Source organism: Sphaerodactylus townsendi, linkage group LG03 (assembly GCF_021028975.2).
Source record: "Sphaerodactylus townsendi isolate TG3544 linkage group LG03, MPM_Stown_v2.3, whole genome shotgun sequence".
Taxonomy (NCBI): Eukaryota; Metazoa; Chordata; class Lepidosauria; order Squamata; family Sphaerodactylidae; genus Sphaerodactylus; species Sphaerodactylus townsendi.
The window spans coordinates 139,369,489-139,491,927 of record NC_059427.1 but is presented as its reverse complement, the minus strand read 5'-3'; the positions used below and the strand labels follow the sequence as shown (position 1 = coordinate 139,491,927).

The 122,439-nt window shown below is 45.8% G+C and overlaps 3 protein-coding genes across 3 annotated transcripts; 2 read left to right on the top strand and 1 right to left on the bottom strand.

The window, feature by feature from the left end:
- The first annotated feature begins 2,513 nt into the window (after window positions 1–2,513).
- TMDD1 (transmembrane and death domain 1) lies at window positions 2,514–3,997 on the top strand. The gene has a single exon (XM_048487435.1). The coding sequence runs from the start codon at window positions 3,119–3,121 to the stop codon at window positions 3,995–3,997; it is 879 nt and encodes a 292-aa protein (XP_048343392.1). The 5' UTR covers window positions 2,514–3,118.
- A 22,364-nt stretch (window positions 3,998–26,361) lies between these two features.
- Window positions 26,362–37,010, top strand: AQP6 (aquaporin 6). Its single transcript, XM_048490332.1, has 4 exons — window positions 26,362–26,760; window positions 29,916–30,074; window positions 30,799–30,879; window positions 35,093–37,010. Exons 1-4 carry the CDS (start codon window positions 26,398–26,400, stop codon window positions 35,300–35,302), a joined length of 813 nt encoding a protein of 270 aa, XP_048346289.1. The 5' UTR covers window positions 26,362–26,397; the 3' UTR covers window positions 35,303–37,010.
- An 8,333-nt stretch (window positions 37,011–45,343) lies between these two features.
- LOC125427872 (aquaporin-2-like) lies at window positions 45,344–88,491 on the bottom strand. The gene is made up of 5 exons (XM_048487434.1): window positions 88,426–88,491; window positions 52,411–52,566; window positions 49,821–49,829; window positions 46,995–47,075; window positions 45,344–45,529 (listed from the first exon to the last, which is right to left on the bottom strand). Exons 1-5 carry the CDS (start codon window positions 88,474–88,476, stop codon window positions 45,344–45,346), a joined length of 483 nt encoding a protein of 160 aa, XP_048343391.1. The 5' UTR covers window positions 88,477–88,491.
- Between the last annotated feature and the right edge of the window lie 33,948 nt (window positions 88,492–122,439).

Here is a 122,439-nt window from a genome sequence, read left to right as displayed (position 1 = left end):
AAACAACCAACTGTTCTCAAAATGCAGTGTTTTCTGCAATTACTCTTGAATATACTTAAAGGAGGTATTTAAAACTTACTGATAATCTTGTCCCTGTGCTGAAATCAGAAGTGGCAGATAGATGAACTCACCCAACCAGATTGGTTGGAATGTAATGCTTACTTGGGGAGTCAATGCACGTGAAATACAGGCTCACATTCCTGCTCAGCCATGTTTTTACTGTAGGGATATGGGCAGGGTTGCCAACTCTGGCCTAGGGAATTCTGAAGATTTGGGAACAGTACTGGTGGGTGGGGAGAATTGGGAAAGGATTTCACTGAGAACGTGTGGTAAACTACAAAGTATGCACTCTGAAGCTGCCATTTTCTTCAGTGGAATCGATATCTGTAGTCTGAAAGCCACTTGTAAGTCCAGGAAAACTCCAGGACCCAGCTGAAGGATTGGCAACATGCACCCTACCTCATAGAATGGGTAAACCATGTAGGGCCACCCTGAGCATTTTGAAAGAATTTTCACAAAATTTACTTGGAAGTGTACTGCCACCTACAGACAAAGAGACTCAAAACACAATTCCATAGCCACCAGACGGATGAGCAATCCATGAGTAGATCTTTTGGGGGGCGGGGTGGGGGTGGGGTGGAATCTTGTGTTAAACCAGCCTCTCTTCGCATCATCTTGCTCCCTGCTTTTTCCAGCCTGTCTGTTATCAATATAGATGCACACTGCCTGCATCCAATGAAATTAGCCATATGCCATTAAAGGTTATCTGTAGCTGTATTTATCAATGAAGTGAGGTCCGTTAAGTTTCTAGGTACCACTAAACTCCTGTTTTGTTAATACAGTGCTTAAAAGGAGCAGCAGTGGAGTGGTGGTTAAGAGCAGGTGCATTCTAATCTGGAGGAACCTGGTTTGATTCCCCGCTCTGCCGCTTGAGCTGTGGAGGCGTATCTGGGGAATTCAGATTAGCCTGTGCACTCCAACATATGCCAGCTGGGTGACCCTGGGCTACTCACAGTTCTTCTGAGCTCTCTCAGCCCCACTTACCTCACAGGGTGTTTGTTGTGAGGGGGGAAGGGCAAGGAGACTGTAAGCCCCTTTGAGCCTCCTACAGGAGAGAAGGCGGGGGGGGGGGGGATATAAATCCAAACTCTTCTTCTTCTTCTATTTTAAATGGCATCTAAACATTAAATACAGGTTCTGATTTCTGTCTGAGTGCTGGGACCAGTAATTAGGGAAGCTGCTTTTTCTGCCAAAAATGATAAGAATAATTTTCTTGTTCCATTTGTGCACAGCTGGAGATAAATAAATACTTAGGAGTCTATGCATGCTTCTTTATATGTCCTGTTTCTGTAAGTAGGGAGAAAGAAAGCAGAACCCCAGACATTGCCTATGACATCAGACATTCAGGGGGTTTTCAGTTCTACAGGAAATGTTCTAGAGCTTTCTGAGGCAGACATACTTTGCTCCAGGAGTTGGTCAGTACTCATCACTCATTTCAGATTCCTTAAATGTGTAGCCTCCACTCTGTAATGAATCTTGTATAAGCACTGATGGAAGAGGTGAAAGATCTAGCTTGTTTCCATTTCATTACTTGTGTTAATGAACAGGATAATAGCAGTACACACAGGATGTCAAATTAATCACCTTCAGATGACCAAAAAAATTACCGGCCCATATGCAGTTCATCCTATAAAGCAGGGGTGCAGAGGCGTAGCTCCAAGAGGACGGGGAGGGGGGGCGCGACACACTGGGTGCGTGCCCCTGTGGGGGTGTGGTGAGGGTGTTCCGGCTGCGGGTTGGGGCATTCCTGGGCAGGGCAGAGTATGCACCAGTGTACCGGGCGTTTCCCCCACTTGCTACGCCTGTGCAGGGGTGTTCAGCTTTGGCTCTCCAGATGTTCATGGACTACAATTCCCATCAGCCCCTGCCAGCATTATGCACACAGATTATCTGTTTATTGCATAAAGTAAAGTTGACCTGACCAGGTGTAGAATCAGGCAGCATACATAATGAATTTCCATTCTTCAGTACACTTGTGTTGTAGAAATAAGAGAGGCTACTATTTCTAATATCCCCTGTACCTTTCTAGGCCTAAGGGAAAACCATGCCCACTGTATATAGATTGATGGTCTGGATCAGAGGTGGGATCCAGCAGGTTCTCACCAGTTCCCGAGAGTGGGTTACTAATTATTTGTGTGTGCCGAGAGGGGGTTACTAATTGGGTCCGCTTTTCCATCTCCACGCCCTCGCCTCCCCGAGAGGCATTACTGCCTTTGAACGTGAAGGTTCCATATAGCAATTGCGACTAATAATGTAACTCCCTGAACTGGGTTAATCCCTTCCAGGTACTGCAATTCATTGATTCTCAGCCTTTCGTACCTTTTATCTCACCAGTCTCTATCAAAGAACCTGTGTGTTTCACCATTGCTGTGTTCAGATTTGTGAGTTGGGGCATTTTCTATAATGTGATGATGATTTAGAAATGACCTGGTGCAAAAAAAATTTTGGGGGTCGTGGTGGGGTAGCTGCCCATGTGGGGGGGGGGGCATCCAACTCAGGTTTTGCCCAGGGCTGAGCCTAGGTATGCCTTTGCCCCCTTTGTTGAGGGGTGCTCGCGAGGGAACCTGTTACTAAAATTTTTGGATCCCACCACTGGTCTGGATTAATATTTCCCCCCTTCATTTGTCTTGTTAGTCTTAAATAAATTTTCTCAACAAATTAGGATCTGACAAGCATAGTAGAAAAAAGTGTGAGGAAATTATGATTACCTTTCTGGAGCATAACTCACAAAACCAGAGCAAATTCTAAATCTGTCTTCCTATACTGAATCTTGAATAACATAGATTTGATTTTATAGATAAGAATAAGAAATAAGGTATGTGAAGTTTGTGTGTGTGTGTGTGTGTGTGTTACAATTTACATTGTTACACAAGAGGTTAAATAAAATTAATATTCAGGGCTGAATTCTGGCTCAAATGAAGCCCTGATGAAGGGGCCAGAATCCTGTGCCACACAGAGAAGAGTTACAGAAAATATATTGATATAAAGATTACACACGTACACCTTCAGTTTCCCTTCCTGTTTTAGTGCTCTTTTTCTGTCCTCATAGGCCTGCACAATGGTGACTCCAGCAGGCGTTCTTCTCTTTGTGCTGACAGTGCCTGCCTCTTGTGATGATACAGTAGCTGACGACATTGGGCTACACATGATGGGGCGTATATCAGAACTTCTGTCTCCAGAAGAATGCCAGGCCTTCTATGTTCAGATCACTGGCCCTGATCAGGATGTGGAAGAAGAGCTGAACAGGCTCTTGGAGAGTAAGAACCCCATCCGTACCCGACGGCGGCGAGACATCACCAGCGTCAAGGAGTGCAAAGAGACCCTGAGCCAGTGGCTACAAACAGAAGGAGACACCATGTACTGGGACCGTTTGTCTCGAGCTATCCAGCAAATTGGGCGCTCTGATGTTTCAAAGGAGCTGGGCAAGAACCTCAATCAGGACAAGAACCTGGAGATCAAGAAGAACGTGGAGGACTATCACAAGACAGTCAAACATCTCACCTCCTCTTTGCTCTTGGAAGAGACAGAAGAGAAAGGTGAACAGGGCCGGCTGCGGAGAGACAGAGGCTGGTCCCAGAATCAAGTCAAGGCAACGGCATGGGAAGATTTGGAACTTATCATTGAGAAAAAGCCGCTGAAGCCATACAACCGGAGTCTCTTTGGATGGATCATCCCACTGACTACTGGCGTTGCTGCAGGATTTCTAACCTCCTTCATTGTAGTGGTTCTATTTTTCTATACTTTTTTCTGGATCTTGAACCAAGGAAACCTGGACCACACTCAGCCCAGCTATGACTCCCTGCGTAAGCTGAATTTACCTTCATCCAGATGCGGTGGTATCTATTATACATACCAGTGGCTTGATAAAAAGGGGGAAGCGGATAGTGAGACAGAGGAAGAGGAGGATAGTTTGGTAAAAGAGATAAAGCAGCTGTAATCCTTACCATAGCCTGTCTCTGCTGGTCAAAGGTGCTAATAAAACCCACCCACTGATGAAACCAATCAGAAGCTTGACTTTGTTTTGTGATATATTTGTTGAAGCTTTGGTTTGCCTTGGTGGGATACAAATAATTTAACAACTGGTTGTTTTCAAGCACCATTTTAACAACCGGTTCTGCCAAAATGGTGCGAACCTGCTGAATCCCACCAATTTCCATATTGGGTTAGGTCCCAAGAAAAAAGTGAGCACAGAATTGCAGTCTACTTAACTTGCATCTGCTGAAGACTGTCTCCAGTCTTGTCACAGTGTTTTCTCACAGGTCAGTCTTTAAAGTAGCTTAGTGAAAGAACTGTTTTCACCTACTAGGGCTGTTGAAGAGTTTGGATTTAGAAGAGTTTGGATTTATATCCCCACTTTCTCTCCTGCAGGAGACTCAAAGGAGTTTACAATCTCCTTGCCCTTCCCCCCTCACAACAAACACCCTGTGAGGTAGGTGGGGCTGAGAGAGCTCCGAAAAGCTGTGACTAGCCCAAGGTCACCCAGCTGGTGTGTGTGGGAGTGCACAGGCTAATCTGAATTCCCCAGATAAGCCTCCACAGCTCAGGCGGCAGAGCAGGAAATCAAACCTGGTTCCTCCAGATTAGAGTACACCTGCTCTTAACCACTATGCCACTGCTGCTGCTGAGAACTGTCCCTGTGCTTAACTTGTGTAGTGATTTATGTCCTGCTTTTCCTCCTCACTGGAGACCTAAAGCAGCTCACTTCCTCAATTGCCACTCCTTCATTGAATCCTCATAAACAACCACCATGTGAGCTTTGTTGGGCTCAGAGACTGCCAAGTTCATCCTGGAAGAGATTTAGGGAACTGCGTATGTTCAGTTTGGTGAAGAAAAGGTTAAGAGGTGATATGATAGCCATGTTTAGATATCTGAAAGGATGTCATGTTGGTGAGGGAGCAAGCTTGTTTTCTGCTGCTTGAGAGACTAAGACCAGGAGCAATGGGTTCAAGGTGAAGGAAACAAATTCCACTTAAGCATCAGGAAAAACTTCCTGACAGTAAGGGCTGTTTGACAGTGGAATGCACTACCTCAGAGAGGGGGTGGAGTCTCCTTCTTTGGAGGTTTTCAAAAAGAGGTTGGATAGCCATCTGTCAGGAGTGCTTTGACTGTGTGTTCCTGCACTGCAGGCAGTTTGACTTGATGGCCCTTGAGGCAGTGACGAAGGGAGGGGTCTGAACTGCCCATGCATGCCCCGCGCCCTCTCCCACTCTGTGCTTGAAGCGCCCCCGAAGCGCCTCCAACACACTCCCGGCCCCGCCACCCCATGTGACTGCAATGGTGTCGCCTGGGACGAGCCGCCCCGGATGTCCCCATTGCAGTTACGCACCCGCCTTGAGGTTTCTTCCAACTTTATAATTCTATGACAGAATGGCAAGAGGATTTGAACTCAGGTCTCTCACATCCTAGTCTAAAACTTTACCATTACATCACACTGGGTCTTACATAAGGTGCGCTTCACCTACAAATGCCACAGAGTGCACTTTTTGCTTTTAGTTGGCTTTTGACCCCCAGTTGGGCTCTAGTCCAAAATACCTTGTACTACAACCAATCTTTTAGTTTTCGACGCGCCACAATACTTTTTGTTTGTTTAAGCAGTCAGGGGCTCACTCTCCCCTACATCTTGGATTTCGAAGGGACAGGGGTAATGAAAACAGCCTGCTGCTGTGATCTGGGAAAGAAACAGTCATGTTTGGAAGTGGCCTTAGCAGGGAGAAATGTTTGCTGTGCATCACTGCTGAAATGATAAGGGGGGGGGGGGAAGTGGGGCCTTCATGAGTGTTGGCTTCATAAGTGTAGGAGCAGCAGTGGCGTAGGAGGTTAAGAGCTCGTGTATCTAATCTGGAGGAACCGGGTTTGATTCCCAGCTCTGCCACCTGAGCTGTGGAGGCTTATCTGGGGAATTCAGATTAGCCTGTGCACTCCCACACACGCCAGCTGGGTGACCTTGGGCTAGTCACAGCTTCTCGGAGCTCTCTCAGCCCCACCCACTTGGCCATGCTGGCAGGGGCTGATGGGATTTGTAGTCCATGAACATCTGGAGAGCCACAGGTTGCAGATCCCTGCACTAAATGGATGGTTCCGAAGGCACTGGAGAACAACAGCGCCAGAACAGCCAAACTCTGGAACCAGAGGTTGGCCTTAAAATCCAGGTTCCAAAACAGCAGCTGGGTGGATTTTTGACACCAGCAGTTTTCTCACAGAGCTACTGACCCCAGCCGGTAGCTGTGTGGTTTCTTCACACTCCCAGTTATAGGAGTGCTTTTTTGAGCCAGCTTTCATCATCAACTCTTTGCATGGCATTTTGCCACAGAAACGTGGGGGGAAATGGCATCCAGGGAAAAATGGTGCCTGGCTCAGCCCCCTCCCCAATGCCCCCCCCCCACTTACCTTAGTTCCTCTCTCCTGCATCCTGGTGGGAACTACACTTCCCAGGAGACCTTGCGAGCCCCAACTCCTGCAGATGCCTCCTGAGGGGGGGGGTCTCGCAATGTCCCCTGGGAAGTGTAGTTCCCACCAGGGTGCAGGAGAGAGGAACTAAAGGGGCAGGAGAGAGGCACTAAGATAAGTGAGGGGCTTGGAGCGGGGGGGAGGGGGAGGGGTGTGGGGGTGATTTTCCATCCTGTGACCCCAATGGCGCACCCACGGCAGGGCACCCCCTACCCCACTGGCGCTACACGACTGCTTTGCCACCAGAGGATTTAGGACCTGCTTACTTTGTACAGGCCATTTTTTTTGCTGTCAGCGAAGGATCTTGATGCTGCAGCCATGAAAGAAAGTCATGCTGAACTAAAGACTGCTTTTTGCAGGAGCAGAGAATTTATAGCCAACTGTGCGTTTGATGATTGGATGAAAATTGCATTTGAGGAATACAAGATTTGAATTACGCACGCTTGTTCGTGATTGGAAGGCGATTTCGTGATCTATGTTGTCCCTGCTTAAAATCTGTGGCGAAACCCGTTCCACATTCATTTAGCTGTTATAACAATGAGCAAGACTTGCAAAAATATCGAAATTATGTTCATGCTTTGCTAGACTGTCATAGCAGCACAGTGGGTTGCAGTTCTTTGAATGCTTTGAGATCAAAAGTTAAGGGAATAAAATTGGTCTTACCCTCAATTAGACCTGGCTAGGATTGCTCCCTTACTGTAAATAGTATAAAATCAAATGTTTCTTCACCATGAAATTAATTCTGCAGATGTAACCATGCTAGTTTGATGAAGCAACACAAAACGGAATGGTGAGACATTTAAAAAACTAACCATGTCTTTATGCCAGCACAAACTTTTGTAAAGTAGAGACCCAAGCAGATTGTAAAAAGGACTCCCCAAAAGTAAAATCCATGTTTATAGAATTGCAAATCCATGAGCATGGTGTAGTGGTTAAGAGAGGTGGACTCTTATCTGGAGAACCCCCTTTGATTCCCCACTCCTCCAGGAGTTGTGGACTCTTATCTGGTGAGCTGGATTTGTTTCCTGTTCTTCCACATAGCCTGCTGGGTGATCTCAGATCAGTTATAGTTCTTCAGAACTCTCTCAGTCCCACATACAAGAGGAGAGGGAGAGGAAGAGAAAGGAGTGTATAGGTCTCTCTATGGGTGCTAGGGTTGCCAACTCTGGGTGGGGAAGTACCTGGGGATTTGGGGGCGGAGGCATTTGGGAAGGGGCATGACCTCAGTGGGGTATAATACCATACAGTCCACCAACCAAAGGAGCCATTTTCTCCAGGATAACTGATCTCTGTCACCTGGGGATTAGTTCTAATTCCAGGAGATCTCAAGGCCTCACCTGGAGGCTGGCAACCCTAAGGGGCAGGCATTGGAAAACGCCAACACTGAACGTCTCTTGCCTTGAAACACTTCTTTATTTTTTGCAGTTGTGAATAAATAGAACAGAAAAGTGAAAACAGAATTAAAACAGTTCTAAAGACGAAAAGAAAAAGATAAAATTATACACATAAGATTATTTTAAAATCATTAAACGATTACTAATTATGCTTACCATTAACAATAAACGTTATATCAAAATAACCATGAAATGATACCTATTGCAGTTATCTAATAAAAATCATAACATCCTTATGCAATATCTGATTAACCTAATGATGGTGAGTAATGCTATAATCTAAATTCAGAATGGGTAAAACAAACCACTAATAGACAGCTAATGTTATAAATGTCTTGAAATTTTCTCACATAATAAACATTACATTGAGACACATCTTCCTTCATAAAGTGATTAATTGTTTACCGTCTTCCCTTTAAACCACTTTTCAATTTAATATATCATGAAGGCTAATGATAATTTATGCACATCCTTTCAGCAATATACTTCACAATTCAACCTTTGTTCCTCACTTTTGAAACAGAGAAGGTGCCAAACTTGAGAATATTCAGTGAGTATTGCACCAATAATTGGCTAATGTTAAGAGGCAGTGGGAGGATACAACAGAGAATGCACATGTATGGGCAGTTGTGGATTTTGCTCATAGAAGCGCACAGGGTGGGGGTAGGGAAATGCAGTCTGGCGGATAGGAAGGTTTAAGACAATGAAGGGCTTTGTAAGTGATACTTAAAATTAAATTTATTGCCGCTGTATTAACTTGCTTCTTTAGCAGTTAAAGTTAGATCCAATATAACCACAAGCTCTTAACTGAATTAGCAAGAGTGGAGGCCGAAGCACAGTGTCCTTCTCAAGATCTCCAACTCCCAACCAGCATGACCTCAGTCTTTTCAGGGTTCAGTTGCAATTTGTTCACTGTTAGCAAATTAACCATAGAAGTCAAGGAGCGAATCAGGACCTCTATCATATCACCAGGAGATTTGCATAAAGATATGCATAGCTAGATATGAGTAGCATACTGATGACAACCAGTTCCCAAACTATATATGATTTTACATAGAACACGAAAAGCATGTTGGCAATCTCCAGGTGGGGGCTGAAATCTCCCAGAATTACAGTTGCTCTCCAGGTGACAATGATCAATCCACCTAGACAAAATGGCTGGTTGGAGTGAGACCCTATGGCATGATATCCTGTACACAAACCTCCCGACCCCAAACCCCACCCTCCACAGACTGCACTCTTAAATCTCCAGAAATTTTGCAACACTGGCTTGGCAACCCTGCACTGGAACCCCACAGGATAGGTCCCGCACTGATAACTGGCCTCCAATGGCAACCCATTCCATGAGGAATGATTCAAACTAAATCAACATACATCCTTGGATACCTACTTCTGCCTGCGAACTCCTCAACAGGATGCCATGATCCACTGTTTCAAAGGGTGCAAATAAATTCAATAGGTGATAAAGTACTGGCAACATGAGCAGAACAATCCAAATACAAATATAGTCATGATAACCTTGGTCAAAATTAAAGTGTAGTCAGAGAGACCAAAGTAATGAATTTCATGTCATGTATCAAATGCCTCACTGGGCTTCGACTATTAAATATGAGCTGGCATGCAGAAAAACAACCTACATGTAGTATATTGTACTGATAATAGATTACAATTTATGAGAACTCCGCCCAGAGTAGGAGGACAGCAAAATCTTGTTTGTAGATCTGTATGTTACTTAATTGGGGAACAAGTTCCCTGCAATGCACTTGTGCAATTAGAAATGAAACCTCGTATAATTTTAAAGTAAAACTCACAGTGCCCTTACAACTGGGACAATGCCCCCTTACAATATGAAAGCACAAACTCCAGTGCAGCCCATTACAGACTTAAATCCTTTCAAGTGACATATTAGTATAAACAATCACTCCAACTGTGCACATAATTTCGCAGAAATAGCTTCATCACGAAGGATAAACACATACAGGCTTATTTCCCTTGAAAAAAGTCCTCCTGCTAGCCCAGTCTGTTTTGCTGAAATTGATGATGATGATGATGATGATGATGATGATGATGATGATGATGATGATGATGATGATGATGATGATGATGATGATCAAGTGCTACCAAAAAGAAGCCTATAAATACCTGGGCATTTTGCACTGGATAACAGCAAGAATGGGCAAATGAAGACTGTGGTCAGCAGAGAATACACCCAGAGCATCAGGACAATTTTGAAATCCAAATTAAATGGTGGGAATACCATCAAGGCCATCAGCACATGGGCCATACCCGTTATCCTGTACACTGCGGGAATCATCAACTGGACCCAGACTGAGTTGGATGCGTTGGATAGAAAAACTCAGAAGCTTATGACAATGCACCATACTTTATACCCATGCAGTGATCGGAATAGATCAGTGGTGGCGAACCTATGGCACGGGTGCCAGAGGTGGCACTCAGAGTGGGCACACGTGCACAGAGTTCGTCATGTGATAATAGTGAAATTATTTCAGGGAGATTATTAGCATTAAACCTAAGACCTAGTTTTGGGAAAGCAGTGTAGGTAACCCTGTTAAGCGCTGTTAAACCCTACTGATTTTCATGGGAAGAACTAAAGCGTGATCCTTTACTTGGGAGTAAGATTGGTTGCTGGCAATGGGATTTGCTTCTGAGTAAACCCTCCTAGGGTCGAGATTCACCTGTTCAAAGCGTTGCACAGTTGCTTCAAAGCAAAGCCACTGACTACCACCAAGCTTACTCCTGAGTAATGCACGCCTCTGAGCCAACCATTTTTTCTATACTAAAATTCAGGTTAAATTGCCATGTTGGCACCTTGCGATAAATAAGTGGGTTTTGGGTTGCAGTTTGGGCACTTGGTCTCGAAAAGGTTCGCCATCACTGGAATAGACTATACCTTCCCCAGAGATCTGGTGGCATACTGCAAGTAAAGCAAACAGTGGAAGAGGAAAAACATGCACTGGCCAATTATGTGAATGAAAATCAAAAACAGGCATTGATTAAAGTGAAGAGCCGACATTTGCTGAAGACCCAGAAAACCAAACAAGAATACAGAAAAAGTGTGACTAAAATGAGGACTCAAAACTGGCACAACAAAGTACTGCACAGCCAATTTCTGAAGATCGACAAGGTGGACCAGAAAAAGACCTGGCTGTTGTTAACAACTGCAACTCTGAAAAAGGAAACTGAATTCCTGATTTTAGCCACTCAAGAGCAAGCCATTAGAGCAAATTCGATCAAGGCCAGAATCGAAAAATCCTCTGATGATGCAAAGTGCAAATTGTGCAAAGAAGCTGACGAAACTGTAGATTGTGTCCTCAGCTCCTGCAAAAAGATTGCTCAGACTAAGCACAAACAGGCACAGCTTAGTGGCCAAGATGATCCACTGGAATTTATGCAAGTATTTACAACATAAGAACAGCTAAAAACTGGTGGGAACATTGTCCAGAGAAAGTCACAGAAAATGAGGTCAAAATCCTGTGGGACTTTCGAATCCAAATGGATAAAGTGTTGGCAAATAATACACCGGACATCACTGCGATTGTGGACAAGAAAGTGACCATCATCGACATAGCAGTACCCGGTGACAGCAGGGTCATTGAAAAAGAACATGAGAAGATCACAAAATACCACAATTTGAAAATTGAGTTTCAATTGTGGCACAAACCAGCTGAGGTCATCCCAGTGGTAATTGGCACCTTGGGTGCCATTCCGGAAATGCTAGGGCAGCACTTGAAACATCTTCAAATCGACAAAATTAACAACTGTCATATTGAAAGCAGCCCTGTTGGATCCGCACAAATACTATGCCGATACATTACAACTTCCTAGGCCTCTGGGTGAGGCTCGAATTGTAATGAAAGGCCAACAACCAGCTAAAGAACTGGATTCTGTGATATCAAACATAATAAACTGTTAAGTTACAGCCATTCAAAACCTCTACTGTAAATATTTCTATGCCAGCTTACTTACCCACAATGCTTTTCATGTAATGTGTTACAATCTCTGTCTTGCTAAAATACACTGTTCACAGAGTGCTACAATGGCGTCCAGGAAGAGCCTTGCAAATGCCTGATTATTTAAAGGTGCAGGCTCCAATTGGTATGCCAGCAGCTGCAGATGTGTTAGTAAGCAGTAATACATAGAAATATTTACCCAGACTACAAAAAACAACCCCTTAGCTTTATCAAACACATAAACACAGGGATGTTTTCACAATTACAAAAAGGAGTCCATCCAGTTCCAACAAGTTAAACCAATGTACAAATTTCACTTCCTGCTGTAGAAGGATTGCTAAAGTGTTGCAGGTAAACAAATGGCTGTCAGTATTAGGTATAAAGTAGGATTTGGGCCAAAGTCGTGATCTTTCTGTAATGGACTCTACTGGAGTTTGTACTGTCATATTGTAACAGGGCATTGTCGCAATTGTAACCGCACTGTGAGTTATACATTAAAATTATAAGAGATTTCATTGGAGGGAACTTGTTCCCAATTAAGTAACGTGCACATCTGCAAATAAAGATTTTGCTTTCCTCCTACTCTGGGTGGAGTTCTCATTTGTTGTAATCTATTATCAGTACAATATACTACATGTAGGTTGTTTTTCTGCAACCAAGATACATGACATCTGTCCTCATATGACATCTGTCCTCAGACATCTGTCCTCATATGGTGGTCTATGTAAGCACTAGCACAACTTCTTGGTGGCATCTCAGCTTTGTAAAGGTTTCTCTCTGGAGGTATGCAAATAGCACTTAATTCCAGATATCCCTTTCTCTTCATCTCTCCCCTCCCCTTATAGTTACATTCTAAGTGTATTGAAGACAGTTAGCCTACCCCTTGAGGGTGCTAAATCTATGTAAGAAATACTCTTTTAGTGTATTTGCCCATCTTTGCAATGTACTTGACATAAGAAGCTCTAAACTTGTAGAATTTTTATTATCTGCTGGATAGAAAATACAGCCAGTTTTGTAAAAATGTGAGTCAATGTAATTTTAGTATGCAGATAGCACTTTTCCAGCCCAAGAGGAATGTCTCTCTTTGTGATAAGTGTTCAAGAGAAACATTACACAAATCTTCAGTTCAGGTTTATTAATTTAAAAATTCATGTAGCCTCCACGCAAAGTATCGACTACTTACATTTCCACTAGGACAGTGGTGGCGAACCTATGGCACGCGTGCCAGAAGTGGCACTCAGAGCGCTCTCTGTGGGCACACACGCATGAGTTCATCATGTGCGGTGGCGGAAAATCACTCCCCCCCACACACACATATAGGCTGGCCTGGGCCACTGGGCACGACCTGTTCAAAGTGTTGCATGGTTGCTTCGCCAAGCTTACTCCTGAGTAACGCACGCCTCGGAGCCAACTCTTTTTTCTAAACTAAAAACTTCAGTATTCAGGTTAAATTGCTGTGTTGGCACTTTGCGATAAATAAGTGGGTTTTGGGTTGCAATTTGGGCACTCGGTCTCAAAAAGGATCGCCATCACTGCACTAGGATGTAGCAACAGTTAACACTCTAAGCTGAGAAATGTATAAAATGCTGTGAAAAATTGAATGAATCAGCATGCCCCTCCATTCCAAAAATGACAAAAAGGGAAACAAACTTTCACTAGGTTTTGTACAACCAACCAAGAAAGGCAATTATGTGCCAATCAAAGAACTAATTCAAAGACCTATGGTCCAACAATCTACAGACTACAACTCCTATCATTCTCTATCTTAATAAGAGAATACTACTTTTCCTTGTTTTAACTCTGTATCAGTTTCATTACTTCTAGAAATAACTGCAACCTCTGTGGAGGCAGCACACTGTCCGTGGCTGTCGCAGTCTCTCTCTTGGTCTGTTCCGTTTAAGTTAACAGCATCTTGGATCACGTCCTCCAAGAAAACCGTCAGTGCCCCATGGGTTTCTTCATAGATGAGCCCTGAAATATACTTTACTTGACCACAGTGAGCTAAATGATGAATAGCGAATGTGGTAATGCCCTCAATGTCATTTTGAAGAATCTTCTGATGGTGCTTTTCCCAAACCATTCCCCTTTTTGCCATGTCCAAACATTCTCCAAATGTATCCTGAAAAACTGAATGCTGAGCTTAAGGATTGTATCCTCTGATGCTGTGCTTAAAGTGTAAGTATTTTTATATGGGACCAAAGGGTAAACTAAGATGGGGGCTGGGTCTCCCTTTTCTCTCCCCAAACCTTATTTTTTCATAAATGAAGGACTCTCAAACAGACCAGTCAAATTTAACTTACTGGTTTGGCATCTTCTCCCCTCCCCAAGAATGTACAGGAAGGAGATTCACCATCAGTGTGAAGTTTTATCATTATCTGGCAGCCATACATATATTCACTTTTGGAATGGTAATTTACTTCCAAGCACAAGAGCGTAGAATCAGACTGAAGCAGCAAGAGTTTCTTCATAGAACACCCTAGGTCTTTCTTGATCAGAAAATGTTTGTGTTCTTGCAGGCCTCCCACATCCTCACTCAAAGCTGTTGATGCTCTGCTCCCCAAGGGAATGAGAAAAAGAATATACTAAAACAAATCACAAGAATGTCTGCTGGAAACAATAGGAGCTCTCCTCTCTGATCGTAACAGTGAAGTTGGCAGTATCTGAGGATACTTAAATCCAGTGATTAGAGCTGTAAATGGTTTCTGCAAACCGGAAAATGCCCCAGATTTGTAGAAAAATCTGTAATTTGAAAAGAAGAATGACATTGAGAGAGGTTTGTAGGTTTGTAAAAACTCACAAAATAAAAAAGTAATTACTGTAGCTTTAAGCAACAGATTTCCTCAATGACTGTTGTTACACAACCACAGATTGCAGACTTGGATCAGTCAGTAAAAAGGGAGGGGGAGGGTGCATGACTCTTTCCAAGTCTATTTTAACCTTTGAGGGAGCATTCATTGGGGCCAGGCCTGGCTACAGTTGCTAGCTGCAGGTTGGGAACTTCCTGGAAATTTTATGATGGAGTGTGAGGAGGGGAGGGCTTGGGGAGGGGAGAGGCCTCAGCCAGATATAACAGTGTAGAATCCACCTTCCAAAGCAGCCACTGTATCTAGTGGGACAGATTTCTGTTGTCTGGAATTCAGTTGTAATGCTGTGAGTTCTACAGGACCCACATAGAGGTTGGTAAACCTGGGCCTAACAGCAGCCTTTGGATAACTTGAAACCATCCAGTTTTCTTAACTAGGCCTGGCTGCTTGCTACTGTTCAATAGCAGATATCCTATGAAAGCCAGTGTGGAGTAGCTGTTGGAGCTTCAGAACAGGGTCTGGGAGATAAACGTTTCAATCCCGCATCCTCCTGTGGAAGTTCACTAGATGGTTTTAGGTTAATCACATACTTTCAGCCTAACCTACATGTTTGTTGTCAGGATTAAGAATGAGGAGGAGAGACTAATAAGCTGCTTTGGCTCCCACTGTGGAGCAAGGTGGGGTATAAATTATGTAAGTAAATATAGCTGAAGATAGGAGGCATATAAAAGGTAGATTGGTGAATGGCTGAGAAGAGAATGAGGCCGGTGTGAGGATGGAGAATAGGCCTAAAACTATATTTGATATTAAAGAATAAAGGATTTATATAACCAGAGATTCAGGAGGGTTTTCTATATAGGACAACTGGTCATCCAGGCAAGAAAATATTGTATCACTAAGAAAGATCTTGTCACTAAGGAATTTATAACACCACGGAACAGGTTTAGAGACGTGAAAGAGAGCATATCTAATAGATTGTTTAAGCCTACCCAAATAGATAAGATGGCCTACATGAAATAAACACAGGAATGAAAAGATCAAAGGTTAAGAAGAGAGAGGACCCTGATCAGATAATTGAAAATGTGTTCTTCTATATTTTAATGAACACTGAAATGATAATTATATATATATATATAAATTATATAAAATAATATTATATAAAATAATATTATATAAAATAATTATATATATATAATATAATATATAATATAATATATATATAAATCACATGTATTCTACTAGAATCACATATTAATAATTGTCAAAATCATTTTTAACCTTTCAAAGTGAATAAGTTGTATGTGAAATCCTTATACCTTAAAGATGTATTTCTCTATGGGAAAACCCACCATTAGGAATGTTGGGAACTGGCTATTTTGATTGAAAAACAGAATTCAGTCTATTGCTGCCCCTTGCATATGGGCAGAGAGAGAAGGGGACGTGCAGCTTGTGTAACAAGAAATCGTCAGACAAGCCAATTTGATTTTAATGCTAAGAAAGAAAGCATACATGGGAGAAATATGATTATACGGGGTTGTGTATGCAGGTAGGATTATGAATTATGACATATGTATTCTTTGTATCTATAAAAGATGAAGGTCTTTGTCTGGTGGGTGTGACTCTTATAAAGAGCACCCAGTCAGAGACCTAATTCTGCACAGTAAAAACAAATATTTTTGTTTAAAGCCTGATTATTTGGTATTTTTCCTTACCAGTCTTTCTAAACATAACTGCGCAGGGTCAGATACGGGCTCTGGCCTGACACAGGGAATGGGGAGAGAATATGAGGGTCCCAGGAGGAGGGAAAGAAGATGTAGTATAGGGAGGGATATACAGGGAAAGTGAGGTGCCCCCTCATAAGTTCTTGAGGGTTTCCTACCATGTAAGTGGGCCTGACCCAGTGGCCACCACCACACGGCTGGTTCTTCTACGCAGAGGCTGCTGGGGAGCAGGAAGCTGAAGACAGAGGGACTGATAAATGTAGGTTGGCTGTTGGATGGAAAGGACAGAAGGAAGCAGGAAAAGGGGGGTTTCAGGATATGGAAAAGGAAACAGTGGGGGAGGGAAAATAAGATGCATTGGCAAATCCTTGTGGGTTCCCACTTGTATAATGGGATCCACAGAATCTTTGCAACAGAGCTTACTACTAATTTTCCTGTTGCATGAAACTTTGTTCTGTCCCTTTCAGTGATGTGCTAACTTAGTGCTATTAGAGCTGATAGGAATACAAACAAACAAAAACACACTTCTGTTGTTTTGAATATTTTAATGAGCTTTCAAGTGAAATCCTTGCAGAATCAAGAACATTGACTAAGCTAAAGCAAAAAAGAAGGTTCATGCCAATATCTTTAACACATACCAAACAGTCATTCACTGTGACTAGCCTTGCTGCTGTTGGGAGAAATTTTTGAGGAGACTGATTTTGTCAGCTCTCAGAAACTAGGCATGGTTGGCCCTAGTTAGTATTTGGATGGTAGATGACCAGGAAGGCCGAGGCAGACATTGGCAAACAACCTTGTTTGTCTTGATTTCTCTGAAGATGGGTAACTGCTAGTTTTGCATATTCTATAAGTAAACCCATTGGAAGCAAGAGTGTGCCTCCAGTTTTGAGTGTGGGAAGAGAGTACTTCTTATTAGAAAATCTGATTTTTAAAAACACTGCATAAAAATAATTTTTTAAACTGAAATCGTACTAGCTGGCTGGTTAATAAACCTGAAGCCTATGCATAGGATTAAATCCCACTGAAATATGTGATATTTGCTTCCGAATAAACATGTACATGATTGGGCTGTGGGGCTGCAATTTCTAGACGTGCGGCGTTTTTGTTTGCTTATTTATTTCCTGTTTTCCTCCAAAAAGACCTCAGAGGAGCTTACAAGAAAAGAAATATAAAAACCAGCATGTATTAAAAAGCAAACAAATCCAAGAACACCTCAGAGTGGTACTGGGTTCATTGGCAAGTTAGCTTGCAGTGAGCCAAAGCCCTTTGGATCAAGGCCAAGGGCTCATGCCTCTTGACTACACCCAAGCGTTACAAAAGGCGCCTGAGACAGGAATGGGAAAACAATCCTGAGCATGTTTTATGTCTTCAGCAAGGGGATATACTAACATGAATAACAAGTGGAAGATTTAATATGGTAAAGCAGGGATCCCCAATGTGACAACTATGTGTATTAAAACATCTGCCAACACTTTTCCTGGGGTCTGCCAAGCTTTTTTAGAAAGAAGATGAAACCAGATGACACTTTCCCAACAGGCTACGCAGATTAAAAAAAATAGTTTCAGCAGGTGCCCCAACGACACAAGGGTTTTCACAGTGGGACTGATGGTAAGCTGTGTGTATCCAAGACAGTATTTTAAACCAATATTTCATTTTAAAAGGCATCTTGTTAATCAGAGTGTTGGCCTGAAATATGGAAGAGTGACTAGTGGAATTATGTACAGTCTCTCTCCCTGATATGTTGTAGTTGGCTCCACCTACTAGGACGACCATTTTGTGGCTGGATCTGCCTCCTGTGGCAGATTGTGGCAGCTGATTGTACCTACCACCCTGTGACAGAATTCCAGAGGTATCTGCAGGTGAAAACAGGTTGAGGATCCCTGAGACAGATCATCTGTGTTGTACATAGACGGTTCCAGGTTCAATGCCTGCTATCCCTGGTTTAAAGAATCAGGAAGAAGGTGATGTGAAAAACCTTTACATGAAACTCTGGAGAGCCTCTGCCAGTCAGAGCAGACAACGCTGACCTTGCTAGGCAAATGATACTGCTCAGCAGAACACAGGTTCATGTATGATGTTCCATAGGCCAGCAATATTGATTTAGTCATATATTTATTTATTTGCTTGCTTAATTAATTTATTGCTCACCTTTCAATATTAGAGCTGGAAATGGATTCCACTTCCTTCCCCAGTCTACTAAGTACTGAAGGGTACTGCTTAGATCTCAGGTGGCTAGGATTTTCTGCTAGTGCTTAGAAAAAAAAGAGCAAACTTTTGTTATACTGTAAATGATACTTGCCGTATCAACAATAATCTTGAAATGACTAAGTAGTAAGCTCTGTTTGATTCAGTGGGACTTACCTCCATGGAGGCTGCTTGTCTCTGCTTAGGATTGGATTGCAGAAAGGCTAATTATTCATCATTTGCACCCAATCCTATACATGCTTACTTGGAACCAGAAATATTAACTTCATATTACTGCATCCCTAGTGTTGCCAATTCTGGGTTGGAAAAGGCCTCCAAATTTTGGGTGGGGCCTGGGGAAGGTGGGGTTTTGGAAGGGGAGGAACTTCAGAGGGGTATAACTGATCTCTGCAGTATAGACATTAGTTGTAATTCCAGGATATCTCTAGGGCCCCTTCCGCACACGCAAAATAATGCATTTTCAAACCACTTTCACAACTGTTTGCAAGTGGATTTTGCTATTCCGCACAGCTTCAAAGAGCACTGAAAGCAGTTTGAAAGTGCATTATTCTGCATGTGCGGAATGAGCCTTAGTGCTGCATAGAGAATGACCACCTTACTTGTGTTTAACATTCCTCTGTATCTTCCCTCTTGCCTTTCTTTATATTACCTTTTATCCCCGCCCTCACACACACACTTAAACAAATTCTGACTTTTTCTCTTCCCTGTTCAAAGGTAGAAGAGGAAACACACAGATTTCATTAAGCAATGGCCCCCCTCTCCCCAACACCACCAATAAATTGGGACAGTTGCTGTGGGATTTATTTCTGAGGCATGATTGACACTGTATGTCTGGGTAAAGTATTGATAAAATTGATGTATGTAGCAGGAAGATCCAGAGTTTATGCAACCTGCATGACAACACAGAAATTGAAACAGTAAGTTGTTTTATTCTCTTTTATCTCAGTTATGAGGAAGTAAGTAAATATATTTAAACACCTTCCTCCAGATGAGGGCTGTCATCTATTTCATGACCTACTTCCTTAATTTTTAACAGCAGCCTGACAAAAAATTTTCATAGGTGAAGTATTTATTACCACAATTGCCATATCTGAGATTTCTTTGTCAAAGGTCCTTAAGAGAACCAGGAACAAAGGCCTTCAAAAGCTAGTGAGGAAATTACAAAACAATAAACAGATTAAAACTTGTCCAACTATAGTGTAGGTGTGTTGAGTAAACTAAGCTTTAAGGAGAAACCTTTCCCCTGAAAATGCCTGCTTTACAGCGTCCGGTAGGTTTGATTTGATTTTTATTTGCAATCCAAAGACTCAATTTACGAAAAGCCCATAAACATTATAAAAAAAAGAGCAAAATTAACAGTAAAAAAGTACACCCATCATTTACAAAACATATTAAAACAATCCGGCGATATATAAAAAGCACATGTCAACACTGGACTTGCTCAGTCTAATCCTGACTGACTCAGAGAGGAATTTTGGAGCTGCAAGGGTAATTTTTGGATACTTGTCCACAAGCAGCAATTTGATAGTGCAAATGGTAGATTTTTCCTATGTGATATTAGAGAAGAGTTGGATTTATATCCCCCCTTTCTCTCCTATAGGAGACTCAAAGGGGCTTACGAACGCCTTTCCCTTCCCCCCTCACAACAAACACCCTGTGAGGTAGGTGGGGCTGAGAGAGCTCAGAAGAACTGTGACTAGCCCAAGGTCACTCAGCTGGCGTGTGTTGCTGAATTCCCCAGATAAGCCTCCACAGCTCAGGTGGCAGAGCGGGGAATCAAACCCAGTTCCTCCAGATTAGAGTACATCTGCTCTTAACCACTACGGTGCTGCTGCTCCCCTGTCCTCCTGTGGCAGATTATGATACCAGTTGCAGAACAAAAGGATGTGTTCCATAGATTCTATGTCTATGCCACTGCAAGGACAAACTCTGGCTGGATAAGGAGTTCTCATAAAGAAGCCCTGAAGGACCTCAGATGGAAACACATTCAGCTTAGCCATACCAAAGAGCTTCTGATATCTTACCACTGTTAGATTTTTTAGGTAATTAGCTATACCAAATGGATTTAAATAATTTAGACCAAATTCAGTGGAGGAGCATCTGGAGGTAGACGCAAGCTGCAATTCTGCTAGGCTTATGTCCAGTGGTGGGATTCAGCAGGTATGCACCACTTCGGCAGAACCGGTTGTTAGATTGTTTGAATCCCATCACCGGAACCGACTGTTAAATTATTTGAATCCCACCACTGCTTACGTCCTTAAATCTTTGTCTCACAGCTTCAAGAGCCATGTCCAGGCCAAGCAAAACAAGAAAGGCTGGTGCAAGGCCATAAGAGGTTACCTTGCGTTCAACAAACTTACAGCAATGGCTAACATACTCCTCAGTTGCTAGATAGGATAATAAACCAGATCCCTTTGTAAAGAGGAAAACCTTCATCCATAGTTTAATGGCGGCAATCCACACCTTGAGGGATATTGGATGTTCTCCAGTTTCAAGGAGCAAGACCGCATTTGGAATGTAGTGTCCTGTATATTTTGATTCCATTCCTGTTTGATATTTCAATGGAATTCACTCCTAATGAAATGAGCGGATGTTGTAGCTGTAACTGTTAGACTTGGAACAGAATCATTATACATATTTGTTACATATATATTTGGGTTTTTAAAAGAACAATAATGGATAAGGAAGAAATGTTTGACTGAACAGGAAATATCTCTCTTTTAAGTTTTAGAAGGGAAAAAATGTTAGGTTGCATGTATATTGGGGTACGAAAATACACTGATAATATTTCTATCATGATCAAGCTAACAATACAATATTATCAAAAATATATTTAGTGTACGTATTTTCTGTGTATATAATTGAGCGACATGATCCTGACAACAAACCAAATAAAGTAAATGTAGTCCAGAGGGTACCTTTTTCCAAGCAAAGAGGGGCTGACTGGGCTACAACTCCCACAATCCTTTGCTTTACCAACACCTCCCAGAAGGCCACGAGCAAAGGTCTGAAGAGCAACCAGCCAAAGAGGGGCGCAAGGGGAAAGAGAGAGCTAGGGTAGGGTGCAGAAAGATAGTTAAGAGAGAGCTGGGGTAAGGAAAGAGAAAGAAAGCTGGAGTAAGTGGGCAGAAAGAGAGTTGGTATAACAGGGCAGAAAGTTAAAAAGGGAGCTGGAGTAGGAGTAGGGGGGCAGACAAAGACAGCTGGGGCAGGGGTGTAGAAATAGAGTTGGGGTAGCAGGGCAGAAAGAGAAGAGGAGGATTTGGAAGATGGAGAATGAGAGGCAGAGAAAAAGGGGGAGAACAGAAGCAAAAGGGTGGGATGCCTGTGGAGAACACCCCCCCATCTTCACAAGCACTCTGCTGCCTCCCATCCCCCTTTGCAAAGCCTGTTTCTAGCTTTGCAAATGGGGGTACCTATGGAGATGTAGAGAACTCTTCCCATCTTCACAGACACCTTACTCCCTCCCCCCTCCCTCACACCAAGCTGGGATCCAGCATCAGTTTTCTAGAACCTGTTTTATTTTCTGACACAACGGGATTTATTGCTACTATGGAATATAAATGGCTAGTTAAAAACATAGGTTCTGGAAACCAGACCACAACGTATATTTCTGGAACCTATGTTTTAACTAGCTCTTTTTATTCTATATAATGTGTACACTAATTAAATATATATATTTAATAATATTGCATTGTTGTTCGCTTGAACCTGATAGAGATAGTGATATAGTTGGGGTCAAGTTGTTTCTCCCTTTTTCGTTGCGTACAAAAATGACACCCTGCTAGAGCCTTACCAGCAGAAATAAGGATGGAATGGGCTCCACACACACCCATTCTTGCTCCACGCACACCCATTCTCACCTGCAGTCAGGGCCAACCTTGCTGTCCCCCTTTCCTTCATCACGTGTGTGTGAAAGGATAATGGGATGGAGATTGTATTGGGTGTTCTACATTCTTAAACTCTGCCTTCTCACATTCCTTGCCTCAGGCTAGCTACACCCTCAGTGCACAGTGTGGCAGGGCTGGGAAAAGAAAAGTGCCCATTTAAGGGCAGCGGTGTGTGTGTGGGGGGCGGGAGGGATGACACACAACCCCTAACCACTTTTTCTGCAGGTGAAAGAAGAGGGGGAGAGGGAAATTGGAAGCTCCTTCTCCCTCTTCACAGTGTTCCATTACAGCATCAAGCACTTACCGTAACTGTGAGCCTGGCCACTCACCTGTTAACCTGTGTCGAGCACGTAGTCACAAAGTAGGGCAGCATACTGGCTCATCAGCATGGCTCCATTTAATGGCTAGGACAGTTATGCACTGAGTCCTGATGCACAGTCAGTGGGTTCTGCCTGGCTTGGCTGTTTGCTACTCACAGATTTCAGTACGGAGTCAGAACCTCCTGTCTAGGGTTGACAACCTCCAGGTGGGGCCTGGAGCTTTCCCAGCATTTTGACCGTTTTGGCTAAAGAAAATAGCTGCTCTGGAAGATAGATTGAATACCCTGCAGAAGTCCCACCCCACCCCACCCCACCCCTCCCGACTCTCCTCGCCCAAAATCTCGAGGAATTCCCCAAACCTACCTGAAACCCAGAACCCTCACCTGTTCAAATCTGAGGAAAATATAAGTTGAAGACCAGGATTCTGCCACTGTATTCCATCTCTTCCATGGAATTGTTTCCTCCTGAATTCTGTTGCAGCCTCTCCGCTGAAATTAAGTCATTTTGTTTCACTTCCTGGTTCATGTTCTGCAAATCTCACCAGGGCTCATGTGTTTGAGTTTCCCACACTGTAAGCTTATGTGTTTTTCCCCTTTGGCACACATAAGAACAGGTGGAAAGTTCCACTCCCAACTCCCATTCTCTAATGAGTTTATTAGTTCCCTGAGGCAATGAGTCAGCGTGAAATGTTTGAGCTCTCTCAAATATTACACATCAAAACAAAGCACAACAAACTCCAGAAGCCAATTCCCATAAAATGTGTAAGACTGATCTTCTTTGTTGTATATGTTGTAGCAGGACTCTAGCCAGTGTGGGTTAGTGGTTAAGAGCAGGTGGATTCTATCCTGGAGAACCAGGTTTGAGTCTCCACTCCTCCACCTGAATGGTAGAGGCTTATCTGGTGAACCAGATGTGTTTCCGCACTCCTACATTCCTGCTGGGTGACCTTGGGCTAGTCACAGTTCTTTGGAACTCTCTCAGCCCCACCTCCCTCACAAGGTGTCTATTGTGGGGAGAGGAAGGGAAAGGAGCTTGTAAGCCACCTTGAGTCTCCTTATAGGAGAGAAAAGTGGGGTATAAATCCAAACCCTCCCTCCCTCCCTCCCTTCCAGAATGGCTACCATTAGAGGTGGGGCAATCACCAAATGGAGATCTTCTAAAGCACCTTCAGTGGGGTGAATAAAAGCCAGGATTTGCCCTTTTCTTTAGCAAACAGATGCTTGGGGGAAGAAGCATCAGGCCCTGTGGTACTCACAGACACTATGTTGAGGCAAATTGCTACATACTGAACATACACAAAATATTTTCCCTCCACCTGGCACTGCTTTATATGGCCAAACAAAACTGTGTGTGTGCATGTGAGGGGTGGGTGGCAATCAAAGATGTAGCCATGTAGTTTCACACTAAGATTTGGGCCCCAAATTGGCAGGTGTCTGGCATTATTGGCATATTAGTGTGGAAATATGTATGACTGCTTTCTTCCCTATTAAAAGAACCCTGACCCAAGGGAGGAAGCAAGAAAGCAGAACACTAAAGCATTGCACACTTTAAAACAGCAAAATTTAACTAAACCTTTCTGAAGAGCTCAGTTGTACAGCCACATTGAAAAAAATAGGAAAGGGGACCTTCCTTGCATGTTTGCGAAGGCCACAAAGGGATGCATAATGGGACACACGAAAACACATGTACACACAGGCCCTCATTGGCTGACAACAACAGCTAGTCATAAGATGCTGGACACATTCATAAGGGGGAAGCAGTTCTCTAGGCATGCGTGTTTCAGGCTGTGCAAAGATTCATCCAGCACCTTGGATGAATCTAAAAACAAATGGGTAGCTGGTGTATTGATTTTAATATCAGTATTGTGTCATCACAGTGCTTAATGCCGAATGAGAATAAAGTAACCTTTCCGAAGAAAGTACATGATGGCGTACAAAGGAAAAGACAAGTTGCCGCTGTGAAATCTGGTGCTACATCTTATATCCTGAATCGGAAATTATCTTTTGTGTAGACTGAGGATATTTGGTGTATAATACTGGTGCGGGGAGGGTGTCCTCAGACACAATTTAAATTGCCCAAGAAATCAAGATCTCCTGCAGGAAACCCTTTTCAAGTGTGTCGTGGTCCCTTAGGTTTGCCCTGCAGCACCTTGGCAGGAACATTGAGGCTTACCTGGCTGATGGGTACACGTTTTTAAATTGTTTCCGATGTGCATCGGGTTTTGATAGTTGACGTGAGCCCTTCTGTTCCGCTGCTTAGTTCGCTCATCTGCAAGAGGAAGAAAATCAAGGCATTAAAGTTCTCTTTATGTTTTGCATTTCCTTGAGAAACTATTCTGACTTCATGAGTGGCACACAACCCAGACTGTTTTCCAATCTAAATAGTGCAAATCCCAGAGAAGGGAGAGCTTCGGAGCATTTTGTACGACAAATGCTCTGAGATATGTGAGGCACCTAGCTTGTGGATAATAAAACCGCTAGCGCTGTAGATGGAAAATCCTCTTGCTTATGTAATGCAAACAAGCTGAGCTGCTGAAATCAGGGACACAGAATGAAATGGCATATCTGTGCCAGACATAATAGACAGTCCCTCTCTACGGGGAACCCGAGGAAAATGATGTTTTGCATGAAAAGGAAGGTTAGGGAGCTGTAAGAATTCTCAGCACTCTTGATCAAAATATTATTCCCAGAATTAGTTAGAAGATTCCATAACAGTTAAAATGCACAAAATCAAGAGATCTACATGTGTTCGGAGATACATGAAGTCTCTGATATAGAGAGCCAGCGTGGTGTCGTGGTTAAGAGCAGGTGCACTCTAATCTGGAGAATGGAGTTTGATTCCCTCTCAGCTACTTGAGTTGTGGAGGCTTATCTGGTGAACTAGATTAGCTTGTGCACTCCAAAACATGCCACCTCACAGTTCTTTAGAGTTCTCTCACCCCACCTACCTCACAGGGTGTTTATTGTGAGGGGGGAAGGGAAAGGAGTTTGTAAGCCCCCTTGACTCTCCTCACAGGGGGGATATAAATCTTCTTCTCAATCTCCTCCTTGCGTTGAGACTCCTTGCAGTTGAGAAAAGCAGGATATAAATCCAAACTCCTCCTCCTCCTCTTCTATCACTATAATAGCTGAAAAAGCTTTGGCGGCCTGGGGAGAGGTGGGGGATTTGGCTGTTGCTGGAGGGGAGGCCAGCCACATGGAGCCCTCATTACCCTTCTCCTGTATCAGCAGCCACAGCAGCAGTGGGGAAACTTCACAAACCTGTCCCCAGTGGAAAGACCCTGTATCTCTTTCAGAGAAAGTTGTCCCCATCCCCTGTCATCAAGGCCCACAGCTGCTGCTGCCATGTCTGGACACTCAGGAAGTGACATTTTGTTGGCCCTGAGTTCCCATCCTTTTAGGAGTGTGGGCAGTGCCATGTAAGGAGGTGGGTAGGAAACACTGCAGTGAGGTCACCACATTTCCTGGTGCAGCTTGATGGTGTAATCCGAGTCATTTAAATAGTGCTTCTTTGGGCCTCACCCAGCAAGGAAAGGGCAAGAAGCAGGGATTGGAGATGTTCTCACACTCCTGAGCTCTTGGCAAGATGTGGAAGGAACTGTGCACGGTGTCCTTTTATCGGGCTGTCTTCACTGAGTTCCTGGTCACGGCTATCTACGTTTTCTTTGGCGTGGGCTCCACACTCCCCTGGCCGGTGAACACCCCCTCCATCCTTCAGATCGCCATCACTTTCAACTTGGCTGCAGCCACCGCTGTCCAGATTGCGTGGCACTCAAGCGGGGCTCACGTCAACCCAGCGGTGACCGTGGCCTTCCTGTTGAGCTCTCGCGTTTCGTTGGCCAAGGCTGCCTGCTACGTGGCTGCCCAGCTGGTGGGAGGCATTGCCGGTGCTGCCACACTTTACGGTGTGACTCCTGGGAATATTCGAGGAAATTTAGGCATTAATACGGTACGTCCTCATCCACTAGCTTTGGAATGTGCGTTATTGTTGGAAAGGATTCTAGTGGGACTGTCGGGGCAGGACTCTGGGGCAGAAATCTGCAGCGTTGATGATGGGCTCAGCCATGGCTCCCCAAAAATCCAGCTGTGGGTTATAGGCCTATGGAGCACAGGGTTGCTTACTTCTGAATAAATGTGCATGAAATCAGGTTATGCCATGCAGTTTCTATGTGGTGGGATGGAATGTGACAAATTGACTGAAATGTTCATTCTCTACTTCCCATTTAAAGTACGCATTGCCGCTGAAAGAACCGAGGGTCTAACATTATCTAACTGGAAGTACGTATAAGATTGCAGAGCAGGGAGGAAAGCTACTCTTTTTCAGGAGTTCAGTAGCATCTTAGAGGCTAAATTTATTCTGGTATAACCTTTTGTGAGTCAGAGCTCACTTCAGTAGAAGCTCTGGAAAGAAATCCATCAGACTGATTTAGATGCATAACAGAAACATGTGGGGGTTGTTGTGTATATACACCAGCCTGATGGATTGGTACTCGTGTGCATCAGATGAAGTGAGCTCTGACTCACGAAAGCTATTCAGGCGGGAAGTTCAGAACTTCTGCCCTCAAATCCAAATACTTTTGCCTAGTTGGCTTCTTTGCCCCATGACCCTCCAGAATGGGGAATGGAAATGATGAACAAAGTCCTGAAAATTCCATGCTGGAATTGAGCAGGTGAGAAGAGAACAATGTTGTAGCCTAAAATAAAACAAGGCTCTATATTAAGGTTGTTTTGTCACAATGTAGCCAGGCTGGCACAGAGATCTGAGCGGAACAATCTGCTGAGCCTCACTGCCATCCTGGGCGATCCACTTTATACTTACTTATTTAGATCATTTATGACCCTGCTTTTCTCCATGGTAAGGAGCCAAAGTGGTTTACAAGAGTCTCTAATTTAAAGAGACAAGCAAAACATCATCAATAAACCAAGCAGGAAAAACGTGAAACCATGTCTTGGGCAGTTCTGAATTCAGCAGCCATGGGCCCACTCACTGGCCACAGGCTAAGGTCCAAGAGCCCTTTGACGCTTGCCTTTTGACTTACACTAAAAGGCTTGTGTCTCTGGCCACGATCAGTCTTTATATCTGCAAGCAAGCAGGAAACGGAAACCCAGCTGAGATGCTGTGCGGCTGTTCCTCAGTGATTCCTAGAGATGCCAGCTTTGGGGGGGGGGGAGATACCTGGAGATGGGGGGGGGGGCTGAGGAGGGTGAGGTTTGGGAAGGGGAAGGATTGCAATGAGGTATAATCCTGTAGAACAGGGGTGTCCAACTCTGGCGCTTCAGATGTTCATGGACTACAATTGGCCATGCCAGCAGGGGCTGATGGGAATTGTACTCCATGAACATCTGAAGCGCCAGAGTTGGACATCTCTGCGTAGAATCTACCTTCCAAAATGGTCATGTTCTCTAGGGGAAATGATCTCTGTCACCTGGAGATCAGTTGTAATCCCATGAGATCTCCAGCCACCACCTGAAAGTTATCACAATCGCTGTGGGGAGGTGCAGATAAACAGTAATCAAGCTAATACTGCACCTGTTGGCCTTCCCACTCAATCGACTGTATGCATGAAACAAATAAAAATGTATTCAGCCCACACTAAACTAGTGTGAGGTATATTATAAGCAAAACTCAGAATGAATGGAGTACTGGGCAAACAATGTTTTCTCATCTATGGCACTAAACTTACAACCTACGTGGGAAAAATGCAAACTTCTCACGCTGTCAGTAAAGAAAACAGTTGCATCTAAAAATCACTTAGAAGTGTAATAAACCACCTTCATGGAATAACAATGCAGGGGGGGAAAGTGCTTCAAAGCACCCTTCAAGCTGGCAAGTTACCAGTATAAACTTTGCTGTTGTATTCTTTAAGGCTTTAAGTACACTGAGTGCTAGAACAAATTATACAAAATATGAGTGCTAGACAAATTATACAAAATATGATAAGCAAATAAATCTGCAGGTTGGCACCTTAGTCATTCCCCTTCCAATGTGGTGTAGTGCTTAAAAGCAGGTGGATTCTAATCTGGAGAACCAGGTTTGATTCCCCACTCCTCCACCTGAGAGGCGGAGGCTTATCTGGTGAACCAGATGTGTTTTTGCATTCCTACATTCCTGCTGGGTGACCTTGGGCTAGTCACAGTTCCTTGGAACTCTCTCAGCCCCACCCACCTCACAAGGTGTCTGTTGTGGGGAGAGGAAGGGAAAGGAGCTTGTAAGCCACCTTGAGTCTCCTTACAGGAGAGAAAGATGGGATATAAATCCAAACTCCTCCTCCTCTTTTTCTTCTTCTTTGTTCTATATCTCAACTGACATCCATTTCTTTGGAGAAAATCTATTGGGTAAGCCCAGTGTTGAAGCATACTTCCCTTTCTAGGTCCCACTTCTCGCAAACATAGTCCGAACCACACAGAAGAGGGTTATTGATGCGGCAACCCTGTCTCCCTAATGAAAGGAATACTATCATGCGCAACACCTTATAGGAACAGAGCAGGGGGTGGGGCTTATACAAACCTATGGAGGGGCTACAATTGAGGGAAGTCAGGAAGGGGAATTTGCAGAGGTTTCTCAGCTCCTCCCTCCCCCCCCCCCCCACTTTTGATCCATCATTTGAGCACTGGACCCTTTCTCGACAATACATGACAACCTTGCTGTTTCTTACCAGGAAGATTGAGCCTAGACAGCTTTTGATTGTGTGCGTATTAGGGTGTTTTTAGTTCTAGTAGTGAAACCAAAATTCTCAGAAATATTCCTATTATAGTTCAGTTTAACCATGTTACCCTAGGGCAGGGGTCTGCAACCTGTGGCTCTCCAGATGTTCATGGACTACAATTCCCATCAGCTCCTGTTGGCAGGGGCTGATGGGAACTGTAGTCCATGAACCTCTGGAGAGCCACAGGTTGCAGACCCCTGCCCTTGGGATAAGGACTTTCTAATGAGCCAACCGTGCCTGCACTTAAAAGCTTTGAAGGCAGAAGGAAGTACTTCTGAGAAAGCAGGCACACAATTGAGCAGCAAGGCTCACTGTTTCTTTGAACTACTGCTTTAACCACAATTCTGTGGTAATTAAAAACTCCGACCTTTCCTTCCACTTTCTCCTCTTCCTCCAGCTGCAAAACAACGTCACCTCTGGACAAGCAGTGGGAGTGGAGATCATTTTGACCCTCCAGATGGTCCTCTGCTATTTTGCCTCCACTGACAGCCTCCGAAGTACTGGCTCTCCAGCTATCATGATTGGCATCTCGGTTTCATTAGGACACGTAGTTGGGGTGAGTAGAGGACACAGGGTCAGGTGAAATGGTACAGAGAGGAGAGGCAGTAACCCTGCCCAGTATCCTAGCCACACATGGCAAGGTTGATTATGTCCTGAAATTTCCAGGAAAATGGGAGGCCTGTCCAAATTCTTGCAAGCCTCAGGATTCTTGGTCTTGGGAATGGGGTGACAGCCGAAACCAACTAAGAGTCTTGGGAGCAGCAGTGGCATCGTGGTTAAGAGCAGGTGCCCTCTGATCTGAAGAACTGGGTTTGATTCTCTACTCTGCCACTTGAGCTGTGGAGACTTATCTGGGGAACTAGATTAGCCGGGGCACTCCAATACTCGCCAGTTGGTTGACCTTGGGCTAGTCACGGCTCTTTGGAGCTCTCTCAGACCCACCCACATCACAGGGTGTTGGTTGTTGGGGGGGGGGAGGAAAGGAGATTGTAAACCCCTTTGAGTCTCCTTACAGGAAAGAAAGGGGGGTATAAATCCAACTCTTCTTCTTCTTGTCTTCAGAAGTGGATCAACAGTGGCAAAGAGAAGAAAGAAGAGCTGGGTGAGCAACAAAACCCTCTCCCCTCCAATTCTGAGGGCTTTTGTGGGGAACCTCTAAAATAGTTTGCTGTTGTTCCAGATTGTGTCTAGACTGCTCCATGAGCCTGTTGAAAGGTTGCCCACTCCTAAGCTACATGAACCTCAAATGTTGACTCCATTTTCCAATTTCTTCTTTCTAGAGATACTTCACCAGCTGTTCCATGAATCCAGCTAGATCTTTTGGTCCTGCAGTCATAGTCCAGCGCTTTCCTGACCATTGGGTAAAATCTTCCTTCTTTTCCACTATCTTCTCATAACCTGAACTAGGAAGGGAAAATTAGGGGGTGTAGATCTAGCCAGCCCTGACCTGGCTAGCTAGGGTAGCCTGATCTCATCAGATCTCAGCAGCTAAGCATGATTAGAAAGAAAGGGGTTGCCCTTCAATACCTATGAGAGATGAGTAGCATTGGAGTGTTGTGGGGTTTCCGGGCTGTCTGGCTGTGTTCCAATAGCCCTTTCTCCTGACATTTCGCCTGCATCTGTGGCTGGCATCTTCAGAGGATCCTGCCAGCCATAGATGCAAGCAAAACACCAGGAGAAAATGCTATTGGAACATGGCCATATAGCTTGGAAATCGCACAACACTCCAGTGATTCTGGCCGTGAAAGCCTTCAACAATACATTGAATGTCTCTATGGGGAGAAATTGTTCCAAAACACAAAAGGAGCAGCACTGTCCAGCATAAGTTACATCTTGTTAATGTTGTGTTGAACCAGTTTGAGCTGACACCTGTCTGTGACCACCAGTGGTGTTTGTTGTGGTTTTGTTTGGGCCTGCCTTTGTTGATCTGTTTCCTTATTAGGTCAGGTGGGTATTGTAATTCCAACCATGTCATTGTAGATCCTGCAGGTGAGACTCTCTGTCTGAGGGCGCGAAACAGATGCAGCTGTAGTGTAGAGCTCGGCTCCAGACAACGGATCATTTGGTGCATTTAGGATGGTGACTGGAGGCATGTAAATGTGTTTGGCAATCAGCAGGTATAAGGTGGTTTTATGCTTCCATTATATATTTGTACAATGGTGTCTAGAAAATATATTTCTTGCTTGGGTTTGTTCACGGTTAGGTTGATGATGGTGTGAAAATTGCTGAAGGCTTGGTAAAATTTCTCCAGTGCTTCTTTCCCTTGTGTCTAAATGATGAAAATGTTATCAATAAACCTTGGATACAGGAGGGGTGTTAACAGATAGGAACTGAAGAAGTGTGTGTGTGTGTGTGGGGGGGGGGGTCCATGCAGAATCTTTTGTCCCTATAGCCTTGGGTGCATAGTGACTGGTGGTCAATGTGTTGTCTGATGGTGAGTGGAAGATATGGCAATTGTTCGGCTATAGACTGTAAATTGCAGTGTTGAGAAGAGGTTGCCTGTCCATCTATAATTTGTTCCAAGGTTTGATTAAAGTAATCCTTCAGATGCAGGCAGCAAAAAAAAAAATGCACAGAGGCAGGCAATCACAAATCTCTTCTGCATTTGTCTTGTCTTGAAAACCCTGTGGGGGTCACCATAAGTCTGTTGTGACGTTATGACAAAAAAAAAATCTATTCTAGCCATGTGGCCAGGATGGCCCAATAATACCTTGAGCAGTTGGATATGTGCTTCTGATTTCTTTGACTCGTTGATGGTAGACTGATGTGAATCTCAGTTGTGATTATTATATCACACTTCTTATATATGCAGAGTTTGCATGATAAAGAGACAGAGGCAGTTGCTTACTGAAAATAAAGTTTACTAACTATAAAAGTACGGAAGGGTAAACTTGGATACAAAACAAGAAAGTATCTTTCTAACTGGTTAGGTCCATTAGCTAGCTTCTGCTTGGCTATCATATGGCTAATAAACTACAAGAGAGAGAGAGACAGAGACAGAGAGAGAGAGAGAGAGAGAGAGAGAGCATGTGCAGAGAGTGACAAAGGATATATACAGAGGTGGGATCCAACCAGTTCTCACCACTTCTCTAGAAGTGGTTACTAATTTTTTCTGAGTGCCGAGAAGGGGTTACTAAAGCAACTTCCCTGCCCAATAGCGACTGGAGGTGCTTGTGTGCGGCGGCGCCACGGTTTGAATCCCACCACCATCGGAACCTGTTATTAAAAATTTTGGATCCCATCACTGGATATATACCAATTGTCTACGTGCAGAACTGCATGTATCTCACGTCGGGTCTGCTTGACCAATAGGGGTCAATTACCTGGTCACTGACTTCTGACCTCAGGGGTCAATTACCTGGTCACTGACTTCTGACCTCACTAATTAGCATGCACAACATTAACTCCTTCATTACTGGATTGTGTGACTGGCACTTGCCAAATGCCAACATAGACCCAGTTATATTTTTTAGACCTGTGTGAATGAACAGTAATAAAGTCCAGAGGAAAGGGTGTGTGGGTCAGTTGCGCTAAAGATCTGGGTGGAGAGTAAGATCTCTCCTCTTTTCCTTAATTACAATCTATTTTGAGGCTTGGGACCGATGACTTCAAAGCTTACCCCACTTGTGACTGGCTCCAGAATGAGACAGAAGGTGTATGACTACTGGGATGCAGCCATTGCAATAAAGTGTTAGCGTTCCCAGCAAAAACAATTATAGGCAAAGAAGCAGATTTTAATACATTCCTGCAGAGATGCCAATTGATTGGCTGAGTAGGCCACACATTTGCAAGACCAGATCTAGGGGGGTGAGGGGGCAGGTGCCCTATGCAATGGGCAGAGAGTGGACGGGAGCAGGAGGCCAGGGAGGCTCAAATGCCTGGAAGAGGTGGCTCTGTCTGCAGTGCATAACCCTGTTCCCATGATTAGGCTGCTGCTGGGAGATGGGGGGGGGGGGTTCCTTTACAAGGAAGAGATGGTTTGTTCTGCAGTGTGCATAACCCCTTCCCCTGATTAGGCTGCAGCTGCTGCTAGGAGGTGGGGGAGTTCCTGCCTGGAACAGATGGTTTGTTTTGCAGCACACATGCCCCATTCACCCAATCAGGCCGCTGTTGGGAGGTGGGGGAGGCTCAGTTGCCCAGCAGAAAAGGCTCATTATGCAGTGCACACAAACCGTTCCCCCAATTAGGCTGCTGCCAGGAGGTAACGGGGAAGGTAGAGGTGGGGCTGGTGACTATTATTGGTTTAGAATGCCTGATGTATTCCTCTTTTCCACCCTTGTGCTCTGTTGAGACACTCCAAGCCCTAGAGCAGCCCATCTCCCCTTCCCCTGCCCCTTTAGACATGCCCCCTCATCTGATAGGCTTGGCCTTTTCCAAAGGAGAAGGGGGTGTGTGTCAAAAACAGAGGGTTTGTTCATGTACGTTAAGTGCTATCAAGTTACTTCTGCCTTATAAATCAATGACCTCTAAAAACGTCTCCTTGTTAATAGCCTTGGCCTCCTTTATTGAGTCAATCCATGTCATAATGAGGTTTCCTCTTTTCCTACTCAACATTTCCAAGTATTATAGTCTTTTCCAGTGAGTCTTTTCAAAGAACAGTAGTTTCAGTTTAGTCATTTTACCTTCTAGCAGCATAATTAACAGACAAAGCTTTCCTTGGCCTGTAGATGGACTCTGTCTTGTCTGACCAGAAGGGGAAAACTTGAACAGACCCTTTTCCCACTTGAGGACCAGAAACCTGGGTCAGAGTGGGGTGGATGAGGCAGAGGAGGGTGGGCGGAGCAGAAGTTAAACGCGGTGAGACATTCAGAGGATTGGCTGGGAGGGATGGAGAGGGCACGGGTTCGAATCTCGGCCCCAGAAGAAAAGCCCGCCCACGCTTTCAGCAGCCAACCTCACGGGGCTGTCGTGGGGGGAGGGCGATGAAGCCCTGCCCACCTCAAGGAAATTACATCACCTGGGAGAAAATGAGTCCAGAGCGGGGGCCCGAGCAGGAAGGGGAGGGGCGTGTCTGCCAGACTCACTTGGCCTGTACTACCAGGCTGTGAAGAAGCATGAAGAATGTTTGATGTTTCCCATGTCAAAATTATGTGTGCTATATTTTTTTAAATGTCCAGGAAGTGGCTAAGCTAAAAACCTTTCTCCTCGGGTTGGGCTTTTATGCATGCAGAGGGGAATAGAAGAATATTCAAACATTATAGGTGGATAAAGTCAAGTAATTATTCGTTAATAGTTAATCAAGGTAATAAAAGAGTTTTTGATTAGAATTATATATATAAAGAAAAAATACGTATATAATATATGGGAGGTGTCATTTTGTAGATCTGGCTCTGCAAATTTGATTGTATTCATGGAAAACTATGGACTTTGAAGCTAATTTTTGGCAGGGATGGACCCTAATGAAGCGAGGACACTCCTAAGCAAGGAAGCAAACTAGATTCCAGAGCATCTGGATCAGGGCCCCGGGCTTGTTTTATTCTCCTTTACTGGAACCAATCCATGTTTGTCAGGAATATGTGCTAATATTGACACTGATCTTTTCTCACCATGATCTTGTTCTCTCTCTCTTTCCAGGTATTTTGGGTGGGGCCCTTAGCAGGTGCGATCGTGGCATCTCTGCTTTATAACTTCGTTATTTACCATGACCCAAAGAGCTTTACACAGAGACTAGCTATTCTCAAGGGCAGCTATGATATAGAACGCTTGGAGAAAGATGGGAACAAGAAGATTGAATCAATATCAATATCACTGCCCAACAATATCACTACAGTAGAAAGACTGTAGGCGCCTAGAACCCTGTGTAAAAGGGCACTGATGGCCCCTTCTGTTGTCACCAAAGGCTCAAACGAGAGACTAAAACTTATAGGCGGATTATTCCATCCATGGCCACTAGAGGGCTCCAAGTGCCTTTCTCTGGACTCTCACAATAGCGGATGCATCTTCTGATATATCTGCATTGACATGTTCCAGATCTTCAAAGAGACTTTGAGCAAGAGAGACAGAGGCTAGCAGGAGCAGCTGATACTTGGTGCCATATTGCTGAAGGAGGTCTGACACCTCTTATGGAGTTGAAAGGGCAGAGGGCAGCAGTTTGGAGGGCCACGACTTCTTTCCCAAGGAGAATGTGAACTGCTGCTAAGAGTGACAATGATCATGTACAGCAGCTGTGTCAAGGCTCAATCCTGCATTCATAAATGCAGAACATCCAGAGTGTAAATAGTAAATACTAATAGGAAAGGATCGGCTGCTGATGGTTCTTTCACAGGCAAATGGGTCATTTCACCAGTGCAATGTCACAATTCTGTATAAATCCCTGCTAACCCATACAGTACAAAGTCATAAGCAAGGCTCTCGGATGGTCTGATGTGACAGCTTCATTGGCACTGTCATCTGCCCCCCCTCGCCCCCCATGTTCCTGATTAAAAACCCAATGTACTTCCAGAAGGAGCTTTTCTCAGTGGAATAGCATGACTCATCCCAGCAGCGGAGCGTGGGGTGGGGTGGGGTGGGGTGTCATTCCCGAGTTTAAACCTTTGCTGCGTGCAACACAGAAGAACTGAAGAAGGAGCCTCTGCTGGATCTCCTCTTCAACTCAGTAAAAGACACCCCCCCCCCCTTGCATGCAGAGTCTTGATCTCGGCATCATCTAAATTTATGACTTGAGCAACCAAAGGATTTTGTGACTGTCCTTCCCTCCAAGTTCCCACTTAATGACAACCTGAGCACAGAAAAGAACATGCATTTGATGACATAATGGTGTGAAGAGAGTGACAACTACCCAGGCGTAGAAGGGTAATAGGAAAATCTTCATGGAGGGTCAGACCTATCATCAGTCAAGATGCCAAATTCAAGGATACCGTCATGCTCTTGGGTTGTACTAAGAAATGGTTCCTGGATCAGAGTGGACTGCTGAGTGATCTCTATTGAGTGGAAATGGGCTGCAATTTGGAACTAGGCTGAAGGGGGCAGTCAAAGCCAGGCCATTCTCCCCTCCCCAACTGGAGTACCATCACTCCAATGATGTCCATGATTTGTGTTTCTTTCCTTGTTTTGCTCCTATAAATGAATGGCTGCCATTCACTCCTATGGAAGGGGGAATGAAATTGAAATACTGCCATTCAGGACAATGCTGCCTCCTAATCAGGGGTTGCGGTCAGAAAGACAATAATCACTGGAACGCTTAGACCAATGGATGATTTGCATGAGAATAACGAGTGTCTTACGAAATCCATACAAAAGTTTCACCATCATATGTTCATAGATTGTGTATAGATTCCAAGAAGTTCAGAGCCACACTGTTAAAGCACAGATGGGGATTAAATCTGAAATAAATGTGTTTCCCTTTGGACAAAATCAGTCCTAATACACACTGGATGAGATTCTAAGATGCCCAGTGCTTGAAAGTTACCATCTGACAACCAGTATTTGGGATTTGATAATTTTGCATTGATATTTGACTGCCACGCATACAGTACAATCCCAAAGAGTGTTTTGAAATAAAGTCCTTTGAAGTCAAATTACTTAGAAAGGAGAAACTTTGCTTAGTATTGCAGTGCCAATATACCAAATATTTTCGTTTTTACAGTATCCTTCACACACTTGTGAGCTTACACAAACCAGGAGCAGAGGCGTAGCAAGGGGGGGAAGTGCCCGGTGCACTGGTGCGTCCCCTGCCCCTGCCACACCCCCACAGGAGTGCGCACCTGGTGCATCACGCACCCCCCTGTTCCCCTTGGAGCTACGCCTCTGACCAGGAGTACATCAGTGCTGCCAAACCAATTTTTTTGGGGGGGAAGGGGATTAATTGGGGGCATCCAAAGGGTGAGTTTTCATAATTATCCAATTTTCATTGTTGCTGGAATAGACTTGCAGCTTTCTAGCTTCTTTCAGGTATTTTTACTTCTTGGAAAGAATAGGAATAGCGCTAATTCTGTTGCTGATACTGGTGAAGAAGTATTTTCTTTGGTCTGGACTGAATCTACTTTCTATTACTTCGTTGAGTGCCTACATGCTGGGACAAAAAAATCTCTTTATCCAGCATGGTGTCATGGTTAAGAGCAGGAGGACTCTAATCAGGAGAACTGGGTTTGATTCCCCAATGCTCCACATGAGCAGCAGACGCTAATCTGTTTCCCCACTCCTACACCTGGATATTGCTGCGTGACCTTGGGCTAATCACAGTTGTCTCAGAACTCTCTCAGCCCCACCTACCTCCCAAGGTGTTTGCTATTGGGAGAGAACTGGAAGGAGTTTATAAGATGCTTTGAGACTCCTTGTGGTTGAGAACAGTGGGGTATAAATCCAAACTCTTCTTCTTCTTCTTCTTCCATGAGTTGGTTGACGAGTAATTTTCCAGTGTGCTAGTCCCTTTTGAGATTACCCACACAATGCTCATTTCCACACTGAAATACTGACACACTTGCTGATCTTTCATTTCCTGCCAACGTCAGTGTTCTCAGAAATCTGCTCTTCTGTAGCCCCTAGTGATTGCCAACAAAGGCTGCATCCAAACTAGGTGGATCTCGGGCCACCACCTGCCGAATCTTTCGCTTCTGGGGAAGGTAATTGAGAGTGGTGCTGGAGCAGCTTCAGGGTTTTCTGAGGACGATCGGCCTTGATCCTCTCCAGTCCGCTCGTGTTGGCATGGGACGGAGACTGCTCGCCGCTGTCACAGATATCAGCCTCAGATGCAGCTTGACCGGCGGATCGGCGCTGCTGGTGTTAGATCTCACCGCAGCCGCTTGATGGTCGACTACTTATCTTGACCCAATCAGCTGGCTGCTTCCAAAAGCGGGTACTGTCCCAATGGATTGCCTTCGTCATTCGGACCGAGTCAGCAGTGGTGGGACCGAAGCCTGGGAGGTGCTGCCCGCCATTAAGGTAGCCTCAGGGAGCTGTTGTCCCCGCTGTTATTTAACATCTATGCTGCACTTCGTCAGCTAGTAATGGAGCTTTGGCTGAGTGCTACTGTATGCTGATGATACCCAGCTCATTCTGTCGATGGAGGGGAGCAGACGCCTCTGCAGCTCTACAGCATTGTTTGGAGTATGCTGCTGGCTGGTTGATGCAGAGCAGGTTAAAACTGAATCCAGCTAAGACGGAAGTCCTTTGGCTAGGTCGAAGCGGAGTTTCCAGCCGCCGTGGAGGAGGGGGTCTCATTGGCACTGCCCCCCTCAGTTCAGAAGCCTGGGGGTCCACCTGGATTCGCTCTTCTATGGAGACCCAGGTGGGCCCATGTAACCCGGGTTATGCTTTTCTCCATCTTCAACATCGGGCGGCTGGTCTGCTGGCTGGCCCTTCCCTCTCCCAGGTGGCGGATCTGGCTACAGTGATTCATGAACGTCACCTCCAGGTTAGACTATTGCAACTCTCGCCTATCGGCTCACTTTGAGACTGATCCGAAATTGAAACTGGTCCAGCATGCGGCTGCTCGCTCTGCTCACCGGTGGTGCCTCTAGAGATCACATCACTGCTGCACTGGCTCGCACTGGCTCCCTGAATTCAATCGCCTTTCAAGGTATTGGTGTTAACCTTTAAGGCCTTACGTCTGGGACTCCTCGTACCTTAGGGACCGCCTGGCCCCATATGTCCCACGGCCGGTCTCTGCTCGCAGCTACCCACTGGAGATCCCCGCCTCTATGATGGTTGGTTTTCCACCAGGGCCAGGGCTTTACTGCCCTGGCCCCTGCCTGGTGGGAATACTCTTCTCCGTTGTCCCACCTGGCAAGGGACCTACAAGAGTTCCGCAGGGCCTGTAAGACTGAGTTATTCCGCCGGGCTTTTGGGGAGGCCGGCTGCTGATAGGTGCCCATTAACATTAACAACTAAGATCCGCTGTCCCCCCCCTAGGGGAGTTGGGGAGCTAATAGCTGAACGCCATCTGTTTTAATTGTTTCTGAATTAGGAGCGCTGTTTTTAACTGATGAATTTTTAGTATTTTATTTGTTACCCACTTGTTGTATTATGATGTGAACCGCCCTGAGCCCTCTGGGGGAGGGCGGTATAAAAGTGGAATAAATAATAATAATAATAATAAATAACTTGCTGGCTACTGAACTATCACTGCACCATAACAATAATTGGCCACTGGATTTCCCTGTGTGGACAAAACATTCCAGCTCTGAATGACTGCTGAAGCAGAACAGTAGCACAAAATCCCATAATATGTGTGGATGCAGCCAAGTTTGATTGCTTAAATGGGCCAGTGCAGGTAAAACATTCACATGAATGCATAGGATATTTATAAGAATTATTCCTTTACTTTCTTATTATGGTTTAGCTTTGCTCTGAAACAAATACAGCCCTTCCTAAAATCCATGCCATCAGTGTCAAATGGGAGAGGTGCTCTTGCTTTTGACAGCGGCCCAGTACTGGAAGTTGTTTCACGACCTGTGCCCCACAGTCTCTCATCCTTCACTTTGCGGATTTTCCCCTTAATTATGATGCCATCTTCCTAGGGACAGGTTTTGCTCTAAAGTAAAATTTCAGTCAGCCAATTTGACAACAAAAATGGCTCAGGGACAGAGGAACATTCTGATTGCAGACATTTATCTCTGGACACAAATACACCAGCTGTCGAGTTCATTTGGATCATGTAACACCAGTGACAGGCCATTCCCTAGGAATTATTCGGGAAAAGGCCTTTAGTGTGTTTGGCTTTTCCTTAAACCTTCCTTCTACATCTAGAGAATGTCATGGTGGGCTTACCCTGTGTTTGAGTCATTCCCATAAAAATGTTCCCATAAAAGAGCAACAGTGGCGTAGTGGTTAAGAGTAGATGTACTCTAATCTGGAGGAACCGGGTTTGATTCCCCGCTCTGCCAATTGAGCTGTGAAGGTTTATCTGGGGCAGGGGTCTGCAACCTGTGGCTCTCCAGATGTTCATGGACTACAAATCCCAACAGCCCCTGCCAGCATGGTCAATTGTCTGATGGGAATTGTAGTCCATGAACATTTGGAGAGCTGCAGGTTGCAGACCCCTGGGGAATTCAGATTAGCCTGTGCACTCCAACACACACCAGCTGGGAGACCTTGGGCTAGTCCAGGGGTAGGGAACCTTTAACACTCAAAGAGCCATTTGGACCCATTTTCCATGGGAAAAGAAAACACTTGGAGCCGCAAATAATTTTTGACATTTAAAATAAAGATAACACTGTATATATTGGGTTTTTTTACCTTTTACTCCACTCATTCTGAGAAGCGCATGGATGCGCCCGCCCTGCTGCCTGCAGGGCAGGCAAGGATGGGAGCCAGTGGCTCTGACCTTGCCGGCCGCCGGGAAAAGCACCGCACCCCGCTTTCGAACGGGAGTGGAAGCGAGAGGGGAAGCCTGTGGCACTGCCCAGCCCGGCCACGGGCAATTGATGTGCCTGCCCCTGCTGCCTCGCAGAGGCGGGCAAGGATGAAGCCGGCGGCTTTCGGCCTTGCCGGCCACCGGGAAAGTGCCGCCCACCGGGCTCCAACGGGGCGGGCGAGAGTGGGGGAAGCCCATGGCACAGCCCAGCCATCCGCCCGGGCAGTTGGTGTGGTACTTACGCCCTGCCACTTGCAGGGGGCAGGCAAGGATGAAGCTGGCGGCTTGGCTGCCGTGGAGCCGCCAGTGCAAGGGCAGAAGAGCTGCTTTATCGCGGCTCTCGAAATGCCAGGTTTCCCTACCCCTGGGCTAGATCAGCCAGCTCCTACGGGAGCTCTCTCAGCTCCCACCCACCCTCACAGGGGTGTTTGTTTGTGAGGGGGGAAGGGAGAGGAAGGAACAGGGGCGTAACAGAGGCAGCTCTTCTTGGAGCAGAAGAGCTGTAGCCCTGGAGCAAAACCTGGGATTGGATGCCCCCCCCCCATGTAGAGCGGCCACCCTCCACCACAACCTATATCAGCACCAATATTTCTCAGCATATCATCAAGGAGACTGTCTCCTTATGCTACTCCCCAAGTTTGGTGAGGAGTTTGGTTCAAAGGAGTCCAAAGTTATGGACTCCCAAAGGGGGTGCCCATCCCCATTGGCTGTTTCCAATGGGAGCTAATAGGAGATGGGGGCTACGGTTTTGAGGGTCCTTAATCTTTTGCCCTCCTGGTAGAACCAAACTGCACCAAACTTGGGGGGGTGCCATCATTTCTGGCAGTAGATGATACCTCTGAAAATTTTGGTGCGATACATCCAAAAAATGCACTCCCTGCAGGAACATCCCACAGAAATTTGCCCAAGAATCTTTTGTTCTGGATTGAGTTTTTTTCTGCATTGCTGTCAATGGGGGTTGTACAGGCTGTGGGGGCAAATTTCCTTGAAGGCACAGTCTCCAAAACTTTCCAGGGTCTCATCAGGAGACTGCCCTAATGATACCCCCCTAAGTTTGGTGCAGTTTGGTTCAGGGGGGCCAAAGTTATGGACCCTAAAAACTGTAGCCCCCATCTCCTATTAGCTCCCATTGGAAACAATGGGGGATAGGGGCACCCCTTTTGGGAGTCCATAACTTTGGACTCCCTGAGCCAAACCTCACCAAACCTGGGGGGTAGCATAGGGACAGTCTTCTGATGATACGCTGAAATTTTGGTGCCGCTAGCCTAAAAACTACGCCCCCTGCAGGCCAAAAATGGAAAACCACTAAAATACCCAAAAACGAACCCAGCATTTTGATGCCCCCCACAAGGTGATGCCCTGGGCAGCTGCCCATCTTGCCCAAAGGGCATTACACCAGTGGAAAGGAATTTATAAGCCCATTTGAGTCTCCTACAGGAGAGAAAGGCAGGATATAAATCCAATTTTTCTTCTTCAGTATCCCTGAAATTTATTTTTTCATATGTTCATTTTTTAACACTGTATATTATCTAAGGTATGAACCAGCTAATGCCAGGTTCTTCCTTGCATCCATGGCAGATTGCTATTATCCCTATTTGGGGACGTTCATTATCAGTCATTCCATCTCTAGTACTATTCAGGAGCACCAACAGGATTTTCTAGACTCGGTACTGGAAGGTGTTGCCTGCATGTCACCCCAGGAGACTGTCCCATTGAAATGTCTTTCCCCCAAGTCCCAATACATAGTAATTTGACCCCCGAAGTGGTTGCAAAAACAGGCTGAAGTGAGTGAGAATTCCCACCTGCCTCTATACAAGAGACCAGTCAGAGTTCAGAACAATTCCCTCCATATCCCAGGAAGCTCCTACAGAAGAAGCTGCCGATGCCAGAGCTGCTAGTCAGTCACTGCAGGCACTGCCCAACTGGGAAATGCAAGGGGGCGATACCTCCTCTCACCCTGCGTGCACAGCCCCTTCTCGAGGTGACCGGTCATTGGAACTGTGCTGCGGAGGGGAAGTCTAGGCCTGACGGAACAGGTCTGACTGTATTTCTCCACTAGCAGGTGTGAGGTGTCTGCCTTTTTAGAATTGGTGTGTATTATTTATATTTATTTATTTAATATTATTTCGCTCTAGCGCTGTGCTATGAATGGCACAGAAGAAGTTCTTGCCCAAAAGAGATTATGGTATCTATTAAATAAACAACAGAACTGTGAAGGCAAGATGTTTAACTGTCCAACGAGCAGAGGGAAGGGAGTGAATCAGCTGACACTGGAAGAGAAACTGGTGAGAACTGAGTAAGCGAATGCACTGTTAAATAAGTGGATTTTAAGGAAGTGAAAGAATTTTCACACAAAGAGCATGGTGGGCTTCTTCAGCCACAGAGAAGCTGTGAGGACATACAGGAGGAAGTGGAAGACCACCAAGTAAGGACCAAAGCAGAAATGGCTCCTCCTTGCAGAATCTCTAAATGCCTTTCTAAGTATCACCAGTTCATGTGCTCTGAATACCAGCCCATCTAGCAGGCTAGAGATTCCATCGATAAAGAGATGTGAGCAGAGGTGGGATCCAGCAGGTTCTCAAGAGTAGGTTACTAATTATTTGTATGTGCCGAGAGGGGGTTACTAATTGGTGATTTTGCCACGTAATTTTTGCCTTAGTTACGCCCCTCCTCTCAGCAGTAGCGCGCAGAACTTGAAGCAGTCTAGCAGGAGGTGCACCAGCGCAAGGCTTGTGCAGCAGCACCTGAGCTCATGCGATGCATTTGTTTCCGGCCCAAGAGTTTCAAGGACTGGTCATGAGCAGCTTCGCGTCCTTGCCACAGCCCCAGCCCAGGAATGCCCCGCCCCCGGAATGCCCAGCCACGTCCCCTTCGGTGCCTCCACCCAGCCCCATTGGCTACGCTTCACAGTTTGTTTGTTTATTTTTTCTATTAATTTTTTTTTTATTGTATAGAGTATTTATACATTTGTTACATTTAATATTTTTCTTTCATCTATACATTTTTTTCCATTTTCACCCCCCTCCCCCCTTCTCTTTATTGATTTTTTTTCATGCAAGCAGCAGGGAGGTTCATTCTTCTTTATTCTCTTTATTCCATGGCTCTTCTGTTAAATCAGGCTTCTTCAATCCATTCTTTATACACTGTCCATATCTTCTTCATAATATCTTCTATTTTTCTTTCCATAAAATATTTTTTTTGCCAGTCTCTTTCAAAATATCTCTAGCTGTATTTGTTCCCATATATATTCCAACCATCTTGAAACTGTCCATTTTTTATTATCTTTTCCAGCTCCAGCGCCAACACCAAGTGCGTGTGCTGCCTCTAATCATTATTTTATACATTGGTTCCAAACTTCCTATTCACTCTGAGTGTCGTTCTATTATCCCCACACAATTAATAATTCTTTATTTACATCAATTTTTTTACTTTTACCTGCCAGTCGATTTCTACATATTTTAAAAAATATTCTCCCAAAACTTTTTCACTACTTTGCATTCTATCCACATATGTATATAATATGCTCCTTTTTCTCCACAATGCCAACACTTTGGACTTAATCCTTTAATCATATAGGGTAGCTGTATTGGGGTTCTGTACCATTTAAGTATAACCTTTCTTTCTAATTCCACATATTTTTCAATCTTTATCTTCTTCATACTATCCATTATTCTTTCTATTTTTTCTTCATCTAAGAAATCATCTTTTCCCCATTTTTGTTTCAACGTTCTTATCATAAATTCTTTATCCTCTACTATATATTTGTAAACTACTCCTATAATCTTCCCTTTCATTGTTTAATGGAGTCTTAGCAATTGATTCATTATACATTCACCTTTTATTCTATTTTTCCTTAATTTTTCCCATAATCCTCTTATTGCCAGCCAATTCTCTCTCCCACCCAATTCTATTAAGTTTTGTAATGGTATAATTTCTCCTTCATGAACTAAAACAGATACTTTATGTATCCCTTCTTCTTTCAATTTTCTTATAAGTTTTTCACCTTCTATTCTAGTCACGCTCCCCACTGGGGCCCTATCCAGAATGCCAGGCATCCATTTACTTCTCCATTTTTCCCAAATATCCATATTCACTTTTCTTGGACCTATTACTTTATATGTAACATTTTTATGCTACGCCGCAGTTTGAATCCCACCACCATGGGAACCTGATACTAAAATGTTTGGATCCCACCACTGGATGTGAGCAAGGGTTGTGTTTGAACTACCCATCAGCAGCTTTGGGCAACTAATATATCCATCTGGATGACTTAGCAACAACCCATACCCTTTAGCCTATCTGCAGTGGACATTTGTTGTTCTTTTTCTTTCTTTAAGGTATCTGATATCAAGCCAGCAATTCTTGACTTCATACTAATGTACAATCTTACAGGTATATTGGAAATTATGGGGAATAGAATGACAGCTGAAAGAGACAAACATGCCCTTAAGGGCAGAGAGTAGAACATTTTTGAGTGGAATTTTCATTTCGCCTTTGATGAATCTGGAGGGTGCCCCAAGCCTTGAGGTATGTTAGAACTTCTCCACCAGTTCCACTGAGTACCTCCGATCATTCTTCTCAAGCCAATTGTCTTCGGGTCCATAGGTCCCTTTTAGGACTTCGATCCGCTCAGAAAGGCCTCTTGCATCTGGAGCAAGGATGAAATTATAGATCAGGGATGCTGTGATGCCACCAGCCAGAGGTCCTACCCAGAAGACCTAAAGAAGAGGGTTTAAAAATGGTTTACTTGCTCCCAAAGATTGTAGTATATGTAAAAACACCTCTTCCTTTCCTTGACCTGTAAATAATAGTATTTTGTGGGAATAGGGGCAATTTAACCAAGAACGTTCTGCTGGAGGAGTTGAACAGAGCATGACCAAATGGCCCCACAATTATCTTGAAATGTTCAGGGGAAGTTTAGTCATGCCTAGGTTTTCCTCTAGCATCATGCAGTGTGTTATGAACACAGACCTTTCCCAATATTTCTTGGTCATGCTACCTCTGGCCAAAGCTAGCTCCTTACACTACACACAAACACAGTTTGAGCATCCTACTTCAACCAATGCTGCAGTCAAAACCTCCATTTATCTTGGACACTGGGGAATATGCCTTTAAATGCTTTCAAAGTGCAGTTCTCAAAATTGGAGCCAGATAACATGTTGTTATTTGTTACTTGTGTGAGCAGAAAACAGCAACAATCTCATTGCTAAAGGGATGTTGAATGGGTCAAAGAGAAGCACTTCCTGGGGAGACAAGAAGAAAAGCCTGGAGTGTACAGTTAGTTAAGCCTGTCTGTTTAATAAAGTTGCGTTCTACTTTCTGCTACAGGCAAACATTGGAATCTCTCATTCCAGAGTGTCTGAGTGCCCAGATAACAATGCCGCTCTCACAGTAAGAACTATATACCATATTGTTATTTATATGTGCAGAAAACAGAATTTTTTATTCTGAATGTGACAACTTCCATTATATTTTATAATATGGTAATATAATAAATAAACCCTACCTAGCCTTTTTTCATCATCAAAAATGTATGTTAGCTATTGTAATATATGATATTGCTCAGGGAAAAAAGGATGTTTTGTGATACTTCAGTGATTCCACTCTCTCTGCCTTAGTGACTCGTGACATTTGCAGGTCAATCGTTTTTTCTCTGGAGCTGTGAATTCTGCCTACCAAGAATTCTGCTATCCCAGAATGATGGAGGGGTGAGCCAAGAGCCTCTGATCTTGCCAGCTTTGGTTGACTTTTCTCTCACTGGCTTCTAATTCATCATTTGAACATGCAGACAAATTAGACACTGAAAGTGAGTTCAAGAAGGATTTCCCAGAATAAGTGATGGAATAAACAGGCCCCTAAGATAAGTCCATGGCTCATACATCACTATCAACACTCGTTGTATTCATAAGCAACTGATTTTAATTAAGACACAGCCCAACTAGGAATTAATCCTGTCTGTATACAGCTCATTAATGCATTGGCCATTTATCCCCCTGCCAGGTCCTGAGGGGATAGTAATTCTCTCCTTTACTTTTACTTATTGGCCAAATCCTTGGGAATCTTGGCTCAAGGTCTAGATTGAATGTTCCTGCTATTTCTTTCCTCCAAGTGAACCTCTGTGAACATCATTTTGAAGGTTCAGCTCTAGCTTGTGTCAGATAGAAGACATAAGGATTCACTTACCCAGTGATCCTGGTAATTTCCCATGATGACTGCAGGACCGAGGGACCGTGCAGGGTTCATGGAGCAGCCAGTGAAATAGATCTGGGAGCCAATAAAGATAGATGCCTGTCATTATGGAAACTGCCTAGAGTTGTTGAAGCTACTCTACTGGCAAAAAGCTGGATAACTGGTAAAACTGATTACTAGCAGTGACTAGTCCAGTGTATATTTCGTCACTGTCCACCAAAAAATAAAATAAAAAATCTCTATTCTAGTCAAAAGCTGTTTCCGGAAACCAGTATATTGTAGAGTGCATAGATCAAATCCTGTTGATAGACACCAAAGTGTGAATTAGCTCTTGTGTCCTCCTGTTTGTTCCAATTCCTGGACCCAGTTGTTCTGTTGTCGAGAAAAGGAGGAAGTACAGAACCGGAGAGCTCCCAGAACAGCAAAAACTCCTTTTCCCCTTTTCTCAAGACAGCAGTGCTAATGTTGTCAGGAAAAGCACATGTTGTTTTCTGTCTCGGCTGCCTGCAGTGCCTGTTCCTAGGAAGTGGCCAACTATGGTTGCCAACTCCAATTTAGGAAATCCCTGGGGATTTGAGGGAGGTGCCTGGTGAGGGCAAAGTTTGGGGAGGGAGCTCAGCAGAAATGTAGTGACACTCTCAGGCCTTTATGCATGCAGTACTTACCCGGAGGCTGAAGAGGGGCAGGAGCAGAGCGAGGAGGAACGTGCGCCCCACGCCCCTGCCACACCCGCCCCGGAACGCCCCCGGAATGGCATTCTACGCCCCTGCCATGCCCCAGCCATGCCACTGCACAGGTGTGCACCCAGGGCGTCCCACCCCCCTGTCCCATTGGCGTGACGCCACTGCAGAGGGGTGTCCATGCATTTCTTAGATAACACACGAGGAACTGCCCTGCTGATTCCTCTGAGCCTAGCTGCCCTTTTGCCTGCCCTCAATTTCCTGGTTGTCTCCACAACCTCAATTTTGGGAAGTTGCATGCTGTATGAGGGTGGGGGGGGGGGGGGCGGGTCATTGTTCCTGTGATATATCCAAGGTGTGTTTTTTTTAAAAAAAGAAGCCCTAGTAATACCAGCCAAGGAGTGTGCGGAACTGCTCCTGCATGGGCGGAGGAGGGTGGAGAAGAGCAGAAAACCCAAAGCAAATAAAGCAGACCAGTGGTCTACTTCACTTTCCATGTGCATGCAGGAAAAAGGTTGTTTACTTTTGGAAACCATGGGATTATCTGATGTTTGGCGTAGTGAGTTTGGGAGGGGGGTGGAATGTGTGCGCAACTGAGAATCTGACCCGAGGGACAGACCACAAGCACATAAATGGCCTCAAACTTCCATTTCTCCTATACACCATAGAGCCGTGGTGGCAAACCTATGGCACTCCAGATGTTCATTGACTACAATTCCCATCAGCCTCTACCAGTATGGCCAATTGGCCCCCTGCCCCCAACCTTGACCTGCCATTTCCTCTGGAGATCAGTTATAATTCCTGAAGAACTTGAGTCCCCACCTTATTTATTTGTTTGTTTGTTTGTTTAATTCCACTTCTAGACCGCCCTACCCCCGGAGGGCTCAGGGTGGTGTACATTCACATAAAACAATAAATACAATAAAACCACTTAATATAATTTAATTCAGATCAATGTTTTCTATGTTACTATATATTAACATTCCTACCCTATACCCACCCACAGGAGACCAGGATGGTATGAGGATCTGGTGGTCACCCCGGCTGGCCAAAAGCCTGGTGGAACAGATCCATTTTACAGGCCCTGCGGAATCTTCAGATCCCACAGGGCCCTGATCTCCTTAGGGAGCTTGTTCCACCTTGTTGTGGCCAGCCGGATCTGTTTTGGGTCTTGGCACTCATGAGCTTATATGCCATACAGGCCAGAACATTTGCTACTTCTGAGGGGGTTGTTTAATTTATTATTATTTACACTTTTATTATTCCTAATGTTTAGGAAATGTCACCAGCATTGTGAAAAACATATACAAATACATCACAATGCAACAGTAAAAGCATAGCATTTGCACACCAACACCCAAGAAAAAGTTTAAGCAGCACCAACCCCCTACCCCTCACCCTGCACACCCCTAATAGAACTAATAAAGATGTGATGTCTAAATCTACAATCCCAAGAGTACTTGCTGAGGAGTAAGTTCTGTAAAAATCAGTGGTACTTATTGATTGAACATGTAGAGGACCAGGCTGTATGGCTTAAAAATTCTGTTAGTGAGCTTCTTCAGGAAAGAGCAAGACGTTCTCTATTTGTGGCATCACTACTGAGAAGACCCTGCTCTGAAAATTAATCAGCTGAACCTCTGTAACAGAAGATAAATGAAGTTCTTCTTTGGAGCTCCTTTGTTGTGACTCTGCAGCATTTTTAAGTACGTTCTCCATTTTTTTTCCACCAAGGAGTAGAAAACTGTGTTCAGTGAAGTTGCATGCTTGCTGTCCCAGAGCTTTCTGCAGAAGTGATAAGTCACTGTGGTGTAGGGCTTAGAGCAGTGATTCTCAGCCAGGGTTCCGTGGTACCCTGGGGTACCATGAGCACGTCCCAGGGGTACCCTGACAATGCTACCACCTGCCCCCTTCCCACCGGAATCAAATGGATTTTGAAGGGGTGGGGGGAGGGGGGGTTGGAAACCTCATGGGCTTCCTTTAAACAACATTTTAAACAGCATTGTTTGTGGATTGGGGGGATAGATTTAAAGGGAGCTTTCCCTTTAAATCCCCCCAAATCCATGCAGAATGTAGGCAAACAAACAACGCGGCTGTCAATGCTGCTTTCCCACCCCTCCCCTCCCCTCCCCCTGCTTGCCACTCCCCCCACCTACAGGCCAAAAAAGGAAAAAACCCTTTAAAATGCAAAAAAAAATTCAAATGAACCTCAAGGGTACCTTGAGATATGAAGAGCGAGGTCAAGGGTACCGCGACGTTAAAAAGGTTGGGAAACACTGGCTTAGAGCATTGACCTAGGACAGTGGTTCTCAACCTGGGGGTCGGGACCCCTTTGGGGGTCGAATGACCCTTTCACAGGGGTCGCCTAAGACTCTCTGCATCAGTGTTCTCCATCTGTAAAATGGATAAATGTTAGGGTTGGGGGTCACCACAACATGAGGAACTGTATTTAAGGGTCGCGGCATTTGGAAGGTTGAGAACCACTGACCTAGGACATGGCAGATTTAAGTTCAAGTCCCTACTCAGCTAAGGCCGTTTCCGCACGGCCGTCGATGCTTGCTCAAAATTTCCATGCCCGGCAAAAAAAAATTCTGCTCGGCGTGGAGGCGAGGTCGGTCAGCCGCGACGCGTGGCAAGGAAGCCCGGCCTCTGAAGAGGACGGCCGGGCGGGCAGGTGGCTCCGCGATGGAGCCGCCTTCGTGCCCCTTCCACTGTCCGACTCATCGTGTCCCCGTTAGTCAGCCTGCTGGCCGTGAAGCCCATCACACTGCCCCTCCGGTACCTCCAGGGGTGAGGGACTAGCGTCAGGGTGGGGCTCGACGGCAACCAGGTCAACGACGGCTCGAGGCTGTGGTCGAACAGGAAGCTGAAACAGCGATGTTCCCTGGCAGTTGCTGTTAAGCACCCGCTCCGGCGAAGGAACAAGCTGACTATTGCGGGAAAAGCAACCCTTTAAAGGGTTGTTTTTCAGAAGCGACCTGGCGCCGCCCTGGGGAGGGCGGCAGCGACGCTTAGGTCGGGCGCTGCTGCTTAGCAGCAGCAGCCGCCTGTCGCGAATGGCTCCCTGGAGAGGCAGGCGTTTTACCGTTCCCAGGGTGCCATAAAAAAGGCCCGTCTTGAAGGAAACAGCCCTAAGAATATTCATTGCATAGTTTTATGTCCAGTTTACACTTCTTTTTGGACTATCCCTACCTCACCGCAAAGGGAGGCAGACTGGGACTCTTAAAAGGACCCCCTAGAGCGGCCGAGGCTGGAGTGACCTCTGTGAGCATTACGCTAAAGGCAGCCTCTCTGCTGTGCTGGCAGAAGACTGCAGCTTGGCTTCGCTTGCTCCTGGTTGCCAGCAGCCCTCCAAGGCAGTAATCTGCTGGGAACCTGCCCTGGAAGTTAAATGGCCTCTGCACAAATTCACAGGGTTGTTGTGAGGACAAAACAGAGGAGCGGAGAAGCATGCAGACTAGAGTTGCCAGCTTTGGGCTGGGAAATATCTGAGGGGTTTTTTGGGAGGGGGAGGGGGACACTGAGGAGGGGGAGATTTGGGGTGGGACTGCAATGGGGTATCGTGCCATAGAGTTCCACTTCCCAACATGGTCATTTTCTCCGAGTGAATTGATCTCTGTTGCCTAGAGATCAGTTGTAACAGCGAGAGTTCTCCAGTCATCACCTAGAGGTTGGCAACCCCCAAAGCAGACTGTCCTATGTTCCTCAGAGGAGGTAAGGACCAAAAACACGAGGCAGAAAAATGTAACTCGTAGCAGGGCAATTTCTAACACACATGAAGCTGCTTTATACCAATTCAGAACACGAATCTATCAAGGTCGGTATAATCTAGTCTGCCTGGCAACAGCTCTCTGGAGTATCAGGCCTTTCATACTGCGACCACCAAGTCCATTTTAACTATAGATGCTAGGAATTGAACCAAGGACCTTCTGGATGCAAAGCAGGTGTTCAAAGCAGGAGCAGCAGTGGTGTAGGAGGTTAAGAGCTCGTGTATCTAATCTGGAGGAACCGGGTTTGATTCCCAGCTCTACCGCCCACCTTCGAGCTGTGGGAGGCTTATCTGGAGAATTCAGATTAGCCATGTACACCTCCCACACACCGCGCCAAGCTGGGTGACCCTTGGGCTAGTCACAGCCGCTCGGAGCTTCCTCTCAGCCCTGCACCTACCTCACAGGGTGTTCAAGGATTTGCTTGATGGGGAAGGGGGGGGCAAGGGGAGGTTGTAAACCTTTGAGTCTCTCTTGCAGGGAGGGGATATAAATCCAAAACTCCTCCCTGTAGCTTCTTCTACCTGCAGGGTTGTCTACCACAGGGTTAACCCTAACCCTGCCCCTTCACAGGTGTTCACAGGAGCAAACAGATCTGGGTTCTTTTTAAGGAGGAAATTATACTGTTGATTCTTTATCACTGCTGATTCCTATTGGACTGTAGTGATTGATGATTGTTGGCAACCTGTGCCTTTCCACTAACATGCCAGAAGAAACTGAGTCACTGGCCTTAACCATGTGGTTTCTCCACACAAGTCTTACTTGGAAAGGGACTCTTGTACCACTGTGACTCCCATGCCACTAAAGACAAGAGTGGGTTGGTCCTCAGAGAAAATAAAACGTGTCAAGACTCCAGTAACGATTCACGTGATTATCGCTTCAAGTTACTTCAGCACCTTCTGCTAAAAGGAGGCAGGAAAGAACTACAATCAGTCAACCCAGATTCAAACCATGCCAGATTCAAACCATGCCAGTTGTGACTGACAGTCCGATAGGTAATACTGGGGAGCCCATATTATCGGTTCTGCAGCTGTCAGTTGAGGCAAAGACACAGAGAACCAGTATGAAGGTTAGAATGAGCTCCACAGCCACTGCCTGCCCAACTGTTGTGTTGTTTTGTCGCTGAAAGATAAAGAAACCCGTGATGCTCAGATTAGGAGAGGCAGGCTTGGAGACTTGGCATTCACAGAGAAAACATAAAATTACTTTCCACCCACAGAAGCATTTAGTGTACAGAAGGAAAGTAGCCCCGTAGGCTAGATTTCTAGGAATAGGTTACAATTCAACCGTTTGTCAAGTTCACCATAAAACACCCACATAGTCTGATTACTGGCTTGCTGAAGGACTGAGGTAATAATTATGTGTTCGTCTGCTTGGTCATTTCTCAAGCCCTCCCAGGACCAAATGTCTGTGTATCTCAGCAACAAGAGCTGGGTCAGTACCAACAGAGAAATCGAGAGTCTAGGTAATTAACTTGAGCCAGTAGCAGCCAGAGGAGCTCGGCTATTGGTTAATTTCTAAAAAAGAGATATGTTAAACCACTGGCTTGAACCGGAAGCCCCACTGAAGCTAACCTACGGGCCCCATTCCCTTCACCTCAGATGTGAGGCATTGCACCAAGAGATGGCTTGTGCAGAAGAGGAAATTGAATTAATTAATTATTATTATTATATTGTCGAAGGCTTTCACAGCCAGAATCGCACAAGGTGCTGTGGTTTTCGGGTTGTATAGTAGTGTTCTAACACCAATCTCTATTATTATTATATTTATATACCGTCCTCCCCTGAGGGTCTCGGGAGACGTTAACAACAAATTTAAAACATACATTAAAACATAATTATTTTTTATTTACAAGACGCCCTTCCCCATGCGAGCTCAGGGAATCGTACAGCATCAATATTACACTAAAATACAGTAAAATTCCTACTCAACAATACAACAGGGCCAGTAACTCCTAAGGGGATGGTAATCAAAATATAGACTATATTCCCATTAATTTTTTTCATACTAATCCAAGATGAAAAGAAAAGGGGGGAAAGGAAAAGGGGAGGGGAGGGGAGGGGAGAGGAAAGGGAGGCCAAACAGACAGAATACAGGCCCTGTTCTCAACCATAAGTTTGGCAGAACAGCTCTGTCCTGCAGGCCCTGCAGAACTGTGCCAGATCCCACAGGGCCCTGGTCTCATTTGACAGAGCGTTCCCCCGGGTGCATCTCCCCCAGCCCCTGCCACACACTCCTGAGAAAGAAGAACTACCAACCATCCCTCTTCCCTCAGTGGAAGCCATCAAAGGATTCCTAAAAGCAACTAGAAAACACAAGCGGTTTCAGACAGAAAGGCAGGAGGGAAATGAAGAAAGCCGATTTCGTGCGATAATGTCCAACTTAGCAAAGACACCATTGCCTGGCAACTTAAAGTGTGATGAGAGGATCCCAAAATAGCAGCACAGAGAGCCCTTGGGGGTCAGGTTACATGAGCAAATCTCAGCCATATGAGGATCTTCACTATTCAGGGCTTTAAAAACTAATAGGCCTGCCTTAAACTCTATCCTTGGCTGCGCAGGTAGCTAAGGACATAGGATGGGTAATATACAGCAAAGCAATTATGTTGACACATTCTAGACCAGGGGTAGGGAACCTTTAACACCCAAAGAGCCATTTGGACCGGTTTTCCATGGGAAAAGAAAACACTTGGAGCCGCAAATAATTTTTGACATTTAAAATAAAGATAACACGATATATATAGGGTTTTACCTTTTACTCTGCTCATTCTGAGAAGCGCATGGATGCGCTCAGCCCTGCCACCTGCAGGGTAGGCAAGGAGAAACCTCTTGGCTCAAGGGTTCATTCGCCCGGCCACCAGGGAGCCACCGCCCCTGCTCCAGCAGGGGGCGGGCAAGAGGGGAAGCACATGACACGGCCCAGCTGACCCGTGGGCAGTTGAGATCGCGCCACCCTGCTGCCACAGGGTGGGTGAAGGATGAGGTCAAGGCTGGGCTCTCGTGGGAGCCACAGTGCAAGGGCAGAAGAGCCGCATGCGGCTCTCGAGCCGCAGGTTCCCTACCCCTGTTCTAGACAAGCTGCATTGATGCATGGCTAGAAACCCATTGAAGGCTGGAAATGGAAAATAATTTCTAAAAAAAATAGAAAGTAGTTTGAGGGAGGCAGCACTTTCCACAATGTAAACATATAGCTTTTGTCCTACGGTTGTCTCTAGTCAACCAGGTTACGCAGGCTTTTGGAACAATACAAAAACCTGGAGATCTTTTCAACTGTACACTGTGGTGGGACAGATATGCAAGCCATTGACAGCAACTTCTTTTTAAAACTGAATTTACCTGTCTTAAAGAATTACCATCAGGGGCGAATCTAGGCAAACTGGAGCCCAGGGACAAAATCTGAGTTTGGTGCCCCCCAACCCCCACCCCAGGTATGGACGACCACCCTCCCCCACAACAACCAAACAATGCTTTTTTGCACCAGCTCACAGAAACACCCTCCCACCACCATCAAAACATACATGGCTTTCTCCCACCAACTCTACTTTCCTAATTGTGTCCCTCACACACCAACCCCATGGAGGTGGTAGGTTGTTGGCCTCTAAGAGAGCTCCAAATGCCAGTGCAAGTGGGAATTAACTTTTTAAGCATGTAAAATCTCTCACAAGTTTCACTCCCATCATGGAAGGACTACCAAGCAAACATCAGCATCATCTCTCCTATCACCTCCTACCCCCAGCTAGAAACATACATGGCTCCCTCCCCACCACTTTCCTAATTGTGTTCCTCACACACCAACCCCTGTGAGGGTGGGCTGCCGTCTGAGAAACAGCTCCAAGCCAGGGCAAGTGGGAATTAGCACTTTAAGCATGTAAATCTCTGAAGTCATCCCCATCTGAAGGTTTACTCAAACAAGCGTCAACATCAGCTTCAGTTCTGCTGCTGCTTCTGGGCTCCCCTGCTCAGCTTGCCTTTTTCCACTGTGCCTGCAAGGCCTCGGTCTGTGCGGAGAGAAGCGCTTCTGGAGTAATACCACACACTCTAATTTAAAGGCTGAATAAGGCATGCTGGGTTAGGGGAGGGCTTAGGCTCCCAGTCCCTACTCCTGGGGGCTTAGTGGGACTTCCCCACCCCTGGACACTCCAGTGTCGATAAGCCAGGGGACAAGGGTACCCATGTCCCTAGAGCAGGAAACATCCAGTGATTACCATCCAACCTAAGAAAATTGAAGAAAGGTTTGTGGATTCCTGTGACAGACTGGCTGAGCAAAATAAGAATACTTACATAAATTGCAGACAGCTAAAAAAAGCAACTGCTGACCAAAAGATTATTTTATGCAACTAGCTTGATTAAGATTGATATTCTTCTCAGCACCCTCCCACAATAACCTGAACAACCGTGAACCAGATGGCTATAGGCTGGGACCTTGAGTGATGTTGCATTTTGCCTACCTTGGCAATGATGACTAGTCATCCATCAACAGGGACAATCTTTGATCTTGCAGGTATGACTCAAATTGAAGACAGGCAATTCCAGCTACCCCACCCTCTGTAACAGCAGCCCATAATCCATTGTAGCATATGCTGCTACAATGTTCCAACATAACCAGGACGACCACTTCTCTGTCCCAGGGCTGAAATCATCACCAAACCATTTATGACCTACCACCTTTACCTCCATAAAGAAGGCCAACCCAGAGCACAGTTTCCCCAATATTTACAACCGGGTCTGTAAGGCTTTACCACCACAGTCTTATCAATGAGCTTTTCCACAAACGGAAATGGGATTAAGGAATGATTGGCAATAACTGCCCTATCAAGGCCAATGAAGATGGACATAAGAACATAAGAAAGAGCCTGCTGGATCAGACCAGTGTCCATCTAGTCCAGCTCTCTGCTACTCGCAGTGGCCCACCAGATGCCTTTGGGAGCTCACGTGCAGGATGTGAAAGCAATGGCCTTCTGCTGCTGCTGCTCCCGAGCACCCGGTCTGCTAAGGCATTTGCAATCTCAGATCAAGGAGGATCAAGATTGGTAGCCATAGATAGACTTCTCCTCCATAAATCTGTCCAAGCCCCTTTTAAAGCTATCCAGGTTAGTGGCCATCACCACCTCCTGTGGCAGCATATTCCAAACACCAATCACGCGTTGTGTGAAGAAATCTGGACATAACCAGATTCCACATTAGCCAGCATGCCCTTTAAGAAGACATTGCTAGCTCTTTCTAGCAAAGCCCCACCATCCTGATGGCTACCTTCTGTGACCAAGATGGACACAGATCAAAACTAAACATGGTTCAGTGAACTGAATTGCACGGATTTTCTCTTTGGCATTTGTTGCCCTTTCAGATAAAGATTTTCTCCAGTGCTTGGATAGCTTATGGGCATGTCGGTATGTGTTTGCAAGCCGGACGTGAACTGTGCCAGTCCCAAGGCTAATTCTTGCTAGTACTAACAACAGCAGCTTGGGAAATAATAGAATTGCCATTCAAAACCAGTGATGACAGCTGCAAGTCCCATAAGAACAAGTTTCAGTTCTGGAGATGACACACGGCATCTGGGAGTTCTATATTCACCTTCACAAACCGTTCCTACTCTAGTTCTATGGTCCACTTCCCTTCCCTTCCAGATGCTATAAGGAGCAAGATTCTATGCATGCTGCACAGCAAATTAGCAAGGTAGTAGAGTAGTTGGGGAGGAACAGATGGAGAAAAGCTGACACTGTCTCGTCTCCAGCTCCACTGGAAAAGTTGGCCAGACTGCAACCCCATAACCCAGTTAGTTGCTATGACTTTCTATTTTGTTTCTAGGTTCAGAGCTATCATTGCTGGGTACCCTGATGTTTGGGCACACCCTGGGACAGAGGTGGATATTTGGGCACACCCTGTGTCAATCAAAATAATATACCCCTTTGAAGACCCTTTGTTCTTTGTATTTAAAAAAACCCCACCGATGCCAGTATGGCAACCTTTTCACAGCATTCAGCTGAAAAGACTATACATAGCTCAATGAGACTCACCAGGCAGCACATAACCCAAGCAGAGGTGTAGCTCCAAGGGGGTGTGTGTGTGATGCACCAGGCCAGAGGCGTAGCTAGGGAAAATTGAGCCTGGTGCAAAATCTGAGTTTTGCGGGGGGGGGGGATGTTTGTGTTTTTTCAGGTTTTTCAGCTTTTGTTCCTACAGGGGGTGCAGTCTTTAGACAAGCAGCACCAAAATTTTAGGGTGTCTTTAGGAGACTTTCCTAATGATAGCACCCAAATTTGGAGAAGTTTGGTTCAGGGGGTCCAAAGTTATGGACAATCAAAGCTGTAGCTTTGTTATGGACAAAGTTATGGACAATCAAAGCTGTTGCATCTCCTATTAGCTCTCTTTGGAACAATTGGGGATGGGGCACCCCCGCACAGGTGGCGGACCCTCTGAATTAAACCTCACTGCTTGGGTGATATCATCAGGAGAATCTCCGAAAATCTCTGAGAGTATGTTGGTGCGCTGCTTCAACCACAAGCCGCCACCACGGAATCAAAAAACTGAAAAAAGCACTAAAAATACAAAAAAACACAAACCTGAACACTGCCCCAGGCACACCTAGGTGCAGTAGTCACTCTTCCCCTTGTATCTACTCTTGCTTGGTGCCTGTGAGATGTGCTTAGGACATTCCAGGGCGTGGCAGCAGAAGTGGCCCGAGGGGCAGAGAGCGGCTTTCCTGCTGCTACGTCTCTGAACCCAAGACGGTTGCACTCTATTCCTTTGAACATCACCTTGGCTGCATATAAGAACAGTCCTAGACTTTGCTCACAGCCCTTCTGGACACCCACAAAATTCTCCAGAGTACTTGAAAATCCAGCCTTTTAGCACATTGTTGCTGGGGATAAGTCACCACTTGCACTCTAGGGACAATGAGTATTATTAAGTGTGGGGAAAGTTATGTGGATGCTGTAGTGATGACAACTAAATCCAATACACTAATAGAACAAGTTGAAAAATAGGTTCTTTCAAGCTACTAGGATCAATAGGAAGAAGACAAAAGCAAATGTTGATGTTTCTGTGGACAGAAAAGAGGAGGGATGACTAACTGGTTGTGATGTGGCATCAAATTGGAGTAAAATATTTGGAAATAAACCTAAAAGGCCAAAATGGCCACATTACTTAATGACAATTACACAAGTAACATGGATGAAAATTCAAGAGATATACATACCGTGTTTCCCGAAATAAGACAGTGTCTTATATTAATTTTTGCTCCCAAGATCGCTATGTCTTATTTTCAGGGGATGTCTTATTTTCAGCTCCACAGCTGCATGCTCTGGTGTTCTGTTAGACGCTGAAACAAAACTTTGCTACATCTTACTTTTCGAGGAGGATGTTTATATTTAACACTTCAAACAAAACCTCTACATGTCTTATTTTCAGAGGATGTCTTATTTCAGGGAAACAGGGTAGATGGATAGAATTCAAACTTTCATGGCTAGAAAAGAATATCCACTTTCAGAGGGATATTCTACCAAAAGCTGAACTTTTATTTCTGATGTTTACTTATTTATATACAAAGGGAAAAAAAATGAAAAAATGGCAAAAAGAGATAAATAATCCTGGAAAAAACACCCAAGAATTAGATTTAAAAGTTGTACAAGATGAGAGAAGGTTTGTAGTAGTCAATATTAGAATTATATTAAGCAGCTGGTTTAGCTTGGATTTACCAGACTGGATCATAATAAAATTAGAAACCGTAGGTCTTGGAGACAGCGAGCCTACATAATAATTAGTTTAGAAAAAAACAGCTAAGAGAAGAAATAAGGAATTAAAAGGACAATCACATAATAAGAGATGGACTTTTTTTTAAGAGTGGGACCACAAAAAGAGAGAATTATTCACAGTGAATGCTCCATTAATGTCACCAGGGCAGACGAGAGCTACACCCAGGAAATCGTGCACCCTGCGCCTGTGCCACACCCCTGTCCAGCTTCAGAATGCCCCCCCTCACAGCCCCCACATTTACTTACTTGCCTTTCAGTGCGTCAGCCTTATTTTCACCACTGAATGTCACTCATTAAAGCATATTGCCAGGCAGATGTGATGAAAGACAAGACTTCATAACATATCAGGCGATCAAGGAAAATCAAATTTTCATTCATTCATTTCATTTATTGAACTTGTACCCGCTCTCCCCCTTGGGCTCATTTTGGCAAGTGTCTGATGAAGGTAAAAAAAATCCAATGGCTATTTTATTTTCAGTTAGTTTCAAGATTAAGAAGGAAATCCATTTAAAGAGTGAAGAAAGCTAAGAGGACTGAAAAGAATTTGAAAAGAAATTTCTCAGCATAATCAACATTACTACAATCCTACTGAAACAATATATAGAGACAGAACAAAACTAAAAACATGTATGATTGATTGGATGCCAAACATTTGAGGAAGAGATGCCCTTCAACAATGGAAATCTTTCTGGACAAAAGAACAAAATTAACAGCTTGTCAAATATTGAGAGAAAACTGGTACAAGATGTTCTGCCTTTAGTATATCACTTCAAAGATACCAAGAGATGAATAAAGGGAACTATATTGGGAGCTGGAATTGAAAGGTGATGGGATCCTTCTATCATGTGTGATGGATGTGTAGGAAAGTGAAAAAATATTGAAATAAGATACATACAAGTTACAAAAAAAACCCAAATTTGCTGCTCAGGACTAAGGGCACTTTAAGCGCATGCAGAATAATGCACTTTCAATCCACTCACAATTGTTTGGAGTGGATTTTTGCTCTTTAACACAGTAAAATCCAGCTGCAAGGGAGTACATTGAAAATGGATTGAAGGTGCAGTATTCTACATATAGCTCTTCCTACACTAATAACACAGGCATATTACGAGGAAAATATTTCAAGAAGCTCTGAAGAACTGTTTTGATATTTGACAACTGCAGCAAGCTGGCTCTGTAACAAAATGGAAGATGGAACAGCTTAGACAATGGGGAAAACAAATCAAAGGGAATAAGCAACAATGGCAAAACTAAGGCTTGGTCAACAAAAAACCTATTCAAATTTCAAGAGACAATGGACAGTGGACTTCAATATTTATTATGGCGAGAGGTTTTCATGGCGGAATCACTGGGGTGTTGTGGTTTCGGGCTGTATGGCGTGTTCTTAGCTTATTCTCTCCTGATGTTTTGTCTGCATCTGTGGCTAGCATCTTTGGAGGATCTCTGAAGATGCTAGCCACAGATGCAGGCGAAAGGAGAGAATGCTGCTAGAACATGGCCATACAGCCCAAAACCACACACTTTAACTTCTAATATTATTTTAGATGTAAAGAAGCAATGAGATACAGTTGTAAAAGAAACAGCTAGGTATACTGTGGAAATGTTGCCCGATACAGAAGAACTGTTAATATATATGCATGTGGTACTTGTTTGATGAATGCAGCTGGGGATTGAAGAAATTTATATTTTGAAGGGTTTCATAAACTATATAAAAAAAATTAGAAATAACAATGAGGGATGACTGTACACCAGATAGTATCTTTGGCTGATCAACTTTACCCCCATAGAATACCACTGGGTATTTTAACTTTGTTGGTTCTCTCTTTACATTTAGAATTGTACTCAGCAAAGTTTCATTTCTTTGTATCAGTTTGTTTCTTTCTGGTTGTTTTAACAGCTTTACTATATTATTATAGAAAAAAATATTTATGAATTGGAGGAAAGTTGGACACAAGATTTTTAAATAATCCATAATGCTCTTCTAGCCAGTTGAGAACCTTAACATATTCTACAGATAGATTTATGCGGCTGCAGTCCTATGCACATACTTACCTGGGACTAAAACATCTTGAATCTGAAGCCACACCTTCTGAGTAACAGAAGTCCCTTTCTCGATATCACAGTCAAGACAACAGGAATCCTCTCGTCCATGGCACTTACCCCATTGACTGCCAGGCCTCCCTCGGATCTCTGATGGAGTGAGCTGGTGTATCATTCCTGCTCCTGCTAGCAGCTCCCACCATCTGAGCTATAATATAAGCTGCAGCTTGCTGCACTAAATCTTTGTGCTACCAGGAGACCCACAGTTACTGCTGGGTTGATGTGTGCCCCACTGACATAGCCTACAGACTGGATTAGATGGCTATAGTCAAACCAAATGCCAGTGAAATCTGAAGGACTCCAGGGACTGCTGAGGCCAATTTAAAAGCAGACCCTATGCCTATCAGGACCAAATATCATGGTAGCCGAAACTCTGCAGCAATACCTCTGAAAAGGCCAGAATGAGCTTAGTTTGCCATGGTGCAAGAGAGAGGCAGTGTAGACAATGTACCACACCCTAAAGGGCTCTTCACTGTTGCTTGTTTCTTGGCTTCGCTCTCTCCCCACTCACTGGGAGGATGGATACATATATTTATAGGACGCGATAGGCATGGTGTACCCATTGGGCAAAGGTGGGCAACTGCCAGGGCATCTGCCAATGGGGGGGTAGTGCAGAGTTAGTTTTGGGTATTTTTGGTGGTTTCCATTTTGGCATTCCAGGGGGCGCAGTTTTGGGCTAGCAGCACCAAATTGTCAGCAGTATTATAATCAAGGAGACTGTCCTTATGATACCCCCCAAGTTTGCAGTTGGTTTAGGGGTCCAAAATTATTGAACCCTCAAAGGTAGCCCCATCTCCTTAGCAAGAATGGGGGGATGGGGCACCCCTTTGAGGTCAGCTTTGGACCCTCTAAACTGGTGAGTGAGTGAACCTTTGGCACTCCAGATGTTATGGACTACAATTCCCATCAGCCCTTTCCATGGGAGCTAATAGGAGAGGGGTCTACAGTTTTGGGGTCCATAACTTTGACTAGACCAACTACTACACCAAACTTGGGGGGGGGGGTCCCATGGACAGTTACCAGATGATTACCCTGAAAGTTTGGTGCCAATACATCCAAGATGCACCTTCAGGAACATCCTAGAAATTTGCTTAAGAATCTTTTGTTTCTGCATTGGAGTTTTTTCTGCATTGCTGTCAATGGGGTTTGCAAGCTAGGGAAGCACATTTCTGAGAAGGCACAGTCTCAAAACTTTCAGGGTCTCATCGGGAGACTGCCCTGATGATACACCCAGGTTTGGTGCAGTTTGGTTCAGGGGGGGCAAAGTTATGGACCCTCAAAGAGCTATAGCCCCCATCTCCTATTAGCTCCCCATTTGGAAACAATGGGATGGGGAGCATCCAGGAGTCATAACTTTGGACTCCCTTGAACTAGAACTCTCCACAACACCTGGGGAGTAGCATGAGACAGTCTCCTGATGACTCCTACCAGAGTAATGGTGCCTGATATGTCTAAAATGCACCCCTACAGGCACCTGTGTCCTGGCAAAAAAAAATTGGTTGTGGTGGGTGGCTGCCCAGGGGTGGGGGGAATGAGCATCCAACTCAGGTTTGCCCAGAGCTACAGTTTGCCTCGTTATACCCCTGCGTTTGGGAAAGAATGTGAAATGGGCTGGGACTGGGAGTTGAGGCTCCTTGGAAAGCATCTATTGCCTACCTCTAGAGAAATCCTTATTAGTAATACTCAGCTCTACAATTTCCTCCATTCATGATTCTGACCCTAACTTGGCTTTTGGTTGAATCCCTGAATGTTCCAAAACACCAACTAGGCATGTGCATTCCTGCTCAACATCAGGATGAGGATCATCTCCGCTGGAGTCCTGCAGAAATTTCAAGTTCATGACCCATCAAGCCCAGTAAAGAGTGATGTGCAAAAGCTTGCTTGGGATTCAATCAACTTCTGCTAGGACTCCACTGATAACAGGTTATCCAAGCAGCTAGTAGGATACAGTTTACTTAGCTGATGTGGCTACATTTATTTTGGTGGGTGTGGAGAAGTGGCTCCCTTCCCCAATCCCTTTTCTTTCTTTCCTCCACCTCCTCCCCTCAGGCATCATAGATTTGGAGGGACTTTAGAGATTCAGATGAACCATCATGGAAATGTTACTGTTACCAACAGGAAGGAAATAGGAAAAATATTTTTCCTGAGCCTGCCACTAAAGATTACACTGGCTAAGGATCAGAGCAAAGAGACCAGTGTTGTCCAAAGCCCCACAAGTCCTGGAAAGAACATGTATGTCTAAAATGTACTGATATTTCCACATGGTTTCCTTCTTGCCTTTTCCCTTTTAAGGTTTAATGTAAGCCCCTCAGTGTTGGGTTATTATTTTTTTGCCAAATGTTTGGGATTATACTTTAGCTAGGTTCTCCAGTTGCTTTAAGGTTTTGTTGCACAATTTAGGATTCTCTTGCTTATATGTTTTATATGGGCTTGTACTGTATTGGAGGTTCTTTGTTATGGGTTAAGGGGATTCTATAGAGAGTTACTTTAAGTGATAGACAAGAAGAAATGGATTAGAAATATTCTTCTTACTTTATTGTATTAATGAGAAGAAGCCTCTTAGGATTTTATTAGTTTTATTTTTTAGCTAAGGTAACAAAGTGGGTCAGAAAATGCAAAGTGGGACAACTCCTTCTTACAATCCTGATAAGTTTGTCAACCTCAACAAAGACCTTTTGGACTTACAAGGAGTGCCTTGGCTGTTTCAAGGACATCACCCTACTTCCATTGGACTATTTGAATTTTCACTTCTAGGATCTCCAAGGCCCATTGGACTATTGAAGTATCCCACTTCTAAGATCTCAAGACCCATTGGACTATTGAAGTTTCCACTTCTAGGATCTCTCAAGATTCATTGGCAGCCTTTCTTCTGGGACTTATCCCATCAGCAAAAACAAAGACTGTCTTCCTCCTCTTTGTTTTAAATTGTCACTGCATTATGTGGCAGGGGGACTGCCCCCCTTCCTCCTCTGATTGGGTGAAAACTGTATAAAAGGGCTGTGTTTCACGTTCTGTACTGCTGGGCAGTCTGGCCTGGAAGAGCTTGAAATCACAATAAAGAACCTCTGCTCTGAAGGCAGCCTGCCTCTGCATCCACTCACTGCTGCCAAAGCTGAGATCACTCTAAGAAATCACTATAAGCTCAGTGCTGATAAAGCTGAAATCACTCTGAAATCACTTTCTAGTTACCCTGGCTGTGGGTAGCATTACCTCACCCTAGGGAAATGATATCTTGACCCAGCCTGACCAGGTCAAGGGAGGTGGTCTGGGATCTGATAAATTGCTGAGAGTGGAGGTGCAAGCTCTCTTCTCTCACTCCTTCTGCTGAGGGGAACAGACCTCTTGCCTGGGCTGTAGAAGGGCAGCCATTTTTTGGACCATGTGCTCAGTCAATTAATTTGAACTCTTTGAGAATTGCTACCTTCTAAGTTTTACATGCCTCCCCTACACTGGCGGACTTGCCTAGGACAAGGGGTACCCTTGTCCCAGTATCAATGTAATCACGTGGGGAGGCGCCAAAACATCCCCTCACATGAACTGATTTGGAAGCCCAAGCAAGCCGGCATTCAGAGGCGGCTGCTGGAAAAAAAATTAAGGAAATGACATAGCCCGCCCACTCACTCTGGTGTAGCCCTGAGTGTCAGAGGCGAGGAGAAATACCATTATTGCCTCAGGAGGGAGGGACTGGAGAGCTCAACCTCCCCCCTCCCTCTCGCCCAGAGTGCAGTGCCTTATTCTCCAGTAAGTCCTTGATGGCATCTCAAGCCTTCTCTGACAGGTGAGCCAGCCAACACAGGAAGAGATCCATAGGCTGGCTAGGAGTGTCTGCCCACAAGGTGTTTGTTGTGGGGAGAGGAAGGAGGAAGCGTTTGTGAGAACTGTTTGGAGCTCCCTTAAAAGGTAATGTACAAATCAAACTGCACTTCCTATCCATAAAATCTTGTTTACCCAATTGTGTGAATGGCCTTGATTGGGTGTGTGTGGAAGTGACCTGGCCTGCTTTTTTGCTGTGGGGCTGGATGTAATCTGCAGAGCTGAGTTTGATTCCCACTTTCTCTGCCCCACAAGGTGTTTTACTTGTGGGAGGAAAGGAGGGAAGTGTTTGTTAGCTGTTTGGAGCTCCTTATAGGCAATGTATGAATCCAAACTGTTCTTCTATTCCTAAAATTTTGTTTGCAATTGTGAATAGCCTTAATATTATTAGGATGGGCCTGGCTTCTTAACTTTGCTGTGGGGCTGGGCTGTAATCTGCAGAGCTGAGTTTGATACCCCACTTTCTCTGCCCACAAGGTGCTTGCTGTGAGGAGAGGGAAAGGGGAGGGGTGTTTGTTAGCTGTTTGGAGACTCCTTATAGGCAATGTATGAATTGGAAACTGTTCTTCTATTCTTAAAATTTTGTTTGCAATTGTGAATAGCCTTAATATTAGGGGATGGGTAGCTTCTTAACTTTTGCACTGTGGGGCTGGGCTGTAATCTGCAGAGTGAGTTTGATGCCACTTTCTCTGCCCACAAGGTGTTTGCTGTGGGGAAGGGGAGTGTTTGTTAGCTGTTTGGAGACTCCCTTGTAGGCAATGTATGAATCAAATTGTTCTTCTATTCCTAAAATCTTGTTTGCAATTGTGAATAGCCTTATGTAGGGGTGTGTGTGGGCCTGGCTTCTTAACTTTTGCTGTGGGGCAGGCTTGTAATCTGCAGAGTGAGTTTGATGCCCCACTCTGTCACCACCCACCACCTGCTACCACAAGGGCAGGAAAGGAGAGGAAGAAGTGGGGAGAGGGAAAGGAAGGCATTTGTTAGCTTGCAAACTCCTTTCCTTCCTTTCTCCTAACAGACACCTTAAAGAGTAGGTGTGTGAGAGAGTTCAAAGAGAATAGTTCAAGGGTCACCAATCAGGCTTCATGTGTAGGAGGAAAACAAATCCAGTTCATCAGATAAGGTCCACCACTCATGTGGAGGTAAAGTCAAGCCCAGTTTTCCATATTAGATGTCACCAGGCTGAAAAGACACATTCATTCATCTTTGCAGTACACTTAGCACTAAATTACCTATAACATCAATTATGAGGGTCTCTTATGATTCTTTTGGATGTTGTTTTAGACAGATTGTTGCCACACGGGTGATTTAGGAGCAGGTCCTCTCCAGAGCAGTGGCTGGTTGCTTGCTTAATTTGGAGGGACAGGTTGGTCAATAAAAACAAAATAAAACTTTGATAGAAAGTCAATTTGTAGTGCAAAAAAAAATATTTGTAGGGGAATTGGTCAAATATCCATTTGTTTTCCCCCCCCTTCCTCAGCTACTTTGGCTTTTGACAAAAGCATGGGAGTTCGATCTTCTACATCATGGTGGTGGAGCCACTCTTTCCTGGCATTTGGGGACTGTCTGTGAATTGCAGTGGACATTTGTTAGTGAGACCATAGGTGTGCAGCAGGTCCTGTTTGTGCCTTAGAGTGAAAACTCAGAACACACTGGCAGAAAATGATACCCAGGAGCAAGACAGAGTTTTCCACCCCCTACCCCACCTGCCCCATGCCCAGCCAGCACTGAGGGGCAGAACCCATAGTTTTCCACCCCCATCAAATTACTTATGGTTTCCCTGCATCCCGGCTGGGGGGGGGGAGCCATCCATGTGCCTCAGAAGCCATGGCTCCCCACTCCAGACTCTGGGGGCTTTGGGAGGCTGCTTCTGAGATCAATGCTTAACTCAGAGGCCCTGCATCTTTGCTGAGCCGTCTCTACCTGGGCATGTCATTGGGAGTTTGCAGGGAATGATAAACACTGTTTCTAAAAATACCCACCCACCCCTTCTACTACAGGTTTGTCTGGTAACAAGAACCTGGAACCTTGACACTTGTTTCCAAAATGGTAGAGTATAGGTAGAGGCACTACTGCAAGGTGGCAGGTTACCCCATCAGATCCACAAGAGATAAATGGGGGAGAGCCTGCTATCCAAGGTACTTCCAGCCAACTCACAGTTGTCTCTCTGATTTTCTTTCTTTGTTCAAACTGCCTTTGGAAGGTTCCAACTTCTGATAGAGTGATTTGTGAGATTTACATGCTTAAAGTTAATTCCACTTGCACTGTGGAGCTGTTTCTGGGAGCTAACAACCTACCTCATAGAGGGTTGGTGTAGGGACAAAAGAATTAGGAAAGGAGTTGGTGGGAGAGCCATGTATGTTTGCTGGTGGTGGGAGGTGTTTTGTGAGCCTGGTACAAAAATCATTGTTTAGTGGGTTGTGGGGAGGGAGGTGAGTGCGTTATTACCCGGGGGGGCACAAACTCAGATGTTGTCCCAGACTCCAGTTTGCCCTGGAGTTAAGCCTCTGCTCCCCTATGTTCAACAACTCTAGCTAGGGTATGTTAAAGAGGCAGGGGCAGGGGAGTTAGCGTTTACTACCTCCTTTGCTTTGGAAACCCTTGCTCAATCTGGTGCTCTGCTAAAGATAATTGTGACTTTTATTTTTTGTAAATACTTTTAAAACCTTAGATGTGGAGAACAGTTCTCTGAACCACGAGATGCCCACTGTACTTGACTGCGCTGTATAAACAGGAGAGGAAGGCTGAGCAGCTTTCTTCAAGGACACCAATCTACCTATGGTGAGCCCAGGAGAGGAACCAAGAAACTGAGGCAGAGCCTCACAGTTGGAAAAAGAAGCTGGGAATCCTGATCTTCCCCAGCAGGCAATCCTCAAATGATCAGGTGGTGGCAGTGGTTTTGCAGAGTTAGTCTTCCCAGGAAAGTTGGCAGCTGGGAGGTGCAGAGAGGCCGAATAGGGCCTGCCAGGCAAAACAAGCCTGTTTCAACACAGGCTGGAGTTCAAGTTGGGCAGGCTTGATGTAACAAAGGCAAGAACACACAAACCAGTTGGAGTGGCTTGTTGACGGGACATGACCATGAAACAGGCATTTGAATATGTATGATGCTACTTTATCCTGGAGTCAGGCGTTTGGTAGTACAGTGATGTCTCCTCTGGCAGTGGTGACTCTGGTATTCAGAGAGGAGGCTTCCCTCAATGTCTGTAATGCCAAAGTGAACCTGTGATCTTCTGAATGTGGAGTAAATGTTCTAGCACTGATGGCCCTACTCTCGTCACCATAAGCAGGCGTTTAGGGTTCACCTAAGAGGTGTAAATCCAACCATGCATGCCTGAAAAGCACACAGAGCTTCCCCATGTTCATCTCCATTCCTGGAGTCCTGTATGGGACAAGAAGATAGAAGTTAGAGGTACAAGGGGATGAAATCAAGTCCCTTTCCTCAACCAGAACTGAGCCTGCAGAGTGCAAGGAAGAATGATTTCACACACTTTCATTTCTTCAGTCACCCAAGGCTATTCTGTGTAGGCACCAAGACCCTAGGAAGATCATTTGGAAGTGAAGTGTCCTCAGCAGTTCCATGTTCAGTATACAGAATGGCTCGTCAATGACAGGACCTCCTAACAACCTCATTGAAATTATAGGAGGCTACAAAGCTACACAGCACTGTACAAAGCTACAAAACAGTGGTAACTAGGCAAACTGGAGACCCTAGGCAAGAGCCTGGAACGTGCCCTGACCCATGCCTGGTGCAATGCTCACCCTCTTACCCCTTGTAGCTATGCCCAGTGGTATCTAAACAAACTGGGTTTGGCCCCCATGGGCATGCCATTTCCCCCACCGTGACCAAGCAATGAGTTTTTTTACACCAGGTTGTTTCAAAGTCACCATCATTATAGAGACATGCTAACTCTGGAAATCTGAACACAGCAACAGGTCATGCCGCTTTAGAAGAAACAATTTTTTGAAAACATTTTCCAAAATGCTTTCCAAAATGTTTATTCTACTATGAAAACATTTATGGTGTTGTATCCAGTCCCCAATTGGAAGTGGCATCACTTTCAATGTTATTTAAACTAGGAACCAGATTCTCCCTTTAAGGTGGATTTAAAGGAGAATCTGGGCTCCCCTAGATAGTGATGCTGAATCCACCCATAAAACAGCATAATTTTTCAATGATCATTTAAACTAGGGAGCTGAGTTCTCCTTTTAAATCCACCGCAAAGGGGAGAATCTGAGGTCCACAGTTTAAGCACAACACATTGAAAAGTGATGTTGTTTTGGGGTAGATTCTCCACCCTGAAACAGTATCACTTTCAATGTTTAAACTGGGGACATCAGATTCTCCCTTTAAATCCATGCGGGGAATTTAAAAGGAAAATCTGGGGGAAATTTGGGGGTGCACTGCTGTCAGAGGTGCAATTGTTAAGCTACTTACGGCACCAAACTTTCAGGTATCTTTTAGGAGACTCTTTAGCCAATGATACCACCCAGCTTGGTGAAGTTTGGTTCAGAGGGTCCAAAGTTATCAACCTTCAGGTGTAGCCCCATCTCCTATTAGCTCCCGGCCCCAGAGCAATGGGGGGATGGGACACCCAACTTGGGAGTCCATCACTTTAGGACTCCCTAATGACCTCACCAAACCTGGGTGATAGCATCAGGAGAAGTCTCATGGAAACATCCCTGAAATTTGGTGCCTGGTATAAAAGCCTAAGCCCTACAAGAATTAAAAATGGAAAACCAGCTAAAATCACCAAAACACACAAAGCAGACCCTGCATTTTGGCCACAACAGGGGGGAGGGCACCCTAGACCAACTACCCACTTTGCCCAATAGGCATTAAGCCCTGCCTACAAGAAAGCTTGTGAAGATAATGCTCTGCAACCAGAGCAGTTGACTTAGATCTACCATCTTTATTGTGAGTTCCATTACAGGCCGTATGCAGTGCAATCTTATGTATACTTACTAGGAAGTAGCTCTTTTGGAGTTTCATCAGACTCAGTCAGGAATGCATGTGACATTTACATTTACATTTTGTTGTATTAGGTCAGGTACATTTTTTAAAGGATCCTAAGCTTATTCATGTAATTGGGAAGGGGCCAGTTTCCCACAGATTTAGAAATGGAGATGGAATGAAGCATCTAACACGTCGAGGTCACATTCTGGCCAACAGCACTGTTGGCTGTCAGGGAACAATTTTTGAATTTTAAAATTAAAGTAGTTAAGCCTTGAAGTGCACTTGATCTATGCGGGTTTACATATGTTTTAGTGGGCTTAAGTTGGATTACACCCAGAAGCACTTTTTTAAGTGGCATGATTGATGATGGATTTAAGCACATGCTTCTAGGCACATTCTCCCAAGTGAAATAAAATGGGCATTAGAAGTTTTAACCGTGGATTAGATTGCTGCTGTGAATGAGATCAGTGGCGAAAAGTCAACATGGGGGGAGTCCCTGAATTTAGTGATTTTTTTTAATAATGATTTTTTTAAAGGGTCCTATTAAGTAGCACTGTGTGCTTTTGATTTATGAAAAGCGAGTTAGAGTCAAAAAAGTGAAGAGGAAGTTCCCTCTTGCCAGAAATATCTCAATACCTGCCTCTTTGGTGTATAATCCTGTATGGTCCCGGCTCAGGGACTCTCTGAGCATGTAGTCAGTGTTGTTCCTGGTGTCAGAAACAAAATTTATTGAGGGAGAGACACAAAACTAAGGTGATCTTGACCTCCTTGAAGTTGAACCGGCAGGCAGAAATTGGAGATGCTGGAGGTGGCAAGAATCAGTCATTGGAGTAATAGCCATGGTTGTTAGCCTGCCAAAACCTACAGTGCCCCACTTCTCTGAAAAGGTGGTGCGAGATGTTCCAAAGGGCTAGATGAGGACTAAATGGGAACACTGGAAGCTTATGGTGGTCTTCACTTGGTGTTTTGCTTCATTTATAAACAAACTTTTAACAACGAGTGAATATGCAGAAGCACTTATACAGTGATAAGGCAAAGAAGACATTTAAATATGTTTTATTGCACTCTGAACCATAACTCTGTCCTGGCTGTGGGTAGGAGTCATTTGTGTTCATATTTAAACTTAGATTTTGATTCCTGAATGAGTATTGATATTTGCAGGAAAACATTAGATGAACCCTGCAAGCAGAAGCTCTGTTTGGGGAATCAGTTGTTTACTTAAACATTTATATGCACTTTTCACCCAACGAGGCATCCAAAGCAGCTTACAACATCATTTCTCTCTCCTCTATTTGATCACAACCCAGCCAAGTAGGTCAGTCTGAGAGTGTGGCTGGCCCAAAGAAGTCATTCTCTACAAGCTTCTGTGGCAACCCGGGTTTGAATCCCATTCAAATCCTAGCCACGAACTCTACTCCACTATGCCAGGCTGACTGGGATTGTATACACTGATGAATGTAAATAAAAATACATGTGTGCCCTAACCATGCCTCTGGCTTGATGAGGGAATTTGGAAGGAAGGCATTCCCTTGACAGAACCTCAGCATTGTGTTGTCACACACCAAATTTGATGGACCATGTAATTATTCTCTTTGGTAATTCTCTTAGAGTTTCAACCTGCTCTTCCTTGCTTTTATTGGAGCTGCCAGCCTTTCTCTGTTTCACCCGTTTGTTTTAGTGCCAATTACATGGGACTTTTAGCACATTTAGTGTGCAATTGTCAGTCACACGGCAGCAATTAGAAGGCAGCCATTGGATTAAGAAATAATTATAGTGATTAATTGTTCATTTAGAAACCCTTAGGACTTTTTATTCCTCAGTTGCCTAAACAGCAACCAGGCAGCTTAAGACTTATTACTTGAGGAAGGCAAAGCTCTCATTAGAGGAGCTGAGGTTAAGGAACAATTACAAAGGACCACGAGCAAGGTTTAGAAAAGCTTCCCATGGTCTGCCTTTTGGCTTGGACTTGATGAGCCTTTACATCAGAGACAAGTGAAGAACAACCAGACCCCTCTTTCTCCCTTCATCTCCGGGCAGATGTGAAAGAGATGCTTGTCCAACAACTGGTCTGAGTGACATTCAGTAAGCCAAAAGAATGAATTAGGACAAGATTTTCCATCAATAAATGCTGACTTCTGCAATTGCCAGAATTGGCCATCCCTGAGAAACTAGGATGACTTCCCAATACGGCTTAATGCTTATCATGAATAGCATTGTATGCGGTTGAGTAGCATTATGTTTTATTAAATGTATAAAAACTGTGATCGCCTTATAACATCTCCCTTTACAAGATTGGTCATTCCAAATGACCAGTTATTCTTCATGTTCCTTTCCTGGTTGGGCTTTATTCTTCATAAGATGTAGTAGCTAGAATATCACTCTCTTTTCTATTTCAGAGCATTTTAAAATTAGTTGGCTGCAAAGCATGAGGTTCAGATTTGTATTCAGTCCAATTATTCCAGTTGGATGGACATTTGGTTCTTCCGAAACCACAAATGTTTTTTTGAGGCTGGACTATATAAAGTTCAAACGCTTAAATTCCTGCCTAGCTATCGTTTGGAAAACATTTTATTTTTCCCCCCTCAAAAGCCTTATATTTTGAAAAGAAACCACGAAATAGTGTCACTTTCAAAGCGTTTTCCTCCCACTTTTAATTAATCAACCTTTGAGACCAAGCTTCCGGGTTTGTAAACAGATTTATTAAAGGAGGTGAGTGTTGGAAGAAGGTGGGACAAAAAAGTATATGCCAAGTGGAGAGGAAGGAGGAATTCCTTCTACTCAGGAAGCAAGTGTGGTGTTATCCGACTTCCTTCTCATTTCTAAGGTTTTTTTAATCTCCAGGTGAGCTTTGGAGTTCTCTAGGACCCTTTTCCCCACTTACCTGAAGCCAGCTACTCTCCGCAAGTAGCGGGGTCCCTGCACTCCCATGTCGGGGCGGCAGCAAGCGCAGCAGCCCGGCGCTGCCCGCTCTCAGCCCCCCCTCAGGCGCGGCGATTCCCTGGTGCTGGTGAAAGCGGCCTTTGATGACCCAGCTCTGCGTGAGGAGTGGGATGAGATGCACCGGATGTCGCGCCAGAGATGCAGCGATGTTGAGAGCAGCGGCTATAGCGGTGGCGGCAGCAGGAAAAAGTGGGGAAAGGCCACAAATAGGAATGAGGTGATCTCAATCCAGACTATAGAGGTGGTTCACCCTTGGAGAGAAATGACATCTTCAGATGGGGAGTTTCACAGTCCTGCTAAGCTCTCTCTCTTCCCCAAAGTCTGTCCTCCCCAGGAGACTCCACCCCCGTCTTCAAGAATTTTCCAACCAGAGAGAGGCAACCCTGTTTGCATTCCCCATGTGTAAAAAAAATCCACTAGCAATGTGTTTTCATTTATTATGAGATTTATACTGCGCCTTACTTCTCTTATTTCCAGGCTCGGGGTGGTTCTATATAGCGGGGTCCCCAAACTGCGGCCCGGGGGTTAAAATGGCTAGCCCCTGAAGGCATTTGTCCGACCCGCCAGGCATTGGCGGCTGATGGCTCCCATTCATGTGCAGTGGGGGCTCGAGGGAGGAGGAACCGGCCCCAACGGCTGTTGATTTCATTTGTATTATGGCACTAAAAGTCTCCATGAATTTTCTGACCCAGAGTTGGAAACCTTACAGTGGCAACTCTCTGCTCCGCCCTTCCTCTCAGCTACCCATGTGTTGCTCTCAGGCTTTCTGTTCCGCCCTCACTCCCATTGGCATCAGCCAGGCTGGGCCGAATAAGCTTCGCTGGCTGCTAGGGAGAAGAACCCAGGAAGATACCTGATCCCTGGGTTAGATGGAATGCTTCATTGGGGAGAAAGTTCTGCTTTGGGGAAGGTATTCACAGCCTCCCCATAATAATATTTGGAGCCCACCCTGTGCCGGTATACTTTGGTCACTGTTCTAAAGAAACTAGACCATGACAAGAAGGCTGAAAGGGTGAAATCAAACATTTTACAATCCCTCATTTGTGCATGAGGAATTTGTTCATAGTTTTTTTTTTTTAGTCGAGCCCTCCAACAGTCTGAAGGGACAGTGAACTGGCCCCTAATTTAAAAGTTTGGGGACCCCTGCTGTATAGGCTCCATCCTTTTGATGGAAAGAACACAGGGTATTTTTTGTCCTCCAATCCCTTGAAAGCCAGTGCAGAATAATGGTATTGGATTTAAACTTGGATTCAAATCTTTGTTCAGTGGGTGACTTGGGCGCAGCCACCACTTTCATCCCTCGAGCCCCAAAGCATGAAAGGGGAAGAGGAAATGGACATTTTATTAGGGGTCCCTCACTGGAGAATAAGACTATGCCACAATATGATTGGTTTGTACAGTTCAGAAGTTATTTTATTTCCTTCATGACACATACTACCAATCCTGTGCCCAGGATGAGACTGTGTATGAAGTAAGTTGGTACATCCAGCCCAGAAAAGCGTGAGGCCTGAAACAAGCATAATAACAACTCAACAGTTTTTTTAAGGATCAAATGTCTTATGAGAGAAAACAATTCACTCTATCTTGGCAGGCTCCTGGGGTGAAGTGGGAAGCGGGGGATAAAAAATGAAACAATAATAATTATTCCCATACAAATGTAGCCATGATGATGAGAGGCTGCCCAAGCTAACATATTCATTCCCAAACATTGTCTGTCTAAACCCCTAAATCCACTAAGCTCCTAAGCACACAAAGCTTCTCTTATTTCTCGAAGCTTCAATTCAAGTAGGTCTCTGGAGACGCAGATATAAATGCTCTCAATAAATTCTAATTTCTAACATAGCTAGGCTTGCCACGTTTTATCTTGCACTGGCCTGCCCTTGGAGGTGGGACTTTGGCAGCACAACCTTTATCTTCCCCCTTACACCAGCTGCACAGGATGAGGGATGTACCTGACAGAGCCATCCTGAACCTGCTCCCTCGCTCACTCTGTTTAAAGATGGCACATGGTGAAATGGCTTTTACAGCAGTGGTGTGGACATCTTACCCTAGATCGGTGAAAATTTGGCGAACCTATGGCATGGAGTGCCAGAGGTGGCACTCAGGAAGCCAACCCTCTCTGTGGAGCGACGTGCAAAGGATTAGATCATGGGGGGGGGGGGTAATCAGCCCCCCCCAATCTAGGCACAAGCCTGGACCAGCTGGGCTCGAATTATTATCAGTAAACCTAAGATCTAGTTTTGGGAAACAATGTCAGGTAACCCTGTTAAGTGCTGTTAAACCCGCAGGATTTTCAAGCGAAGAACCTTCAAAGCCTTTACCTGGGAATTAAGCTGGAGTTTGCTAGCAATGGGGGCTTGCTTCTGGGTAAACCCTCTAGGGTCATGATTCATCTGTCCGAAGAGTTGCATGGATTGCTTCAAAAGCAAAGACCACCGATTACCACCCAAGCTTACTCCAGAGTAGCATGCATCTCAGAGCCAACCATTTTTTTTCCTAAGCGAAAACCTCAGTATTCAAGTTAAATTGCCATGTTGGCACTTTGGGATGAATAAGTGGGTTTGGTTTTGCAATTTGGGCACTTCGGTCTTGAAAAGGTTTGCCATCACTGGCCTACAGATTATAGGCCTGCCTGGGTTTAATAGCATGATCCCAGGTCTTTAGTCACATTGGCTTAATTATTTCTATTATTATTTCCAGAGGGAAACTTCCCTGTGTCAGTAAGCAGCTGCATGAAGTGACCGAAGCTGATGGAAATAATATATTATTTGAGGTTGTTTTATCCAAAGCGTTAAATAATACACTGGCTGTTATTGGAGTTTTTTTTTTTCAGGCTGGGTGGCCACGGTCTGTTAGTTTTAGCAGAAACACATCTTACTGTGACATGCCTCTGAAGATGTCAGCCATAGATGTGGAGTAAAAACGTGGAGCTAAAACTACCAGACCGTGGCCACATGCCCAAAAAACTATAACAATCAGTTATTCGCTATGAAAAGCTTTAAACAATACACATTGATAACTAATTCTGGAGTTTGGTGCAAAATTTAACCATTCTCAACTAAGATTTTTTGTTTTTATGAGAAACAGTACCAATAAAATATATGGGCAAATACCCATCCATAATAAGCTTTTTTTACTAGTTACTAATTGGTACCTAGCCCGCGTGTTGCTGTGGGTTATTTATTGGTGAAATGGGAAAGGAACAGTAGCAGCAAATCAATTTGCAAAGGCCAACGATGCGATGCTCATTGGAAACAACGCAGCCTGATACTGTGCAATGTCATTGATGATATTGTGACCGCATTCCTTGAGGGGGGGGGGAATGGAAGCGCCCCTCCCACACATCTAGGCTGGTCACACTCCCGCTTTACCTGGGAGTAGAAGTTTGGTTGGTGGCCAGTAAGATTGTCACTTCTGAGTAAACCCTCTGAGGGGAGTCGTGACTCAATAGCCATTCAAAGTATATCCGCGGTTTGCTTTACCCGAGGCTTACTCTGAAGTAACTTCACGTCCCTCGGAGGCAACCTGGTTTTTTCCTGAATTGTAACCTCCCAGTATTCAGGGGAATCCTGGGCTGGCTGGAGCCCTCCCTCCCCTCCCTTGCATGCACCTCACTCTCTCCCCTCCCTCACTTCTCTCTTCCCTTGCATGCCACCTCCTCCTCTCCCTCCCTTCCCTCTCCCTCCGTTAGGGTTGGGTGGAGTCCTTATATCCAGATGCTGGGCCCCCCTACCTCCCCTTCTGTTACCTGTGTGTGAGGGAGGGAACTTGTGACATCTCACATGGCAACATGTGTATACGTTTCCACTTCCCACTCAAGTTATTGTCCAAGGGAATTCCAAGAGCAAGAAATAAAAAGGCTTTTGATTGCCAGTCCGTTTATTACAGAGGCATCACCAGGAAAGCACACACACACCGCGACCTTAGCAGGAATGAAGCATCCCAGCTCAAACCAACAGGTTATAATGTAACGACTAACCCATCCCCCTGCCCGTTCTCATGAGAGCCAATTCTATGCAACAGCCAGGGTAAAGCATTCTCACAAGGTTGGTGCAGGTCCTGGCGGACGCCTTGACCAAAAGAATCTAAACCTTCAAAAGGTCAGGTTAGGCGTGTAAGGGAAACAAGAGCGGCCCAGAGATCATTACACTCTGCCTCCCAAAAGAAATCTCCCTTTTCCCCCTCCCCGGTTTTGTCGGAGAAAAGAAGCGATGAAATGCAGCAATTAAAAAGAGGGGCATCGATGTTTCCCTTATACACTTATTGATTGGCCATGAAGAATAGCCAACCCATGACACAGATATTGTAGGCGTTTGCGAAGAAGAGAGTCCAAGGATAAGCGTCTATTTCATAATGCTTATGTCCATCAATTATAACTGGCCGGGGTGTCTCGAGTGCGTGCCAGGCATCCTGAGCGGGAACCTCCTTGAGCAAAACTGGAATGGAAGAGCAGGGGATGAATGTTACCCAGTTGAATTAGGCAGATCTAAGGTGCAGTAACATCATTGATCACTTTAACCAATCTGGAAGGGACCCACAAATTTCTTGCCAAGTTTTGAGTATTTATGCCGTCTGGAAGGTTTTAGTGGACAAATGAAACCCAAAGCCAACACGTAAGGGGAATTCCTGAAGCGGTGTTTATCTGCCTGACAGAACTTTGGAGCTTCTTGAGCCTGTTTTAAGGTAGACTGAACTGACTTACCAGCCTTCAGCTAGTGACAAAATCCATTGACTGAATTCTGGTGGCTGCAATACCTCCATGTGACAGCTGGAGACCTTGTGGGAAGGATGACCAGAGACTACTTTGAATGGGGTTTTTCCTACTTTACTGCTATGAATTGCATTATTGTAAGCATGTACTCTGCGAGGGGAAGCAATTCACACCAGTTGTCCTGATGGTAGTTTGTATATAGCGTAAATATTGCTCCTAGTGTTCATGTTAAGTCCGTTCACTTTACCCGTCCACTTTGAAGCGTGGTGGGAAGCGGCTGACTGCTGGTGTGGTTCCCAACAACTCCAGGAAAGCCTTCAAAATCGAGAAATGAATTAGGAGACCCGCGATCCGATACCACCTTCTCAGAATGAGGAATACGAAGCGGTAGATGTGTTGAATGAACAACCGGGCTAGATTTGGGAGCTGAAGGTATGGTGGTGCAAAAGAGGAGAATGAAATAAGCCTGTTTGGAGAAGAGGGGAATCCACTACCACCCACAACCCACGAGTGTTCCCGTGACTGTTACGGCAAGTCAGTGATAAAATCCATTGGAAAATAACCTGCCAGGGCGGGAGGAGAGCGGGATAGGTTTCAGTAATCCCATGAGGCTTTCCGGTATTGGCTGTACTCCCGCTTTATATAGAACACCCTTTAATGTAAGATTCAAGCGTCCTTAGCGCGCCGTACGCCACCCAAAACTGGCCGGGCTAGATGAAGGGTTTTCACAAGCCGAAGTGCCCAGCCTGGCGAACATCATGGCATGCTTGAAGGCCATGCTACGTGGGGGAGGAGGAGGCGTTACCAACACCCCCTTTTCCAGACACCAATCCTCCAGCGTGGCACAGTGCATCGCCCTTTCCTCTGTTGGCAGCTCGCGTAATCCACGCCTCGCCAGAGTTCTTGGAAGGAAGAGAGCGATGGCCTGGGGCCCGAGTGGGGAGTTGGCGTAGAAATTGTGGCCCGGGTGACAGCCAAAATCCCTGTAGCTGGGAGGGAGAGAGCGGTGCGTGGAATATCCCACGTGGGGATCGTCTCCCCACTCCCGAGGAGGCCCGAGGGACAATGCATCAGCCAACTTATTGCTTTACGGGAAAAAAAATGGGCCGTGGGAAAAGCGAGAGAAAAAATCAATGGCAAGCGTGATTGTTTAGCCGGACATTTTGAGGGGTGTGGAAAGCGCCAATAAATTTTTATGATCCGACCAGACTTGAAAGGGGTGCTTGGCTCCTTTCAACCAATGGCGCCAAGTGCTCAAGCATGAAGTTTGATGGCAATGGTTTCGCGCCCTATCTCCGACGAGGGTCCAGTTTGGTTGAACCAGAAAATTTTTTTGGATAAATAAGCGCACGCGGTACCAATTTATTGTCTTTATTTTTTCTGCACAGAGGGCATGGCCTTGCGCCTGTCGAAACATCCGCGTGAGCGATGAAAGGAGCTCAGGGTGTAGGGATGTGTCAGGGTGGCTCAGTTGTAGAAAGCTGTTTTCCAGCTGCTGCTGGGCAGCTAATTAGCATTCCTCTGCGGTGACCAGGGGAGGGCCCGGGCTTGGCAGCTTAAAGTCCCACTTTCACTTTGGTCGCGTAAAGATCAGTGAAGCGGTAAAAGGCAAGTTTGGCAAAATGGGGAATGAAGTCACCGCGATAGGGGTAGCGAAGCCTACAGAAAGATTGCAATTCCCTTCTATTAGGCGCGGGGCAGACCGAAGTCCAGCTACTCACGACCCACTTTAGCGGGTCCATTTCTAGACCCGTCCAGAGGGATATTACGATGCTTAGCCCGTAGTCTATGGAGGTTTGGGTGAGAAACAGCATTTTTGACAACTTGGCAAGGGAGTTATCAAATAGCGTTGCCGAAAACTTCCCGGACTAAAATATCATACTCTTCCAGTGCTCTGTAGGTAAATCAAAACATCACATCCAAATATCGACTACTCCCTTGTACAATAGAAATCATGTAATACTTAGTTTATGCAAGGTAGCATGAAAGCCCTGGGGCCCAGCAGCCAATCGAAGGGCATTATTAAATATTCATATTGCCAATTTTTGTATTAAATGCTGTTAAATGTTGCGTACCCCTCAGCGATCACGAGTACACGATAATAAGCTTCCATAAAATCAATTTGGTAAAATCAGCGGCCTTTGCCTAGGGCATTAGAGGTCCTTTATTAAGGGCAAAGGATATTTGTTGGAGATGGAAACAGCATTTTGGTCCGCGATAATCAGTACACAGTCTTAACGAACCGTCCCTTTTTTCTTAACAAATAAAAAAACAGAGGCGGCATGGGTGTCGTTTGTGGCTTTCGCCATTATGAAACCCTTGGAGACCGGTAAATTTTTTTTATCTAAGAAAGCGCGGAGCTCCTAGCACCACCGGTGGGACTCATACGATAGATCCTACCGCTTAGGTAGGCTCCGGGTTGCTTAGGATCTCTTGCAATCCCGGTATCTCTATGGGGGAAACTGATCGCACTCCTGTTCCTGGAAAACTCTAGATAGGTCTTGTCATGTAGGGATTTCTACACAGCAAAGGGGAGCACGACAGTACATTGAAAGCTGTGGCGATGGTTGCTTCCCCTCCCCTACCGATGGATCTTCCCCCCATCCATGCTTGATCTCCGCGGGGGGATCTGAGAAATTGAAGGATTGCGCTCCTTCCAAGCGAAGGGTTGGTTAGTGTAAAAGTAGCCATGGCATACCTAAAACAATGGAGTGCTTTGCAACTGGAGCAAGAATGAAACTAATCTTTTCCCAATGATGGTTACCCAGCGGAGAAGTACGGTTGGGTTTTGAACGGGTTGGACCACCTCCACCACCAGTGGGCTACAGCCCATTTGGGTTGAAAGATGGAGCTTCACCAAGAGGGAACTTCGGTCTAAACCCGAGTTCTTTTCGATACCGGCCTGCGGTTTCATAGGACAATTAGGAGCAACGGAGTCCACAAGTGCAGAGGCAAAATGCGATGTATGTTTACTACAGGGTTGGCTAAGGAAGTCAAAATGATGATAATGAAGCTGCCTTCACTCACGGCGGATCAGGAAAGGATTAAGATCCTGCGGGTGCAGCTGAAAGACTAAAGCGCCAGTTTCTTCCTCGCCGACATCCTCATCAAAAGTAGCTTTGGGCGATCCTTGAGTTGTGAGGCTGGATTTGGTTGGAGACTTGGCGGCAGGTGGTCGCGGTGCCCCGGAGAGGCTTCTGCTAACCGGGCAGTTGGCCGGGTAGCCAATTGTGGGACCTCCGTAATGGGGCTGACAATCCCAAGCGGCCGGCCGGCGTTCCGGCGTGGTCTCGGCCTTCACGGCGAGGCGAGATAGTTTCTAAAGCGGCGGCGCCCGGCATGTTAGCTGGTTTGATGGGCGGCCCCAAAGCGGCGGAGCATAAAACTAAGAGCGGGAGGCAGCAACCCTGCGAGCCAAGCTTCGATCCAATCCATAGCGTTCGCGGGATCGAATAAGGATCGCACTGTTTCCGCAGTTTAATATCCCATTGCTTGAAAAATACTCGCATTTTACCTAATATGCGCTTTCGGGCCAGTCCGGTGGAAGTTTACTGGCGGCTGCGCTGATTCACGAACCCAAAATCAGCAAAGGGCCCGGTTGCCCTGTTGGATGGTTTTACTGTGCGGATGGCATCGTTTTCAGCATTGGGATCTTGGGTCCCGAGATCGCGCATGGCAGCGGAAGCCAGCTACGTGCGCGGTGTCGTCCCCTACAATTCATAAAGAGAAACAAACCACTCCAGCTGGCTACCCATCCAACACCCATTGCCAATGTCACCATGTATTTTTTGGCGTTCAGAGAGCGATATAGATCATGAAATTCCTGCATATGAGCAGCCGAGTTTGCAGAATAAAGTAAGGAAGTTTGGGCCTTGGTACCATCCAAAGCGAGCTGGGATGGGGGGGTCAGGAGCCACTCTTTCAATGCGGCTCTGGAGTGCGTGTTGGGGTTGCTGCCGCATAGTAACCTGGTTGTTGTACTGGATGGGGTTGCAGAGCTGGAGGAGCAGGGGAGGTTGAGGGGTTTGGGTTGAAAAGCTGGAACCCGCAGACTGTGAGCATGCAGCCTCCCGGCAGGAGGGAGAGGAGCCTTGGTCTTGGGGGGTGAAGGTGTAGGCACCAACTGGGAGGCTCTAACCAGCGTCTCCGCGTTGCCGTAAAATTGTAGAAGTTTGCTCCACGTTCAGCCAATGGTGCCCTTTCCTTAGGTGTTAAGGCATCTTGGGTGTGTGTGCAAAGCTGCCCTCTCGATCAATTTAGCTCTTTGCGTCGTTGAGCGGCTAAAGTCAGTTCATTCTGGGTTTGGATGGCTTTGATGTTGTCGGCGCTGGCGCTGTAAATCCAGTTTAGACTGACTGATCCAGCACTTTAATCATGAATCGTTAGATTCTGTTGATACTATTGTATAGCGCTTCTGTTTCCGCGGTCCAAGCATTCAATTTGGATTTCCCACCAAGTTGCTTTTCAATCCCGTTGCAGACTTCCGCCGGTCCACGTTGCAGATTCTCAGCGCTCCTCCTCCCACAGTTGGCCTTTCAGCATCCCAAGACAGGATTTGAAGTCCATGGCATGGCTACGCACTGTCCCAATTTTTCTTCGAGGGCATGGAGTAGCGATTAGGATCGGGGATCCAGTTCCTCCTCTGATGGTTTTCCTCCGCCTCCAACTGCTCCAAAGTTTCACCCATTAAGCTCATTAAGCTCCGGGTTTTTTGGTGCTGCCGAGGTGGTGTGGAACCCTCTTCTTCGATCATCGATCAACCCTAAATCATCGTCCGGCCGCTGTAACTTTGCGGACGAGCTCGGTCACTATGCCACTGCTGATCTCTGGGGAATGTGTCTCGGAAATTATTTGTCCAGGGTGCTTTCAATGGATTCTTGGGTGTCAGCATGAATGGTAAGTAATCCAAACTCCTCAGGGACTAGCTGCATCTGGGGAGTTTGTAATCCCACCGTTGCGAGGTGGAAATGAACAGTCAACAAATTAGGCTCGATCCATAGATAGGCGCCCCCAAAGTCTCATGCATCTCCACACAGTCTGAACCATGTCGATGCGTCCCAAAGGCAAGAGACGGGCTTCGAACTGGACCCGAGGTGCGAGGAGAGAAGGCACCAATGAAACCCGGATCATCTCCCGGATCCTCGAGGAGTCTGGAAGGGAAGGCTTCGAAACCCTCTATGGGGGCTATAGGTGCCTTCCATATGGTCAAGAGTACTCAATCTCTGCATGTTAGAACACCAGAGATCCAAACACAGTCAAGAGAAAAAAAATGAGTTAGATTCCTGCCATAATGTAAGGAATTCCAAAGAGCAGAAATAAAAAGGGTTTTGATTATAAGTCCGTTTATTCAGAACGTCCTGACTTACACACACACCGCGACATGGCAGGAATGAGCATCCCCGCTCAAACAACAGGTTATAATGCTGACTAACCCATCCCCTGCCCATTCTCATGAGAGCGAATTCTACTATGCAACAGTGAGATAAAGCATTCTCACAAAGGTTAGTTACGGAGTCCCTGGCGGACCTTGACCAAAAGAATCTCCTTCAAGGTCAGGTTAGGCTGTAAGGGAAACAAGAACGACTGAGATCCTTACAGTTATTACCTATGTACTGTTTTCACTGCTCATACCTGGCCATCTGAGCGAACATTCTAAGCGGCACGAACATTCTAAGGGTGACAATAAAACACAGCCAGCTGCATGTCTTTCACCATGAAGTGCCAGGAAAAAGACATTTTAGCTGGGCCAGTGTGAAATTTCAGGTATGTGAACATCTAAAAACACTCTCGCCTGGCTGACTACAGTGGCTGGGAATTTTCAGAGGATTTGGCCCAGCAGTTCCTGTGCTAGACCATCGTGAACAAACTCACTGTTTACTTTTTATATATATAGATTGGTGGAATTCCTGAATATTGGACATTCCATAAAAATGATGAACAGGTGACACACCCACAGAAACTGGCTAAACAATTTTGGCTTCCCTCCTGCTCGAGCAGCAGAACAGCAGACGGGCAACTTTCCCTCAAAACATCTGAGAGGGCTTGAAAAGGTTCCTGGTGGATGGGGCATGGAGAAATTGAAGCTGACAGAAGGCTGCTTTGCCTAAGGTCATCTGATGATTTTGTGGCTGAGGTAAGACTTGAATCAGAGACTTGACGGCTGACACCCTTTGCTGTCTCCACCCCAGACAAATATCAATACAGGCCGTTTCCCCACTTTAAAAAATAATGCTGAGGCAAACCGCGCTCCTTTGAATCGCAGCTTTTGAGCGCGAGGTCTGACTCCCCACCACAGATTGTTTTCAGAAGATGCTGGACTAACCAGCAGCAGAAAAGACGTGCGCTGAGGAGGAAGGAGAGCGGCAGAGTCGGGGTCGCCATGTTGTCGCTGCTGAGGAAGTGTGGAATGCAGCAGGCCCCTGCATTATGTGACGAGAGTAGCGCGCAACAAAAGGTGAGTGGGGAAACGGCCACAATTGACTTAAATGGAAGACAAAGATTTTGAAGTGCTTCTGTGGCATAGTAGGAGCTACAGTCAAGTTGAAGAGAAACAACAGGAAGAATTGTTAATCAAAGGTGCCCTTTAATGTTGTTATTACCTGGCTGGTTGTTAAAATTAACTAACCATTATTTTAATCAATATTGTTGCTGACTTGGATTGTCTGGGCAAAGAAGGAAGATCGGCAGAGATGTAATGCCGCTGGTGCTAGAAGTGAAGGACTCTGCACTGTCTCTTAACCTTAGACTCCAGAAGGGACTTGACTAGAAAGTCAAAGGGACAAAGGCACTTGGCATCCTTTCTCTGCTGCTCCGACCCGTGGTGCAACGAGGGGGAAACAAGGGGGCTAGACCCCTGGGCGCCACTTTCCACAGTCATGTGTGGGACGCATTGCAGGGCCGCCGCCCCCTTGCAACTGCGCCCTGCCCTCAAATTTCCAGTGGAGTTCAGGGCAGGGTGCAATTGAATGTCAACCAGCAGGCCCTGCCCCACCCCTGAACTTCATGTGGAGTTTGAGGCAGGGGTGCAGTCGTATGCCAGTTTGCAGGGCTCACCCTGTGCCCGGACTCCACTAGGAAGCCAACCACATGGAGGTTGGGAGCAGCGCAGGCTCATTTGATGCTGGCCTCAGTTCACCTGGGTCCAGCTTTAAACAGCAGAGCTAGGGAAGCAGAGCCAACAGTATAAAACTGGGGCAGGTCAGCTCAGCAACTGATTGTGGCCTACAGGCTTGAAGCCTGCAGTTTAAAGGTGGACCCAGGCGAGGCCAGCATCAAACGAACCCATGGTGTTTGGGGGTGAAGTGAGCCCAGCTGGCCCCACTCCCGAGCTTATCATGGAGTTCAGGGTGGGGTAAGACCCGCTGGCCAACAGAGGCATACCTAGGCAAACTGGATCCCTGGGCAAAACCTGAGTTTGATGCCCCCCCATGGGCGGCCACCCTCCCCCACTGTGACCAAACAATGATTTTTTCCACCAGGTCATTTCAAAGTCACCATCACATTACAGAACATCCCCCAACTCACAAATCTGAACACAGCAATGGGCCATGCAACACAGCAGAAACAATTTTTTGAAAACATTTTCAAAATGCTTTCAAAATGTTTTATTACTGCTATGAAAACATTTTATGGTGTTGTATCCAGTCCCCTCAATTGGGGAAAACAGCATCACTTTCAATGTTATTTAAACTGGGGACCCCAGATTCTCCCTTTAAGGTGGATTTAAAAGGAGAATCTGGGTCCCTAGTTTAAACAAGTGATGCTGGAATCCATCGCCAAACAGCATCATTTTCAATGGTGCTTAAACTAGAGAGCCCAGATTCTCCTTTTAAATCCACCTTAAAAGGAGAATATGGGGTCCCCAGTTTAAACAACATTGACAGTGATGCTATTTTGGGGTGGATTCTCCCCCACCCTGAAACAGCATCACTTTCAATGTTAAAACTGGGGACCCCAGATTCTCTCTTTAAATCCATGCCGAAGGGGGTGGATTTAATAACAACAACAACAATAACAACAACAACAACGACGACAACAGGCATTGAGAGAATAAAAGAAAGAAAGAAAACAAGCATTGGCAGGAAGGGAGTGGATTTGAAAAGAGAATCTGGGGAAATTTAGGGGGTGCCTGCTGTCAGGGGTGCAATTATTAAGATAGCAGCACCAAAATTTCAGAGTATCTTCATGAGACCCTACTGATGATACCACCCAGGTTTGGTGAAATTTGATTCAGGGGGTCCAAAGTTATGGACCCTCAAAAGTGTAGCCCCCATCTCCTATTAGCTCCCATTGGAAACAATGGGGGATGGGGACACTCCCTTTGGGAGTCCATAACTTTGGGTTCCCTAAATCAAACCTCACCAAACACAGATAATATCACCAAGAGAGTCTCCCAAAAAATCCCTGAAATTTTGGTGCTGCTAGCCTAAAATCTGCGCCCCCTGCAGGCCAAAAACGGAAAAAACACTGAAAATACAAAATCCCCCACAAACGAACCTGCAATTTTGTCGCCCACCACAAGGTGGCGTCCTGGGCAGCTGCCCACTTTGCCCAATGGGAGGAATGCCTCTGCTGGCCAACATTCAACTGAAACCCTGCTGTGAACTCAATAGAACTCGGGGCAGGGCACAGTTGTGAGGAGGCATGGCGCAGCTGTGTGTGTGTGGGGGGGTCAACACCCAGAGTGAGACCCAGGCGCTGTCTTCAACAGCTATGCCCCTGATTCTGACATTATCCTTTGATGTGTAGATTGACTCTCAGGGACACTTCCTTCCTTTTTTTTCACATCTCCACTTGTATGCACACCTTCGCCATCTTGCAACCACAACGGCAGGAGGCAGGTCCTGTATCTCCCTCCATACTAGCTCGCTAAACTAGATGAGGAAATTATATTTACTCTGTCTTATCCAGAAATTGAGTTCCTATGATATATTAGTTTGAATAGATAAAAGGCTCAGTAATTTTGTTTGTGGCACACAGAGAGTCTAGATAGGCTTTGCTGCGCACAATCGCCTTTGAGCACACTGCTGAACTACCAGATACACGCACAAATGATAGCGGAGCCAGGAGAGAATCCCGCTCCTGGACTATGTCTGAACTAAAAACGATTGGAAAATTTATTTCTGTCTTGTATTTGTTTAGGTAGGAACTGATTTGTATTAGGTAGAAATAGGATTTGTAAGTTTCCCTGTATTTGTGCTTGTATGGAACCTCCTTGGCCCAGGGCAGAGAGCCATCTGCCCCACCCACCGAACTTATCCCATTCCGTGTTAAAGTCCCTGATGCACACGGACAAGGAAACCTCTAGCCCGGAAGCGCCTTGCCACTGCCTAATCTGCGTCCAGCAGGCAGATAAAGGGGACTCCACGTCATCGCTCTTGGCTTCCTGACCCCGGACACCTGGAGAAAACCTTTGTGTGTCCCCCGCCAGTGGACACGTCATCGCCTCGCCCTGCTCTGGCGCGAAACTTGAGAAGAGGATGCATATCCCGGACACTGATTTGGTTCCTGCGTAATGTTTGCAAATGAATGATTGGTTGTTTGAATGGTGGTGGGCTGTCTGTGATTCTCCCGGGCTCCCGGAGGGAGAAAGTGTATAAAGGGATTGCATAAGGCTGCTAGGCAGCGCAGTGTTAGTCGCTTGGAAGGGAGGTGCTGACACCCAGGTCCAGCATCTCAATGAAATCTCTCTTTATATATATCCGGAGGCCTTGTCGGGTCTTGCTTGAGGTTCCTGAAGAGCTGCCGAGAGCCTTGGGATATGCGCCTCACAAGAGCAAGGGGAAGGAAAGTGTTACCCTGAGCAGCGCGGTAACACACACACACTCTCTCACACACACTCTAACAATAGACTCCATCTTCCAAAGCTGCCATTTCCCTCAGGAAAAAATTATCTTTGTAGACTAGAGATCAGCTGTAATCCTGGGAGAACTCCCCACCTTGAGATGAGCAACCCTACCAAGTGCAAATAAATTAATACACGCAAAGAAGAAGTTATACCCTAGGACAGTTGGCAACCTACAGGCTCCTCACATGAGTCGTATAAATTGCACAGCCTATTGACATTTGAATTGTCTTGGATTTTCGCAGTCCTGTTTGTTCACCTCATGCTGCACCAGCACTGCAGAATTACAAGAAGGCAGAATTATCGAAATCCCTTTCTTCTAATAAACGGTATTGGCATTTCAATTCCACGCCTGCATTGAAAATGCACAACAGGAGAAACCGAAACAGTCTCTCTGTGTTTATGGTGGTTGCCCCCCCCCTCCTCCATTGTGCTATCTTTACAAATTGCAGGGCTCCCTTGGGCTGTTAAACAAAGACTAGTATCTCTTTTTAAAGGTCTTCTTTGTCACTAGATGCAATGCAATCTCTATCATGTGTCATTCCGAAGCAGTTGTCACAAAGAGTATGTGTGTGAGAGAAACAGCAAGATCATTCCTTGCAGCCAGGAAGGGAGAAAACTCCACAATACCTTTTTCTCAGTCAGGGTCCCCCCACCCCCACAAGAGGTCCCCCCACTTTTCATAAAGCTTGCTCATAATTTACAGAAGTAGCAAGATAATTATGACCTGATCTCTAGAGAAAAGCATTGGGCCAAATTCAGAGACAATATTTTTTGCACAAATACTAAACAGCAATGCTACCTTTTAACAAGTTGTGAGGCAGGATCCCCTAAAGAAAATGCAGATGATAATGATGTTGCTAACATACCTTCCAACATTTCCTTGCAGCATATGGTTTTATGCAGCTAACAAAATACATGGTGTTTTAAAGAGCGAGACGGTAAAACAAGATTTGTGTTAAGCATATACGAAGAGCTCTGCTGGATCAGATCAGTGGTCCTTTTAATCCGGCCAGGATTCTGTTTCCCATAGTGCACCACCAGATATCCTGGTAGCCCTACAGGCAGGGCATGGAGGCCAAAACCTCTGCTACTATTGCCCTGAATGCCAGCAACTGGGATTTAGAAGTTCATTGTTACTGAACATGGAGGTTTTATGTAGCCGTCATGGCTGGTACCTATGATGTGCTTATCTTCTATGAATTAATCATTTGCAATTGGATCCTTTTGCCACATGGGAAAATCCAGTTGCAAATTATTTCTGTAGCACTGGAACAGCACAATATCCAACACTGTATGGATACTATCTGAGAGGGAAATAAGTGGCAAGACTAGAATATTTATTTATAGACGTTTGAAAGGACCTGGTGCATTACAGGAAAGTACATTTACACGTACATTATGGGGCTTTATTTTAGTGGTGCCATTGATCCCTCCAAGGAGTGTGTCTTTCACCATCTCTCCCTGCTGCCGCTAACCACTCTGGCTCATTGGAGTTTCCCTGCTCTCGCTAACTGTGGGACTTCCGGGATCTTTGGCACTACAACTTGGATGGCATCAGTACTGAAATCTCTGCCTCATAGGAACCATACCCTTGCTGAGGGACAGAGCACAAGTGTGTAATCAGCCATAGCATGTAACTCATTCTCTAAATCCCATTTTCCCCCCTATTGTAAATCTCCCCTTCCTCATTCTTTCTGAAACAGAAAAAATATAAAAGAATTGTAGTTGTAGCTGCTTCTCAATGCGCAGCCATGACTGTCTGTAAACAGAAGAATAAACATGAGACCCAGCAGTACCTTAAATATAATTTGTTCTAACAAACATTTGGGAGTCAGGAAGCTCACTTTGCAAGATGGATGAAGTGAGCTCTGCCTCATGACACCTTATGCTGAAACAAATGCTGTTAATCTTGAAGGAGCCATAGGACGCCTGCTTTATTCTGTAGCTGCTTCTAGTAGTTTGGGCTCAAAACAGAAGCCAATGGTTTGCAATAATGTAGGGAAAGTAGCTTGAGGAAGGCAGTGCACAGTCCTGATTCTTCTGTGCTTCAGCACCATAGTGTTATACGAAAATTAACTCACTGTGGGTTATTTGCAACTGATGTAAACCTGTGCTCAAAGAATAGTGTGTGTGCAGACAGTCCGGTGTGTAGTCAATGATGATGCAATATCTCCCATCCCTGGTGTATCTCAGCCTGGTAGTCTAAAGTGCAGGAAGGAGAGAACTTTCAATTTCTCCGCATGCTCCAACCATTGCCTTCTAGCCTACCCCTCCCGTCAGAGCCTGCTATCTTCATTATACATATTTTTAAATAACTGTGGTTCTTTCAAAAGCATAATTAACTTGGGTATTTTTATTCAGTACTTAAGCTTCAACTGAGCTAAAATGAACACTAGGCAGCCATGTGTTAATTGGGGGGGGGGGGGTAGCAAGGAAGGGGCTATAACAGTTGGGCTTCTTAGGAGAGAAGGAAGCCAGAAATATAACCTGTCCAAGATAACAAGCCTCTGAGTGGCCTTTTCTGAACTTCACTGTGACAGGAGGCTGCCAGAGCGGAGCGTCTTCCATTTTATAGCTGCTCTTCACTGCAGGGATTCAACACCAATGACAATGCTCAGTTCTGATAATCTCCAAAGCCATTTAGGGACATCTAATCTGGCATTATATAAGCAGGAAGGCTAAAACTGTTTGGCAGCCTGTGAGGGTTGCCAATAGGCCGGGAGAAAAAAATGTCTTGTCCCTTTAACAAATGTCTGGCAGCCGACAGCTGAAGCTCTTTGTGGCATGAAGTATCATAGAATCATAGAGTTGGAAGAGACCCCAAGGGCCATCAAGTCCAACCCCCCTGAAATGCAGGAACACATAATTAAAGCACTCCTGACAGATGGCCATCCAGAACCTCCAAAGAAGGAGAGTTCACCGCTCTCCGAGGCAGTGCATTCCACTGTCAAACAGCCCTTACTGTCAGGAAGCAGACAACACAAATACCATCCCATTAAGTCTCTATAAATGGGATACAACATTTTTTTCTCCAGTCAGCAACATAGGCATCCCTCAAGAATCCTTGGGTTAATTTCCTTTCATTCACTCTTCAAGGGCCAAATGAGACATTACAAGCATCTTAGTCCCATGGATCTCACATATTGCTAAGACGGGCAGGGGGAAACTTGCACATGATCGTGGTAGCCAACTCCAGCTTGGGAAATGCCTGTAGATTTGGGGGCAGTGCCTGAGAAGGGCTGTTTCCTGAAAGGGGAGCTGAGGGGGGCTGTGCTGTCATGAGTTCACTTTCCACAGAACTGATCTCTCTCGTCCGGAGATCAGTCACAATTGCAGATCACCAGCCTCAATAATGAGATTGGTAACACTGCCGGGTGTGAGTGAATGCTGTCAGCTCACCCCACCTCGCATGTCAGTGACCTCTCCTAGCGGTTTTTAATTATTTTTTTCACTAGAGAAGCTTTGAAAGCAGCTTCATCATGGAAAACAGCCTGAGGTGGGGGTGGGGGGTTTGCAGGTGAGAATCAATTACACAAGAGAGCAATTAGGCACCCTGCTATCCATATTCCTCAGCAAGGCAGTGATGTAATCCAAAGCAGACTTAGGGGCGTAGCTGCTGCTAGAGCTGGATGAGTTCCACCCAGTTTACCTCCATCTTTGTCCTTATACTTCTCCAGTGAATTCTGGAAGTCATAGTTCCTAGAATGCCTCACATTAATAAATAAGCCCCTCCCCCCCGCCAGACCATTAAGTTCGGCATCTAAAATGACCAAACTGTACCACCTGTAGTTTAAAACCACTCAGTCCAGAATTCTACCAACTCAATCTACCGTCTTGTTCTCCGTAATGTACCTCGGTAGTAAATATCTGAAATTTGCCTTAAAAAAATGCTAGCCTATTCACGCAGATAATTAACTACATGTAAATATTTGTGTGTGTGTGTGTGTGTGTGTGTGTGTGTGTGTGTGTGTGTGTGCGTGTGTGTGCGCGTGTGTGTGTGCATGTGAGGGGTTTTAAAATGTAGTTTTCCGAGTTGCAACTTGAGGTGACAGGTGCACTCTAGAATTCACCACCTCTGTCTTCCTCTTCATTCTGTTGAGTCTATAAAATTGATCTACTTGTTGGAAAAGCATGAGATAGCTCCAGGGAAGCTTGCCACTGGCCTTGCTGCCAGTGGTAAGCATGACTGGGTTAAAAGCACATCAGATCTGCAAAGCATCAAGAACTGATGTTTACCCCAGCAGTCCAATGATCACATCACAGTGCCTCCTTTGGAGAACATTATGAGATAATTTAATGTTACCAGTTTTTGTTTTGTAATTAATGCTGCAATACTTGCTTTTACTGGTATATTATACCACTAGTATATTTTAACACTGTGTAATTTAGAAACATAGAGTTGGAAGGGATCTCCAGGGTCATCAAGTACATCCTTCTGCTCAATGCAGGAAAAATTCACAACTACCTCTCCCCTGCCTGCCATCAGTGACTGATATTCTATGCCTAAAGGATTTAGATTTTTATCCATATTGTTTAAATTTTTAATTATGAGCAGTCCCCAAAAACCAAGTATTGATTGAGAGTGCAGGGTGAATGAATGGTTTAATAGATGGACAAAAATGTTGAAACAAATCGAGAATCGCTGCAAAAATTCTCGTAGCAAATGTTTCTGATTGCAGAAAAGGAACTAATGAAAGCCAACTGCCATCTCCAACTTTTTAAAAATTTTGGTTTAGCCGTCAAGAGATTAAAATCAGTTCATTTTCTTCCTCTAATGACACATTCCCCCTTCCCACTTCATCTTGTCAAAACAGTATGCACCTCCTCCCCAGAAATACACACCCATTGTTCTGATGTGTCTGGAACATTTTCTGCTATTATTACAGGTTTTTCCAAAAATATCCTGATCTTCTAACATAACAATGTGACCTGAAGCACACAGCGTAAAAGCTTTTCACATCATTTATTCAACAATAAAAAGTCAGTTTATTGCACATAAAAACTTTGCTACCACAGTCATGGACAAAGCCGGGGGATGGGGGGGGGGGCGGTAGGCACAGGAAGAGGCAAGCATCACCATACATAACATAGTTTCACATATAGAACAGTGGGAAAATATTTTTACTGATGCATGTGCACATGGAAGAGAACCACAGTCTCTCTGACATAAGCATTTTGTCATGTGTGCACATGGGTTTGGCTCCAGACTATGGGCAATAAATGTTTGTCTGTAAAATTTGCAAAGGAGTAAAAGAATCTCATGCATATAAATGCCTCTCCACTTTTGGAGGGGAAAATATATCATTTTAGGATTTTCCCTTCACAACAGATAACTTGTGCTACAATTGTGGAGACCACAAGTTTCGGGAGGACTGGTTAGTCCCCTACTGCTGCTGCAACAGGGATTACAAAATTATGTATTCTTGGGGGTCACTCTATCCTGTATGTAGGTAAAGATGTGCAAGCACCGGGTCATTACTGACCCATGGAGTGATGTCCCATTAAGACATTTACTAGGCAGACTGTTTACAGGGTGGTTTGCCATTGCCTTCCCCAGTCATCTACACTTTAACCCCAGCAATTTGGGTACTCATTTCACCAACCTCGAAAGGATGGAAGGCTGAGTCAACCTTGGGCTGGCTACCTGAAACCAACCTTCAGGTAGGAATCGAGCTCAGGTCATGAGCAGAGCTTTGACTGTAGTAGTGTAGCTTACCAGTCTGTGCTACTACTAGGCTCCAGGTACTGGCCAGTATTTGCCACACCAATTACCCTCAGAGGCGTAGCTCCAAGGGGGCGGTGTGTGTGTGTGTGACGCACTGGGGCACACCCCGTGGGGATGTGGTGAGGGAGTTCCAGGGGCATGGCAGGGGATGTTCCGGGCGGGGGCGTTCTGGAGCGTTCCGGGGGCCGAGGACGCACCAGTGCACCAAGTGCTTTCCCCCCTTGCTACGCCTCTGATTACCCTCATAATTTTAACAAAGTTCCCATCATTTATCAACAAAAGATTCCCTGTTGCATGCATTGCATACAAAGGTGTGTTTACATTTTACCAAACTTTATATACAAAGAATTGCCCGTGTGGAGTAGTGGTTAAGAGTGGTGAACTCTGATCTGGAAAACTGAGTTCATTCACCCACTTCTCCATATGAAGCCTGCTGGGTGAGGTTGGGACAGTCACAGTTCTCTTACAACTTTCTCACCCAGATGGAAGCAGGCAATGGAAAACTACTCTCGTCTTGAAAATCCTCTGGAGTTGCCATAAATCAGCTGTGACTTGACAACACACATACTGTAGAATATTTCTATTTCTTGCACAAAATTATTTTCACTACGAGGCTGTGGGAAAACTTTATGCCATTCAGATTTGATTCAGAGTTCGGCAGGAGAAGAGATAAAGCTGCCCCTGAGCTGAGTCTAGGCCACAAGCTGCCAGTGGGCCCTTCCTGCTCTGACAAATAAATATGCTAACAGCATTGCCCTTTTGAATAATCCTGTCAAAAGAACAAGAAATGAGCCACCTGCAACCTTTCAGAGGCCTCTCCGTTCCCAGGGCTTACACAGCCTGAGGTATATGCAGGGGTGGACTGGTCATTAAATTTACCAGGAAAATTTCTGTGGGGCAGCTATCCAGGAGGGTTGTTTATCCTTGAACTGCCCTCCCCAGTCCCATTCCTCCTTCATCTATGGGGCACTTGGTAGGAACTCTCACAATGCCACTTGTTGCTAGCACACCCCTGAAACAGTCACATCCCATAATTTGCGTGACTCCATGAGGTATCCCCGCATATTGGCCAAAATGAATTACTGGTCCTTGTTGGATAATTCCTATCAGAGCATCCCTTATGATACAGACCTGTCTAGTGACCTAATTAATTTCATCTCCACTCTAAAAAACTAGTTTCTACCATGGGTAGAAAAGGGGTAGATTTTAAGCATATAAGGACCTGCCACCCTGAAATAAGTTTCAATCTCGCCCCAGGACCGGCCTTCCACCACTGTGGTGCAAGACAAGATTCAGGTCATCTTCTCTCAGGACTGTTCTTGACCATTTTTAGTCAACATATGAGCTTCTTTCTCCTCCAAGCCACACTTGGCTCTCAGCCCAGCTACAGGACATCCCTGATGATCTTGCTCATTCCATGAACTCACTTGGAGCCCCACTGTTGTTATCTCTCCTCTCTCTGCTGGCTACTCACTATGGCTCCCTCTCTCCTTTTGTCCCTGGGCCTTGCAACTTCTCTCAACCTCCCTTTTCTGATAGCCTTACGAGGCTAACTCTCAAAATACTACACTGGTGCTGCCTTTTCTCCTTTCATTTTCATCTTAACCATGATCTCTCTCTCTCTCTCTCTCTCTCTCTCTCTCTCTCTCTCTCTCTGGCCCCTTCCGCACACGCAAAATAATGCGTTTTCAAACCACTTTCACAACTGTTTGCAAGTGGATTTTGCCATTCCGCACAGCTTCAAAGAGCACTGAAAGCAGTTTGAAAGTGCATTATTCTGCATGTGCGGAATGAGCCTCTCTCTCTCATGTGTGTTCCAGCCCTTTGCCCCCCTGCCTCATCTTTTGTTTTTCTCTTGGAGACATCACATACATGCAGAGACCTAGTGCCAAGAGGGCGGGGTGTGTGCGACACACCAGGTGGGAGGCGTTCTCTGGGCATGGCGTGGCGGGATGGGGGTGTAATGTTCTGGGGGTGGGACGGGGCGTTCCGGGGGCTTGGAGGGGTGTGTGGCGCATGCGCACACCAGGCACACTTCCCCCTTGCTCCGTCCCTGCATGCATGCCCACAGGTGGGCTCCACTTGGACTAATGATAGGTAGACATACCTAGCTAAAAAGAGATTACTCACCACTAGGAATATTTAAACTGACATATGCTGGGTGATTTGTTTTTCACAGCATTTCTCCTAACTGTATTTATTACAAAACATTTTGAAACCAGTTCCCTTTTCTGTGCCAGTCTGTTCTTGCATTCATAAAGATCAACTTCAGTTCAATTTCCACTCACCCTCTCACTCTTTCCCAAACTATCACCCCAAGATTGCTCCTGTATATATATAGTCTCAGGATTCCATAGACTCAGGTTAGGAGTGTGTCCCTTGAATCAGAGTATCTTTTCCTATTCTCAGCCTGAGTTGGACTCCAAACTATGAGAGCCAATGGGACACATGGAAAGGACTACTAGGACTGACTCTGGGTTGCTGGCTGCATTGCTTGGAATGGCAGTATATTTCCTGGCTTTTTTTAAATTACTGGATTGGAGACCAGCCCAGGCACTGACAAACTGGCCAGTTGACAACTCTAGTTCCATGTGTTGGGTGTAACCATGGATCACAGTGAGCAGGAACCAGATGGGAATTTTGATCTGTAGAATTTGTAAGGGAGCAAAAAGGCCATTTTTCATGCTGTGCCTATCCACTGAGTCAGCCTTCATTGGAAGAATGCAGCTGGGTAGCTGGAATGTGAATACCATCCCACGTTGCCCCTGCCCAGTTAATTGCCCCAGCACGGCACATGCACCTGTAGAGGATGGGCTGAATAGCTAACAGGCAGTTAGCTATTTATGCTGTTTTGATCTGCAGAACCGGCTGTTGCTGGTTCCACCCTGGGAGGAACTCCGGGGAAAAGGTCAAGATAGAAGAGGATGGGTTGTGTATATCTCTCTTTATGACAGAGCCCTGTATCCCAGTTTTGCCCAGTTTTTTCTTCCCAGCAAACCAACACAAAAAAAAAAAAGGAGAAAAGAGGCTAGGTAAATAATGGCAGCTTTTTTGTCCAGTAAAGCCCCTGTGTGTTTCACTATATAAGCTTCATCAGGGGGGTCAGAGTTCCTTTGTGATGATCCTGTCCTCAGCAATTGAGTTGCATACACACTGTGAGTATAGCTGAACCTCTGGAAAGTGGTCCCCACGCCAGCTCATTCCAGCCTTTTGTGCTCCACATAAATTCAGCCTATGAGAGGACGTTTCTCACTAACTGGACCTTGTTTCCACCCCCAAATTGAAGAACAGTTTGGATTTATTCCCTCCTTTTCTCAAAAGTGAGGAATCTCAAAGCGGCTTACAAACTCCTTCAAACAAACAGACACTTTGTGAGGTACGTGGGGCTGAGAGAGTTCTGAGAAAACTGCCACTACTAGACCAAGGTCACTCAGCAAGCTTCATGTGGAAGAGTGAGGAAACAAACCTGATTCTTCAGATTGGAGTCCACCTGCTTTTAATCACTACACCACAGTGGCATTTTGGCAGGACAGACTCTAGTCAGAGAGCTGTTCTACACTGCCCAGCTAGTGCTGTGCATCTTTGACTTGACAGAGAGCTGCATGCAGACAACGTTGACCTCCCAAACACTATCCTCTGGTTTCTCAATTATTGCCAGACACTTGTTGGAGGTAGGTTTCAAACCGGGAATGCGTGGCTTCTCCTCACTCTACCATAAACATTTTGCTTCGCCTACTGAGATTGTTTTTTTGCTTCCTGGCAAGTTCCTTGGTGTTTCCTCGCAAGCAGAAATTCCAAATTTGCTTTAAGATTTTGCTTTGGGTTCAGTTCAGCAGCAACCTATGTTCTAGGCAGGAGAAGAGTCAGAGCTCAGTGACAGACTGCTCGTCCCATGGGATGTTTTCCATAAGCTTTCAGACAGATTTCTGATACTACAGGAAGTATACAACAGGATGCAACAATAATGGACAAAACAATATTGCTCAGGTTTCTAGTCTTCAAAATACATAAAAAGTCTCAGATGTCTTGGCAGAATTTACATTAGGAAGCTCAGGCAGCGCTATCCAGAGTGCATCTCAATCTAGAGTTCCTTATTGATGCTGGAAGAAAAAGCAGCAACCTTTATCATTCATGTACCAATAGGAATAAGAAAAGTGAGGGGTATTGCAATGGCTGTTAGATCCTGGGGATCGTTCCGGAAAAGGTCCTATTGTCATTAACTAATTGAAGTGTGGTCATGCCATACGCCCTGCACAGCTGGGACAGAAAATTACAAAGCTAAACAACACAAATCTTATGCAATAGAAACAGCTTGGTTTTTTCTTGCACATCTTACTCACCTCCTTGTATTTCTCTAGATTTATCACACTGCCTGCTCCATGAAACCAGCTCAGTTTTTGGGGGCCAGCTCTGATCATGGGGGACATTGCTAACCACTGGATAAGAGAAGAATTTGCCTCTTTTGAAAAGATGAGACAAAGAATACCGGAAAAATATTATCAAAAAGCTGAGTTCTTTTAGTTAGCACTACAGAAGGGCTGGAAGGGCTGGCAAACCCTTATCAACAGTTTCAATCTATAATTTCAAAAACTAAGGCATCATATTTTTTTCTTTTCAGACCTCTGAACTGGGCCAGTGGCTGGCGCCATTGTTGCAAATCTACTGCAATAGCCTGCTGTGTTCACAGCCCCAGAGGAGTGGATTGCCATTGTCTTCGGATATTTTCACCGCGAAAGTGTCCACAACCTGCCCATAATTGATGCCAAATTGATGAGGTTCACTCTCTCAACGTGGATAGGTGCAGCCTTCCGATTTGCAGACAAGATGAACAGCAGCTTGATGCTGAGGATCCAGCTCACTGGATTCTGAATGACTCACCATTGGGTGTCGGTTATGAGCAGAACTCAAGTACCATTCCTCTTGGTTTACAACACACATGCAAACAGTACATATGTTTTATGAATAATGAGAAACAATAATCTCAGGTCCTGTTTACACTGAATCCACACACAGTTGGAAATACAGCTGGAATTGCACTGCAGCAGTGATTGCCAAGGGGATTTTTCTGTGAAGACATGACTGCTATCGCATAATGACAGTCCAGCAGTGGTGGCATAGTGGTTAAGAGCAGGTGTACTCTAATCTGGAGGAACTGGGTTTGATTCCCCGCTCAGCCGCATGAGCTGTGGAGGCTTATCTGGGGAATTCAGATTCGCCTGTACACTCCAACACATGCCAGCTGGGTGACCTTGGGCTAGTCACAGTTCTTCTGAGCTCTCTCAGCCTACCTCATGGGGTTTTTGTTGTGAGGGGGAAAGGGAAAGGAGTTTGTAAGCCCCTTTGAGTCTCCTTCAGGAGAGAAAGGGGGGATATAAATCCAACTCTTCTTCTTCAGTATGAAGCACTGGGTCGGTATATTTATTGTGACCTTAAAATAGGTCTATATTGTTTTTACTTATGACTTCCATCAAAAAAATATTGGTATTTACAGTTTGTAAAGCTGCTGAGATACCTCTTTAAAAACAGAAGAGCCGTGCTGGCCAGTGGCAGAGCTCCCACGGGGACATCTGGGGACAAATGCCCCGGGCACCCCGGGGGAGTCACATGGCGGTTGCAAAGTCAACCATCACCCCCACTCCCCTCCTCTGTCTGATTGCACCCCCTCTGTGATCCTCATCACTCTTGCCTGCCTGCTCCAGCTTGTCTTCATTTCTGTTGTCCTCCTGGTCCTCCTCCTTGCCTTCTCTGGCTGGCTCTGCTCAGCTGGGTATTTATGTCTCTTCTATTAGTGAACCTCTCAAGCTATGGTGAGTCCCAATTTCATTTTACAGTTTCCCAGTATCCTCAGGGCATCTAAAAATCACTATTTTATAATTTGCCCTCATCTCTTTCTGCCTGTCCAAAAGGATTTTACCTCCAAACTCTCCCCCAGGATTCTCAGAGCCTGCATGCAAATGAGCCTTCTTCTCATTGGCCCATACTTTTAGTTTTGCCTCATGAAGGGGGGGAGAGGGAGAAAACTTGCGAAAGGGTTGGAATGCAACCAGCAGGGACAGTAGAGAAGAGATCACGCATGCTCTCCTGAAAATTGCACTGGTGAGTTTGAAAAGAAAAGAAGACTTTTTACAGAGGCTTCATGAGGGGGCTAATCAAAACAAGAACTAGTTTGTGGCTTTTACATGTTATCTTCCATCATAAGCCCAGTATGATATCCTTGAATTGCATTTGCACAAGATCTTTAATGCATTGAATATGAAAATAATTCCTTTATAGGTAACAGTTTAGCACTATAAAACTGCATTATGCAAACAGCACACAGGCAGTATGAATTTTGGAGATTCAGAATCTGAAGTATTTACAAAATAATCTAATAAATGCTAGAATACACCCAGCCATGAAACGTGAACAATTGAACCTGCAAAGTTTTAATTAGTAGTTTTGTTATATTATGCATAAGCCATATAGTTTAAAAATATGAATGTACATGTATGTTATGTAAGTGTTGCATACTTGATTCCAATTGGAAAAAATCTATCTTTAAACCTTCCAGTCTTTTCCCTTGCTATTTCAGTTGCCTGTGGCGATTTTGTTTTTGGTATAGCTTTTGGCATAGAATTTTACAATACTATGTCTCTTAAAGTAAGTGCATAATGTAGTTTTTCATAATGCATAATGTAGTAGATAGTGTAATGTGGTGGTTGGAGATCTCCTGGAATTACACATGATTTCCTGGTACAGAGATCAGTTCACCAGGAGAAAATGGCAACTTTGTATGGTAGATTCTGCATTGCACTCCACTGAAGTCTGTCCTCTCTCTGAACCCCCCTTCCTCAGGTCTCACCTTGAAAATCTCCAGGTATTTCCCAGTCTGGAGCAGGCATCCCTAGTTCTGCCCAATGCAGGATGTTTTAATAATAGCTATATCTTCAATGTTTGTGATGTCTAAATTGTAGACAAAGGAGCCTAGAAGACAGAGCAGGGGACACAAACACATAGCTGTTCATAATTTCTCTGCATCTGGGATTGTAGAGAGTGATGCTTGTTGGAATGCTTGGAGTAAACTTCCCTCAGTAAACTCCCTGAGGTTCAACAAAAAGGCATAGAGGCCAAAGTCTGATATTGCCTCTTGGCACTGGTATTCAGAGGTTTACTGCCCCTGAATGTGGAAGTTCTGCACAGTTTCAGCACTCAAGACAGATTTTTCAAGAGCAAGTCAAGAAAGTAGATTCTGAGTTTGTGCCCAAGCAGCCCACAGCAGCTTCTGGCCAGGGTGATGAATGCTCACCATATGTTCAAAATAATACATAAGCCCCCTACCCTACCCCACCCCACCCCACCCCACCCCCTCTCTCTGGGAAGAACCTTTGGGTCATCCAGGGGTTACTTTGGGCTGCACCCTTAGCATTTAGAGGACGAATCTGCAGCGTTTGGAGTTCTTGTAGATGAAATAGGCATTCAAAAGAAGAGATGCAAATTCAGGCTTGCTTGTACTGTGGCTTGTACTGTGGCTTATTAGGGTAGGTTTGGTATTAATCCAAATTTGGATATTATTTCTGGCAATGCTTGGGAGAAATGCAGAGGACTGAGTGGAGGGTAATAAAACATTATTCACAGCAGTAATAAAACATTTTGAAAGCATTTTAAGTCATACAACACTTAAAATACTTTTAAGTGTTATAACAGTTATTAAACATTTTGAACATGTCAAAATTTTAAATCTCTGGTGTGTGCCCATTGCTGTGTTCAGATTTGTGAGCTGAGAAATGTTCTATAATATGATGTTGGCTTTGAGATGAGCTGGTGCAAAAAATTGTTCTTTGGTTGTAGTTGGGGAGGGTGGCCTTTGGTCATGGTGGGGGAGGGTGGCTGCCCATAATTGGGGGGGGAGGCGCACAAAACTCAGATTTTGCCCCGGGCTCCATTTTCCTTAGCTACGCCTCTGCTGCTGGCTCAGGCCACTGGTCCATCTAGTCCAGGGGTAGGGAACCTGTGGCTCGAGAGCCGCATGCGGCTCTTCTGCCCTTGCACTGTGGCTCCACGAGCCGAGCCGCCGGCCCCATCCTTGCCCGCCCTGCAGGCAGCAGGGCGGGCGCACCAACTGCCTGTGGTCGGCTGGGCCTGGGCTTGGAACTTCCTCGCTCAGCCTCACTCGTTGGAGCGGGGAGGGTGTTTTCCCCAGCGGCTGAAGCCGAGGAATCTGAGAGCCGCCCGGCTTTCATCCCTTGCTGCCGCCTCCTGCAGGCAGCTTCTCAGCTTCTCCATGCGCTTCTCAGAATGAGTGGAGTAAAAGGTAAAAAAACCCAATATATACAGTGTTATCTTTATTTTAAATGTCAAAAATTATTTGCGGCTCCAAGTGTTTTCTTTTCCCGTGGAAAACGGGTCCAAACGGCTCTTTGAGTATTAAAGGTTCCCTACCCCTGATCTAGTCCATAGGTTCGCCACCACTGGACCTAGCCCAAACAGCCAGCAACCTCTGAAGGGTATTAGTAATACCTAGTTCCTCTTCCTCCTCGCTCTGAATCGTCCTCTACGATCACTCCTCCTCACACGTTTTGAAAGCAGGAGTAATAGATCAGATCAGCATGGGCCCCTCTGGGTGAATTTCCTGATCACTCTCAAGTTAAAATGTGTGCTTGCTTGCTGCCTTTTGATGCTTATTGGCCTCCCCGTGGTTTTGCCTCGTGTTCAGACCTAGTAGTGTTGCTAATAACATTTGCATAGCTAAAGATCTCCACGCCTGAATTATGGTGGCTGGACTTGCTTTCCTCCCTGCTTCCACCCTCTTCCAAGCTTCTGTTTCTTGTTAGTTGCTCCCATTTGTGATTGGATTTCTTCTGGGGAGAAATACTGCTATCGCAACTATAGCTACTGCTATTTGCAAATATGGCTTTGGGGAGAAATACTGCTATTGCTTCAGACTTGCTCGTTTGCTTCATGTGAACAAGAGAAATCGGTTCCCCTTTGAGTCCTGAGAGGACTGATAGTGCAGATCTCCTAACAAACAGTCTGCTAAAACACTCTGGCCTCTGACTCTTCAACACACGTCTCCATTACCACAATTTTTCTTTTCATCTTGTTTTCCACTCTCTCTGACCTTGCAGTTTCTCACGATTACTGCTGATTTGAGGCCAGGAGCATTAAATAAGATGTATTTCGGCAATAACAAATCCCGTGTAAAAAAAAGAAAAGAAAAGAAAAAACCTGGCAAGGAGGCACTGAAAAGACACGGGCAAAGAGACAACGTTTCTGTCTCTGCAATAATAACCTTGTCAATCTTTTCATGTGGAGCTCAACAGATGGCAAAAATCCCTTCTGTTCAGAGCTCTAATGGGCAAGATTTTATTACAGTCATGATATTTGCCAGAGCTTTCTGTTTGTGTGTCTGTTCGCAGCTTCCTCTTCTAGTTTAAAAAAACTGGGATTTGTGAATTCCAAATTGGAGTAGAAGCGGAGGGTTTATTACAAATGGCTAGAGTTTGGCGGCGCATATCCTACTTTTATCCCCAAATCTCATCCCACAGATGGATGAGCTGCAGATATTAAACAGAGATCGTTGAGGCAATTGTAAGAGGAAAAAAGCGCCCAGACTTGTGGGATTCCAGTTGAGATTTGTAGTAATGCACTGCTGACCCAGCAGCACCGTGGTAGAGCGTTAGCACCGCGGACCCTCACGACCTTCTGGTCGCCGCACCCCCACTCCTGGCATTATGAGTCGCACGGGTCATGAACTATCTGGCTCCAGTCACGGGGCGCGGGGACAATGAATTTGGAGTGAGGATTAGGCAAACTACGGCTCCTCTCCGCTACCGTAGCCAGGTGAGATCATGCGCATGATGATCTCCGACCTCCGCTCAGAACTCCTCCGTTCATCCCTTCTACCGCCCCGATGATCAATAAAAGGTGCCAAAGACCATGCAGCGGAGATTGGCGGAACCTGGGACCTCCAACGCTGCTGGCGATCTCCACCAGTCGTGTCGTCACCGTTCTTAGCGTGATGGGTGCGACTTCCTGGCTGTTGCCGAAACCGGGAATCCTCAGACACCACCTGCTCCACGTCGCTGGGAAAGGACGTACCGAATCCGCTGGATCGAGCGCATCGAGGACCACCGTTTGATATCACGCCTGTCCTCGGTGGCATCGAACTTCGCAGCGTCGGACACTCTCGTCCGGCGGAACACCGGTGGTATGGGAACTTGCAAAGCGGGCTTATGACAAACCGCGTTGAAAGCGAACGCCTGAAGAACAGAAATAAACAGGATCCCGTAAAGAACTGCGCTTAATTGGTTGAAGCTCAATTGTCCACTTAATTTGCAGGGGACATTGAATCTTGGGACTGGGAAAACGCCGAGCACTCTTAGGCACGACGCCAGCGCTGATGCCACTGCTACTGGCGATATGACAATGCTATGTATGCAATCAGCCTGCGAACCTATGAAAAACCGCTTGCTGGCAGGCGCCCTCGCGATCTTTCACCTTCAATTTCAACCCGAATTTTCTCTATCCGTAGTGGGCATGCTGTCCTCCTTCTGCTTATGCTCCTTGGCATTTAATTCTCGCGGCTCAGCCCCACTCCCTGCTCCGCCTTCGTTTCCGAAGCCACCACACCTCCGTCAGCACCAATGGCGGGTTTCAGCTCTACTTGATATTATGCGATCTGCTAAAAAAAAAAAACCCTGACGGAAGAGCGATGCTGATATCGCGTAATGCCCGTCCGCATCACAGATACCGAGGAGGGTGGCATAGTTGCGGGTTGACCAGTGTTCACCTTGAGCTGTGCCTCACGAGCTCACTTAAAGCCATGCGGAATGGAATCACTAACTCATTGAAGGCATGCTGGAGGCGTCGCGAGGAATCACCTAATGGTTCGGTTGACTGGAAAACCACCTTCGCGCGCTCCTGGAGCCCTGCACAAATTTGTGATCTGGAAGCGAGTTCGCCAGCAATGTCTGCATCAACGGGAACGCCTCGGCGCCCTACAACCGCTCAACTACGGTTTGATGCTTCGCCAGCCCCAGCGATCAGATTGTCCTGCCTGAAGGCCGATTAAGCCCCACAGATATACAAGGCATTTATCAAGTCCCCAATGCGGCCAGCCAGCAGAGTTTCCACCATCGGCAAAAGCCCAAGAGCCCTATGCGAGTTTGTGAACAGGCTCAGGAAGAGCTCAAGAGGCGGAAGGTAGATGGCGAAAAGGCCGCTTGGCGGACTCCTCATGCCTGCGCTAAAGACGCCTCCCGCAGTGCCGCAGAACAATCACAGGCCTGGGCAAGATCCACTCAGGAACCTGACGTTGTGCTTAAAACGCCGGGAACATGGGATCTTCATACACCAAATAGCCTCCTGCGCCTTTTACTCCACGGCGGGAGGGCAGCATAGAATAACTGCTTTAACAGAAGCAGACCGGACACTTCGAAGTGTAAGCAGCGGTGGGGAGCCCTACAACTTGATGGAGGAGGTCCTCCCCAGAGGCAAGACCGGTGCCCATGGGCGCAGAGACTTCCATTGGAGAAGCGACTGCCTGTCGAGAGGAAACTTCAGCGCCAGGCGTCTCCACAGCGGACAAGGAGGAGAATATTAGAACAGACCCAGACACCAAAGACTGCCAAACGTACCGTGGCGTATCCGCGTGCGCAGCCGTCTCCTTCAAGTTTACGAAGTCGCCAGCCAAGCCAGCGGTATGAGCCCCATTCCTGCAGGTTCGTGGGCTGGTGCTTCAAGGCCTCGCGCTGAGCAGGAGTGTTCATCATTCCCCGGGTAATCGACTCCGCGCTGGGGACCCATCCATCTCAAATCTGGACAAACATCGCGGGAGTTGCCCACGGAACCAGCCTGCGCTGATCGCTTCTGCCCCCCATCGCTGCCTGCCGACCCAATAAAGGCGGCGGGCTGGCAGCCAGCATGAAGCAGCCAGCACCACCATCGCGGCGGTGGAAAACACCCATCCGGGCTTTCCGCCCATACCTGGAGCTGCGCCATAGGGGATGCATGTTTAAGAGACCTGGTGGACACGGCGCTGATGTGACCGTCATCAGGGCGGCAGTGGCCTGACCAGTGGCGACGAAATTTGCCGCGCATCTGGGGTGGGGAACCGCGAGGTATCCATCACGGTCCACAACCCAGGACTGGGCGACAACTCAGTGGGCGTCCCCATCATCTTGGACATCCATGTTAATCTCTGGGGAAGAGACCTCATGAACCAGTCAAAGCGACCTTAGTCTGGGATGGATAAATCCATCACACAGATCACTAATCGATTGTACCTCGAACTGCAGCCCGAACTTCGCGGGAAAAACTACCCTTTCTCTCCTTTCCTTTCCTCTGTCTTTCAACCAGTGATAGGCGGGAGGGGCCAATTGACTGGCCCTCCTGGATTAAATCGGGCGTCTGATACGCAGCACTGCCAGGACGGGCCCAGTTTAAAAGGCTGCGCTTTTTAACCAGCCAGGCGCCTCCAGTGGTGATAGTATCATATCATCACTTCTAGGCAACAGCGGCAGCATAGGAGTGCTTTTCGGTGACATCTCAAAGATAATCGATCACAAATTTGGCGCCACTCAGCCTTCCTGCATTAGCCACCAAAGTCCGGTAAAGTGCAACTCCCTTACAAAGAAATTGCGCATGCTTTGGCGGGGAATCTGCCTCTATCGCCCTGATTGCTTCATTCCCGGATGCACCATCCCCAAAGGCGTATCAAAGCCCCTTTTGTTGCTGATTAACGCATACCCACAATCCCCAGGACCCGCCATCCCCTCTCCCTCGAGGCTGGACCCTGTAGCCAGCACCCTGATGGCGGCTCTGATGGCGAATTCCACCAGATTATTACCTCCTGCCCTCCTGTCAAACAATTAAAGTAGGCATTTAGTAAGTTACATTAAAAGCAACCTCTACGCGGGGCGCAAAACAAACCTTCTTATATTAAACTCTAAACCCCAACTCAAACAAAACTGGAATCCTTGATCTCCGCCACCGCTCTAGAACGAACCTGGCGGGACCATTATAACCTGGGAAGGGGTGTTCGAATCCCCTATTCCTACAGGCTCCTGTGGATTCGACCGCCATGGCGGGCAGCCATGGAGATGGCCAGGAAAACCAACCCCATCCAGAGATGGAACACATCTCTCTGAAGGATCCTTAGCGGCCTCAGCGAAGACGCCCGGCGAAGCGTGAGCGGTCAAAGACCGGATGACCTGGAAGGCGTCAAAGCAACCACCAGCCAAGCTCAAAGAGCTGCGCAATAGCAAAACCACCCGAGACACCGAGAACCTCTGTGCGGCTCTCTTTGCGATCATCATGGCTTCGTGGCCATCCTTTGCCTGCTCCTGCTGCCTCCTACGTGTCGGTACACCCCTAACGAGCTTTCACCAGACCAACATCTGGGGCAGTTGCTGCCGCTACCAACGTCATCTTTCTGCCTGGGCCGATGCCACAGAAGTCCGGAACCTGCTAAGCTCCTGCACCTGCCGTTTGCAAAAGCGGAGACTTCTAAGCGAGTCTGGCAAGCCGCTTATGTGAATCGCTTCATCCATCAAGTACTCTATGGCTACAGGGGACCGTCGTCCAAATATCGACGGCGCTCTCCCTTGTCACCAAGACTGTCGCTAATCCGAGTCAACACCTAAGCCCGCATCTCCGGCCTTGGCCGAGGCGAAGGAACCGACCGGGCCATTCACCGGTTGACCAGCTGGAACTACCCTTTTACGGGACATTCCCGTGTTGAGACATCTTGCTCGAAGGGTTGGTTCTGGACTTCGGGAGAGAACTTTCAGCTACATCCCTGCTTCGGCTCTGCGGGACTCTCTGTTATGGCCCTCACCATGCGTCTACCTCCAGGCTCCGCAAGAGCCAGGCGCCGCCCGCCGCCATCCACTCTGCCCTCATTACCTCTTGCCGGACGATCGCGGTTGCCCTCTCAGGCGAGTTAAGTCTCCTATAACCCTGGTAGGAGTCCCCGGTTTCCGCTTCTTACAATGCTAAGATTATTGGCATTGGCCTGTGCCGCTGCGAGATCCATCCTCTGCCTCCATTGCTCTGGTGCTCTGGCCTCGAGCAGCAGTTTCGTCAAGCGACCCTATCGTGCGCTATTGATTACTTATTGTTATTACATCACCAAGGTTGTGAAATATGCGTGTATGTGTTGTTTTAATCTTTCTGATAACTCTGGTGGTTCATGAGAGTCGCGTGGAATTATGCAAAAGGTTGTATCCAGTCTAAGTATGATGTATTGCCCAATTGGTGGTCAGCCCTCTCTGGAGCTGGCTGCCGGGAGAATGGTTAGTGCTATCGTACAGCTCTGCATTGGTTTGATTGTATGCCTCATCGTGGTCTTTGTTTAGTTCAATGTATATTATTGCCTGTAACATGTGAAAGCCCTCACGACTTTCCCCTGCCCATAACCAAGTTCTAATGTTGCACAAGCAGCTGGATCCTTCGATAAACAGCGGAGGAACAGCGTCCCCTAAATAAGCCTTAGCAATTGGTCCCTTTTCTACAAAATGTAAAGAGGAGATGTAGTAATGCACTGCTGACCCAGCAGCACGGTAGTGATGAAACGTTGGCACACCAGCGGACCTCGACCTTCTGATGCTTCCGCGCCCCACTCCCTCAACCCATTATGAGTCACGGGTCATGAACTATCTGGCTCAGTCACGGGCGCCAGGGACAATGGTCTTACCCAGCGGTGAGGATTGGGCTTAAACGCTTCGCTCCTCTCGCCGCGTAGCAGGTGAGATCATGCATCACATGATGATCTCCGACCTCCACTCTCCCGGAACTCCTCGTTCCTCCTTCTACGCCCGATAGAATCACAATAAAGGTGCAGGAACCAACTACCTTGGGAGGTCGCTTCATGCACGGACCTCAGCGCTCCCGCTGCTGTGATCTCCACCAGATATTATCGCGTCTCGTCTCGTTCTTAAGCTGTGCATTAGATGGAGCTACAGAGATTCACCAGGATTTCTAGCATTTGTTATGGATCAGTCCTGGGAAATATGATGCAGTACTAAAGGACGTGCCTCTCTGAACATGTACAGAGTATCTTTCATTCACTGGTAAATAACGGCGAGAGAGAGGTTTCTTCAGAGCTCAGAATGCTATCCATGGATATGGACTTGCTGGCCTGAGGTACAATGCTTATGAGGCAGGGTGGTGTATTAGTTAGAATATTAGGATCTGAGTAGCCCAGGTTTGAATCCCCACACTGCACTAGAAGCTCACTGGGTGACCTTGGGCCATCCCCTGTCTCAGCCTGCCTCACACAGTTGTTGTGAGGATAGAAACAGAATGGAGAATGACATTGCAACTCAAACTTAAGAACCTTCTGAGGCATTTCAACCAGCTTTCTCATAGAGGGCAGGGAGGGATGTTCAGTGTAGCTGAACATGGGCTCCCTTGTGACTGGCTACAGTCAAGCTGCTGGGGCTCAGCTCTCTCCAAAGCTATTCAGTCCTCCCTGGTCTACAGCTTCCTGAGCTATCAGTCTACTTCCACCTCCTGAGGGAATTCTCTGCCCCTGGACTTCAGCTCTGTCCCTGTTTTCTGAAGTCCATCAGAGCTCTTCCTCTTTTTCTGGCTGATTAAGCTAGTTCTACTTACGGTTTGAAGGAAGACTGAAAACCCTAACTTAGGCCCTTTCTGCACATGCAGAATAATGCTCTTTCAAACTGCTTTCAATGCTCTTTGGCTCATTCCGCACATGCAGAATAATGCACTTTCAAACTGCTTTCAGTGCTCTTTGAGGCTGTGTGGAATAGCAAAATCCACTTGCAAACAGTTGTGAAAGTGGTTTGAAAACACATTATTTTGTGTGTGCGGAAGGGGCCAATTGTAGCAGTGCAGAATAGCAAAATCCACTTGCAAACTGTTGTGAAACTGAATTGAAAAAGCATTATTCTGTGTGTGCGGAAGGGGCCTGTGTATTTGGCTCTTATGAAAGAGCCAGTAGAGCTGCTACATTATCCCAGTGTCTGATTGGTTCTCCTCCAACCAGGCTAAGGGACCGATACGACAGCTGCATTATCCCTTCCTTCTCTAATTGGTTAGTTTTACAAACCCTGAATTTGCATGACTGCTCTGCTTTCTGCTACACATAAATTAATTTCATTCTAATTCCTTTTACTTTTCTGTGTACAGTTATAAACATACAAATATATACATGGGTTTTTTTTATATCTTCCCATCCACCTCTGCCTGAGTTCTTCTACGTTAGGGGGCTTTTAGAGAGACACCTACTGGTGGAGACCACACAACTTCACTCATCAGGAGAAATTAAGCTCTTGTTGGCGCTCTCCTTTACTTTCTGAGAATGGGGTGGGAGCAGAGGGGTACAAGGACTTGCAAGGAGCATCTCTTCCCCGCATCTATTTCCTCTTCCCTTTCCTGAAAGTCCCCATAGTATCTCCCATTTTCATGCTTCCTTATGTCCACCTAACCAACCTTTTTCTGCCCTCTGTCCTCAGTTTTTCCTCCATTACTCCTTCCTGGAGCCTTTCCATGAAAAAAACTTTGCATTATTCCCACTATCAGGCTGGGCTCTGGGCCAATGGCACAGAGGAGAACTCCCAAGGGGAACTTCTCCTTGTGTGGGGGTGAGGTGAGGGTGGGAGGCACCTCACTTTCTCCCTTATCCCTCTCCCCATACTATTTGCCTCCTCCTAGCAGCCCCTGTATCCTATTCACCTACCAACTGATCTTTTATCTGCATCCCATCTTCAGCTATATTTGCTTCATTTATACTGCCTTTCCCCACAATGGGGAACTCAAAGCATTTTACATAATTCTACTCTCCATACTTTTCATAACAACCCTGTTTGAGAAGTTAGGATAAGAATGCGAGACTGTTCCGAGGTCTCCCAGGGAGCACCACGGCAGACTCGGGGTTCAAACCTGGCTCTCCCAGATCCTAGCCTGAAATTCTAACTTCTGTACAATACTGGCTTTCTTGGGGTGGATGCTGTTGAATAGCAGCAAGCAGCTGGGCCTCGGCTAGTCATGCAAGTTATATAATATTGCCCAGTGGTTGCTGCTAGGTCTGGTCCTGATGTCAAAGATCAAAACAGTCCTGGAAAGGACACTTGGCCTCCCCCTGTCTTTTACTGACAGCAACCAAGGTTGAAGGAGGACAGCATTGTTATGGTTGCCTAACAGCCACCGAAGCCATTTGTTTCTTAAACCGACAGGTGTATCTTGTATTATTTTGAAGAGGTTTGACTGCCTTTTAAAAAAGATTTCAGATTTTTTTCCTGCAAACCTGGGGCTTTTCCATATTGGTAGAAAGATCTAGCTTAGGTGTTAATGTCCTCAATCTCCAGATTTAAGTATTGACAGTTGGGGCTATGGTGAAAATTATACACATTGATACAAACTTGGAACCCCAAGAGACAGTGGGAAAGGGGAATAATTTGGAAATCCCCCCTCTCAAATTCTCAAGAGTTTGAACAAACTGGCTTTCCCTTTGATTCCCATTTGCGCTTGACATTTCGTGCCTCCTAGAGCTCCTCCGTTTTTATCAGGTGGGTTCATTTGGGGAGAAAAGGAAGTACTTTGATTATTTTACAACATCGTTTTTTTCTGTATACCTGGAAAATTCCTCAAGTATTTAGAAACCTTTACCTTACCTGTGGATAGCCTGCTTCTGCTCTTAAGTGTATGGGACCAACCACTGTACTGTTAGATACAGTGACTGGCAAGCTTCCCAGCATCAGAGGAGAGACCTGTGGAAATCTGAGACTATTCTACAAAAAAAAGGTATGTGACAAGCACAATATGTGGTACAAGAACAAACTTGCCTTAAAAAGTACAGGTGACTATCCTATCTGGATCCATCTATTTTCTTACCATTTTTGTGTAAGGCTGGACTCATACAGTGCATTTGCCATACACAGGCAAACTTCACAGACACTATAGTGTCCTCTGGGACATATACTACCAAAAACCAGAGGAATGTCCTCCTCAAATGCTTCAGATTGCTTTCTCCAGTTGAAGGAGGCTGGAGGCTTCTAATTTTGCTCAGTGTAGTTATACAATACAGGCCTTTCTGTGGTGAAACAGGGAAGATCTCCCAATCTGTGAAGGAATTGTGAACAGATCAAACTTTTTAGGGGATTAGGTATGGATCCTGAATGAAGCATATCAGCATGGTACAGTGGTTAGTGGGTTAGTGGACTAAGATCCAGAAGACCCGGTTTCAAGTCCTCACTCTGCCATGGAAGCTTGCTGAGGAACCACGGGCCAGTCGTATTCTCTCAACCTCACTTACCCTCCAGGGTTGTTGTGAGGATCAACCAGACAGGAGAAAACTATTCATGGCTGAATGAAGAACAGCTATTTTCCTATTCCAATTCCCTCAACTCCTGCAGCAGGGAAAAAGGAGGACTCGAGTAAAGAAAAGTCCCCTCAGGCCAGGATCACTGGGCCTTAAAGAGACCACCAATGGGGGTCTCAGGGCAGGGGTCAGGGCAGGCCGCTTCAGTACACCAGAGCAAAACCTGCACCCAGCTGTCCCACTTCTGGGACCCCAGGAGAAAAGAGAGAACTTTCCAGGCCCAACATGACCTGTGGCGTAGAACACGCCCCCAAGTGAGGTGGCAATGAGCAATCTTCAGTGCCAGAATGTGGGATGTTTTGGGGAAGATCCGAGGGGATTGAACCCTATTGAACCTCTCTTCAGGTCACAAATTGCATGGGAGGCCTCCTAGCCACACATCTGGCAGGAATCAGTTTGGCAGGAAATGCCATAATAAAAGCAGTTTTCCTACTCCTATTTCCTCAACTCCGGGTGCCGGGTAATGGAAGGACAAGTAGAGAATGGTCTCCCAAGCCAAAAGCATCAGACCTAAAAGAGACCATCAATCAGGCTTTCATGAAGGGGTCCAGGGCAGGTTGCTCCAATACACCGAAGCAAAACCTAAACCCTATTCCATTGGGTGGCGGTGCCATCTTGCCTGCCAAAAGTTTGCCCTTCCTCAGTCTGGAACTTAAACCTTGGGCGTAGCACCAAGGGGATGAGGGGGTGCGCATGACACACCAGGGGCGCCCCTATGGAGTGTTCTGGGGGGCGTGGCGGGATAGGGTGGTCTGGGGAGGTTGGAGGGGTGTGAGGTGCGCACACGCACCGGGCACACTTCCCCCTCGCTCTGTCCCTGGGCAGCAGGCCTTTGAACAGGGAGCTGGAACACCCGTGAGCATTTTCACTGCCCTGAAAAAACTAGTGGGTAAGGCAGCAAGCATGGGTGACCCTCAACCTCACCCCCACAGAAGGAAAAGCCTTGCAGCTTCAGGCACGTGGGGGATTGGCCAGGAAGGCAGTAAAGAGAACAGGGAGATTCCCCTCCCCGACTAGTCTAGCAATCAGGAGGAAGCTGGTTCCATCCAACAAGTCCCCCTCCAACCCGGCAACATGAAAAAGCCCACAAGAAATCTCACTACTTGAATGCTGTGAGCTGGAGTTGGATTTTGAAGACTCCTTTTCCACTAGGTCTGAAGCTAGGGGCTTGGATAGGGAAGAGGGAGAATGGTCTGGAGATGGGGAGATGTTGCAGGACAATTCCACCACATGGCTTGCTGACGACCATTACCAAGGGCTCTTAAAAAGGTTATTCTAGTACCCTCAAGCACCATTGGAAAGGAAGGTAACCAGGCTACTGGAAGATCTCTGCCTCTGCTAATCTCGACGATAAAGCTTTCAAAGCAGACAGTAAAATCTATTTCTAGTTGCTCCATTCCAAAGCCAGTTCCCTCGAAAGAAAATGAATAGCATACCCTTGTTGTGAGAAGGGCAAAAAACTCTTTTATGAAGAGGACATAGTCCTTTAGATTTGCAGATAACACGTTTCTGTCATACAGGAGCAGAAACAGAGGGAAGAAAGGTTTCCAAGACAACAATTGCCAGGTGGGTAAAGCAGTGCATACAGGTAGCCTGTGAGAGCCTAGGTTTGCTGACACCGGGGCATGTCACTACATTTTCAACCACAACAGTAGGGCCATCAGCGGTTTTTGCTACAGGGGTTCGCATGACAGAAATATGTTGTGCAGCGATATGGTTGTCTCTTCTCTATGTTTGTGTAACACTATATATTGGATCAACTCACACTGGTCGAGGCTGCCTCTGGAAGGAGAGTCCTTCAATAAGGAGTGATCCAAGATCACTGGAGTGAGCCTGTTATTAAAGTTTGTTCCCACCTAGAGATGGCTTAGGTCAGTGATGGCGAACCTATGGTACGGGTGCCAGAGGTGGCACTCGGAGCCCTCTCTGTGGGCACGCACAAACAGAGTTTGTCATGTGGGGAGTGGAAAATCACCCCCCTCAGACACACACATCTAGGCTGGCCTGGGCCACATAGCACGACATGCGCACACCGTGGTGACCAGGGAGGACTCGGCTGGTGGTCCTGGTGCCTGTGCTCCGGATGGCTTCTGCCCAAGGGGGGGGGGGTGCAGAGGAGGCAGAGATGCTAGAGAGGCACAGAGTGGTGTACGCAGGACTTGCTGGAGACTAGAGCAGGCTGGCCCTTGCTCGAGCGGTTGGGGCAGAAGAAGAAGGAGCCAATCGGTTTTTTCTAAACTAAAATCTCAGCATTCAGGTTAAATAGGTTGGCACTTTGCGATAAATAACTGGGGTTTGGGTTGCAATTTGGGCACTCAGTCTTAAAAAGGTTCGCCATCACTGGCTTAGGTATATAACCAGCCTGGATGATGGAGCCCCACTGGAGGAGAACAACAGGATGGACTTACTGTGAGGTGGGATAAATATATATATATTTATATATATATATATATATATATATATATATATTTATATGAGACAGATATGGAGGCATGACATATATAGCATGACATATATGACATATACATAGCAGACATATACATATGACATATGAGAGAGAAAGAGACATGAGACATATATATAGAGATGGAGAGAGGATTCCACCATGTGTATATATGAGAGAGACATGAGAGAGAGAGAGAGACATGAGAGAGAGGAAAATACACATGGACACAGCCACAGAACAGTGGCACAGAGACCGAGAATGAACCCAGACCGAAATGGACAACTGGGGAATGCAAGGACAGACCACACGGAACAGGAATGGGAGGTGGAGTAGACACATGAGGTGAGAAGGCATGACTGGAAGGAAGAAGGACCGACCCCAAGAATCCCACGGACCACAGCAGACCCCTGGACACACAGTGGATCGAACCCCACAGAGACACAACTTGTGGATTCCAACACACAAAATGCAGACCCACAGAGACCACAGACAGACACGAGAACAGAGACAGAGACTGCACATGGACCGACCATGACTGATCCAGGAGACACAGAGAACCCAGTTCTACATGGTAGACAGCAGTGGACCACCAGACAACACACCGGGGTATCTAGTATAATGCATTAGGATACTAGAACGAAGAAACAAGAGAACAGTATAAATACACGGAGACGCATTGATACATAGACGGAATGGACACACACACTGTAGAGACCGACCCACAGAAGTGGAGGCACAAGGAAAGAAAAGGACACAGAGGTTGGGACCAGGTGGATACACAAAATGGAGGAATCAGAATCAGAGAGACCACACGTGGACACAGGCCGAAAGATGGCCCAGTGGCACGGAGGACCACATGGAGACTGACCCAGCCAGGACAACCGAGACGGATCGACCAGAAGCAGTGGATCCCAGACCGAAAACAGGAACGGAAAGAACACAGAGAGTAGGAAGAATGGAGAATGCACACATGGAACGGAATACATATACACGGAGAGGACAGAAAGAAGCACAGTGGAATGGAACACACGGAGGCAGCCACACACACATGAATGGAGGAACAGGACAAGCATGCATGAGACAGCCAAGACAGGAGCCGGAAATAAGTGGAGGGAAACATAATGGGACCAGGAAATGGCATAAGGACAGATGGCATGTGGATGGTGGCAGAACGGAAGCCAAAGGACAAAGTGGTGGACAGGTGGAGAAAGGCAGCATGGAATGGAATGGAGGGAGGCATTTGAATCCCACCATCGGGCGAACTCGTTGATGGAATTTTGGTCCCCACCAATGGTTTTAAAGTGCCAATTAATAGGGAAGCCAAAATCACGGGAATCGGGCGAGAAACAGAAAATGGTGAAAGACGTACTGAAGGCTTCTATATTTGAGGAATTCTTTTTTCTCCAGGGCTCCTCGATTTTTGGCCAGTCCCGTTCGTGGTCGCTGAGCCGGTTCAGTGAAGTTAGTAGTAATGCAGCCCTCACCCCTCAAGCCTATTCTGTGGTAATAAATTTACGGAAGAGTCGTCAGCCATTACGTCCTCAGTTTCAATTATATTTTTAGATTATATAGTCTTTAAAATTATAAATGATTTCTTTATCCGAATTACTTTAAATGATATATGCAGCAGTATTGAATTCGAGATATGTCTGAATATGAAAGCTTAGTCCCGCGACAAGAAGTTTCACAAGTAAGGCGTTATTAAAAAGCTAATACGCCATTGGTAAGACCTGGCGATACAGGCGATTGTTACGATCCATAACCGAGTTTCCTTTTTTGAAGGTAGGGTATCGGAAGCCGGGAGGGAATGGAATTTAAAGCGATTCATCCTTGATTGCTGCTGGAGTTCGGCCGGTAATTTCTCCAGAGATCCCGAAGCGCGATGCCAGCCACAGATGGAAGTAAAACGCCAGTAGGAGAGACGCTGTTAGAACATGGCCATGGCATTGTTCACATTAGCATCTCGCGGAGAATTCCGGCCGTGAAAGCCTTCGACAATACATTGAGTTCTTTTTCTTTTTACACAAGAGTTGTCTCTTAAATACTTGATATTAAGAATTGTCTCTTAACAGCGGAGAGTTATCTAGAAAGGTTGCCTACAGAAGAAATCCTCGCAGAATCTACCGTGGCTGAAAACAACTCAGGAGCGTGCCATAAAGACTTATGTTAGATGCTTGCTTCAGCGTCTTTACATCCAAGTAGTCCATAAGATGCTTGTAAAGCCTCAAAACCTCTGGGCATCCAATCCAAGTTAAAGAAGTCCTAAAGAGCGCCATTTACCTAATTGGCTCTTATGCGGGTAGATAAGAAAAATAAGGTTAAATAAACTGATGGGTTCTTGCTTCACTGTTCATCCAAAATGGCAATATACTGGAAAAAGCCTTTAGGCATCTCTAGTCCTAACAGTGTTACACAAGAGTAATCTAGTTCAAATTAAAGAAGCTTTGTAAGTATTGGCTCTTACGCAGGTGGATAGGGAAAAAAAGACTAATGATATCCAAGAAATAGGATTCTGGTAAAATCCTGTTTCAATCCATATTTCCTCAGTCTTGCTGTCAATATAGAACACGTTACACTGTTGTGATTTAGGAACGTTCCATGTTGCAGACGTTTTGATTATATTAATAGCAAGATTGAGGAAATATTGAACTGGATTACTGCATCCTTTGTCTGGTAAAAAAAAATTGAGAGGGTCAATGACTTTCTGCAATAAACATTGAAAATGCTCGCTAGAAAACAGCCTGGAGGATTTGTCGTGGGACTCCTCCTCATCCCCTGACCATTCCCCCTCCTCTCTGTCAGAGATACAGAACTCAAGACCTGCCCAAGAAGGATTCTTCCAAGTTCATCTTGCTCTCAGACTCTAGAATGTGGTGAGACTTTTAAAAGAGCCTTCCTACCCTTGCGGGTGGGTGGACAGATGGGCAGTCAAAACTAACAGATTCTTCGAGAGTGATTGCCTTGCTCATTTTGCTGGAGGGGTAGCAACTCTGCCCTTTGAATGTCCTGCTGATCGTGTCTCAGCCTGCTCTTGGAGGGAGGACTTCCCTCTCTGCAGGCATGAGTGGAAACTGGCTCCTCGCCATCTCTGTGGCTACTACTGCTCCCCCTTGCCATTGTTGACCCTAAGTTAGTTGTAGCAGGGTCTGGGAGAGCTTTCCCACCAAATCAGCTGCTGGTACGGGACCAAATGGGGCAGATAAGGGCAGCAGTTGAAGTGGTGAAAATGGCAGCGACGCCATGTTGAGGCTTCCCACCAAAAGGACACAGAGTGGATCAGTGGCTCCTGGCCACACACGGGGTCTCTAGGCCAACTTTCCTGGCGTTCATGGGCCCAATTCCCAGCCAACCACTTCTGATGGAGTTCTGGACAAGAGAAGGGCTGGCTCACCACCACGTTGGTCCCTCTGTTCTGGCTCAGGTGACGAATTGACTGCCAGTCTCAGTATTGGCGGGTCAGGGAAGTGATGTAACACGCCCACTGGTCCCGGCAATGAGGCAGAGATGGATTGGGGCAGCTCTAATGGAACACAGTGCCTGGACCCCGTCCCTCCAGCAAATCCAGCCAGGTTGCCTCCTATCCCTTTGGTCTACCAGGGTGAGGTGACTCCACCTCAGATTTATCTCCGGGGCTGCAGAGGACAATTTTTCTTCTCCCATGTTAACAATCATAACGTGGAATGTTTCCAAAAGTGACCTGTCCAAACGCAGAGCTATGAAAACTGAAGAAAAAGGAAAAGACAGCCCTCTGGAGTTCCGGGGAGGAATGGAAATTTTCACAGTCCTGCTCGGACAGTAGAAGTTGTGACCTAACCATCAGTGAATAACAGAGCCCACTGAAAAAAGAGATAGTTCTCACTATAAACTGTTTAAGAGACAACCCTGGTATAAAAGGAAAAAGACCTCAATTTGTTATTTATGGCAAACAATGCATGTAATACGAGTGTTTATTAGTTGGAATGCAAATCAGCTTTAACGTATATTAGCTCTTGTTAGTCACAGAGAAGCTTTAATGCATGTGTATATTAGCTCTTGCTAGTCATAGAGACTATTTCCCTTATTTTTGGAACTCTGCACTCCATGCAGGCAAAAAGCCACACAGAAGCAGCCTGATACATTTACTCAGAAAACCACAATGTCCGATGAGGCTTACTTCCAAGTAGGATTGCACAGGATTTCACCTTTAAATAGTCACATGGCTTGAGTCATATTGATATTTGCACATTTGGATCTAGAGCTGGTGCTGACTACTTAGAGCAACTGGGCAGGAAAGATTACCAGCTGTTATTGTTTAACACTTGCTAATTGGGCATCTAGCTTTTGTTTTTGATCAGTCAATGGTTTTCAGACACCCCTCCATCCCCAGGCACATTTCCTGGTCACTGGAGTATGACTAATCCATGGCATATTTTCAGTGCAACCTTGCATTCAAGCTGAAGGGATCTTCTCTATCAACAATATACAGCAAAAACACAAGGAGCCAACAGAGGATTTCAAGTAACTGACCAATGAATCCCAATCACGCATTCAACTGGGAAATCTCCTTTCAACATTTAGAAACAAGCCATTTAATAAGCTTACTACCTTGTTCTGTATTTCCCAGAGGACAAAGAGGCAGATTTCCTGGCCTGTTTGCAGAAGACTCCTAGGTTTTGGCCCGTCACTGTGAGGCTATAACCAAGGAAGACTATGTATTGTCAAAGGCTTTCATGGTCAGACTCAAACTGGCTGTTGTGGGCTTTCCAGGCTATCTGGCCGTGGTCTGGTAGATCTTGTTCCTAATGTTTCGCCTGCATCTGCAGCTGGCAACTTCAGAGGTATATCAGAGAGAAGTGAGCTACACGCTGTGTACAGTGAGAAGGGAATGTCTCGTTGGATATATATTGTTCATGTCCCAGGGTGGGGAATCAATCAGTAAGTGTTTGGGTGGAACTTGCTATGCAAAGGTATGGTTGACTGCATTGTATTGTGGGTGGGGTTTTCAGTCCATTTACATTCGTATTCACATTTGCATTCCCTGCAGTAGCAACAGTATTAGTGAATGCAAATCCTGTGTCTGGGTGGAGTTCATGAACCTAGCACGCCCTTGGTCTTTGATCCTGGTGTTTTTAAGTACTGGTAGCACCTCTGAAGATGCCAGCCACAGGTGCAGGCCAGACCATGGCCACACAGCCCAGAAAGCCCACAACAACCAAAGACAGACCATGTTCACATCTCTGGCGCAACACCTTCAGGCCGAGACACAGGATACCTGCCATAAGATAATTTTAAATCAAGCACTGCAACATGAGAGCCTTCAAGCAGCAAGGCCTGCTTCTGTGTACTGGCTTATCATGTGGCTGTGAGCCTGGACACCTGCCTCCACTTCAGGGCCAAAGATGAACCACACAAGTCAAGCCAGTTATACCCCAATGACTTTTTGCCTTGCTCTCCAAAGTCAGCCACCAAGGGCATCCATTTAAAATAGGTCTGCTCTGGATAGGCCATTTCAGAGGTCTTCAGTACACAAGTAATAAGTGCTTGAGTATGCCAAACAGTCAGTCATTAGTGCATCTGCAGAATGTTCCTCCCTGTCTTGGAACAGAAACATGTATGGCACAAACCTATTTATCTACATCTATGTTATTTTAGCTTCAGTTACATAAAATAGCTGGAAGGCTTTGCCCTCTTTTGTGTAAATAGGTGCCCCTTGCCTACCCACCTGAGGTACTAATCCTAGTAATCCAGCACACTGAGAAAGGAGATCACAGCCAGCGAGTCCATCTTTTGGCGAAGAGAACACGAATATAACCAACCAAAGCGGGGTTAGTAACGGATCACACCAGCTGTGGCAGAAGCATTTTGCCTGCATCCAACTTGGAGTATTAAATTCACCATTCCCTTTTGTGTTCTTATGTAAAGCCAGACTTGTAAATCCTCCAGCTTTGATAAAGCCACAGTCTTTGCAATTAGAGTTGCTCCATTGGCTCTGAATGCCATGCTAGGTATTACTCCGTGCCCTTGAAATTTGTGTTCTGACAGGCATGGCATCCTCTTGGAGAGAGATTCTATTGCACTCGTAGCTTTTAAAGACTGCAAAATGCAAGTCAAGATTTGTAAATCAGGTCAAGCTGAGTTTTTGTGCAAATTCCTCTCTGTAAAGCAGTACAAATTAAAGCTGAAAAGAGAGGGTCTTACTGTTCTAAGGACAGAAATACCCTCTGTGTTATTTAGCAAGTGTGGTAGGAGACAAAGAGACACTGTAGAAGTGTAGATCTTCCTAATGGCTAAATCTTACCTTTTAATAAAATATGTCCTGAACATGCAAAGATAAAAGTGTATACTGTTCACAAGGTGGTGCTAGCAAACAGTATCTGCTTCCTTTAAAAACTGCCTTGCTTAATGACATTTTTTAAAAATTCTAGTGAGCCATTTTTGAGGGAGGCTTTGTGGGCACTCAGTCTTTGGCATGAAGCAGCCACACAGTCTCCCTTCCTGCCTTCACCCTATTTGTCCTCTGATCCTGAAGACTGCTTTTAGTCAACTTTTCTAACAACCAGTGAGATACCTTCATGAATTTTTCTATATGACAAGTAATCCGCTGCCTGTCACTATATTTTGTGATAATGAATTCCACCAGTAAATTACGCATGATGTGGAAAAGCACTGTTATAATTGGTCCTGAACTCACTGCTGTCTACCCAGCGGCAGATCTACAAGTTCTGCTATAAATGAAAATGTCTCATTTTGCTCTGCAGCGTTCATCAGCCTGAATGTTTTCTGCCATGGGCAGTGATTTCATCAGAGCTTGCAACCAAAGCAGGGTTGGCCCTGGTTAGTACTTGAAAGACAGGTGTTGCCATGTCGAGGAAGGCAACAGCAAACTGTTAGGGAGCCCTGACATCCATCGGGGCTGTAGGATGTCTCCATACTCTGAGTTTGTTTTTCTTTCATTTTCTCGCTGTTTCTGTGCATGCATGAAGTAGTGGTTTAGATGGCTTTTCATCTATCTCTCTGACCTTGAAGGGTCAGGCTGACACATTCCTGCCTTGTAGAAATCAGCTTTGGCGCCTGGGAGGAGGGGCAGTACTGGGGGGAGGCGGCATATAAGGTGTTTGGAGCAGTGGCGGGGCTACCAGGGGACGGGGGTGTGTGCCACGTACCGGGCGCACGGCTTTGGGTCATGTGGGGAGCAGAAAATCCCCCCCGACTCCTCCCTCCCTCGTCGGTCGGCTGCTCAGCTCACCCCCGCAATGCCCCCCACACTTATTTTAACAAACGGAGCAGGCTGGAGAGGAGGCCTGCCTGTGTTCCTTTCCAGGCTGCGAACGGCCTGGTGGGAACTACATTTCCCAGGAGACCCTGGGAAATGTAGCTCCCACCAGATCGTTTGCAGCCTGGAAGGAAAGAGGTAGGCAGGCCTCTTCTCCAGCCTGCTCAGTTTGCTAAAGTGTGTGTGTGTGTGGGTGGGTGGGGGGGAGGCGAAAAAGCCAGAGTGTGCACCGGGTGCACTCTGGCCCAGCTACGCCTCTGGTTTGGAGTTCTGGCTTTCTCTCATTATATGACCACGCTGTTGTCTGTCAATAAATGCTTCTGATTGAAATCACTGAGCTTGTTATTGGTAACAGATCCAGGGACTGACACAATCCGCCTCAGCTTATCTCTTGCCTTGGGAACCCCGTGGTCCTAGGGGTGCCATGAGTCTGCTGCAACTTGACAGCATACAGTTACTATACGCATTGCTTCATCTTCTGTTCCCTAAATTTCCACTAACTTTAAACTGTGAGACGTCACATTTCTTAGATGGTTCTCACAGCCAATAATGTGTTCTCATTTAAAAACTTGGTGCCATTGTTCACCATACAGAAAATTAATGAATAAGTAATACAATTCCCAGTACGTTGTTGGACTGTAATCCTCTCCATTCTGAAAGCTGTCAATGTCTTTCTGCCCTCTGGCTAATCTTTCTCCTTCAAGAAAGCTGAAGGAAACCAACTTTCACCTTTCCTAGCATCACTTAATACTCTAAAGAAATTGGAGAACCTCTAACCCAAAGTAAAATGGAGCACTGAAGAAGAGTAAGTTTTTACACTCTGCCTTCCTTTACCGTATGGAATCTCAGAGCAGTTTATAATGGCCTCCCCACCATCACCACCACAACAGGATACTTGTAAGGTAGGTGGGGTTGACAGTGTTCTGAGAGAACTGTGATTGGACCAAGGTCATCCAGCAGGCTTCATGTGGAAGAGTGGGGAATCAAACCCAGTTCTACAAATTACAGTCCACCCCTCTTAACCACTGCATCCTCTCGTGATTGTTGATATAAACTATCCCAAAATGTCTGCCTTCTGACAGGCCTCCAAAAGTCACACTTCTCCTTTCTGTATTCTAGTCCTCTACAATTGAAA

Bases quoted from the DNA above. Each gene is read 5' to 3' on its own strand.
- TMDD1 (XM_048487435.1), top strand. From the start codon at position 3,119: ATGGTGACTCCAGCAGGCGTTCTTCTCTTTGTGCTGACAGTGCCTGCC.
- AQP6 (XM_048490332.1), top strand. From the start codon at position 26,398: ATGTGGAAGGAACTGTGCACGGTGTCCTTTTATCGGGCTGTCTTCACT. The intron at 26,761-29,915 runs GTACGTCCTCAT...CTCTTCCTCCAG, and splicing joins GAAATTTAGGCATTAATACG to CTGCAAAACAACGTCACCTC. The intron at 30,880-35,092 runs GTAAAATCTTCC...CTCTCTTTCCAG, and splicing joins AGCGCTTTCCTGACCATTGG to GTATTTTGGGTGGGGCCCTT.
- LOC125427872 (XM_048487434.1), bottom strand. From the start codon at position 88,476: ATGTATTTTGTTAGCTGCATAAAACCATATGCTGCAAGGAAATGTTGG. The intron at 52,567-88,425 runs GTATGTTAGCAA...TTTATCTTTCAG, and splicing joins CTGCAAGGAAATGTTGGAAG to CGACAAAACAACACAACAGT. The intron at 45,530-46,994 runs GTAAGTGAATCC...CCTCTTCTTTAG, and splicing joins GAAATTACCAGGATCACTGG to GTCTTCTGGGTAGGACCTCT.